The sequence below is a fragment of the Pseudophryne corroboree genome, chromosome 4 (genome assembly GCF_028390025.1).
Source record: "Pseudophryne corroboree isolate aPseCor3 chromosome 4, aPseCor3.hap2, whole genome shotgun sequence".
Classification (NCBI taxonomy): domain Eukaryota; kingdom Metazoa; phylum Chordata; class Amphibia; order Anura; family Myobatrachidae; genus Pseudophryne; species Pseudophryne corroboree.
In genome coordinates, this window is record NC_086447.1 from 155,106,872 (window position 1) to 155,251,050 (window position 144,179).

The 144,179-nt window shown below is 46.8% G+C and overlaps 1 protein-coding gene across 1 annotated transcript; it reads right to left on the minus strand.

The window, feature by feature from the left end:
• Positions 1 to 45,607: 45,607 nt before the first annotated feature.
• IL20RB (interleukin 20 receptor subunit beta) lies at positions 45,608 to 109,879 on the minus strand. Its single transcript, XM_063915504.1, has 7 exons — positions 109,341 to 109,879; positions 101,525 to 101,648; positions 98,204 to 98,394; positions 95,094 to 95,218; positions 63,923 to 64,076; positions 56,786 to 56,931; positions 45,608 to 47,180 (listed from the first exon to the last, which is right to left on the minus strand). The coding sequence occupies exons 1-7, from the start codon at positions 109,567 to 109,569 to the stop codon at positions 47,013 to 47,015; spliced, it is 1,137 nt and encodes a 378-aa protein (XP_063771574.1). The 5' UTR covers positions 109,570 to 109,879; the 3' UTR covers positions 45,608 to 47,012.
• Positions 109,880 to 144,179: the final 34,300 nt, after the last annotated feature.

Below are 144,179 nucleotides of genomic sequence, written 5' to 3' on the forward strand. Positions count from 1 at the left end.
ACTATAAGTATAAACGCAGTCTGCTGACAGTGTCCACCAGGTCCATTATACTGTATATAGCAGTACGGTAGGCCACTGCTGTACCTACCTCTGTGTCTTCAGTCACTCGTCGTCATACATAAAGTATACTATCCATCCATCTACATTGTATACCTGTGGTGTCTTTTTTTCTTTATACTATAAATGCAGTCTGCTGACAGTGTCCACCAGGTCCATTATACTGTATATAGCAGTACGGTAGGCCACTGCTGTACCTACCTCTGTGTCTTCAGTCACTCGTCGTCATACATAAAGTATACTATCCATCCATCTACATTGTATACCTGTGGTGTCTTTTTTTCTTTATACTATAAACGCAGTCTGCTGACAGTGTCCACCAGGTCCATTATACTGTATATAGCAGTACGGTAGGCCACTGCTGTACCTACCTCTGTGTCTTCAGTCACTCGTCGTCATACATAAAGTATACTATCCATCCATCTACATTGTATACCTGTGGTGTCTTTTTTTCTTTATACTATAAACGCAGTCTGCTGACAGTGTCCACCAGGTCCATTATACGGTATATAGCAGTACGGTAGGCCACTGCTGTACCTACCTCTGTGTCTTCAGTCCCTCGTCGTCATACATAAAGTATACTATCCATCCATCTACATTGTATACCTGTGGTGTCTTTTTTTCTTTATACTATAAACGCAGTCTGCTGACAGTGTCCACCAGGTCCATTATACTGTATATAGCAGTACGGTAGGCCACTGCTGTACCTACCTCTGTGTCTTCAGTCACTCGTCGTCATACATAAAGTATACTATCCATCCATCTACATTGTATACCTGTGGTGTCTTTTTTTCTTTATACTATAAACGCAGTCTGCTGACAGTGTCCACCAGGTCCATTATACTGTATATAGCAGTACGGTAGGCCACTGCTGTACCTACCTCTGTGTCTTCAGTCACTCGTCGTCATACATAAAGTATACTATCCATCCATCTACATTGTATACCTGTGGTGTCTTTTTTTCTTTATACTATAAACGCAGTCTGCTGACAGTGTCCACCAGGTCCATTATACTGTATATAGCAGTACGGTAGGCCACTGCTGTACCTACCTCTGTGTCTTCAGTCACTTGTCGTCATACATAAAGTATACTATCCATCCATCTACATTGTATACCTGTGGTGTCTTTTTTTCTTTATACTATAAACGCAGTCTGCTGACAGTGTCCACCAGGTCCATTATACTGTATATAGCAGTACGGTAGGCCACTGCTGTACCTACCTCTGTGTCTTCAGTCACTCGTCGTCATACATAAAGTATACTATCCATCCATCTACATTGTATACCTGTGGTGTCTTTTTTTCTTTATACTATAAACGCAGTCTGCTGACAGTGTCCACCAGGTCCACTATACTGTATATAGCAGTACGGTAGGCCACTGCTGTACCTACCTCTGTGTCTTCAGTCACTCGTCGTCATACATAAAGTATACTATCCATCCATCTACATTGTATACCTGTGGTGTCTTTTTTTCTTTATACTATAAACGCAGTCTGCTGACAGTGTCCACCAGGTCCATTATACTGTATATAGCAGTACGGTAGGCCACTGCTGTACCTACCTCTGTGTCTTCAGTCACTCATCGTTATACATAAAGTATACTATCCATCCATCTACATTGCATACCTGTGGTGCCTTTTAGTTGTGCGCATTAAAATATGGAGAACAAAAATGTGGAGGTTAAAAAAATAGGGAAAGATCAAGATCCACTTCCACCTCGTGCTGAAGCTGCTGCCACTAGTCATGGCCGAGACGATGAAATGCCATCAACGTCGTCTGCCAAGGCCGATGCCCAATGTCATAGTACAGAGCATGTAAAATCCAAAACACAAAAGATCAGTAAAAATGACCCAAAAATCAAAATTAAAAGCGTCTGAGGAGAAGCGTAAACTTGCCAATATGCCATTTACGACACGGAGTGGCAAGGAACGGCTGAGGCCCTGGCCTATGTTCATGGCTAGTGGTTCAGCTTCACATGAGGATGGAAGCACTCATCCTCTCGCTAGAAAAAAGAAAAGACTTAAGCTGGCAAAAGCACAGCAAAGAACTGTGCGTTCTTCGAAATCACAAATCCCCAAGGAGAGTCCAATTGTGTCGGTTGCGATGCCTGACCTTCTCAACACTGGACGGGAAGAGCTTGCACCTTCCACCATTTGCACGCCCCCTGCAAGTGCTGGAAGGAGCACCCGCAGTCCAGTTCCTGATAGTCAAATTGAAGATGTCACTGTTGAAGTACACCAGGATGAGGATATGGGTGTTGCTGGCGCTGGGGAGGAAATTGACAAGGAGGATTCTGATGGTGAGGTGGTTTGTTTAAGTCAGGCACCCGGGGAGACACCTGTTGTCCGTGGGACGAATATGGCCATTGACATGCCTGGTCAAAATACAAAAAAAATCAGCTCTTCGGTGTGGAATTATTTCAACACAAATGCGGACAACAGGTGTCAAGCTGTTTGTTGCCTTTGTCAAGCTGTAATAAGTAGGGGTAAGGACGTTAACCACCTCGGAACATCCTCCCTTATACGTCACCTGCAGCGCATTCATCATAAGTCAGTGACAAGTTCAAAAACTTTGGGTGACAGCGGAAGCAGTCCACTGACCACTAAATCCCTTCCTCTTGTAACCAAGCTCCTACAAACCACACCACCAACTCCCTCAGTGTCAATTTACTCCTTACCCAGGAAAGCCAATAGTCCTGCAGGCCATGTCACTGGCAAGTCTGACGAGTCCTCTCCTGCCTGGGATTCCTCCGATGCATCCTTGAGTGTAACGCCTACTGCTGCTGGCGCTGCTGTTGTTGCTGCTGGGAGTCGATCGTCATCCCAGAGGGGAAGTCGGAAGACCACTTGTACTACTTCCAGTAAGCAATTGACTGTCCAACAGTCCTTTGCGAGGAAGATGAAATATCACAGCAGTCATCCTGCTGCAAAGCGGATAACTGAGGCCTTGGCAGCCTGGGCGGTGAGAAACGTGGTTCCGGTATCCATCGTTAATTCAGAGCCAACTAGAGACTTGATTGAGGTACTGTGTCCCCGGTACCAAATACCATCTAGGTTCCATTTCTCTAGGCAGGCGATACCGAAAATGTACACAGACCTCAGAAAAAGAGTCACCAGTGTCCTAAAAAATGCAGTTGTACCCAATGTCCACTTAACCACGGACATGTGGACAAGTGGAGCAGGGCAGACTCAGGACTACATGACTGTGACAGCCCACTGGGTAGATGTATTGCCTCACGCTGCAAGAACAGCAGCGGCGGCACCAGTAGCAGCATCTCGTAAACGCCAACTCGTTCCTAGGCAGGCTACGCTTTGTATCACCGCTTTCCAGAATATGCACACAGCTGAAAACCTCTTACGGCAACTGAGGAAGATCATCGCAGAATGGCTTACCCCAATTGGACTCTCCTGGGGATTTGTGGCATCGGACAACGCCAGCAATATTGTGCGTGCATTACATCTGGGCAAATTCCAGCACGTCCCATGTTTTGCACATACCTTGAATTTGGTGGTGCAGAATTATTTAAAAAACGACAGGGGCGTGCAAGAGATGCTGTCGGTGGCCAGAAGAATTGCGGGCCACTTTCGGCATACAGGCACCGCGTACAGAAGACTGGAGCACCACCAAAAACACCTGAACCTGCCCTGCCATCATCTGAAGCAAGAGGTGGTAACGAGGTGGAATTCAACCCTCTATATGCTTCAGAGGATGGAGGAGCAGCAAAAGGCCATTCAAGCCTATACATCTGGCCACGATATAGGCAAAGGAAGTGGAATGCACCTGACTCAAGCGCAGTGGAGAATGATTTCAACGTTGTGCAAGGTTCTGCAACCTTTTGAACTTGCCACACGTGAAGTCAGTTCAGACACTGCCAGCCTGAGTCAGGTCATTCCCCTCATCAGGCTTTTGCAGAAGAAGCTGGAGACATTGAAGGAGGAGCTAAAACAGAGCGATTCCGCTAGGCATGTGGGACTTGTGGATGGAGCCCTTCATTCGCTTAACCAGGATTCACGGGTGGTCAATCTGTTGAAATCAGAGCACTACATTTTGGCCACCGTGCTCGATCCTAGATTTAAAACCTACGTTGTATCTCTCTTTCCGGCAGACACAAGTCTGCAGAGGTTCAAAGACCTGCTGGTGAGAAAATTGTCAAGTCAAGCGGAACGTGACCCGTCAACATCTCCTCCTTCACATTCTCCCGCAACTGGGGGTGCGAGGAAAAGGCTACGAATTCCGAGCCCACTCGCTGGCGGTGATGCAGGGCAGTCTGGAGGGAGTGCTGACATCTGGTCCGGACTGAAGGACCTGCCAACGATTACTGACATGTCGTCTACTGTCACTGCATTTGATTCTCTCACCATTGAAAGAATGGTGGAGGATTATATGAGTAACCGCATCCAAGTAGGCACGTCAGACAGTCCGTACGTATACTGGCAGGAAAAAGAGGCAATTTGGAGGCCCTTGCACAAACTGGCTTTATTCTACCTAAGTTGCCCTCCCTCCAGTGTGTACTCCGAAAGAGTGTTTAGTGCCGCCGCTCACCTTGTCAGCAATCGGCGTACGAGGTTACTTCCAGAAAATGTGGAGAAGATGATGTTCATTAAAATGAATTATAATCAATTCCTCCGTGGAGACATTCACCAGCAGCAATTGCCTCCAGAAAGTACACGGGGACCTGAGATGGTGGATTCCAGTGGGGACGAATTAATAATCTGTGAGGAGGGGGATGTACACAGTGAAAGGGGTGATGAATCGGACCATGATGATGAGGTGGACATCTTGCCTCTGTAGAGCCAGTTTGTGCAAGGAGAGATTGATTGCTTCTTTTTTGGTGGGGGCCCAAACCAACCAGTCATTTCAGTCACAGTCGTGTGGCAGACCCTGTCGCTGAAATGATGGGTTCGTTAAAGTGTGCATGTCCTGTTTATACAACATAAGGATGGGTGGGAGGGCCCAAGGACAATTCCATCTTCCACCTCTTTTTTCTTTCATTTTTCTTTGCGTCATGTGCTGTTTGGGGAGTATTTTTTTCAAGTGCCATCCTGTCTGACACTGCAGTGCCACTCCTAGATGGGCCAGGTGTTTGTGTCGGCCACTTGGGTCGCTTATCTTAGTTACACAGCTACCTCATTGCGCCTCTTTTTTTCTTTGCGTCATGTGCTGTTTGGGGAGTATTTTTTTCAAGTGCCATCCTGTCTGACACTGCAGTGCCACTCCTAGATGGGCCAGGTGTTTGTGTCGGCCACTTGGGTCGCTTAGCTTAGTCACACAGCTACCTCATTGCGCCTCTTTTTTTCTTTGCGTCATGTGCTGTTTGTGGAGTATTTTTTTCAAGTGCCATCCTGTCTGACACTGCAGTGCCACTCCTAGATGGGCCAGGTGTTTGTGTCGGCCACTTGGGTCGCTTATCTTAGTCACACAGCTACCTCATTGCGCCTCTTTTTTTCTTTGCGTCATGTGCTGTTTGGGGAGTATTTTTTTGAAGGGCCATCCTGTGTGACACTGCAGTGCCACTCCTAGATCGGCCAGGTGTTTGTGTCGGCCACTTGGGTCGCTTATCTTAGTCACACAGCTACCTCATTGCGCCTCTTTTTTTCTTTGCGTCATGTGCTGTTAGGGGAGTATTTTTTTGAAGGGCCATCCTGCGTGACACTGCAGTGCCACTCCTAGATGGGCCAGGTGTTTGTGTCGGCCACTTGGGTCGCTTAGCTTAGTCACACAGCTACCTCGGTGCAAATTTTAGGACTAAAAATAATATTGTGAGGTGTGAGGTGTTCAGAATAGACTGAAAATGAGTGGAAATTATGGTTATTGAGGTTAATAATACTATGGGATCAAAATGACCCCCAAATTCTATGATTTAAGCTGTTTTTTAGGGTTTTTTGAAAAAAGCACCCGAATCCAAAACACACCCGAATCCGACCAAAAAATTTCGGTGAGGTTTTGCCAAAACGCGTTCGAACCCAAAACACAGCCGCGGAACCGAACCCAAAACCAAAACACAAAACCCGAAAAATTTCCAGGGCACAAAATACGCCAGAACAGCGGGAGCAGCTAAAAAAAGTAAAACAAAAAAACAAAAAAAATGTTTAAAAGATAAATAGAAACACCATATTAGAACGGTAACACCTTTAAAAAAAAATCTGCCAATGAGACGTCTACCTGATGATCAGACAGTCTCATGTGTGTAATACTATTAGGTACAAGTTTCAGATTATGCAGAGTATTTCCATTGCACACCTTGCGTCAGTGGCTGTATTGAGAGATGTAGTGCTATTTGTTACTTGTCTGCTGTATTGTATTGTTCTCTATACTGTACTGTACTGTACTGTTTTAAGTAACATGAACAGTCATTGTTTTGCCCTCTTCATGTTGCTGTGGACCACTTGTGGTGCCTTATAAATATAACAAAAACAACAGCAACAATAATAATAATAATAATAATAATAACAATTGTAGTCTACACAGCAGTAACTGTGGACACCACAAAGGCCCAATTGCTGGCCTACCCAGCAGTGACATAACAAAGGCCATATTTCTGTCCAACCCAGCAGTGACATGACAAAGGCCCTGTTTGCTGGACAACACAGCAGTGACATCACAAAGACTCTGTTGCTGGACTATACAGCAGTGACATCACAAAGGCCCTATTGCCAGGCTACCAAGCAGTAACTGCTGGTATCACAAATGACCTATTGCTCGGTTAACCAGAAGTAACTGCTGACATTACCATGGTTCTGTTGCTAACATCATAAAAAGTCCTATTTCTGGACTATACAGCAGTAACATCACAAAGGCCCTATTGCTGGACTACACAGCAGTGACATAACAAAGACCCTATTGCTGTACTACACAGCAGTGACATCACAAAGACCCTATTGCTGTACTACACAGCAGTGACATCACAAAGGCCTTATTGCTGCACTACACAGCAGTGACATCACAAAGGCCCTATTGCTGGACTACACAGCAGTGACATCACAAAGACCATATTGCTGGACTACACAGCAGTGACATCACAAAGGCCTTATTGCTGGACTACACAGCAGTGACATCACAAAGGCCCTATTGCTGGACTACACAGCAGTGACATCACAAAGGCCCTACTGCTGGACTACACAGCAGTGACATCACAAAGGCCCTATTGCTGGACAACAAAGCAGTGACATCATAAAGGCCCTATTGCTGGACTACACAGCAGTGACATCACAAAGGCTCTATTGCTGGACTACACAGCAGTGACATCGCAAAGGCCCTATTGCTGGAATACACAGCAGTGACATCACTAAGGCCCTATTGCTGGACTACACAGCAGTGACATCACAAAGGCCCTATTGCTGGACCACACAGCAGTGACATCACAAAGGCCCTATTGTTGGACCACACAGCAGTGACATCACAAAGGCCCTATTGCTGGACTGCACAGCAGTGACATCACAAAGGCCCCATTGCTGGACTACACAGCAGTGACATCACAAAGACCATATTGCCGGGCTACCAAGCAGTAACAGCTGACATCACAAAGGCCCTATTGCCAGGCTACCAAGCAGTTAACCAGAAGTAACTGCTGACATTACCATGGTTCTATTGCTGGGCTACCAAACAGTAACTGCTAACATCATACAAGTCCTATTGCTGGACTACACAGCTGTGACATCACAAAGGCCCTATTGCTGGACTACACAGCAGTAAGAGCTGACATCACAAATGCGCTGTTGCTGGACTATACAGAAGTGTCATCACAAAGGCCCTATTGTTGGCTTACCCAGCAGGGACATCACAAAGGCCCTATTGCTGCACTACACATCAGTAACAGCTGACATCACAAAGGCCCTATCGCTGGACTACACAGCTGTGACATCACAAAGGCCCTATTGCTGGGCTACGCAGCAGTAACATCACAAAGGCCCTATTGCTGGAATACACAGCAGTGACATGACAAAGGCCCTATTGCTGGAATACACAGCAGTCACATCACTAAGGCCCTATTGCTGGACTACACAGCAGTGACATCACAAAGGCCCTATTGCTGGAATACACAGCAGTGACATCACAAAGGCCCCATTGCTGGACTACACAGCAGTGACATCACAAAGACCATATTGCCGGGCTACCAAGCAGTTAACCAGAAGTAACTGCTGACATTACCATGGTTCTATTGCTGGGCTACCAAGCAGTAACTGCTAACATCATACAAGTCCTATTGCTGGACTACACAGCAGTGACATCACAAAGGCTCTATTGCTTGGCCACACAGCAGTAACTACTGACATCACAAAGGCCCTGTTTGCTGGACTACACAGCTGTGACATCACAAAGGCCCTATTGCTGGACTACACAGCAGTGACATTACAAAGACCCTATTGCTGGACTACACAGCAGTAAGAGCTGACATCACAAATGCCCTGTTGCTGGACTATACAGCAGTGTCATCACAAAGGCCCTATTGTTGGCTTACCCAGCAGTGACATCATAAAGGCCCTATTGCTGCACTACACATCAGTAACAGCAGTGATATCACAAAGGCCCTATTGCTGGACAACAAAGCAGTGACATCACAAAGGCCCTATTACTGGACTACACAGCAGTGACATCACAAAGGCTCTATTGCTGGACTACACAGCAGTGACATCACAAAGGCCCTATTGCTGGAATACACAGCAGTCACATCACTAAGGCCCTATTGCTGGACTACACAGCAGTGACATCACAAAGGACCTATTGCTGGACCACACAGCAGTGACATCACAAAGGCCCTATTGCTGGACCACACAGCAGTGACATCACAAAGGCCCTGTTGCTGGACTACACAGCAGTGACATCAGAAAGGCCCCATTGCTGGACTACACAGCAGTGACATCACAAAAACCATATTGCCGGGCTACCAAGCAGTAACAGCTGACATCACAAAGGCCCTGTTGCCAGGCTACCAAGCAGTTAACCAGAAGTAACTGCTGACATTACCATGGTTCTATTGCTGGGCTACCAAGCAGTAACTGCTAACATCATACAAGTCCTATTGCTGGACTACACAGCAGTGACATCACAAAGGCTCTATTGCTTGGCCACACAGCAGTAACTACTGACATCACAAAGGCCCTGTTTGCTGGACTACACAGCTGTGACATCACAAAGGCCCTATTGCTGGACTACACAGCAGTGACATTACAAAGACCCTATTGCTGGACTACACAGCAGTAAGAGCTGACATCACAAATGCCCTGTTGCTGGACTATACAGCAGTGTCATCACAAAGGCCCTATTGTTGGCTTACCCAGCAGTGACATCATAAAGGCCCTATTGCTGCACCACACATCAGTAACAGCAGTGACATCACAAAGGCCCTATTGCTGGACAACAAAGCAGTGACATCACAAAGGCCCTATTGCTGGACTACACAGCAGTGACATCACAAAGGCTCTATTGCTGGACTACACAGCAGTGACATCACAAAGGCTCTATTGCTGGACTACACAGCAGTGACATCACAAAGGCCCTATTGCTGGAATACACAGCAGTCACATCACTAAGGCCCTATTGCTGGACTACACAGCAGTGACATCACAAAGGCCCTATTGCTGGACCACACAGCAGTGACATCACAAAGGCCCTATTGCTGGACCACACAGCAGTGACATCACAAAGGCCCTGTTGCTGGACTACACAGCAGTGACATCACAAATGCCCCATTGCTGGACTACACAGCAGTGACATCACAAAGACCATATTGCCGGGCTACCAAGCAGTAACAGCTGACATCACAAAGGCCCTATTGCTGGACTACACAGCAGTGACATCACAAAGACCATATTGCCAGGCTACCAAGCAGTTAACCAGAAGTAACTGCTGACATTACCATGGTTCTATTGCTGGGCTACCAAACAGTAACTGCTAACATCATACAAGTCCTATTGCTGGACTACACAGCAGTGACATCACAAAGGCTCTATTGATTGGCCACACAGCAGTAACTACTGACATCACAAAGGCCATGTTTGCTGGACTACACAGCTGTGACATCACAAAGGCCCTATTGCTGGACTACACAGCAGTAAGAGCTGACATCACAAATGCCCTGTTGCTGGACTATACAGAAGTGTCATCACAAAGGCCCTATTGCTGCACTACACATCAGTAACAGCTGACATCACAAAGGCCCTATCGCTGGACTACACAGCAGTGACATCACAAAGGCCCTATTGCTGGACTACACAGCAGTGACATCACAAAGGCCCTATTGCTGGACCACACAGCAGTAACATCACAAAGGCCCTATTGCTGGAATACACAGCAGTGACATCACAAAGGCCCCATTGCTGGACTACACAGCAGTGACATCACAAAGGCCCTATTGCTGGACTACACAGCAGTGACATCACAAAGGCCCTATTGCTGGACCACACAGCAGTAACATCACAAAGGCCCTATTGCTGGAATACACAGCAGTGACATCACAAAGGCCCCATTGCTGGACTACACAGCAGTGACATCACAAAGGCCCTATTGCTGGACTACACAGCAGTGACATCACAAAGGCCCTGTTGCCAGGCTACCAAGCAGTTAACCAGAAGTAACTGCTGACATTACCATGGTTCTATTGCTGGGCTACCAAGCAGTAACTGCTAACATCATACAAGTCCTATTGCTGGACTATACAGCAGTGACATCACAAAGGCTCTATTGCTTGGCCATACAGCAGTAAATACTGACATCACAAAGGCCATGTTTGCTGGACTACACAGCTGTGACATCACAAAGGCGCTATTGCTGGACTACACAGCTGTGACATTACAAAGACCCTATTGCTGGGCTACACAGCTGTGACATCACAAAGGCCCTATTGCTGGACTACACAGCAGTAAGAGCTGACATCACAAATGCCCTGTTGCTGGACTATACAGCAGTGTCATCACAAAGGCCCTATTGTTTGCTTACCCAGCAGTGACATCATAAAGGCCCTATTGCTGCACTACACATCAGTAACAGCTGACATCACAAAGGCCCTATTGCTGGACTACACAGCTGTGACATCACAAAGGCCCTATTGCTGGGCTACGCAGCAGTAACATCACAAAGGCCCTATTGCTGGACTACACAGCAGTAACAGCTGACATCACAAAGGCCCTATTGCTGGCCTACCCAGCAGTGACATCACAAAGGCTCTATTACTGCACTACACATCAGTAACAGCTGACATCACAAAGGCCCTATTGCTGGACTACACAGCAGTGACATCACAAAGGCCCTATTGCCATGGGCTACCCAGCACAGTACCTGCTGACATCACAATGACACTATTATTGGAATACACAGCAGTAACTGATGACAGCACAGTGGCCCGATGGCTGGGCTACCTAACAGTAACTGCTGAAATTAAAATGCACTATTGCCTTCAAGCGGGCACTGAAACCCACCTGTGCATAAAAGCTTATCCAGTAGATAAAAGCTTATCCTCTACTGTACGCAGGCTTGGACTGGCCCACAGGGGTACAGGGGAAACCACCGGTGGGCCCTACTGCCTGGGGGCCCACCTCCTACTCTAAGGATCAGGTTCCAGACTGTGCACTTGAATTATACATTATACATATGTTACCTTATACTGGGCTATGGTGTATTTTCTACAGTGCATTGCTGTTATTAATCTGGTTCATTATCATGCATGCAGCAGCTGAATTTACTGTATATATTTATGAAGGGTCCAAGATGTTGCACTCTCTAATGGTTAGTCAAACCAATGAGGTGGCAGGCCACACCCCCTCCGCGGACTTACCACACCCGTAAACATGGGCCCCTACCACCGCATTCCCCGGTGGGCCCTACATGCCCCAGTCCGACACTGACTGTACATCATACCTCCCAACTGTTCCGATTTTTGCGGGACAGTCCCATTTTTGGGGTCTGTCCCGCTGTCCCTCCCGGGGGCTGCAGTGTCCCGCGGTGGGGGGAACAGTTGGGAGGCTCCTGATCACTCACTGCTCTGCTCAGTTGAGAGCAGAGCAGCGGTGAATAGACAGTGAGCTAGAGGGAGAGGGGGCATGCCAGCAGGTCACAGAGCGCTGGCCATGCCCCCTCAGTGACGAAAATGGGAGCAAGGCTCACGATCACGGACCCTCCTTCAAAGCCATGCCCCCTACCACATAGGCTACATCCCCTTTTCGGGCGTAGCCAAGATGTCCCTCTTTCCTGTACTTCAATGTTGGGAGGTATGGTACATCACCTTCTTGCACCCTTCAATTCTCCCACTCCTGCTTACTGCCCTTAGCCCCCCACTCCTTACATCTTGCATTAGTTTCCCCTTTCCCTTTAGACTGTAAGCTCCATGAGCACTCCATGAGCAGGGCCCTCCTTCCTCGTTTTCTCATTACCTACTTCTCTTACACACTAGATACAACTACACCTTTACTTCAGATTCTCTGCCCCCGAATTCCACTGGTTTCTTCAGATGATCTAAACCCATTACCGCCCGGCTGTCATCACGCTAATAGGTACAGATTTTAGATTATGATGAGTATTTCATCACACCCCTTGAATCAGTGGCCGCATTGAGAGTTGTGGTGCCTTTTGTTACTTGTCTGTGTTATTGTACTGTTCTCTGTAATATACTGTTTTGCCCTCTGTATGGCACTGCAGACCACTTGTTGTGCCCTCTAACTACAGTTTATTTAAATAGTTAAAAAAATGTTTATTATTAATAATAATAATAATATATCATCATCATCATCATCATCATCATCATCATCATCATAATAATAATGTTTGCATCTTAGAACCAGAAACCAGAATATAGTCCTACACTGACCTCTTGTGGCAGAATTCATTATTACAGTTACCACTGAAACTGGAAACTGCAGCTACTGTGCTTTCTATTTAACAATGTTTTGCATACACTGATCTGTGACTTGTGTACATTTAAATGTACTAATAGGAGTTGTGTTAAGAGCTATAATTGGAGCATTCTCCACTTTGCGAGCAAAAGACTTCTTATAAAGCAAAAACAGAAGGTTTAGATATTAATGCTTAGTGGAGGAATAGAGGCACAGATGCAGAGATGTGCACTGGTCGATCACACCGTAGCTGAATCTTTGGACACAGCTACTGTGCAATGATATGCCTATGTTCCACTGCTGTATCCAAAGATGCAGCATCAGATCACCTGTGTGAACACTGGCAACCAGGTTACTCAGGATGACCGGTGTAATAATAAAGCAGAGGCCAGGAAATCTGCCTCGGTGTGTCAGTTACCAGTTTATGTGCATGTCTGAATCGGCGCATAGTGCCACTGAGGCATATACAGACTGGTTGCGAATGAGATGTGCACCGGACATTTTTCGGGTTTTGTGTTTTGGTTTTGGATTCGGTTCCGCAGCCGTGTTTTGGATTCGGACGCGTTTTGGCAAAACCTCCCTGAAATTTTTTTGGCGGATTCGGGTGTTTTTTTTACAAAAACCCTCAAAAACAGCTTAAATCATAGAATTTGTGGGTAATTTTGATCCTATATTATTATTAACCTCAATAACCACAATTTCCACTCATTTCCAATCTATTCTGAACACCTCACACCTCACAATATTATTTTTAGTCCTAAAATTTGCACCAAGGTCGCTGGATGACTAAGCTAAGCAATCCAAGTGGCCGACACAAACACCTGGCCCATCTAGGAGTGGCACTGCAGTGTCAGACAGGATGGCACTTAAAAAAATTGGCCCCAAACAGCACATGATGCAAAGAAAAGAGAAAAAGAGGTGCACTGTGGTCGCTGGATGGCTAAGCTAAGCGACACAAACACCTCAATATCACAGGAATTATTCGTTCTAATCAATGGTATTATTGGTCCAAATCACTGGAAGAAAATGACAAAATCACTGGAATTATTTGTTCTAATCAATGGTATTATTGGTCCAAATCACTGGAATTATTCGTTCTAATCAATGGTATTATTGGTCCAAATCACTGGAAGAAAATGGAATGGATGGATACTTGCAGTGACACAGAGCTGCAAGATACAGCAATGGCCTACTGTACTGTACTACTATAATTATTATATAGATGACAGATATAAAGATAACCAAGTGAAAATATACAGATTTTCAAACCAGCGCTCCAACACAGCAGTGCCGCAACTCTTGCTAAAGTGGTCACCCCTACTTTAAACAGTTTACAATACAATTACAAATTGCAAAAGTGCGCACCCTCTGAGGTATATATGAGTCCACAGTCTTAATATCCCGTTTATTTCTGATGAATGTTCGGTGATTATCCCACTTTCTCCTTAAGAGCCAAACGGACAACCTCTTCTTCCCTCAAAAATAAACCAGGATAAAGGGATATAGTGAAGTACAGTTTTTATTTTTGCATATGCAAACTAAAATTCCTTAAAATAAACTCCACCAACATTAGTGGGGTAGTTCTGCGTACCGGAATGAGTGGGGCGACCAGTGAAGGCTACCCTGAAGCGCTTAAGAGTACACAGGTACCTCCCGGGAAATCAGCACCGTATTCCCTCTGGCTCCAGGCTTCCTGGATGCTTCCACGGATTCCTTGGTTGCTACAGTCCGTCCCCCAAAGCACCAACGCGTTTCTGCTCACTTGGGAGCCTTTCTCAAGGTGTGTCCTCACAAGAGGAGAAAGGCTCCCAAGTGAGCAGAAACATTGTGGGGGAATCCAGTATACGTTCTGTCACCAGGTACCAGTGAATGGCCACATCATGTATATAGGTGACAGATATAAAGTTACATTGTGAGGGAATCCAGTATACGTTCTGTCACCAGGTACCAGTGAATGGCCACATCATGTATATATAGGTGACAGATATAAAGTTACATTGTGGGGGAATCCAGTATACGTTCTGTCACCAGGTACCAGTGAATGGCCACATCATGTATATAGGTGACAGATATAAAGTTACATTGTGGGGGAATCCAGTATACGTTCTGTCACCAGGTACCAGTGAATGGCCACATCATGTATATAGGTGACAGATATAACGTTACATTGTGGGGGAATCCAGTATACGTTCTGTCACCAGGTACCAGTGAATGACCACATCATGTATATAGGTGACAGATATAAAGTTACATTGTGGAGGAATCCAGTATACGTTCTGTCACCAGGTACCAGTGAATGACCACATCATGTGTATATATAGGTGACAGATATAAAGTTACATTGTGGGGGAATCCAGTATACGTTCTGTCACCAGGTACCAGTGAATGACCACATCATGTATATAGGTGACAGATATAAAGTTACATTGTGGGGGAATCCAGTATACGTTCTGTCACCAGGTACCAGTGAATGGCCACATCATGTATATAGGTGACAGATATAAAGTTACATTGTGGGGGAATCCAGTATACGTTCTGTCACCAGGTACCAGTGAATGGCCACATCATATATATAGGTGACAGATATAAAGTTACATTGTGGGGGAATCCAGTATACGTTCTGTCACCAGGTACCAGTGAATGACCACATCATGTATATAGGTGACAGATATAAAGTTACATTGTGGGGGAATCCAGTATATGTTCTGTCACCAGGTACCAGTGAATGGCCACATCATGTATATAGGTGACAGATATAAAGTTACATTGTGAGGGAATCCAGTATACGTTCTGTCACCAGGTACCAGTGAATGGCCACATCATGTATATATAGGTGACAGATATAAACTTAGATAGTGGGGGAATCCAGTATACGTTCTGTCACCAGGTACCAGTGAATGGCCACATCATGTATATAGGTGACAGATATAACGTTACATTGTGGGGGAATCCAGTATACGTTCTGTCACCAGGTACCAGTGAATGACCACATCATGTATATAGGTGACAGATATAAAGTTACATTGTGAGGGAATCCAGTATACGTTCTGTCACCAGGTACCAGTGAATGACCACATCATGTATATAGGTGACAGATATAACGTTACATTGTGGGGGAATCCAGTATACGTTCTGTCACCAGGTACCAGTGAATGACCACATCATGTATATAGGTGACAGATATAAAGTTACATTGTGGAGGAATCCAGTATACGTTCTGTCACCAGGTACCAGTGAATGACCACATCATGTATATAGGTGACAGATATAACGTTACATTGTGGGGGAATCCAGTATACGTTCTGTCACCAGGTACCAGTGAATGACCACATCATGTATATATATAGGTGACAGATATAAAGTTACATTGTGGGGGAATCCAGTATACGTTCTGTCACCAGGTACCAGTGAATGACCACATCATGTATATAGGTGACAGATATAACGTTACATTGTGGGGGAATCCAGTATACGTTCTGTCACCAGGTACCAGTGAATGACCACATCATGTATATAGGTGACAAATATAACGTTACATTGTGGGGGAATCCAGTATATGTTCTGTCACCAGGTATCAGTGAATGACCACATCATGTATATAGGTGACAGATATAAAGTTACATTGTGTGGGAATCCAGTATACGTTCTGTCACCAGGTACCAGTGAATGGCCACATCATATATATAGGTGACAGATATAAAGTTACATTGTGGGGGAATCCAGTATACGTTCTGTCACCAGGTACCAGTGAATGGCCACATCATGTATATAGGTGACAGATATAAAGTTACATTGTAAGGGGATTCCAGTATACGTTCTGTCACCAGGTACCAGTGAATGGCCACATCATGTATATATAGGTGACAGATATAAACTTAGATTGTGGGGGAATCCAGTATACGTTCTGTCACCAGGTACCAGTGAATGGCCACATCATGTATATAGGTGACAGATATAACGTTACATTGTGGGGGAATCCAGTATACGTTCTGTCACCAGGTACCAGTGAATGACCAGATCATGTATATAGGTGACAGATATAAAGTTACATTGTGGGGGAATCCAGTATACGTTCTGTCACCAGGTACCAGTGAATGACCACATCATGTATATAGGTGACAGATATAAAGTTACATTGTGAGGGAATCCAGTATACGTTCTGTCACCAGGTACCAGTGAATGACCACATCATGTATATAGGTGACAGATATAACGTTACATTGTGGGGGAATCCAGTATACGTTCTGTCACCAGGTACCAGTGAATGACCACATCATGTATATAGGTGACAGATATAAAGTTACATTGTGGAGGAATCCAGTATACGTTCTGTCACCAGGTACCAGTGAATGACCACATCATGTATATAGGTGACAGATATAACGTTACATTGTGGGGGAATCCAGTATACGTTCTGTCACCAGGTACCAGTGAATGACCACATCATGTATATATATAGGTGACAGATATAAAGTTACATTGTGGGGGAATCCAGTATACGTTCTGTCACCAGGTACCAGTGAATGACCACATCATGTATATAGGTGACAGATATAACGTTACATTGTGGGGGAATCCAGTATACGTTCTGTCACCAGGTACCAGTGAATGACCACATCATGTATATAGGTGACAGATATAACGTTACATTGTGAGGGAATCCAGTATACGTTCTGTCACCAGGTACCAGTGAATGGCCACATCATATATATAGGTGACAGATATAAAGTTACATTGTGGGGGAATCCAGTATACGTTCTGTCACCAGGTACCAGTGAATGGCCACATCATATATATAGGTGACAGATATAAAGTTACATTGTGGGGGAATCCAGTATACGTTCTGTCACCAGGTACCAGTGAATGACCACATCATGTATATAGGTGACAGATATAAAGTTACATTGTGGGGGAATCCAGTATACGTTCTGTCACCAGGTACCAGTGAATGGCCACATCATGTATATAGGTGACAGATATAAAGTTACATTGTGAGGGAATCCAGTATACGTTCTGTCACCAGGTACCAGTGAATGGCCACATCATGTATATATAGGTGACAGATATAAACTTAGATTGTGGGGGAATCCAGTATACGTTCTGTCACCAGGTACCAGTGAATGGCCACATCATGTATATAGGTGACAGATATAACGTTACATTGTGGGGGAATCCAGTATACGTTCTGTCACCAGGTACCAGTGAATGACCAGATCATGTATATAGGTGACAGATATAAAGTTACATTGTGGGGGAATCCAGTATACGTTCTGTCACCAGGTACCAGTGAATGACCACATCATGTATATAGGTGACAGATATAAAGTTACATTGTGAGGGAATCCAGTATACGTTCTGTCACCAGGTACCAGTGAATGACCACATCATGTATATAGGTGACAGATATAACGTTACATTGTGGGGGAATCCAGTATACGTTCTGTCACCAGGTACCAGTGAATGACCACATCATGTATATAGGTGACAGATATAAAGTTACATTGTGGAGGAATCCAGTATACGTTCTGTCACCAGGTACCAGTGAATGACCACATCATGTATATAGGTGACAGATATAACGTTACATTGTGGGGGAATCCAGTATACGTTCTGTCACCAGGTACCAGTGAATGACCACATCATGTATATATATAGGTGACAGATATAACGTTACATTGTGGGGGAATCCAGTATACGTTCTGTCACCAGGTACCAGTGAATGACCACATCATGTATATAGGTGACAGATATAACGTTACATTGTGGGGGAATCCAGTATACGTTCTGTCACCAGGTACCAGTGAATGACCACATCATGTATATAGGTGACAGATATAAAGTTACATTGTGGAGGAATCCAGTATACGTTCTGTCACCAGGTACCAGTGAATGACCACATCATGTATATAGGTGACAGATATAACGTTACATTGTGGGGGAATCCAGTATACGTTCTGTCACCAGGTACCAGTGAATGGCCACATCATGTATATAGGTGACAGATATAACGTTACATTGTGGGGGAATCCAGTATACGTTCTGTCACCAGGTACCAGTGAATGGCCACATCATGTATATAGATGACAGATATAAAGTTACATTGTGAGGGAATCCAGTATACGTTCTGTCACCAGGTACCAGTGAATGACCACATCATGTATATAGGTGACAGATATAACGTTACATTGTGGGGGAATCCAGTATACGTTCTGTCACCAGGTACCAGTGAATGGCCACATCATGTATATAGGTGACAGATATAAAGTTACATTGTGAGGGAATCCAGTATACGTTCTGTCACCAGGTACCAGTGAATGACCACATCATATCTGCTGAAAATATCTACGTTCTCTGTATATACATGATGTGGGCAACTTCTCCACTGGCTTACTTCTCCACTTTTATCACTGCTTAGTACATCTCCCTCTAACTTTCTATTTACTCCTTTATTAAGAAGCTCCTGACAACTCTCTAACCTAATAAACTTCTACTAACTAGGATACATTTCCCTTTTCCCCAATTAACAGATTCCCAGCATTAGTCAAACAGAACAGCGTACTTGCATGATTTTGAAAACTAGTTTCAGGGCAATTGTAGTTGGTAGTAGAGTGTGCTGTGCGAAGCGTGGCGTGTCACTGAGTGGGTGTGTCCAGCTCCACCCAAAGGGCGTGTCTAGCCACACATGGGCATATCTATGCTTACATGCTTGCTGCTAGATATTTATATACAGTGCTTAAAGTGGTCCTAGAGAGGTGGTGGAACTCACCCCCCTTCCCACGGTGGCAATTCAACAAAGGTATTGCGCAAAAAGGGGTGTGGTCTCAAAAAAGGGGCGTGTTACACAATAGTTATAACGCCCACAGTAGTAGCACCCCATAATACACATAATGCCTACAGCAGTAGCACCTCTTATACAATGCCCACAGTGGTAGCGCCCCTTATATAGAGCCCATAGTAGTGGTGCCCCTTATGCAATGCTCGCAATAGCAGTGCCCCTTATGACCCCAGGATTGATGCACCTTATGATGTGCCCCCTTTACAATGCCCTCATTAGTAGTGCCCCCAGTAGTAATGCCCTTAATGGTAATGCCCCCAGTCATTTAGCCCCTGTAGTTTTGCCCCCTTGTAGTTTAGCCCCCAGTAGTAATGCCTCCAAGTAGTAATGCCCCCAGTAGTTTAACCCCTGTAGTTACGCCCCCAGTAGTAATGCCACTGTAGTTATGCCCCAAGTAGTAATGCCCTCCTGTAGTTTGCCCCCTGTAGTTTGCACCCAGTAGTAATGTCTCCCAGTAGTAATGCCCCCAGTAGTAATGCCCCCAGTAGATGCCCCTCTGTAGTTTGCCCACCAGTAGTAATGCCCCTCCAGTAGTAATACCCTCCTGTAGTAATGTCCCCCAGTAGTAATGCCCCCCAGTAGTAATGTCCCCCAGTAAATGCCCCCCAGTAGATGCCCCTCAGTAGTAATGCCCTCCTGTAGTTTGCCCCCTTGTAGTAATGTCCCCCAGTAGTACTGCCCCACAGTAGTCTGTCCCCCAGTAGTAATGCCCTTCTGTAGTAATGTCCCCCAGTAGTAATGCCCCCCAGTAGATGCCCCTCAGTAGCTTGCCCCCCAGTAGTAATGCCCTCCTGTAGTTTGCCCCCTTGTAGTAATGTCCCCCAGTAGTACTGCCCCTCAGTAGTCTGTCCCCCAGTAGTAATGCCCTTCTGTAGTTTGCCCCCTGTAGTTTGCTCCCAGTAGTAATGTCCCCCAGTAAATGCCCCCCAGTAGTAATGACCCCAGTAGATGCCCCTCTGTAGTTTGCCCACCAGTAGTAATGCCCCCCCAGTAGTAATACCCTCCTGTAGTAATGTCCCCCAGTAGTAATGCCCCCCAGTAGTAATGTCCCCCAGTAAATGCCCCCCAGTAGATGCCCCTCAGTAGTAATGCCCTCCTGTAGTTTGCCCCCTTGTAGTAATGTCCCCCAGTAGTACTGCCCCTCAGTAGTCTGTCCCCCAGTAGTAATGCCCTTCTGTAGTAATGTCCCCCAGTAGTAATGCCCCCCAGTAAATGCCCCCCAGTAGATGCCCCTCAGTAGCTTGCCCCCCAGTAGTAATGCCCTCCTGTAGTTTGCCCCCTTGTAGTAATGTCCCCCAGTAGTACTGCCCCTCAGTAGTCTGTCCCCCAGTAGTAATGCCCTTCTGTAGTTTGCCCCCTGTAGTTTGCTCCCAGTAGTAATGTCCCTCAGTAAATGCCCCCCAGTAGTAATGACCCCAGTAGATGCCCCTCAGTAGTTTGCCCCCCCAGTAATAATGCCCCCGTAGTAATGACCTCTCAGTAGTTTGCCCCCCAGCTGCTACACAAATAAAAAAAATAAAAAAACACAGCACACACCATACTTACCAAGCCCCGCTCCGTGTCCGGCCGCTGCAGTCCTCTCGTCGCCCGCACCTCTGCACTATGAGAGAGACGTCATGACGTCTCTCCCATAGCGCACACTGACTGAGCCGGAAGGCGGAGCTCAGTACTGAGCTCCTGCCTCCGGCTGCCGCTGTGCGGGAAGACGGGCGCCGCGGGCGCCCGTCATCTCCCTGCAGCGACGGGGGACACATCGCCGGGTTAGGTGAGCCAGAGGAGGCGGAACTGCGTTCCGTCTCCAAGTGGAACTGACGGAACGCAGTTCCGCCCCGTTCCGGCTCACTTTAACCCCTGTTTATATATAACAATAGTAACACTTTATTTTGGGACATTTGTGCTGATACTGATACTAACATTGCTGCCTGCGATACTGGATTTCTTGTTTGTGACTATTTGCTGTGATATTTATTTTCTTCTCTCGTAGCACAATATACATGATAACTGTAACGCCCATGTAAAAATTCCAAATGCAATTTGACCTTGTGTGAATTCATCCCTAAGCATATATTTCTTGTCAGATTGACTGAGAATATGCTGCTAATTATGTTTTTTGGTGTATTAAATGTTATTTCTTCGTGAACACAGGACTGCCTGCAAGTTGAAGTCCCTACCTGTGTTTGTTGGCTGTGCTGCGTTCCATACCTTCATAGTATCCCCCAAATCATTACAGGCACCAGATACTCTGTTTAAACACCACTTACTCCAATCCGAGGAATTAATTAATGTAATGTAATTAGTGATGAGCGGGTTCGGTTCCTCGGAATCCGAACCCCCCCGAACTTCAGCCTTTTTACATGGATCCGAGGCAGACTCGGATCTTCCCGCCTTGCTCGGCTAACCCGAGCGCGCCCGAACGTCATCATCCCGCTGTCGGATTCTCGCGAGGCTCGTATTCTATCGCGAGACTCGGATTCTATATAAGGAGCCGCGCGTCGCCGCCATTTTCACACGTGCATTGAGATTGATAGGGAGAGGACGTGGCTGGCGTCCTCTCCATTTAGATTAGAAGAGAGAGAGTGAGAGTGAGACACTTGATTTACTGGAGCTTAGGAGTACTCAGAGAGTGCAGAGTTTACTAGTGACTGACCAGTGACCACCAGTGCAGTTTTATTATATTATTATTTAATATAATCCGTTCTCTGCCTGAAAAAAAACGATACACAGTGACACAGTAACAGTATACCATATCTGTGCTCAGCCTCAGTGTGCTGCATCATCTATGTATATCTGACTGTGCTGAGTGCTCACTGCTCACACAGCTTAATTGTGGGGGAGACTGGGGAGCAGTAGCAGGAGTACATATTATTTAACAGTGCACACTTTTGCTGCCAGAGTGCCACTGCCAGTGTGACTGACCAGTGACCACTGTCTGACCACCAGTATATTGTGATTGTCTGCCTGAAAAAGTTAAACACTCGTCGTGTGGTGTTTTTATTCTATAAACGCATTCTGCTGACAGTGTCCAGCAGGTCCGTCATTAATTATATAATATATACCTGTCCGGCTGCAGTAGTGATATATATATATATATTTTTTATATCATTATCATCCAGTCTATATTAGCAGCAGACGCAGTACGGTAGTCCACGGCTGTAGCTACCTCTGTGTCGGCAGTCGCTCGTCCATCCATAATTGTATACCACCTACCTGTGGTGTTTTTTTTTTCTATCTTCTTGATACTAGTAGCTTACTTTAGGAGTCTGCAGTGCTGACAGTGTCCAGCAGGTCCGTCATTATAATATATACCTGTCCGGCTGCAGTAGTGATATATATATATTTTTTATATCATTATCATCCAGTCTATATTAGCAGCAGACGCAGTACGGTAGTCCACGGCTGTAGCTACCTCTGTGTCGGCAGTCGCTTGTCCATCCATAATTGTATACCACCTACCTGTGGTGTTTTTTTTTTTCTATCTTCTTGATACTACTAGTAGCTTACTTTAGGAGTCTGCAGTGCTGCTGACAGTGTCCAGCAGGTCCGTCATTATATAATATATACCTGTCCGGCTGCAGTAGTGATATATATATTTTTTTTATATCATTATCATCCAGTCTATATTAGCAGCAGACGCAGTACGGTAGTCCACGGCTGTAGCTACCTCTGTGTCGGCAGTCGCTCGTCCATCCATAATTGTATACCACCTACCTGTGGTGTTTTTTTTTTCTTTCTATCTTCTTGATACTACTAGTAGCTTACTTTAGGAGTCTGCAGTGCTGCTGACAGTGTCCAGCAGGTCCGTCATTATATAATATATACCTGTCCGGCTGCAGTAGTGATATATATATATTTTTTATATCATTATCATCCAGTCTATATTAGCAGCAGACGCAGTACGGTAGTCCACGGCTGTAGCTACCTCTGTGTCGGCAGTCGCTCGTCCATCCATAATTGTATACCACCTACCTGTGGTGTTTTTTTTTTTTCTATCTTCTTGATACTACTAGTAGCTTACTTTAGGAGTCTGCAGTGCTGCTGACAGTGTCCAGCAGGTCCGTCATTATATAATATATACCTGTCCGGCTGCAGTAGTGATATATATATTTTTTTTATATCATTATCATCCAGTCTATATTAGCAGCAGACGCAGTACGGTAGTCCACGGCTGTAGCTACCTCTGTGTCGGCAGTCGCTCGTCCATCCATAATTGTATACCACCTACCTGTGGTGTTTTTTTTTTCTATCTTCTTGATACTACTAGTAGCTTACTTTAGGAGTCTGCAGTGCTGACAGTGTCCAGCAGGTCCGTCATTATATAATATATACCTGTCCGGCTGCAGTAGTGATATATATATATTTTTTATATCATTATCATCCAGTCTATATTAGCAGCAGACGCAGTACGGTAGTCCACGGCTGTAGCTACCTCTGTGTCGGCAGTTGCTCGTCCATCCATAAGTATAATAGTATCCATCCATCTCCATTGTTTACCTGAGGTGCCTTTTAGTTGTGCCTATTAAAATATGGAGAACAAAAATGTTGAGGTTCCAAAAATAGGGAAAGATCAAGATCGACTTCCACCTCGTGCTGAAGCTGCTGCCACTAGTCATGGCCGAGACGATGAAATGCCAGCAACGTCGTCTGCCAAGGCCGATGCCCAACGTCATAGTACAGAGCATGTCAAATCCAAAACACCAAATATCAGTAAAAAAAGGACTCCAAAATCTAAAATAAAATTGTCGGAGGAGAAGCGTAAACTTGCCAATATGCCATTTACCACACGGAGTGGCAAGGAACGGCTGAGGCCCTGGCCTATGTTCATGGCTAGTGGTTCAGCTTCACATGAGGATGGAAGCACTCAGCCTCTCGCTAGAAAAATGAAAAGACTCAAGCTGGCAAAAGCACAGCAAAGTACTGTGCGTTCTTCGAAATCACAAATCCACAAGGAGAGTCCAATTGTGTCGTTTGCGATGCCTGACCTTCCCAACACTGGACGTGAAGAGCATGCGCCTTCCACCATTTGCACGCCCCCTGCAAGTGCTGGAAGGAGCACCCGCAGTCCAGTTCCTGATAGTCAGATTGAAGATGTCAGTGTTGAAGTACACCAGGATGAGGAGGATATGGGTGTTGCTGGCGCTGGGGAGGAAATTGACCAGGAGGATTCTGATGGTGAGGTGGTTTGTTTAAGTCAGGCACCCAGGGAGACACCTGTTGTCCGTGGGAGGAATAGGGCCATTGACATGCCTGGTAAAAATACCCAAAAAATCAGCTCTTCGGTGTGGAAGTATTTCAACAGAAATGCGGACAACATTTGTCAAGCCGTGTGTTGCCTTTGTCAAGCTGTAATAAGTAGGGGTAAGGACGTTAACCACCTCGGAACATCCTCCCTTATACGTCACCTGCAGCGCATTCATCATAAGTCAGTGACAAGTTCAAAAACTTTGGGCGACAGCGGAAGCAGTCCACTGACCAGTAAATCCCTTCCTCTTGTAACCAAGCTCACGCAAACCACCCCACCAACTCCCTCAGTGTCAATTTCCTCCTTCCCCAGGAATGCCAATAGTCCTGAAGGCCATGTCACTGGCAATTCTGACGAGTCCTCTCCTGCCTGGGATTCCTCCGATGCATCCTTGCGTGTAACGCCTACTGCTGCTGGCGCTGCTGTTGTTGCTGCTGGGAGTCGATGGTCATCCCAGAGGGGAAGTCGTACTCGTAAGACCACTTTTACTACTTCCACCAAGCAATTGACTGTCCAACAGTCCTTTGCGAGGAAGATGAAATATCACAGCAGTCATCCTGCTGCAAAGCGGATAACAGGCCTTGGCATCCTGGGCGGTGAGAAACGTGGTTCCGGTATCCATCAATACTGCAGAGCCAACTAGAGACTTGTTGGAGGTACTGTGTCCCCGGTACCAAATACCATCTAGGTTCCATTTCTCTAGGCAGGCGATACCGAAAATGTACACAGACCTCAGAAAAAGACTCACCAGTGTCCTAAAAAATGCAGTTGTACCCAATGTCCACTTAACCACGGACATGTGGACAAGTGGAGCAGGGCAGGCTCAGGACTATATGACTGTGACAGCCCACTGGGTAGATGTATGGACTCCCGCCGCAAGAACAGCAGCGGCGGCACCAGTAGCAGCATCTCGCAAACGCCAACTCTTTCCTAGGCAGGCTACGCTTTGTATCACCGCTTTCCAGAATACGCACACAGCTAAAAACCTCTTACGGCAACTGAGGAAGATCATCGCAGAATGGCTTACCCCAATTGGACTCTCCTGTGGATTTGTGGCATCGGACAACGCCAGCAATATTGTGTGTGCATTAAATCTGGGCAAATTCCAGCACGTCCCATGTTTTGCACATACCTTGAATTTGGTGGTGCAGAATTATTTAAAAAACGAGAGGGGCGTGCAAGAGATGCTGTCGGTGGCCAGAAGAATTGCGGGACACTTTCGGCGTACAGGCACCACGTACAGAAGACTGGAGCACCACCAAAAACGCCTGAACCTGCCCTGCCATCATCTGAAGCAAGAAGTGGTAACGAGGTGGAATTCAACCCTCTATATGCTTCAGAGGTTGGAGGAGCAGCAAAAGGCCATTCAAGCCTATACAACTGAGCACGATATAGGAGGTGGAATGCACCTGTCTTAAGCGCAGTGGAGAATGATTTCAACGTTGTGCAAGGTTCTGCAACCTTTTGAACTTGCCACACGTGAAGTCAGTTCAGACACTGCCAGCCTGAGTCAGGTCATTCCCCTCATCAGGCTTTTGCAGAAGAAGCTGGAGACATTGATGGAGGAGCTAACACAGAGCGATTCCGCTAGGCATGTGGGACTTGTGGATGGAGCCCTTAATTCGCTTAACAAGGATTCACGGGTGGTCAATCTGTTGAAATCAGAGCACTACATTTTGGCCACCGTGCTCGATCCTAGATTTAAAACCTACCTTGGATCTCTCTTTCCGGCAGACACAAGTCTGCTGGGGTTCAAAGAACTGCTGGTGACAAAATTGTCAAGTCAAGCGGAACGCGACCTGTCAACATCTCCTCCTTCACATTCTCCCGCAACTGGGGGTGCAAGGAAAAGGCTCAGAATTCCGAGCCCACCCGCTGGCGGTGATGCAGGGCAGTCTGGAGCGACTGCTGATGCTGACATCTGGTCCGGACTGAAGGACCTGACAACGATTACGGACATGTCGTCTACTGTCACTGCATATGATTCTCTCCCCATTGAAAGAATGGTGGAGGATTATATGAGTGACCGCATCCAAGTAGGCACGTCAGACAGTCCGTACTTATACTGGCAGGAAAAAGAGGCAATTTGGAGGCCCTTGCACAAACTGGCTTTATTCTACCTAAGTTGCCCTCCCACAAGTGTGTACTCCGAAAGAGTGTTTAGTGCCGCCGCTCACCTTGTCAGCAATCGGCGTACGAGGTTACATCCAGAAAATGTGCAGAAGATGATGTTCATTAAAATTAATTATAATCAATTCCTCCGTGGAGACATTGACCAGCAGCAATTGCCTCCACAAAGTACACAGGGAGCTGAGATGGTGGATTCCAGTGGGGACGAATTGATAATCTGTGAGGAGGGGGATGTACACGGTGATATATCGGAGGATGATGATGAGGTGGACATCTTGCCTCTGTAGAGCCAGTTTGTGCAAGGAGAGATTAATTGCTTCTTTTTTGGTGGGGGTCCAAACCAACCCGTCATTTCAGTCACAGTCGTGTGGCAGACCCTGTCACTGAAATGATGGGTTGGTTAAAGTGTGCATGTCCTGTTTATACAACATAAGGGTGGGTGGGAGGGCCCAAGGACAATTCCATCTTGCACCTCTTTTTTCTTTCATTTTTCTTTGCGTCATGTGCTGTTTGGGGGGTGTTTTTTGGAAGGGACATCCTGCGTGACACTGCAGTGCCACTCCTAGATGGGCCAGGTGTTTGTGTCGGCCACTTGGGTCGCTTATCTTACTCACACAGCTACCTCATTGCGCCTCTTTTTTTCTTTGCGTCATGTGCTGTTTGGGGAGTGTTTTTTGGAAGGGCCATCCTGCGTGACACTGCAGTGCCACTCCTAGATGGGCCAGGTGTTTGTGTCGGCCACTTGGGTCGCTGAGCTTAGTCGTCCAGCAACCTCGGTGCAAATTTTAGGACTAAAAATAATATTGTGAGGTGTGAGGTGTTCAGAATAGACTGAAAATGAGTGGAAATAATGGTTATTGAGGTTAATAATACTTTGGGATCAAAATGACCCCCAAATTCTATGATTTAAGCTGTTTTTTAGGGTTTTTTGAAGAAAAAAAAACCGAATCCAAAACACACCCGAATCCGACAGAAAAAATTTGGTGAGGTTTTGCCAAAACGCGTTCGAACCCAAAACACGGCCGCGGAACCGAACCCAAAACCAAAACACAAAACCCGAAAAATTTCCGGTGCTCATCACTAAATGTAATACTGCGGCATACTTATCGGTCACATGAGCTACTTTGAGGAATAGTGTTTGGAACACTGATAGTGTTTATTAAACAGGCTGCTTTGATAAGCTGAAGGCTGCATAAGCCTGAGGCCATATAAGAGATCAACTTTTTGTGATTGGTTGTTTAAATGACTAAGCAGTTGCTAGGCAGATCAGTTTCCCCTGTTGGTTTTTTCCTATTGGATTAGAAGGTTGTGCTTCAAGCTTAATAGGAGGGTCTTAGGATAGTATATAGGTGGGGGCCATTTTCCTAGACTTCCTCTTGCCATTCATTTTATGGCCCAGGAAGGATAAGTACCTGTTACAGCACTTGCTTTGATTCCTGTTATATTCTCCTTGCTGTTTCTGTACCCTCTCCCCTCTCATTTGTTTCCACTGCTGCATAAGTTGTTCCCACTGCTGCAAGATTTTAATTTTATCCGCTGCTCACCCCCCCCCCCTATAATGCCGCGCCCACGCCGCTCTGCCCCTCCACCCCGCCGCCTCATGGAGGCTGTGGGCACCCCCCGCTCCCGCTCCCCTAGTGCTGCTCCCCGCAGGCTGCCTATGACGGCGGCGGCCATGCGGCGGGGTCAGGCCGCGACGGCCCGCTGCCCTGCCAGTCGGAGACAGGCGGCCAGTGGCCGCGCGGCGCGTGGTGCCGGGACACGCGTCCCGTCCGGGCCGCGGTCATCGGCGTCCACGGCAGCGCAGTCTCCAGCGTCGGCTCCCTCGATGGGTGCGCTGGTCAGCGCCAGGCCTCCCCCGCCTTCCCCGCAAGCGGCTCCCAGCGGCGGCTCGGGCGCCCACGTGGTGCCGGGCGGCCGTGACGGGGCGGCGGAGGGCGGGGTGGGGATGAGTCCATCAGGGGGGAACTGGGATAGGGGACTGCTTTGTGAGTTGCCCGTGGTCCCCAGCTCTGGCCTCACTGCGCATGTACCCCTCCCTGCAGAGGGGCCTGCGGCGCCCACATATAGAAGTGGGGATGGAGGGATAGTATCGGGGCTCAGTGTACATGGGGCTGGGGGCGTGGTGGGGACCGCCGCAACGCCCGCCCCGTCATTAGTCCCATGGCTGGGGTTCCCGGATGGGAATGCCGGATCAGGGGATTTTGGGTTAGGCCCACGGTCACCCATGGCTACGCTACCCGTAACGGGGTCCCCGTACGTCGGGCTGCAGACCGTGTCCCCCGGCCCGCCGGGGGCATTTCAGCTGGTGGCGACTCAGGCATCCATAGCGGCGGCTTACCAGCTGCCCGGCCCTGCTCACTCGTTTGCGGCGCCGCAAGGCTTCGCTGCAGGCCAATTTTTCCCCGGTGGCCTTGCGGGATCACTCGCGCCGGCTTTCCCTACAGCTACAGGAGCGCCCTCCGTGGGCATACCGCTGGCGCCCGCTTCACAATTTTACCCGTACTTTGCCAGCTCGGGCGCAGGCGTCCAGACCACATGGTCGGTCGTTGGCCCCCGGGTCACGGTGCCCCTCCCTGCCTTTGCGGGCTCGCAACCAGGGCAGTCCCTGGTCGGTGGGAATCATTTAGCCCGACGTTGGCCACCCCTCCCGGCACCCCCTCGGTTCCTCCCAGTGTCATCCGGATTCACGGGGGCGAGCGGCTAAACGCCGCATACTGCATGGCGGCCTGCTTACCCCGTGGGCTTCAGTGCTGGGGGCGGGGCTGCTTTCACACACCCCGTCGGGTACACCTCGGTTGGGAGTCCTCACCTGCAGCTTCCCGCCGGCCCTGCGCCGCGGAGCGGCGGGGCGGGGCCTCCTCCCCCTCAGGCTCACCCCATTGCTAATGAAGCGTTGGTCTCCTCCGCGCCTGTTGTCCCCTCTGTTTCTCCCGCACAGGTACTGGCTGGTGCCGGGGCTACGTCCGGTGGGAGGCGACGGTCGCGGACGGCCGCAACATCGACGGGGGAAGTGCGGCCACCAACGGAGGCGGGCGCGACGGACGACGCGGTTCCGGGTCCTTCTAACACAGGTGAGCTAACCCTTCCTTTACACATTTCGACCTGTAGTTCCTCATCATCTAGCAGTGTTTCGTCAGGTTCTCTGCGGCGCCCGCGTAAATTAGCTAGACTCATCGCGCGGCGTATGGCGAAGGAGGCGCAGAAGGTGGCCACGCATGCGCCGGTGGTCCCGCTTGACCCCCCCGTTATGGGGAGATGGTACATTGCGCCAACATGGCAGTTACGCGGGGGGTTCGTAAGCGCATGCGAGATAAAATCCGGAAGGGGAAGTACGTAGACATATTCACCCTTACGGAAGAAATGCGACAGGGTTTTGACGCTGCCAAGAAGCCGGGTGGCATTGGGGAAAATGCGTTTCGCAATTTTCACCAGTGGTTGCGAGGGTTTTTGGTTTTTACCGCTTGCTACACGGAATCGCGGCCCTCGGAGTATTCCAACTTAGTTAAGTATTTGTTTTTGGTACATGACATGTACTTAAAATCCAAGGGTTCCGCTTGGCGGGATTACGACGAGAAGTTCCGTCGCAATCAGGATGGCAACCCCATCCTGCCCGCGGGTTTTAAAGATGTTGAGGTGTGGTTGGAAGTTACACAGCAGGTTAAGCCCACCCCGGACGTCACGGTCAAGAAGCCCGGGGCGGCCGGGGCTACGGGTTCCCGCTTGATAGGGAAAGGTAAGTGCTTTGCCTACAACGACGGCAAATGCGTTAAAGGGGCGAGTTGTCGTTTTCGCCACTCGTGTAAATTGTGCGGGGCAAGTCACCCGGCCAAGGATTGCTCCTCAGCAGCAAGCGGTAAGCCCTCCGCTCCCGCCGAGGCCGGGGGAGTTGGCAAGTAAGGCTTTCTCCCCGATTCTAGTTCCCGAGTTGCGGCGCTGGCTTAGCCTTTACCCCGACGAGTCGGCTGCGTCGTTTCTCTTGGAGGGTTTTCGTAACGGTTTTCGTTTGCCCATTTCGGATTCGGTGCACATGGTGGCGCGCCAGAATTTGAGATCGGCTCGCGAATTCCCACAGGAGGTCCGGCGGAAAGTGGACGGGGAGATTGGCCTGGGGCGCATGGCAGGGCCCTACGCCTTTCCCCCGCTGCCCTCCTTGTGCATTTCCCCAGTAGGGGTGGTGCCCAAGAAGGCCGCGGGCAAGTTTCGCTTGATACAGCATTTGTCGCACCCTCCGGGTTTGTCGGTCAACGACGCTATTCCGGAGGCACAATGCAGGGTACGTTATCAGTCTTTTGATGACGCGCTGCGCTTGGTGCGAGATTGTGGTCCGGGTGGGCTGTTGGCAAAATTGGACGTGGAGTCGGCCTTTCGGCTACTCCCGCTGCACCCGGATTCCCTGCGGTTTCTGGGTTTCAAACTAGGGAGCGAATTTTACGTGGATCGGTGTCTCCCCATGGGTTGTTCTGTCTCCTGCGCCTACTTTGAGTGTTTTAGCACATTTTTGCACTGGTGCGTCCAGACCGCCTCCGGCCAACCGGGGGTGGCTCACTACCTGGACGACTTTCTCTTCGTAGGGCCGGGGGACAGTTCGATCTGTGGGGATATTCTGTCGGTGGCTAGATCATTATTCGACAAGTTAGGGGTGCCTGTCGCGCAGGACAAGTGTGAGGGCCCTTGCACTTGTCTTAGCTATCTAGGTATCGAAATTGACACGGTGGGGGGTTGCTGTCGCCTACCCGAGGATAAAGTGCGTAAGCTTTTTGGTTTAATTACTGACTGTTTAGGCAAACGCAGGGTTCGGCTTAAGCAGGTGCAGTCTTTGCTGGGTTCTTTCAATTTTGCGTGCCGGATCATCCCCATGGGTAGGATTTTCTGTCGCAAACTTGAACGGGCCACGGCGGGGACGGTCCGGCAGAATCACACCGTGTACCTTTCCCGCGAGATCAGAGATGATTTGCGGATTTGGGTATCTTTCCTGGTTTCCTTCAACAGGGAGGTTTTGTGGCCGGCGCCTTGTTGTTCCAGTAAGCAGCTGCAATTGTTCACGGATGCCTCAGGCAGTCAGGGTTTTGGCGCGTTTTTTGCTGGGGCATGGTGCGCGGCTGCTTGGCCGGCCTCTTGGGTAACGCGTGGGTTTACCAAGAACCTCCTTTTGCTGGAATTGTTCCCGATCATAGTGGCGCTTGAATTATGGGCCTGCCAGTTCGCAAATAGGCACATCTCGTTTCGTTGCGACAACTTGGGGGTGGTACATGCGATTAACAATCAGCGTTCATCTTCGCCGCAGGCTCTGAGGCTGCTACGGCATCTAGTGTTAGTTTGCTTGCGGCGCAATATTAATTTCGGTGCCCGCCACGTTCCCGGAATTGACAATGGAATTGCGGATGCATTGTCTCGGTTCCAATTTGACAAATTCAGGGCGTTGGTTCCGGGAGCGGCGGCAGAGGGGTTACAGTGCCCGCCTTCTGTCTGGCAGATTGTCGAGTCGGGTTAGCTGCTTTAGCAAGGTGTGCTCTGGCTCCCTCCACTCTCAGAGCATACGATGCGGCCTGGCGGGATTGGTCGGTTTTTCAGCGTAGGTACGGGGTAGCAGGTGAGTCCTCGGCCGACGCCCTGATGACCTTTGTTTGGGAACATTACCAAAACGGTAGGTCAAAAGCGGCCATGGCATCTGCCCTTGCGGGCATTTCTTTTCACTCGCGGCTCCACGGGATGACGGACCCCACGGGGTCTTTTATCCTTTCCAGAGCGCTGAAAGGCTGGGCTAGGTTGCGCCCGGCGCCTGCGGACTCACGTAGACCCATGACGTTGCGGCTGCTAGCAAAGTTGATGCGTGTGCTGCCCCAAATTGCGTCCTCGGATTTCGAGGTGGCGCTGTTTCGTTGTGCGTATGCCCTAGCCTTTTTTGGGGCTTTTAGAGTGAGCGAGTTGGTGGCATGCAGTAAGGCGTCTCGGGAGTCGGGTTTACTTTACGGAAATGTGCGCTTGCAGGAAGGCCTGTTGCTCGGTAGGATTGTGCGATCCAAGACAGATCAAACAGGTCGGGGCCGCTGGTTGTCTTTGGAGGCTCAGGAGGAATCGGGTGTTTGCCCGCTGCGGTTGACGCAGGAGTATGTACGGTTGAGGCCTCCGGGGGGCGACCAGCTGCTGGTGCACGCGCAGGTTGACCCTCTGACAAAATTTCAATTTGCTGCTGTGTTCAAAAAATGTTTGGCGGCATTGGGCTTGCAGGGGGCGGACTTCGGTACCCATTCCTTTCGGATTGGGGCGGCTACTCATGCAGCGGCTACAGGTTCATCACCTGCGGCTATTCGGGAGCTGGGCCGTTGGAAGTCGGCCTCCTATAGGTCCTATGTCCGTTTAGATAAGTTATAAGTGCGCCTGTTGCGCTAACCCAAAAACGTGTTTACTCGTCGGTTTCTGAACGCTTATCGTTCAGGAATCGAGGGTGTGAAGTGAATTTTTTAAATTTTTCCTCCGAGGGGGCCTAATTTCAATTGGCTGTTCTATCAAGGTCCACGGGAGGTTTTTTGATTTTTCTCCTTCACTTGGGTTTTTTGTGTTGCGTGTGTTTATGTATTATTATGTTCACTATCTGATGTTAGGATATTTTCTTTTGCAGCTATCATCAATTTTGGGGACCATGTATGGCTGGTTGGCCATTCCTATATTTTTTGGGCGGCAAATCATCCCATGGCACTTAGGGCAGGTGTGGTTTTTGGGTCTAGGCAATTACGATGGTTAGGTGTTCGAGGTATATTATGGGGCGATTTGTTGCGGCTCCTTTTTTCTCGAGAGCGCCGCTGGGGTCGCCCTAGTTGTATCATCATTCATTTAGGTGGTAATGATCTAGGTCGAGTTAAAGGCATAGACTTGATTTTGTCCGTTAAGGCGGATTTGGTGGCGATCCGTGGTCACTGGCCGGGAGTCTGCATTGTTTGGTCGGAGATGGTGCCACGTTTCCATTGGCGTGGTGCGGTGCGTTTCTCGGCATTGGAGAAGGCACGCAAGAAGGTGAACTCGGTGGTGTCTCTTTTTGTCAGGGCCATAGGTGGAGTGGCGATCAGGCATCCTCTGCTGGTGCTTAGGAACAGGCAGTTCTACAAGGAGGATGGGGTTCATCTTTCTCCGGAAGGAGTGCAGTTTTTCTTGGAGGATATTTTTGGTCTTTTTCGGTAGGGATATTTATGTTTCTTAGTTGGTTATTGTTGTGGTTGCGGATGGCGGTGGCGGTTTGGTAAACCTTGGTGGCGGGAAGTCGCTACCAACCAGCTGTCACACAGGCATAAGTGGTCATTGTGGGGCTCCCTCTTTAGAAGGCCGGCAGGTGTGTCCTTTTCTTGCGGTTGGACATTTAGACGTTCCCCTGCGGGAACCGAACGTTTGCCAGAGAAAGAGGGGTAAGGCCAGCACAATGCGGGTTATGCGGGAAGGAGGCGGGGTATGTGTACCCCCTTCCTTGGTTTGGTGGTTTTCATCTAGGTGACTGGTGCTGGTGTTTGGCAGCGACTTTCTGTTTGCCATCCTCCAAACTAAATTTAAGTCTATATTCAAAATCAATTCTAATTCGATCACAATTATAGTTTAAAGAGTTGGTCAGCGATTAATAAACATCGTCTGACCTTTAACTCCAGCTACTGTGTCCGTGTCTTTATTTCAGTGTGTGGTGTTGTTTAATTTAGTGATAAGCTAGCTTAAAGAAAAGGTTTATGTAATCACAATAAAGTTATGAGCGCCTTATAGTCCACCACAAATCGCTGTATTATCCGGCTACATAAGTTATACTTACTTTATTTCCCACTTATTGAGGTAGCCTTTATTTAGCTATATACTGTTCAACTACTTTTAAACCTGTATCTTATCTAAATGCTGTTGGTTTATAGGGGGTCATTCCGAGTTGATCACTCGCTGCCGATTTTCGCAGTGCAGCGACCATGTAAAAAAACGGCATTTATGCGCATGCGTATGGGCCGCAATGCGCACACGCGACGTGGGTGTGGTTCATCAAATCGACAGTATCTAGGTCGACAATGTTTAGGTCGACCACTATAGGTCGACAGTCACTAGGTCGACATGGATGGAAGGTCGACAGGGTTTCTAGGTCGACATGTGCTAGGTCGACAGGTCTAAAGGTCGACATGAGGTTTAATATTTTTTTTGTGTCGTTTTCTTCGTAGAGTGACCGGGATCCCCAATAAGTGCACTGCATCCCGCTTCGCTCGGCACAGATTACCGTTCCAATCGTAGTCCACGTGGATCATTAAGTATGAAAAAATTCAAAAAAAGAAAAACAGTGAAAAACTCATGTCGACCTTTAGACCTGTCGACTTAGCACATGTCGACCTAGAAACCCTGTCGACCTTCCATCCATGTCGACCTAGTGACTGTCGACCTATAGTGGTCGACCTAAACATTGTCGACCTAGACAGTGTCGACCTTCAGACCGGATCCCACGCGACGTACGGGTACAAAGCTCTTTGTGGTTGTGCTCAGGTTCTAGCAAAGTTTTTCTTCGCACTGACGGCTGCAAGAAGATTAACAGGAAGGGGGCGTTCCTGGGTGTCAACTGACCATTTCCAGGGAGTGTTTTCAAAAACGCAGGCATGGCTGGGCGTTCGCTGGGCGGGTGTATGACGTCAAATCCGGACACGAATAGGCTGAAGTGATCGCAAGCGATGAGTAGGTTCAGAGCTACTCAGAAAGTGCACAAACTGTTTTTGTAGACCTCGGCTGCACAAGCGTTCGCACTTCTGCTAAGCTAAAATACACTCCCCAGTGGGCGGCGGCATAGCGTTTGCACGGCTGCTAAAACTAGCCAGCGAGTGATCAATTCGGAATGACCCCCCATAGGGCTTAAATCAGAGCAGTTTGCAGCAGCAAAATTGTTCTTTAGTGGGCAAAACCTTGGGGCTAATTCAGACCTGATCGCTGCTGTGCGTGTTCCCACAGCAGTGATCAGGTCTGAAGTGCGCATGCGCCGGCGCCGCAGTGCTCCAGCGCCTCAGTGCACCGGCATATGGCAGACAGCCGACGGCTGTCTTAGCCCTGCGATCGCCTCTGCCTGATTGACATTGGAGGGCAGATATAACATGTCCACATCTAACTCTCTCTGCACAGGTTATATCTGCCCCACCTGCAGTGCACATGGTTTTGCCTATTAGAGAACAATTTTGCTGCTGCAATCAGGTCTGAATTAGGGCCATAATAAAAAATTACAGACTTAGGGGGACATTTACTAAGCAGTGATAAGAGCGGAGAAGTGAGCCAGTGGAGAAGTTGCCCATGGCAACCAACCAGCACTGAAGTAACATCTATAATTTGCATACTATAAAATGATACAGAGCTGCTGATTGGTTGATGGGGAGATTTCTCCACTGGTTCACTTCTCTGCTCTTATCACTGCTTAGTAAATGTCCCTCTTAAGTTAGTGCTCATCTCTTAGTAAAAAAGTATAAAAAAAATGTATTAATATTGAATTATCCTGAATTATCACAGCTCACACTAGCAGCAGCAGACACTATGGCTCACTGCACACACAGCAGACATAAGAAGACACTGTGATCGTGTGCCTCTGCTCCCTGCTATTGTCACACAGTGGTCAAGCAGGCTGTGTTCTCTCTCCTGCCGGGGGCCCAACAAGGGGCTGTGAACAATGACAGCATGGGCTCCTGAGCAACAACCACAGTCACAGTGACTGCTCAACAGCTCCTTGGCCGTTCCGCCAGTAAGTGTGTTGAGTTGCAGTGAGGAATCCGAATAATACAAGGTTTTGATTTACAATCTGGGGCAACAGGAGACTCCACAATGAATCAGCAACTATGCACAACAGTGGTGCAAAGGTTTAACTGCAAACAGCATCTATACACCTAATCAGGGCTGGACTGGCCCACAGGGCTCAGGGCTAGATTAAGCCTTGGGGGTGCCTGGGGCACTTAAGAAAGGGGGGCCCAGATGGAAGGTGGGGGATGTATAAATTGTGTATACCTCCCAACATGTCCCATTCCAGGAGGGACAAAATGCTCTCTAGCTGGACATCCTGTGTTGAACTATTTAATTGATAAGAAAGGTACTTCAAAACAGGGGATTGCAATCATAAATTAAGAGGGAAGTCCAGGTAGAGAACATTTTATTCTAGAATAGAACATTCATTCTAGAATGGATCATGGTGGGAGGTATAGATTGTGTATATTACATTGAAACCAATGTTGTATATTAGTTTTAACTAATAGTTTAAATATCCCTGGGTACTGTTTATAGCTCCATCTAATTGAAAGACAACTATTTTAGAAACTTTTGAATAGATCTTTCAAAGAAGATTGTTATCGTTCATATAGTCCAGTGTTGTCACACCAGTGTGTACAGGGCTTAAGTCTTTTAACAAAATATAGTTTCTGGCAAATAAGGTGACTATATTACATTTTGGCTCCTGCTGCTTCCTCAAAATTCTCCAGGGGTGAGTATTGTAACTGAGGTTTTTTAAACGATCACTGCAATGGGTGCTCCAAAATAGTCCCTTTCTCTTCAAAGTAAAGGTCCCTACACATTTAGCGATCCGCCGCCGAGCTGCCCGACGGATGATACGGCCAACGGGCGACCCGGCGGCGGGGGGAGGTGACGGGGGGAGTGAAGTTTATTCACTTCCCCCGTCACCCGGCTCCATAGCAGCGCAGGCAAATATGGACAAGATCGTCCATATTGGCCTGCATGCACAGGCAACGGGGCACCAGCGATGAACGAGCGCGGGGCCGCGCATCGTTCATCGCTGGAGCCTCCACACTCAAAGATATGAATGGTATCTCGTTCATTAATGAACATGATCGTTCATATCTTTGACTATTATCGCCCAGTGTGTAGGGCCTATAAGTCCACTGTTAAGCTTACTCTCTTCAAAGTAAGGACCTAATTCAGACCTGATCGCAGCAGCAAATTTGTTAGCTAATGGGCAAAACCATGTGCACTGCAGGTGGGGCAGATATAACATGTGCAGAGAGATTTAGATTTGGGTGGGTTATTTTGTTTCTGTGCAGGGTAAATACTGGCTGCTTTATTTTTCCACTGCAATTTAGATTTCAGTTTAAACACACCCCACCCAAATCTAACTCTCTCTGCACATGTTATATCTGCCTCACCTGCACTGCACATGGGAGGGTCATTCAGATCTGATTGCTGGGCTGCGTTTTTTGCTGTCCTGTGATCAGATAGGGGGTAATTCTGAGTTGATTGCAGCAGGAACTTTGTTAGCAGTTGGGCAACACCATGGGGGGTAATTCCAAGTTGATCACAGCAGGATTTTGTTAGCAATTGGGCAAAACCATGTGCACTGCAGGGGAGGCAGATATAACATGTGCAGAGAGAGTTAGATTTGGGTGTGGTGTGTTCAATCTGCAATCTAATTTGCAGTGTAAAAATAAAGCAGCCAGTATTTACCCTGCACTGAAACAATATAACCCACCCGAATCTAACTCTCTCTGCACATGTTATATCTGCCTCCCCTGTAGTGCACATGGTTTTGCCCAATTGCTATCAAAAATCCTGCTGCGATCAACTTGGAATTACCCCCCATGTGCACTGCAGGGGGGGCAGATATAACGTGTGCAGAGAGAGTTAGATTTGGGTGTGATGTGTTCAATCTGAAATCTAAATTGCAGTCTAAAAATAAAGCAGCCAGTATTTACCCTGCACAGAAACAAAATAACCCACCCAAATCTAACTCTCTCTGCACATGTTATATCTGCCTCCCCTGCAGTGCACATGGTTTTGCCCAACTGCTAACAAAGTTCCTGCTGCGATCAACTCAGAATTACCCCCATAGTCGCCTACAGTGGGAGTGTTTTTTTCGCTGTGCGAGTGTGCGTTTCCATCAGGGACGTGCAGTGAGCTAAATGGCTCAGGAGGCAGCGGCTAGCGACAGAGCCAGATTTACACACAATATATGAGCCAAAGGGTGCATCTGGACATTGGCCCTCATTCCGAGTTGTTCGTTCGCTAGCCGCTTTTCGCAGCAGTACACCCGCTAAGCCGCCGCCCTCTGGGAGTGAATCTTAGCTTAGCAGAATTGCGAACGAAGTATTCGCAATATTGCGAAAAGATTTCTCTGTGCAGTTTCTGAGTAGCTCGAGACTTACTCTTCCAGTGCGATCAGTTCAGTGCTTGTCGTTCCTGGTTTGACGTCACAAACACACCCAGCGTTCGCCCAGACACTCCCCCGTTTCTTCAGCCACTCCCGCGTTTTTCCCAGAAACGGTAGCGTTTTTTCACACACTCCCATAAAACGGCCAGTTTCCGCCCAGAAACACCCACTTCCTGTCAATCACACTACGATCACCAGAACGAAGAAAAATCCTCGTAATGCCGTGAGTAAAATACCAAACTTCTTAGCAAATGTACTTGGCGCAGTCGCAGTGCGAACATTGCACATGCGCAATTAGCGGAAAATCGCTGCGATGCGAAGAAAATTACTGAGCGCACAACTCGGAATGAGGGCCATTATACACAGGTGCAGCAGTATAAACTCCTGGAAATTTGGTGAGTTTTGATCAGAGATGTGATGAAAAGATAGGCCTGCCATAGACTTTTTACTCCAGAGTTTTGGCTATAAAAATTATTAGAATAATGCAAAGAAGATATTTCAAACAAATTCTTTGTATTTTTCATATACTTTATACAGTCAGAACTCTGGCGCAGACGTTAGTATGACAGAAAAGGCTCTGCCTCACCCCACCGCACGACACTGGTTCCCATGTGTAGCAGAGCTGCTCAAAATCAGTTTGTGCAGTCTCTGCGCAGCCCAGTACTTACTCTTCCAATGCGATTGAATCCTGCTAAACGGGGCTGGAGATGACGTCAGACACCCTCCCTGAAAATGCTTGAGCCCGCCTGCGTTTTTCTGGACACTCCCTGTAAATGGCAGTTGCCACAAACAAACGCCTCTTCCTGTCAATCACCTTGCGAACGCCCGTGCAAATTGATCCTTCGAACCATCCCATCGTTGACCGTCGATGCCCGTTGTAGCTGTCTGATGCACCTGCGCATTGCGGCTCAGACAGATGCGCAGTTCGGATCTGAGCACCCGCTGTGCGAAAATGCACAGCAGCGATTATATCTGAATGACCCCCATGGTTTTGCCCATTAGAGAACAATTTTGCTGCTGCAATCAGGTCTGAATTAGGCCCTAAGTCCACAAATACCATATGGTATTTGTAGTTCATCCCTAGTATTTATCTTTTTAAAGTAGTCTGAAAACAATACTCTACTGCAGCGGTGGCCAACCTGTGGCTCTTGAGCCACATGCGGCTCTTTCTTTCTTCAAATGTGGCTCCTAACACACAAAGTCACATGACCACAACAGATCCGGTAACCACTGCTCTCCAGAAAAACACGCAGCAGCATTACGGGGACTTAGAACTGAGGGAGTCAGATGCTAGAGATGAGACACCCACCAGCAAACAGAAGACACATAAGGGGCTGCTGCAGTGGCATGATTTGGGGGAAGCTGAAGTGACACAGGAGGGTGCTGGCTGAAGTGACAGGAGGGTGCTGGCTGAAGTGACACAGGAGGGTGCTGGCTGAAGTGACAGGAGGGTGCTGGCTGAAGTGACAGGAGGGTGCTGGCTGAAGGGACAGGAGGGTGCTGAGTGACAGGAGGATGCTGGCTGGAGTGACAGGAGGGTGCTGGCTGGAGTGACAGGAGGGTGCTGGCTGAAGTGACAGGAGGGTGCTGGCTGGAGTGACATGAGGGTGCTGGCTGGAGTGACAGGAGGGTGCTGGCTGGAGTGACAGGAGGATGCTGTCTGAAGTGACAGGAGGGTGCTGGCTGGAATGACAAGAGGGTGCTGGTTGGAGTGACACATGGGGGAGCTGAAGTGTATTATGTGAATCTGAATTTTTCAATATATTTTATGTGGATCTGGCGTTTTCAATGTATTTTATACCAGGGGCGTGGCCTAGAAGGCACAAAGCCACACCCCATTTTTGCATGTGCGCCTTCGGCTCGATGTCGGCTCTTTGACGTACCTAACACATTTTTTGGGGCTCTTTGTCTCTGACTGGTTGGCCACCCCTGCTCTACTGCTCTGTGATCTGTGCTGTACAATAATTTCCACTCTAGGCCTTTGCTGTAAGGTGTTGCACTTATAATTTTATGGAAATGTTTCATAAATGGCATTACTTTGTTTCATAATCTGCCAGCAAGTACAACAGGTGTCAATAATACATGTTTTACTTTTTTATTATTATTGTTTATCTAATCAAAGGATGACATATCACTGAGACAGGTAATCTAAACAAGGGAAAACAACAGAATATTACAAAACATAACATCAATTAACTTAAAATAAAAATAATTGTGAACATGTAAAATAATGAAAGAATGTTATGTTTTCAGATGTGAATAATATTGATTAGTTTTTGTATTCATACCATATCGGAGTCTGTAGGTACTTTATTGTAAAGCTGCCTCTATATTTTTCTTTTTCAAAAAAAGTAAAGAAGGTGGAAGAAAAAGATGAAGAGTAGGTAGGGAGGAAAGAGCGAGGAAGGAACAAGAGGAGAGGAGCTGTAGAAAGTGTTTAATTATTTCTTGGTATCTATTTCATACATAGGAGATACAGTGAATAAGATCTCGTGTAGCCCTAGGTAATATCTTGGTTTTGGCCACCAAATCCCTTCAGTCTGTCACTTCTATAATAGGTGAGCATTATCTGGGCCCCTCAGTGACCACTGGATCCTACCTGGGAGCTGAGCTTGCCTGATGGAATATCTGTCTCTTCATATGAAAATAAGAATTGTTAATCGTTGATAGTACCACAGCTTATACATGCACCCAGGCAGGAGCAAGGCGTCCCATGAGATCACATGTCACACCAACGTGACCCAGTTATTTAGTGATCAGAGGATCGTTCACTGATACAATGGGTGTGGTATGCGTGACGCGGGCGCAACGGGTTCTATTCCCACCCACGACCGTCGCGATTGTGATGGGGCGGGATGTAGGGGGGAGGTTATGTGACCGCCAGTCACATAACCTTTTGATATCTATTTCATATAACTACATCCCGATACAATCATGAGGTGAAGCAGGTTAAAAATAATTATACCATAATTCTCTTTGCTTGTGTTTTTTTGGATCACACATGAGGGCACTGTGAGGAGAGAGTTGATACTAGAAACCGAGAGTTACTGTGAGGGGCAGTTTAAGAAAGGGACAGGCTTAAAGTCTGTTTCATTTTTCATCCTGCTAAAAAATAATGTTGCTTACACTGTTTGCGCTGCAGACTATTCTATTCCACAAAGTTAGAGTAATATCACAGTTTCAATGCTGTCATAAGAGGGGTGCAGCCCGCACCCGGTTGTCACCCTCAGAGGGGTGACACCAAAATGCCGGCTCCTCCACAGTGACAGAAGCCGCAGTGTGACATTCTCCTGCAGCACCTGGCTCCTGTCATAGATGAGGAGCCAACAGTGCAGGAAAACTGTCTCCAGGGGCAGCCAGCATCTCAGGAGATGCTGGGCACGCCCCCCGAGTGATTATTTCGAGATCCCCACGAGGCCAAGCCCCCTCTTTAAGTGGCCATGTGCGGCCACACACCCTTTTTGCCACGAGCAGGAGTTCAAGAGTGCGCATTGGGTGTCACCACACCCAGTGGCACCTCTGCACAGTTTATGTAGAAAGCTGCAAAAGTTAGGGGTACTACGCCCATGGTATTTGTCAGTAAACTTATCGTCCACAAAAATTAACGTTTTTAACACTGCTAAAAAGTAAAAAGTGATCTAGTTGTACGTGTGTGTGTGTGTGCACGCGCAATGGCGGAACTAGCAAGTGGTGGGCCCAGGTGCAACAATAAGGTTTGGGCCCCCACTCTTATGCGGTATCCGGACAATAGATCTACACTAAAAAGGTCTACAGTCAATAGGCCGACCACTAATGGTAGACATGCATTAGGTCGTCAGGGTCAAAAGTTCAACACGTAAAAGACAATTCAAAATGTCAACAGGGTCAAAAGGTCAACATGATCAAGAGGTCAACATGACAATGGTCAACACACATAAGGTAGACACAAGTTTTTTCTTTTTCTCTTTTTTCTCAACTTTTTCATACTTTACCATCCACATGGACTATGATTGGGAATAGTAACCTTGCCCAAAGCATGGTGAGCAAAGCGAGCCTTGCGATGGGACGTGGTACACTAATCGGGCTTGTTTGTGACAGAAAAGTGACAAAACACCCCCCCAAAAAAAATTGTCTACCCTTTTTGTGTTGACCATTTACATGTCGACCTATTGACCCTGGCGACCTTTTGACCCTGTCAACCTTTCCTGTCTATCTATTCTATTTCGACCTTTTGACCCCGTCGACCCAATGCATGTCTACTATTAGTGGTAAACTCTTGACTGTAGACCTTTTTAGTGTATATCTAATAATCCACACCAGGAGAGATGCGGGGGGAATGATGTTGGTAAGATGTGAGGGGAATGGTGCTGGTGAGGAACGGGGTTATGGTACTGGAGAGATGCAGGGGATTGATGTTGGTGTAGAGCAGGGGAGAGGATGTTGGTGAGACTCGGGGGGAATGATGTTGGTAAGATGCAGGGGGGTGTGGCACTGGTAAGGAGCAGGGGGGATGGTTCTGGAGAGATGCAGAGGAGATGATGGTAAGATGTGGGAAAGCATCTCTCCAGCAGCATCCCACTGGTCCTCACTAGCGACATTCCCCCCGTGTCTCACCACATCATACCCCCCTGTCTTTCCAGCACCATTTCCCCTGCTCCTCACCAGCACCACTCCCTCCGCGTCTCACCCTCGTACTCCCTATGTCTCTCCAGCACCATCTCCCCTGCCCTCACTAGGACCTTTCCCCCCACATCTCACCATCATACCCCCTCTGTCTTTTCAGCACCATCTCCCCTGCCCTCACCAGCGCCATCCCCCGTGTCTCACCATCATACCCACCCTGTCTCTTCAGCACCATCTCCCCTGCCCTCACCAGTGCCATTCCCCTCGCGTCTCACCATCATACCCCCTGCGTCACTCCATCACCATCCACACTGCTTCTCACCAGAGCCATTCCTCCTGTCACTCCAGCTCCATTATATTTTTTTACTAACCCGGTGTTACTGACTACAGCGCTGACAAACCAGTTTGTATTAGTGCTGCAGCGCTGTGGTATGGTCAGTGTGAGGGGAGTCTACTTCCTAAGTGCCCTAATGGGGAGGTTACTCTGCGCAGTTTTCCAGATACGATGATGAGGCAGCCGCATTTCACTCCTTCACAGGAGGGGGGTCAGAATATAAATAGGAATAGGGAGGAACTGAGAGAGTGGCCCCTGCTCCCCCCTGACCAGGCCATCCTCATCAGCTGCACTAATAGGTCTAGGGGGGAGGAGCTGAGAGAGTGACCCCTCCTCCTCCTGATGACAGACAGAGCATCGCAGTCATCAGCATCTGGGACGAGGAGGCATTCAAGAGGAAAGGGTAGGAGAGGGAAGAACGGCCCCTACTCCCTCTCCGGCCGGGACCCATGTATGTGCTGCTGCAGCTACTTTGTTGTTTACAGAATACAGACCGGGAGCACTGGCAGCAGGCGCAGCGCTGGCGGCATAAAATGAGTCAGTGTGACTCACTGTAATGCTGGCGGCTGTGGGCCCCTTCACTGTGCCGAGCCTCAGAGAAATGCAACGCTTGCACTGGCGCAAGTTCTGCCACTGTATGTATGTATGTATATATATATATATATATATATATATATATACATACACATACATACATACATACACATGCAATATATATATATATATATATAAAATCTTCTTTAAAGGATTTACAGTGTCCTTATTCAGGTCACTGCGGCTGACCAGTAATATAAGGATAATAGGAATGCTGCTGCTGGCACCAGATTTGCCCCCCAACCACAGGTTTAAGGGGTACAGTATATTTACTAAGGTGCGGGTTTATAAAAGTGGAGATGTTGCCCATAGCAACAACTCATATTTAACTTATCATTTATCTAGCACCTTCTAGAAGATAATAGCTAGAATCTGATTGGCTACTATGGGCAACATCTCCACATCTATAAACATTAGTAAATATAACCCTAAGACTGCACACGAACATCCAACAACAAACACAGTAAAAAAAAATCAAACTAAAATAAAATTGTTGAACTGACATCCAGACAGAGGGTGACTATGGTGCGGAGATGGGGCGTCAGTCTCTTTTCCACCAGCAGCTCCTTCCATTTATAGTGGACCAATTACAGTTACAGACAGAGCCATTGAAGAAAGACAGCTGCCTCCTCGCTCTATAGTGTGTCCTCCATACAGATCTTTATCGTTAGGGCCACTAATACACAGACAAAGCTTCAACTGATACCAAAATGTCCACTGTTGCTTGGATAGAACTACGGGTGATTACACGGAACATCGCCCACATATTGTAAGGATGTTGCCATTGCCAGGGCCCCTCACACACTGCTGAGGCCTCTATCTATTTTTTTTTTTTTTTACTTTTCTTTATTGAAGCAATAAAAGTATATTACAACAAATGCAATCGTATGAGTGTGATTCCATTAAAAATAGTAAATTACATCAGAATTTACAGTATAATACGTGAGAAGAAAAAATTTACACAAATGTTACATATAATACATAATATAGACAAAGAAAGAGGAACAGAAATAACATAAATACCTACAGTATATGTGTGGCCCTCTATCTATTTTTAATGCAGTCCTTTTCACCATCATCATTACCTACTTTTTTAATGAACTGGCGTCTAAATCTGCCACCATTTAATGTCTGTGTTTTGCACAAAAGGACCTGGCTCCTATTTATTTCTGTTGTGTTGTATAGGTGACGTGTCTGCTGTGTGTTTGTTAGGCCGCTCTATCACTGGGTGTAGTATGGCTGACCGGCGGTCTCCTGACCGCCGGTCAGCTTACCGACGCCGGGATCCCGGCGGGGAGGGGCGAGTGCAGCAAGCCCCTTGCGGGCTCGGTGGCGATCTGCGGTCGCCACGGGTTCTATTCCCACTCTATGGGTGTCGTGGACACCCACGAGTGGAAATAGTCCCTGTTGGTCGGCATGCCGACCATCGGGAAAGTGAGCCGTCGGGCTCGTGGAGGAGTTCATGTGACTGTCGGTCAGCTGACCGGCGGTCACATGAATACCACCCCTATCACTACGTTTAGACAGCCAGCTCCCTGCAGGATTTGGACAATATTGATGAAATTTTAAAATATTGAAAGTTTTGAGGTGTTCATTTATAAAATTGACAGTAAATGGCTATAATTGGACACTAATGATTTTAATAGCTATGAAGGAACTAAAATAACTATAAATTACAGGAGTTTTGACCATTTAAAAAAAATCGCCTAGTGTTTCCTCTCCTAGGCCCGGCCTCCGGCAGTGAGCATACACACTGTGCGATATCACACAGAGACGTCATGCCGTGGCCGGCCCGAACATGCAGCATCTGTCAATATCGTTAGATTGAGCTGCATGTACAGATGACAAAGGGAGTCGTTAATCACCCCCCAGGAGCACGCATCTCCAGTCGTCAGCAGCATACACACTAAGCGATATTGTAAAGATATCGCTCAGGAGGGTAAAAAAAATGAGCGATATTACTTACAAAATCTCCTAGGGCGTACGGACCTTTAGAAGGAAAGACACTAACAAAAACGTGGGTTACGCACATATACAGTATTAATTATATACAGTATAAATACAGTTTATCTCCATATATTCCAGCTTCTTTGTTGTTTATAAAATACACTTTTCTCCAACAATCTTTTTATTGTAAAGTTGCATCTTCTGAGCCATCTTTCCTCCCTTAGCATTTGTGAATAGAGTGAGTGGTACAGCAGGCTTTGTAACTGGAAGACTTCAGAGCGTCTGGGTTCCAGAACACTGGTGTCCGCTAACCACAGATGTTATTTATCCCAAATTTGACAATATGTCATTTGGGGTTTTCTAACTGTAAAAGAATATCTGTTATCCTGGGAGAAAATGAGTTCATGAAGCTCAGCAATGTTGGTCTGTTCACATTTCTCCTGTCTGGAATAATTGATATTGGCCATTTTTCGAGCGTTGGGTTCTTTCTGGAGATACAGTAGTAGAAGCATAGATAATGTTAGACCAACTGATTAAACTGTATAATGCTTTCAAGAAGTAACACAATTAAACAAAAATTCAGGCACTGTAGTATATCTATATTATAATAAAAAGAAAGAAAGGTGTCATCATTAGTAGTGCCCTTTTTTCTTCTCTAAGCTGCTCCCAAATGACTTGGCAGTCATTCAGATAATTAACATAAAAAATCGAGTAGTACAGGTTATTCAGTTAGAGAGCGCTCATCAATTTATTAGTTAACACAATGGTTTAAAATAAAAACATAACAATAAAATCAATGGTATTCTGTAGGCATACTCTCACCATCCACATTTGTGTTTAATATGCGTCCATCTCATATAATTTGTTTAGTCTCACAGGTATAATTGGTGTAGATATCCTTATTGCACCAGAGAGTTCTTCAGAAGAAACCGTCACAGTTTGACGGTGGAGAAACTCGTCAAGGATCTACGGCAATTCTACCACCGCTAATTGCTTCCTGCCATCCATCTATACACAGGATGGAGACGAGTACTAGCCGCGGCCTCCTTCCCACTTTCAGGACTTTGATAACATTAAGGACGTCTGACAGCCCTACATGCTTCCAAGTTTTGGCTCCGCAATCAATGCACAAGACAGATACGGTGATCTGTTACAATCTCTTCTCTGGCACCTGAAGTAAAAATGCTGTGATCTATACCTTCAACCAACTAGCCATTTGGAGTCAAGAAAGCAATCATTCCAGCTGATGCGGCTGCCAAACGCTAAGAGCCACAGTATTATAAGTGGGAGGTGGTAGCATACCGCTGGCAACAGAACTCTGGTGCAATAAGGGGTGGTCTTCAGTATGCCGGCGGTCGGGCTCCCGGCGACCAGCATACCGGCGCCGGGATCCCGACAGCCGGCATACCGACACTTATTCTCCCTTGTGGGGGTCCACGACCCCCCTGGAGGGAGAATAAAATAGTGTGGCGCGTGTAGCGCGCCACCGTGCCCGTAGCGTGGCGAGCGCAGCGAGCCCACAAGGGGCTCATTTGCGCTCGCCACACTGTCGGTAAGCCGGCGGTCGGGCTCCTGGCGCCGGTATGCTGGTCGCCGGGAGCCCGGCCGCCGGCATATCGTAGTGAACCCGCAATAAGGATATCTACACCAATTATACCTGTGAGACTAAACAAATTATATGAGATGGAAGCATATTAAACACAAATGTGGATGGTGAAGTATGCCTACAGAATACCATTGATTTTATTGTTATGTTTTTATTTTAAACCATTGTGTTAACTAATAAATTGATGAGCGCTCTCTAATTGAGTAACCTGTACTACTCGATTTTTTTATGTATAAGGCTTTATTCATTCTGCACACATACAAAACTAAGACATTTAACTCCATTCGCTGCTGAAAGTGACCAGTCCACTTTTTGGACCCGCACAAATTATGCCTTCTTTTTTATTCAGAAGATTTTGAAAAACCTGAAAATATAATTAGTTTGACAATCTACCCCAAAAAAGATGGGAGGAGATAGATCACTTTTAATGCGTTCAACCATATTTCCTGGCTTTTAAAACGTTCTGCAATGTATATCCTGAAAGGGGCGGAGGTTAATAAATGTTGTCACAGGTGCGACATGATGATGCCATAAAGTTCAGTCCGAGTGAGAGCAATTAATAAGAGGGGACTTTTAGTTAAGTCCCCCACACCACCCATTTGTACCCCTTGCTTAGAATGGTGCCACCCAAGATATTTTCACCCAGGACACAGCTTGAATGAGCTCTTCAATAGTGTCGTTCCTTCTGGGGGAAAAATACTGGCTGCTGGAAAAATGTCACATCATATCCAAACAGTGGTTTAATTGCTTATGGCACAGGATAACATAGACTGCAATAAAACACGTATTTGCAGTAACTCTTTTACCAGTGGCCCTAAATGGATATTTTTTATGCAGTTGTCTGACCAGAGATTCTGTTTTGTACTTTGCAGAAATTCTGCTTTGCTCTATGCAAAATTCATTCACTCCAATATGAAAAAATAAGAATTTACTCACCGGTAATTCTATTTCTCGTAGTCCGTAGTGGATGCTGGGGACTCCGTAAGGACCATGGGGAATAGACGGCTCCGCAGGAGACTGGGCACATCTAAAGAAAGATTTAGGACTATCTGGTGTGCACTGGCTCCTCCCCCTATGACCCTCCTCCAAGCCTCAGTTAGGAACTGTGCCCGGAAGAGCTGACACAATAAGGAAGGATTTTTGAATCCCGGGTAAGACTCATACCAGCCACACCAATCACACCATATAACACGTGATAGGAACCCCGGTTAACAGTATGATAACAAATGGAGCCTCTGAAGAGATGGCTCACAACAAAACCCGATTTTTGTAACAATAACTATGTACAGGTATTGCAGACAATCCGCACTTGGGATGGGCGCCCAGCATCCACTACGGACTACGAGAAATAGAATTACCGGTGAGTAAATTCTTATTTTCTCTGACGTCCTAGTGGATGCTGGGGACTCCGTAAGGACCATGGGGATTATACCAAAGCTCCCAAACGGGCGGGAGAGTGCGGATGACTCTGCAGCACCGAATGAGAGAATTCCAGGTCCTCCTCAGCCAGGGTATCAAATTTGTAGAATTTTGCAAACGTGTTTGCCCCCGACCAAGTAGCTGCTCGGCAAAGTTGTAAAGCCGAGACCCCTCGGGCAGCCGCCCAAGATGAGCCCCCTTCCGTTTGGAATGGGCTTTTACAGATTTAGGCTGCGGTAAGCCTACCGCAGAATGCGCCAGCTGAATAGTGCTACAAATCCAGCGCGCAATAGACTGCTTAGAAGCAGGAGCACCCAGCTTAGTGGGTGCATACAGGATAAACAGCGAGTCAGTCTTTCTGACTCCAGCCGTCCTGGAAATATAAATTTTTAGGGCCCTGACTACGTCCAGCAACTTGGAATCCTCCAAGTCCCTAGTAGCCGCAGGCACCACAATAGGTTGGTTCAAGTGAAAAGCTGAGACCACCTTTGGGAGAAACTGAGGACGAGTCCTCAATTCTGCCCTATCCATCTGGAAAATCAGATAAGGGCTTTTACAAGACAAAGCCGCCAATTCTGAAACCCGCCTGGCCGACGCCAGGGCCAACAGCATGACCACTTTCCACGTGAGATATTTTAAATCCACAGTCTTAAGTGGTTCGAACCAATGTGATTTCAGGAATGCCAAAACCACATTGAGATCCCAAGGTGCCACTGGGGGCACAAAAGGAGGCTGAATATGCAGTACTCCTTTGACCAAAGTCTGAACTTCAGGCAGTGAAGCCAGTTCTTTTTGGAAGAAAATCGACAGAGCCGAAATCTGGACCTTTATGGACCCCAATTTGAGGCCCAACGTCACCCCTGCTTGCAGGAAGTGCAGGAATCGACCCAGGTGAAATTCCTCCGTCGGGGCCTTCATGGCCTCACACCAAGCAACATATCTTCGCCAAATGCGGTGATAATGTCTTGCGGTGACATCCTTCCTGGCTTTGATCAGGGTAGGGATGACTTCCTCCGGAATACCCTTTTCCTTCAGGATCCGGTGTTCAACCGCCATGCCGTCAAACGCAGCCGCGGTAAGTCTTTGAACAGACAGGGTCCCTGCTGCAGCAGGTCTTGTCTGAGCGGCAGAGGCCAAGGGTCCTCTGTAAGCATCTCTTTAAGTTCCGGGTACCAAGCTCTTCTTGGCCAATCCGGAACCACGAGTATGGTTTTCACTCCTCGCCTTCTTATTATTCTCAGTACCTTGGGTATGAGAGGTAGAGGAGGAAACACATAAACCGACTGATACACCCATGGTGTCACTAGAGCGTCCACCGCTATCGCCTGAGGGTCTCTTGACCGGCGCAATATCTTGTCAACTTCTTGTTGAGGCGGGACGCCATCATGTCTACCTGTGGTTTTTCCCACCGGTTGGCCAGCATTTGGAAGACTTCTGCCATCCTGCTTCTCGTGCCGCCCTGTCTGTTTACATGGGCGACCGCCGTGATGTTGTCTGACTGGATCAGTACCGGCTGGTTTTGAAGCAGGGGTCTTGCCTGGCTTAGGGCATTGTAAATGGCCCTTAGCTCCAGGATATTTATGTGAAGAGAAATCTCCTGATCTGACCGCAGTCCTAGGAAATTTCTTCCGTGGTCACCAGGACCCAGTCCTGTATTCGGAATCTGCGGCCCTCTAGTAGATGAGCCCTCTGCAGCCACCACAGCAGCGACACCCTGGTTCTGGCCGATAGGGTTATCCGCTGTTGCATCTGGAGATGGGACCCGGACCATTTGTCCAACAGGTCCCACTGGAACGTCCTTGCGTGGAACCTTCCGAATGGAATTGCTTCGTACGAAGCTACCATTTTTCCCAGGACTCGTGTGCATTGATGTACCGACACTTTTCCTGGTTTTAGGATGTCTCTGACCAGAGATGACAATTCCTCGGCTTTTTCCAGTGGAAGAAACACTTTTTTCTGGTCTGTGTCCAGAATCATTCCCAGGAACAGAAGACGTGTCGTCAGGACCAGCTGTGACTTTGGAATGTTTAGAATCCAGCCGTGCTGTTGTAGCACTTCCTGAGAAAGTGCCAACCCCACTATCAACTGTTCTTTGGACCTCGCCTTTATCAGGAGATCGTCCAAGTACGGGATAATTAAAACTCCCTTCTTGCGAAGGAGTATCATCATTTCGGCCATTACCTTGGTAAAGACCCTCTGTGCCGTGGATAACCCAAACGGCAGCATCTGGAACTGATAGTGACAGTCCTGTACCACAAATCTGAGGTACTCCTGGTGCGGAGGGTAAATGGGGACATGCAGGTACGCATCCTTGATGTCCAGGGATACCATGTAATTCCCCTCCTCCAGGCTCGCAATAACCGCCCTGAGCGATTCCATCTTGAACTTGAACCTTTTGATATAAGTGTTCAAGGCTTTTAAATTTAAGATGGGTCTCACCGAACCGTCCGGTTTCGGTACCACAAACATTGTGGAGTAGTAACCCTTTCCTTGCTGAAGGAGGGGTACCTTGACAATCAATTTCTGTGAATACAGTTTTTGAATAGCCACCAACACTGCCTCCCTGGCAGAGGGAGTTGCCGGCAAGGCAGATTTTAGGAAACGGCGGGGGGGGAGATGTCTCGAATTCCAGCCTGTACCCCAGAGATACCACTTGAAGGACCCAGGGATCCACCTGTGAGAGAGCCCACTGTGTGCTGAAAAACCTGAGACGTGCCCCCACCGTTCCCGATTCCGCCTGAACAGCCCCAGCGTCATGCTGTGGACTTACCGGACGCAGGGGAGGACTTCTGCTCCTGGGAACTAGCTGTGTGCTGCAGCTTTTTCCCCCTTCCTCTGCCCCTCGGCAGAAAGGATGAGCCTCTAGCCCGCTTATTTTTCTGGGGCCGAAAGGACTGTACCTGATAATACGGTGCTTTCTTTTGCTGTGGGGTAGCCTGTGGCAAAAAAGTCGATTTCCCAGCAGTAGCTGTGGAAACGAGGTCTGAAAGACCTTCCCCAAAAAGTTCCACCCCTTTATAGGGTAAAACTTCCATGTGCCGCTTGGAGTCGGCATCACCTGACCATTGCCTAGTCCATAACCCCCGTCTGGCGGCAATGGACATAGCGCTTATTTTTGATGCCAGCCGGCAAATATCCCTCTGTGCATCACGCATGTATAAGACCGCGTCTTTTATATGGTCAATCGTTAGTAAAATATTGTCCCTATCCATGGTATCAATGTTTTCCGACAGGGAGTCTGACCACGCAGCAGCAGCACTGCACATCCAAACTGATGCAATAGCGGGTCTCAATATAATGCCAGTGTGTGTATATAGCTTTTAGGGTACTTTCCTGCTTTCTATCAGCAGGTTCTTTTAGGGCGGCCGTATCCGGAGACGGTAGTGCCACCTTCTTTGATAAGCGTGTCAGCGCTTTATCTACCCTAGGGGGTGTTTCCCAGCGTGACCTATCCTCTGGCGGGAAAGGGTACGCAGCCATTAACCGTTTAGAAATGATCAATTTCTTATCTGGGTAAGTCCACGCTTCCTCACACACCTCATTTAATTCGTCAGATGCAGGAAAAACTACTGGTAGTTTTTTCTCACCAAACATAATACCCTTTTTTGTGGTACCTGGGGTATCATCAGAAATGTGTAATACATTTTTCATAGCCTCAATCATATAACGGGTGGATCTATTGGAGGGTACACTCGTCTCATCATCGTCGACACTGGAGTCGGTATCCGTGTCGACATCTGTATCTGTCATCTGAGGTAGCGGGCGTTTTATAGCCCCTGATGACATTTGAGACGCTTGGACAGGCACAAGCTGAGTAGCCGGCTGTCCTATGTCGTCAAACCTTTTATGTAAGGAGCTGACACTGTCACGTAAATCCTTCCATAAGTCCATCCACACTGGTGTCGACCCCGCAGAGGGTGACATCACATTCACAGGCATTTGCTCCGCCTCCACATCATTATCCTCATCATACATGTCGACACAGCAGTACCGACACACAGCAGACACACAGGGAATGCTTTTACAGAGGACAGGACCCCACAAAGCCCTTTGGGGAGACAGAGGGAGAGTATGCCAGCACACACCAGGGCGCTATATAACACAGGGATATCACTATACAGAGTGTTTTCCCCTATAGCTACCTATAATATATATATATACTGCGCCTAAATTGTGCCCCCCCTCTCTTTTTTACCCTTTCTGTAGTGCAGGACTGCAGGGGAGAGCCAGGGAGCTTCCTTCCAGCGAAGCTGTGAGGGAATAATGGCGCCAGTGTGCTGAGGGAGTTGGCTCCGCCCCTTTTTCGGCGGGCTTTCTCCCGCTATTTTATCGTTTCTGGCAGGGGTTAATATACACCTATATAGCCTCTGGGGCTATATATGGTGTTAGTTTTGACAGCCAAGGTGTTATTATTGCTGCTCAGGGCGCCCCCCCCCAGCGCCCTGCACCCATCAGTGACCGCAGTGTGTGGTGTGCATGAGGAGCAATGGCGCACAGCTGCAGTGCTGTGCGCTACCTTGGAGAAGACAGAAGTCTTCAGCCGCCGATTTTCCGGACCACCTTCTTGTTTCTGGCTCTGTAAGGGGGACGGCGGCGCGGCTCCGGGAACGGACGACGAGGTCGGGTCCTGTGTTCGATCCCTCTGGAGCTAATGGTGTCCAGTAGCCTAAGAAGCCCAAGCTACCACCACTTCGGTAGGTTCGCTTCTTCTCCCCTTAGTCCCTCGTTGCAGTGAGCCTGTTGCCAGCAGGTCTCACTGAAAATAAAAAACCTAAACTATACTTTCTTCTAGGAGCTCAGGAGAGCCCCTAGTGTGCATCCAGCTCAGCCGGGCACAGAAATCTAACTTAGGCTTGGAGGAGGGTCATAGGGGGAGGAGCCAGTGCACACCAGATAGTCCTAAATCTTTCTTTAGATGTGCCCAGTCTCCTGCGGAGCCGTCTATTCCCCATGGTCCTTACGGAGTCCCCAGCATCCACTAGGACGTCAGAGAAAAAAACAGCTTAACAAAACCCTGAAGGGAACAGATTGCACAGCTCTCTCCCTTCTATGTAAAGGCTGAGTTGGACTGGCCCACCGGGGCACATGGGATATCCCTGGTGGGCCCCACTACTTTCTTTAATATCAGGTTCCAGTGGGGGCACATATTATACATTGTTACTCTATTATTGGGTCAATTACATGTACTCTAATGGCTGGCTAAGCTTCTGTGGGGGCTGGCCACACCACTTGTGGTGACTGGCCACACCCCGGAAGAATGGGGCCCTGTCACTGCATTCCCCTGTGGCCCTTCATTCCCACTGTGTAGAGGTGATATACACCCACAGCAAACTAAATAAGCAATGTACAGATTTGAGAATAAGAGTATACAGCAAATGCATTCTGTTGCGTCCTCTTTATATAAGCTGCCAGTTCAGTAGCTGTTTGTTTCTCATGCTCTTTGCAGGCACTTTCATTATCTGTCCTTGCCAAACCCAGCAAGTGAGGTCAGCATAAAGAGAGGACGGGTGGCAGTCCAACCACCCAAGCAAGAGAACGCTAAGGCTACCAAATGCAATGTTGTGGACATGGTGGTATTGATGCCAAGGTCGTCAGAGGCTGAGGGGCACAGAGGAGAGTTAAGGCCCATATAGACGGGCCGATGCGGGAGAGATGTGTGCTGAGCGAACCGCTCAGCACACATCTCTCCCGCCGCTCAGCACAGCGCGATCTGTGCTGAGCGTGCGGGGGGAGACGGGGGGCCGCTCACTTCACCCCGACTTTAACCACCCTGACTTGCAGTGTCATGGAAGTGTCTCACAAGCTCATTGTGATTCTGAGTCATGTGTACAGGGAAGGGAAGCCTGTTTCTGTTAGCTCTCTTTCACCTATCATGGGGCTGGTGCAAGTGCACATACTAATGATGGCGGTTGTGATCAAGATCAATGGGCGGCACTGACTTCCCGCTTGCACCAGCACAATCCCCGCGTGAGTTGACCAGATACTGGCATTCGCACAAGGTAGTAAAAGCTGCTGGGCTGCTCAGAACTGCAGGCACTGTGCAGGCAACAACTCAGACCCAGAGTTTTAAATAACTTCATTTCTGCGTCCTTTGCACTGTGTCCAAAGAGCGGAGAGGCTGATTTCCCGTACACCTTGCTACCAACTCTAAATGAGCACTTATTGCAGGGGATGTTAAGACTCCATCCTTTATGATGATTACACATAGGCCCTCATTCCGAGTTGATCGCTAGCTGCCGTTGTTCGCTGCGTAGCGATCATTTAAAAAAACAGCAAAACTGCACATGCGTATGCACTGCAATGCGCACGTGCGGCGTCTGAGTACAAAGAGCTTCGTGGTTTTGCACAGGTTCTAGAGACGCTTTCAGTCTCACTGGCGGACGCAGGGAGAGTGACAGGAAGTAAGAGTTTCTGCGTGGCAACTGACCATTTTCTGGGAGTGTTTGGAAAAACGCAGGCGTGGCCGGGCGTTTGCTGGGCGGGTATCTGATGTCATTGCCGTGTCATTCGTCGCAGCAATCATCGCACAGAATATGTAACTACAGGGCTGCCTCGCAGCTGCACAGGTGTTCGCACTCCTGCAAAACGAAAATACACTCCCTCGTAGGCGGCGACTATACATTTGCACGGCTGCTAAAAACTGCTAGCGAGCGATCAACTCGGAATGAGGGCCATAGTTGGCAGTACGGATGGTATAATGGTTAGCATTACTACCTCACAGCACTAAGGTCATGGGTTCAATTCCTACCATGACCCTAACTGTGTGGAGTTTGTATATTCTCCCCGTACTTGTGTGGGTGTGCTCCGGTCTCCTCCCACAATCCAAAAATATATTGGTAGGTTAATTGGCTTCTGACTGATGTGAATGGCCAAATATTCTCTGTAAAGCGCTGTGGAATATGTGTGCGCTATATAAATAACTGGTAATAAATAAATAATATTCTGTTTCTGCATAAATACAGTATATGACAATACCATCCAAATCACACATTATTCATTTTCATGTGATGTTTCATTTTTAGGAAAAAATAAGAGGTAGACCCAGGCATAAAAGTGATCTGTCCTTACCAGCACATCAGGAATCTCCACATCTGGACAGCAGGAGTATCGCATGGCACTGAGGACTTTCCAGCCTCCCCAGACCAGAGGCACACATATAAGGAGCACTCCGAACATACAGGGAAGTGCTATGTATAGAGCTAAACGGGTAAGGTCTAAAGCAAGAATGGAGAACTGTTACTGTACATATACGTAGTATAGGCAAACAGTGTACGCTATTGTTGGGGCACTTTTTTAAATATAACATTTGAAACCTCACTTTCTGCAGCATGGTACACTGGAATTCCACAGGGAATAACACTGGGGTGTAGAGCTGGATCTTGATCCGAGGCACCAACAGGCTAAAGCTTTGACTGTTCCCAGGATGCACTGCACTGCCTCCTCTATATCACCGCCTTCAGGCACTGGAGCTCAGTTTGTAAGTTGGTACCTGCAGTGCAGGCAGCTAACAGGGAGGGCTGCGCTAGGCAGCTAACAGGGAGGGCTGCGCTAGGCAGCTAACAGGGAGGGCTGCGCTAGGCAGCTAACAGGGAGGGCTGCTCTAGGCAGCCCTGAAAAGGGCTTTTCTGACTAGAAAGAATGTCTGCGTCATAGGGCGGGAGATCTGTGGCTTATCCTGTGTCATGCACTGCTGACGCCGCGGATTTATCTGAGGAAAATATTCCAGCTGAGGGTCCAGCTATTGTGGGTTCTGTACCCCTCGGTCAGCCTGCAGCACCGGTGGCACACCAAGACCCACCGTGGGCTGCTTTTTCTAATTTACTGACTACACTGTAACGAGACTTGTCCTTGTTGTAAATCCACCATGGGTGGATTCTCTGTCGACTCAGTTACAGCAGTTAAATCAGTCTTTGGTTAAACAAAAGCCTGACCCTCACCTCCCTAGAACCATAGGGTCATCTAAGCGGGCCATTTCTTCCTCTCAATCCACGCATGTTTTGCGATACTTCATCCGATGAAGATGGCGTATATATTGACCCATCAGATACTGATGCAGATGCTTCTGATGGGGAATCTACAACACAAGTGGATGTTCCTGACCTCTTGCAGGTTATCAAACTGATTCTTCAGATCGATGATGAAACTGAATCTCCAGATACATCTAAGAAACCTGATAAGTTCAAATGTCAGAAGGTTACTGAATTAGTTTTACCACATTCTGACCATTTAGTTGACATACGTCAGGAATCCTGGGACTCTCCAGGAAAGAAATTCTCCCTGTCTAAAAAGATGCTAGCTTGTTATCCCCTCGCTGCAGAGTTAAGTAAAAATTGGGAAACACAGCCGCCGGTGGACTCACATGTTGCACATCTGGTGGTGTCTTCTACTCTGCCTGTCACTATCGTCACCTCTCTGAAGGAACCGACGGATAAGCATGTGGTGGGTTGCTTGAAGTCTATTTACACTCTTGCGGGTGCTGTGCATAGACCTACTATAGCGGTTTCTTGGGCTGCAAAAGCTATTGAAGCCTGGGTTCAAAAAGTTGAAGCGGAGCTACCTTCTAATTTTTCTGACAATGCCAGACAGTTACCAGACATATATTACCACAGCCTCTCATTACATTCAGGATGTGGCCTCTGATGCCAGTGTGCTGGCAGCCAAAGCGTCTACTACGTCCATTCTGGCTCGCCGGATTTTGTGGTTGTGGTTCTGGTCTGTGGATCTGGACTCTAAAAAGACCTTGGAGGTGATCCCTTTTAAGGGAAACATACTTTTTGGGGAAGATCTGAACAAGATTGTTGCTGATTTAGCGTCTGCTAAAACTGCATGTCTGCCGAGTACTAATCCTTCGGCTCCGAAGGCTAAGAGTACCACCTTACGTTCCTTTCGACCTCCAAGTAATGCAAAAGGTCATGCATACCCGAAACAGGCTTGCACTTCCAAAACCTCTAAGCCCAAACCTAAACGTTCCTGGGCTGGTCGTCAGCCTGCTTCCAAACCAGACAAGCCTGCTGCATAACGGGGCAGGCCTCCCCCTGGGCAGTTCGCCCAGGTATGGTTACAGACCACTGGGTGAGGGAAGTCGTCACTCACGGATACGCCATCTCTTTCAAGAAACGTCCCCCTCGCCAGTTTTGCTCGACAAATATCCCTTCGGATCCGTTGAAAGCAAAAACTCTACATTTGGTGGTACAATCCCTCCTGGACACAGGAGTGATAGTGCCGGTGCCTCTGACTCAGAGAGGCAGAGGGTACTATTCAACGCTGTTCCTAGTTCTGAAACCAAATGGATCCTCACGGCCCATTCTCAACCTCAAGTCTTTGAACAAATTTGTGAAGGTATCCAAATTCCGTATGGAAACTCTTCATTCTATTGTTCTGGCCTTGGAACCCAAGGACTATATGGTATCCCTGGACAGACAGGATGCTTACCTACATATACCTATTGCCATGTCGCATCAATCAATATATGCGGTTTGCTATTGGCAACCTACATTATCAATTCCAGGCCTTGCCTTTTGGACTGACCATGGCTCCGCGAATCTTCACCAAGGTCATGGCGGTCATGACGGCCCTTCTCCGCCATCAGAGTATCAGGATCCTGCCGTATCTGGACAACTTGTTGATCCTGGTGAACTCCCCAGAGGTTCTCATCCGTTATCTGGAACTGACGGTCCAATTCCTGCAAGCCCACGGGGGGCTCATCAACTGGAAGAAATCCTCGCTGGTTCCTGCTCAGAGCATGGTACACCTGGGGGCGTTACTGGACACACACAACCAACGGTTGTTCTTGTCTCCAGAGAAAGTCCTGAAACTTCAGGACAGGATACGATGCTTCCTCTCTCACCCTTGTGTGTCAATACACTTGGCGATTTCAAGTACAAGGCCTCATGGTGTCGGCTTTCAACATGGTAGAGTACGCTCAATTTCATTCCCGCCCTATTCAGAGGTTAATCCTTTCCAAGTGGGACGGCCTGCCTCACCGGATCAGGTCTCACATGATTTCCTTGACTCCAGAAGTTTGTCTGTCTCTGAGCTGGTGGCTCCAGGACCAACAATTGAGCAGGGGTTGTCCCTTCTGGATCTCCAACTAGGCCCTCCTAACAACAGATGCCAGTCTGCTGGGTTGGGGCGCGGTGTTGGAGCAACACTCTCTTCAGGGTCGGTGGACCAGGGAGGAATCTCTCGGGAGGAATCTCTCCCGATAAACATTCTGGAGTTGTGGGCAGTGTTCAATGCTCTGAAACTGGCCCTACCTCTGGTACAGAACAGGCCTGTTCAAGTACAGTCAGACAATGCCACCACAGTGGTGTACATAAATCATCAAGGCGGCACTCGAAGCCGCATGGCAGTGCAGGAAGTGTCAAAGATTCTTTTATGGGCGGAATGCCATCTGCCAGCCATATCGTAAATAAACAAGAGAAATGGTTGACCCAGCGCTAATCAATTGCGATTTCTGTGCAGCTGACAAAAAGACAGGGGTCACTCAACCCTGTGTATAGAACATCTAGAAACAGCAACAGAATTGCAGCGCACAGAAAAAGCATCAATCAATAAATAAAAAGTTTTTTTATTTAGTTAAAACAATTTATTATAACCTTAAAATAAATGTATAGACTTTAAAACACATCACCATCTAATACAATTGTCTGCATTAAATAATCCAACAATTTTATCCTGTAATCTACAGCCAAACATATATTAAAATGCAGGAAAAGCTCTGTTTAGATGCTACCTCGGAGCTAATCTTCAACAATGTATCAACAATGTTGCTTTCATAGAGCTACTGCCAATATATCATACAAATCAATTAAACTACATTCAGATGTATATAGATAGGCTAGTGGACTTCCCTCTGATGAAATTCTTGACGACCAAAGAGTTAAATTGTTAAGGACACTCAATTCCTATATATGAAAGTCCAGTATCCACAATTGTACATAATCAGCTGGCCAGCTATTTAAAATATCACTGATGCAGTAATGAGCTGTAAATAATGCTCACGTCCTCCCCGGCTGCTGGTGCCGTACCTTTTTTTATGGCAGTCTTTTCAGGGGGACTGAGATACCCACTTTCCACACGTTACGTTTCAAACCCCCCTTCTCCCCGACTGCTGGGTGCTTGATCCTTACGTAGCAGTCTTTTCTGGGAGACTGAGGTGCAAAGATCCAAACGTGGAGTGGTTTCCCGATGCAAACATGCAGATGCAGTCTCGTTAGGTGGTGAGCGTCTCGGACAGTGTTCATTCTGGGGGTCCTCAACTAGAAAGCAAAATTCCTCAGTCATCAGGACATACACACCGGAGAGTGGAGCCTTCATCCAGAAGTATTTCAACTCCTAGTGGACAAGTGGGGCCTACCAGATGAAGACCTGTTGGCGTCTCGACACAATCACAAGGTTCCGGTCTTTGGAGTAAGGTCAAGGGATCCTCAAGCAGTGTTCGTGGAACTTTCGGCTGCCATACGTGTTCCCTCCATTGTCACTCCTGCCCAGGGTAATAAGAAAGTTCAAGCAAGAAGGACTACTACTTTTAATTGCTCCAGCATGGCACAGACAACATTGGTTCTCAGACCTGCAGGGTCTCTCGATAGAGCGTCCTCTTCTACTTCCGCAACACCCAGACCTCCTTATTCAGGGCCCTTGTCTCTACCAGGATCTGGCCCGACTGGCTTTGATGGCGTGGCTCTTGAAGCTTCAGTTCTGAGGGCCAAGGGATTTTCTGAGGTGGTCATTCAAACTATGTTGAAAGCCCGTAAACTGGCTTCGGCTCGGATTTATTATAGGGTCTGGAATTCTTACTGCACCTGGTGTGCGGCTAAGAATTATGTTGCGTACAAGTTCAGTACTGCCAAACTTTGGCTTTTCTGCAACAGGGCCTAGACTAAGGCCTTCGTCTGGCCTCCCTCAAGGTTCATATTTCAGCCTTGTCAGTTTAGTTTCAGAGAAAAATTGCAACTCTGCCTGACGTTCATACTTTCACTCAGGATGTTTTATGGATTCAACCTCCCTATGTTCCTCCTGTGGCTCCTTGGGATTTGTCGGTTGTTCTGGATGCCCTACAAGAGTCTCTGTTTGAACCTTTTGAGTCTGTGGACCTTAAATGGCTTACACTTAAGGTCTTATTTTTGCTGGCTATTGCATCTGCTAGAAGGGTTTCAGACTTGGGTGCCTTATCCTGTCGATCACCCTTTCTGATTTTTCACCGTGACCGTGCAGTTCTTAGTACTCGCCCTGGTTAGTTGCCTAAGGTGGTGTCGTCTTTCCACCTTAACCAAGAGATTGTGGTTCCAGCCTTTATCTCTCCTGGTTTGTCCTCCAAAGAACAGTCTTTGGATGTGGTACGGGCTCTCCGTATATATGTGAAGAGAACTGCCTCTCTTAGGAGATCTGATTCTCTCTTTGTCCTTTTTAGTTTTCACAAGCGTGGCTGGCCTGCGAATAAGCAGATCTTGGCCAGATGGATTAGAATGGTGATTGCACAAGCTTATGTACAGGCTGGACTTCCAGCTCCTGCTACTATCAAGGCCCATTCTACTCGGTCTGTTGGACCTTCTTGGGCGGCCCGTCGTGGTGCGTACCGAGAACAATTGTGCAAGGCGGCTACGTGGTCCTCAGTGAACATGTTCATCAGGTTCTATGCCTTTATACTTCCGCCTCCCAGGATGCTTCCTTTGGATGCCGGGTTCTTGTGCCCACTACAGTGCGTCCCCTCCCATGAGGAACTGCTTTAGGACATTCCCGATGTTATTCCCTGTGGAATACCAGTGTACCCCGCTGCAGAAAAGGAGATTTATGGTAAGACTTACCATTGTTAAATCTCATTCTGCGAGGTACACTGGATTCCACAGGGCGCCCACCCTGACGCACTTAGCTTCTTTGGGTTTGTATGGCATTAGCCGCTGGTACATTCTCCTGTCGTGAGAATGTGGTTATCTGTGGCTACTAACTACTGTCGTCTCTTTACCTGCTACTGCATTGGACTGGTTAACAAAACTGAGCTCCAGTGCCTGGAGGCTGAGATATAGAGGAGGCGGTGCTGTGCATCCTGGGAACAGTCAAAGATTTAGCCTGTTGGTGCCTCGGATCAAGATCCAACTCTACACCCGATGTTATTCCCTGTGGAATCCAGTGTACCTTGCAGAAAGGGATTTAACAATGGTATGTCTTACCATAAATCTCCTTTTTAATCAGTCACTAAAATATACTATAGAGCAATGACACAAACTCAACATAAAACACACACATACTAATAGATCAATAAACAGTATAAATCAGAAACTGCAAAATGAGTGCCCAAATCTTTAGTTAATCCTTACTGTACGGCTTAATGTAATTGTGATAGTGAAGTAACCTCAGGTCCTATTTATAAGTGACACATGAAGCTTCTTAATACATTCAAAGCCTAGAAATCCACCCATGTACAACTGGAAGGTGCAAAATGTATCCTACTACAATTAGAACTGATCTCCAGCAGCTAGGAGCAAACAGTAAGGGAATTACTGTAGGTGAAAGCTGGAACAGTCTGGACTCCGGAACGCTGGACTGGACCAGCTACCTGCAGCAATATTAACCACTGTGGAGCTCTCTTTGCATGTCTTCCTGCACCGTTTGTTGTGGGATGGGCAGAGCGCCACAGAAGAAAAAATTACTGAAGGGAGCTGGTCCGGTCCGGCGTTACAGAGTCCAGGCCGTGCTGCTACCATTCTTTCTGCCCGAGTGCAACAGCTGCGGGTCAGGAGGGGGGCTGTACATCTCCCTGCACCATTTGCTGTGTGTCATACACAGGGACATGCACAAAGCGATCCACTGTGGCACAGGTTTCTGCAGGGAGCCGGTCCTGGCTGGCGTTCCAGAGTCCAGACCGTTCCGGCTTTCACCCTTTCCCAACAGTACATCCTTTTATGGTTTGGCAATAACTGTGCACCCTCTGCACTGCTCTGTAAATCTCTGTACATCACAAACAATGCTGCTTTCCACCCAACACCTCTCCATCAGTCAGTGAAGAATTTTACTATCCAGCAAACAATACCATATTGCTCCCCAAACCCTTGCACTGGCTGGCATTTAGGTGCTCCTAAGCAAATTGAGGACGACAAAGACCACCAAATTCAATCTTGCACTCTACCTTTGTTACTGTATTTTACACATTGTAAATGATCTCCCCTCTAAATACACAAACTACACATGTCATACATGTTGTCCTACCTGGCACATGGATACACACCCGGTCGCTGCTGCTGCTGCTGTTCTTGGTGATGGGAATTGCGTAAGCAATGACCCGGGCACAATAATCGTACCCTCCCTCTACCTTGGTGACAAAAGTGGATGTGGTGTGTCTGCTTGTTTTTATACTTTTCACCTACAATATAAGAATGAGGGTAACATTTTATTTTAGATTCATGTCCTGAGGCATCTTAGCAGTCACGTGTTGACGTGTTCACTAATCTTCATTAGAAATAATATTTTTCCCCATTGAAAAAATGTAAGTTCTAAATGTTACTTCAATGCTGATTGGTTGCCATGAGCTCACTTCTCCACACTTTTCACTGTTTCATGAATAGACCCCAGAGAGAGAGATAAGTGGAGTAGTTGCCCAAAGCAGCTAATAGCACCTGTCATTTCAAAGACTGTATGGATAAATGTCAGCTAGAAGCTGATTGGTGGGGCAACTTCTCCAATTTATCTCTCTCCGAGGCTTGATACATCTCCCCCTAAATCTTAAAAACCTCTGCAATTATTAAACATGTAACAATGTCAGTGGTGGAAGTGTGAACTGCAGAGCCAGCGCAGCAATGCTGGTTTATCTGCATACAGACCCAAATCTCATCTTCTGATAGGGCTTCACCATGCATACATCAGCCCCTGCCCTCAAACTGTATCATGTGATTCTGAACTTCATCCCCGACAAATATGTAACATGTAAAGAGCACGTGTTCTGTATACAGGAGAAACAGCAGCCGCTGCACCAATGGTATGAAGCTGAGTAGGTAAAGGATAACATGTTAGGCTGAATGTAATTGCCTGTGAGTTGCCGGAGGTGCAGGACTATGGGTCTGATTCAGACCTAATCGCTGCTGTGCGTTTTCGCACAGCAGGTAATTATCTATAGTCTGCGCATGCGTATGCACCGCAATGTACACGCGCGTCGCCAGACAACAATAGGCATCGCCGAACAGCGACAAGTTGGTGCAAAATTTCAATCACACTGCCATTCATATGCTGATTGACAGGAAGAGGCCATTTGTTGGTGGTAACTGACCATTTTCTGGGAGTGTCAGGGAAAACGCAGGCGTTCCCAAGCGTTTTTAGGGAGGGTGTGAGACGTCAACTCCATACCTGATCAGCCTGTTCTCACCGCACTGCAGGAGTAAGTCCTGGGATGCGTACACACTGCACACACTGGAAAATTCATTCAATGGTGAGTGTAGTGAGAACGGATTTGCAGCTGTCCGCTGACTGAGGAATCGCACACTTGCACGGGCGACTATCTGATCGCAGGACAACAAATTTAGCAGCCCAGCGATACGGTCTGAATTAGGCCCTTTGTCGGAGGCTGCCTGATTTTTTGTAAGTCACAATCATTGACAAGGCAAAACTAGGATGGTCTTGCCTTGTAAATTATCGCTGCTTTAAAAAAACCGGCAACGCTCAGACCTCTTGTCTTGGTAGGTGCTCTCTCACAGGGAAATAGTTTTGTATTGAAAAATACAGATTAAAAAAAACATACATAATTATAAGCTTATGTACTGTCGAAGTCGAAAATATTATAGCCACACGCATCATGTGCAAACACCATACAGAGTGGCCTCCGTGCGGGTGCTTGTTCTGTCGTGCGTGCGCATACTCGCATGTGGCTCACAAAGTCCTGCGGTAGCATATGTATTTGCATGGAAAAGCCACAAAGACATATCTCATATTTAATCCACATAGTACACAATTTACACATAGGGGTATATTTACTAATGTCCCGATTTTGACCGAGATGCCGTTTTTTCTTCAAAGTGTCATCTCGGTAATTTACTAAGCAAAAATCACGGCAGTGATGAGGGCATTCGTAATATTTTGGAAGTCCTAGGAAAAAATCACGAATCAATACACCATCGGTCAAATACGCCTGCAATTTGGTAGAAATCGGGAATTTACTAAAAAGTGCAAAACCACAAACACTGCCGACAATAGCCAAACACTGCCGTGATGAAATACAAATCGTGAAAAAGTGCTAAAAAAAAACAGACCTGCTTTTTTATCCCGTGTTTGTATAGGCATGCACGGATCCATGAGATCCGTGCATGTTTTCAGTGGGAAGGGGTGGGAAATGTTATAATTTTTCACACACAAAAAATGCGTGGGGTCCCCCCTCCTAAACCAAACCAGCCTCGGGTTCTTTGAGCCGGCCCTGGTTGCAAAAATATGGGGAAAAAATTTACAGGGGTTCCCCCATATTTAAGCAACCAGCACCGGGCTCTGCGCCTGGTCCTGGTTCCAAAAATACGGGGGACAAAAAGCGTAGGGGTCCCCCGTATTTTTGAAACCAGCACCGGGCTCCACTAGCTGGACAGATAATGCCACAGCCGGGGGTCACTTTTATACAGTGCCTTGCGGCCGTGGCATCAAATATCCAACTAGTCACCCCTGGCCGGGGTACCCTGGGGGAGTGGGGACCCCTTCAATCAAGGGGTCCCCCCCAGCCACCCAAGGGCCAGGGGTGAAGCCCGAGGCTGTCCCCCCCATCCAATGGGCTGCGGATGGGGGGCTAATAGCCTTTGTTGAAAGTAATGAATATTGTTTTTAGTAGCAGTACTACAAGTCCCAGCAAGCCTCCCCCGCAAGCTGGTAATTGGAGAACCACAAGTACCAGCATGCGGCGGAAAACCGGGCCCGCTGGTACCTGTAGTACTACTACTAAAAAAATACCCCAATAAAGACATTACACACACACACCTTGAAAGTATAACTTTAATGCATACATACACACCACTATATACACATACTTACCTTATGTTCACACGAGGGTCGGTCCTCTTCTCCATGTAGAATCCATGGTGTACCTGTTGAAAAAATTCTACTCACCAAATCCAGTGTAGAGGGCTCCTCGGATAATCCATTTGTAATCCACGTACTTGTAAAAATAAAAAAACGGGACACCCGACCACGAACTGAAAGGGGCCCCATGTTTTCACATGGGACCCCTTTCCCCGAATGCCAGAAACCCCCTCTGACTGATGTCTAAGTGGGTTTCTTCAGCCAATCAGGGAGCGCCATGTTGTGGCACCCTCCTGATCGGCTGTGTGCTCCTGTACTGTCTGACAGGCGGCACACGGCAGTGTTACAATGTAGCGCCTATGCGCTCCATTGTAACCAATGGTGGGAACTTTGTGGTCAGCGGTGAGGTTACTTTCGGTCAACCGCTGACCACAAAGTTCAGGTAAGTATGTGTATATGGTGGTGTGTATGTATGCATTAAAGTTATACTTTCAAGGTGTGTGTGTAATGTCTTTATTGGGGTATTTTTTTAGTAGTAATTCTACAGGTACCAGCGGGCCCGGTTTTCCGCCGCATGCTGGTACTTGTGGTTCTCCAAGTACCAGCTTGCGGGGGCGGCTTGCTGGGACTTGTAGTACTGCTACTAAAAACAATATTCATTACTTTCAACAAAGGTTATCAGCCCCCCATCCGCAGCCCATTGGATGGGGGGGACAGCATCGGGCTTCACCCCTGGCCCTTGGGTGGCTGGGGGGGGGACCCCTTGATTGAAGGGGTCCCCACTCCCCCAGGGTACCCCGGCCAGGGGTGACTAGTTGGATATTTGATGCCACGGCCGCAAGGCACTGTATAAAAGTGACCCCCGGCTGTGGCATTATCTGTCCAGCTAGTGGAGCCCGGTGCTGGTTTCAAAAATACGGGGGACCCCTACGCTTTTTGTCCCCCGTATTTTTGGAACCAGGACCAGGCGCAGAGCCCGTTGCTGGTTGTTTAAATATGGGGGAACCCCTGTCAATTTTTTTCCCATATTTTTGCAACCAGGGCCGGCTCAAAGAGCCCGCGGCTGGTTTGGCTTAGGAGGGGGGACCCCACGCAATTTTTTTTTTAAGTTTAAACATTTTTTATTTTTTTTACAAGGTGCACAATGAAGCCCAGCACGGATCTCTCAGATCCAGCCGAGATTCATTGTATTAAAGTCGGCAGTGTTTTACAAGTCACTCACGTAAAACACTGCCTAAAAAAACGAATGACATCGATATCGGAAAAACCGAAAATGCAGAATACGGCAGCTTAGTAAATTAGTCGTAATCAATTCAAAAAGTTGCATATTTACACTTTCGATGTCATTCGTGATTGAACTTTGACCTCAAACGGGAAAATACGATTCTTAGTAAATTTACCCCATAGTCTACACACACCACACCAGCAAGTTACATTTACTTCAGAGGTATAACAACAAAGAGATTCAACTTTACAGGATATGAGAGGACAGAATTAGGTTAGGAGGTGGTGTTTGGTATCCAGCTGTACAGTATTTCAAGGGCACTATTCCGATAGCAGTTTGCAGAATGTAGCACGCTCCTGCGCACAGAATATTAATATCACACTGTATTTACTGTACTCTCGATATTCGGCGGGAACCCAGTGGAGGGCATCTGCAAGTGCACCTGGACCAGGCATCGCCCACCTATTCAAACCGACCTATGACTCCTCCTGTACAGTAAATGACCAGCCCTTTGACCTATGGGTGAAGAGATTACAGTTTCCTTTGTTTCATGATTTGGACAATTGTATAAAAGCCAAGCCTTCTGGCCGGTCAGACACATTCTCTGAAGGTCATCTATCCAGATTGACTGAGGACCGGAACCGGGCGGCGTAGGCGAACAAACGTATTTATCCATTGATTGTAGCCTTTTCTCTTATGTGATTGTATTTCTGTTGTACCCCCTTTTTGAGTAAATATTTGTTGCTGGGTTGGACCTCAACATTACATATACAATTGGTGCCACATTTCCTTTCCTGTTAGGGGTTATAAAGTGCATTCCGCCACACATGTTGCTACTTTGTGCTCACAGCGTGACGGCGTGCTTACGCAACGTGCACGCATTTGATAGGGGTTTCACACACACACTTAACGGTCGCAGTGGCCTGAACATTTGTGTATTTAAGGTATTGCTCTTTTCCTGTAAGTTAATCGAACTTAACAGTACTGTATATCCAAACCAACACTGGTAGATTAATTTATAAGTTCAAAAGGCGCAAGTACATAACACAGCAGTAATTAAAAAGCCAAAAGCAAAAAGTTTATTTACACACTTAAACAAGAGCCAAGAAACCTTGCGAGACCTCCACCTGGCTGCTAATGGGAATCTGACACCTGTAAATATTATCAGTAACCAGGGTAGGACTGGCCAAAAGGGGTACAGGAGAAAGTTCTGGTTGGCCCCACTGCATGGAACCCCCTACTCCTCCTCTAGGGATCAGGTTACAGTCTGTGCATTATCATTTTATATATGTTACCTTATACTGCATAGGACTATGGTGTAGTGGAAGTGCCATTATTTATATGGTCAATTACCATGCATGCACTAGCAGAATTTACTATCCTACAGTATATAATAAAAGACCAACTGCTCCTCACCTCTGTTATGTGCACTGGTGGCCACTGGAGGCCGCCACACAGACCAAATGAAAATGAAAGTGATCATTTAGGGAGATGTTACATTCTGCAGCTAATTATGTAAAAACACTAGTGATGTGCACCGGACATTTTTCAGGTTTTGTGTTTTGGTTTTGGATTCGGTTCCGCGGCCGTGTTTTGGATTCAGACGCGTTTTGGCAAAACCTCCCTGAAATTCGGGTGTTTTATTTTACAAAACCCCCTCAAAAACAGCTTAAATCATAGAATTTTGGGATAATTTTGATCCCATAGTATTATTAACCTCAATAACCATAATTTCCACTCATTTCCAGTCTATTCTGAACACCTCACAATATTATTTTTAGTTCTAAAATTTGCACTGAGGTTGCTGGATTAATAAGCTAAGCGACCCAGGTGGCCGACACAAACACCTGGCCCATCTAGGAGTGGCACTGCAGTGTCAGACAGGATGGCAGATTAAAAAAATTGTCCCCAAACAGCACATGATGCAAAGAAAAAAAGAGGCGCAATGAGGTAGCTGTGTGACTAAGCTAAGCGACCCAAGTGGCCGACACAAACACCTGGCCCATCTAGGAGTGGCACTGCAGTGTCAGACAGGATGGCACTTCAAAAAATAGTCCCCAAACAGCCCATGATGCAAAAAAAAATGAAAGAAAAAAAGAGGTGCAAGATGGAATTGTCCTTGGGCCCTCCCACCCACCCTTATGTTGTATAAACAGGACATGCACACTTTAACGAACCCATCATTTCAGCGACAGGGTCTGCCACACGACTGTGACTGAAATGACTGGTTGGTTTGGGCCCCCACCAAAAAAGAAGCAATTAATCTCTCCTTGCACAAACTGGCTCTACAGAGGCAAGATGTCCACCTCCTCCCCATCATCCGATTCCTCACCCCTTTCACTGTGTACATCCCCCTCCTCACAGATTATTAATTCGTCCCCACTGGAATCCACCATCTCAGGTCCCTGTGTATTTTCTGGAGGCAATTGCTGGTGAATGTCTCCACGGAGGAATTGATTATAATTCATTTTGATGAACATCATCTTCTCCACATTTTCTGGAAGTAACCTCGTACGCCGATTGCTGACAAGGTGAGTGGCTGCACTAAACACTCTTTCGGAGTACACACTGGAGGGGGGGCAATTTAGGTAAAATAAAGCCAGTTTCTGCAAGTGCCTCCAAATTGCCTCTTTTTCCTGCCAGTAAACGTACGGACTGTCTGACGTGCCAACTTGGATGCGGTCACTCATATAATCCTCCACCATTCTTTCAATGGTGACAGAATCATATGCAGTGACAGTAGACGACATGTCAGTAATCGTTGGCAGGTCCTTCAGTCCGGACCAGATGTAAGCACTCGCTCCAGACTGCCCTGCATCACCGCCAGCGGGTGGGCTCGGAATTCTTAGCCTTTTCCTCGCACCCCCAGCTGCGGGAGAATGTGAAGGAGGAGCTGTTGACGGGTCACGTTCTGCTTGACTTGACAATTTTCTCACCAGCAGGTCTTTGAACCTCTGCAGACTTGTGTCTGCCGGAAAGAGAGATAAAACGTAGGTTTTAAATCTAGGATCGAGCACGGTGGCCAAAATGTAGTGCTCTGATTTCAACAGATTGACCACCCGTGAATCCTGGTTAAGCGAATGAAGGGCTCCATCCACAAGTCCCACATGCCTAGCGGAATCGCTCTGTTTTAGCTCCTCCTTCAATGTCTCCAGCTTCTTCTGCAAAAGCCTGATGAGGGGAACGACCTGATTCAGGCTGGCAGTGTCTGAACTGACTTCACGTGTGGCAAGTTCAAAGGGTTGCAGACCCTTGCATAACGTTGAAATCATTCTCCACTGCACTTGAGTCAGGTGCATTCCCCCTCCTTTGCCTATATCGTAGGCAGATGTATAGGCTTGAATGGCCTTTTGCTGCTCCTCCATCCACTGAAGCATATAGAGGGTTGAATTCCACCTCGTTATCACCTCTTGCTTCAGATGATGGCAAGGCAGGTTCAGGAGTGTTTGCTGGTGCTCCAGTCTTCGGAACGCGGTTGCTGAATGCCGAAAGTGGCCCGCAATTTTTTCGGGCCACCGACAGCATCTCTTGCACGCCCCTGTCGTTTTTTAAATAATTCTGCACCACCAAATTCAATGTATGTGCAAAACATGGGACGTGCTGGAATTTGCCCAGATGTAATGCACGCACAATATTGGTGGCGTTGTCCGATGTCACAAATGCCCAGGAGAATCCAATAGGGGTAAGCCATTCTGCGATGATGTTCCTCAGTTTCCGTAAGAGGTTGTCAGCTGTGTGCCTCTTATGGCAAGCGGTGATACAAAGCGTAGCCTGCCTAGGAACGAGTTGGCGTTTGCGAGATGCTGCTACTGGTGCCGCTGCTGCTGTTCTTTCTGAGGGAGGCAATACATCTACCCAGTGGGCTGTCACATAGTCCTGAGTCTGCCCTGCTCCACTTGTCCACATGTCTGTGGTTAAGTGGACATTGGGTACAACTGCATTTTTTTAGGACACTGGTGACTCTTTTTCTGACGTCTGTGTACATTTTCGGTATCGCCTGCCTAGAGAAATGGAACCTAGATGGTATTTGGTACTGGGGACACAGTACCTCAATCAAGTCTCTAGTTGCCTGTGAATTAACGGTGGATACCGGACACACGTTTCTCACCGCCCAGGCTGCCAAGGCCTGAGTTATCCGCTTTGCAGCAGGATGACTACTGTGATATTTCATCTTCCTCGCAAAGGACTGTTGGACAGTCAATTGCTTACTGGAAGTAGTACAAGTGGTCTTCCGACTTCCCTTCTGGGATGACGATCGACTCCCAGCAGCTACAACAGCAGCGCCAGCAGCAGTAGGCGTTACACTCAAGGATGCATTGGAGGAATCCCAGGCAGGAGAGGACTCGTCAGACTTGCCAGTGACATGGCCTGCAGGACTATTGGCTTTCCTGGGTAAGGAGGAAATTGACACTGAGGGAGTTGGTGGTGTGGTTTGCAGGAGCTTGGTTACAAGAGGAAGGGATTTAGTGGTCAGTGGACTGCTTCCGCTGTCATCCAAAGTTTTTGAACTTGTCACTGACTTCTGATGAATGCGGTCCAGGTGACGTATAAGGGAGGATGTTCCTAGGTGGTTAATGTCCTTACCCCTACTTATTACAGCTTGACAAAGGCAACACACGGCTTGACACCAGTTGTCCGCATTTTTGTTAAAATAATTCCACACCGAAGAGGTGATTTTTTTTTGTATTTTGACCAGGCATGTCAATGGCCATATTCGTCCCACGGACAACAGGTGTCTCCCCAGGTGCCTGACTTAAACAAACCACCTCACCATCAGAATCCTCCTTGTCAATTTCCTCCCCAGCGCCAGCAACACCCATATCCTCATCCTGGTGTACTTCAACAGTGACATCTTCAATTTGGCTATCAGGAACTGGACTGCGGGTGCTCCTTCCAGCAATTGCAGGGGGCGTGCAAATGGTGGAAGGCGCAACCTCTTCCCGTCCAGTGTTGGGAAGGTTAGGCATCGCAACCGACACAATTGGACTCTCCTTAGAAGAACGCACAGTTCTTTGCTGTGCTTTTGCCATCTTAACTCTTTTAAGTTTTCTAGCAGGAGGATGAGTGCTTCCATCCTCAGGTGAAGCTGAACCACTAGCCTTGAACATAGGCCAGGGCCTCAGCCATTCCTTGCCACTCCGTGTCGTAAATAGCACATTGGCAAGTTTACGCTTCTCCTCAGACGATTTTGATTTAGATTTTTGGGTCATTTTACTGAGCTTTATTTTTTTGATTTTACATGCTCTCTACTATGACATTGTGCATCGGCCTTGGCAGACGACGTTGATGGCATTTCATCGTCTCGGCCATGACTAGTGGCAGCACCTTCAGCACGAGGTGGAAGTGGATCTTGATCTTTCCCTATTTATCCTCCACATTTTTGTTCTCCATTTTCTAATGTGTGGAATTATATGCCAGTATCAATAGCAATGGCCTACTACTATATATACTGCGCACAACTGAAATGCACCACAGGTATGGATGGATAGTATACTTGACGACACAGAGGTAGGTAGAGCAGTGGCCTTCTATACCGTACTGCTATATATTATATACTGGTGGTCAGCAAAATTATGCACTGTACTCCTACTATATACTACAATGCAGAACAGATATGGAGCATTTTTCAGGCAGAGAACGAATAATACTGGTGGTCACTGGTCAGCAAAACTCTGCACTGTACTCCTCCTATATAATACTGGTGGTCCCCAGTCCCCACAATAAAGCAGTGTGAGCACAGATATATGCAGCACACTGAGCACACATATGGAGCGTTTTTCAGGCAGAGAACGTATAATACTGGTGGTCACTGGTCAGCAAAACTCTGCACTGTACTCCTCCTATATACAGGTTGAGTCTCCCTTATCCAAAATGCTTGGGACCAGAGGTATTTTGGATATCGGATTTTTCCGTATTTTGGAATAATTGCATACCATAATGAGATATCATGGTAATAGGACCTAAGTCTAAGCACAGAATGCATTTATGTTACATTTACACCTTATACACACAGCCTGAAGGTCATTTTAGCCAATATTTTTTATAACTTTGTGCATTAAACAAAGTGTGTGTACATTCACACAATTCATTTATGTTTCATATACACCTTATATACACAGCCTAAAGGTCATTTAATACAATATTTTTAATAACTTTGTGTATTAAACAAAGTTTGTGTACATTGAGCCATCAAAAAACAAAGGTTTCACTATCTCACTCTCACTCAAAAAAGTCCGTATTTCTGAATATTTGGATATGGGATACTCAACCTGTAATACTGGTGGTCCCCAGTCCCCACAATAAAGCAGTGTGAGCACAGATATATGCAGCACACTGAGCACAGATATGGAGCGTTTTTCAGGCAGAGAACGTATAATACTGGTGGTCACTAGTCAGCAAAACTCTGCACTGTACTCCTCCTATATAATACTGGTGGTCCCCAGTCCCCACAATAAAGCAGTGTGAGCACAGATATATGCAGCACACTGAGCACACATATGGAGCGTTTTTCAGGCAGAGAACGTATAATACTACTGGTCACTGGTCAGCAAAACTCTGCACTGTACTCCTCCTATATAATTCTGGTGGTCCCCAGTCCCCACAATAAAGCAGTGTGAGCACAGATATATGCAGCACACTGAGCACAGATATGGAGCGTTTTTCAGGCAGAGAACGTATAATACTTGTGGTCACTGGTCACTGGTCAGCAAAACTCTGCACTGTACTCCTCCTATATAATACTGGTGGTCCCCAGTCCCCACAATAAAGCAGTGTGAGCACAGATATATGCAGCACACTGAGCACAGACATGGAGCGTTTTTCAGGCAGAGAACGTATAATACTGGTGGTCACTGGTCAGCAAAACTCTGCACTGTACTCCTCCTATATAATACTGCTGGTCCCCACAATAAAGCAGTGAGCACAGATATTTGCAGCCACCTGAATAAAACTGAGAGGACGCCAACCACGTCCTCTCACTATCATTTCCAATGCACGAGTGAAAAATGGCGGCGACGCGCGGCTCCTTATATAGAATCCGAATCTCGTGAGAATCCGACAGCGGGATGACGACGTTCAGGCGCGCTCGGGTTAACCGAGCAAGGCGGGAAGATTTGAATCTGTCTCGGAATCGTGTAAAATGGGTGAAGTTCGGGGGGGTTCGGATTCCGAGGAACCGAACCCGCTTATCACTAGAAAACCCTGATCTGACACTTGCTGAATATGACAGAGAGTGGGGGTAGGGGTAGATTTTAATGTGGCAGTTGCCATTTATAACTACCTTTCATATTCAAAATTGACTGAATTTTTTATCCTTTTGTTGATTTTCACTTACGGTTACATTAATCTAACACTGCTCCTCACCTCTGTGGTGCCAATGGTAGCCACTAGAGGGACAAAGACACACACACACACCCACCCTATGTACAGAGCCGGCAACAGAAGTCTTGGGGCCAGGTACACTGATATATCTGGGGGGCCCCCAGAACCCCCCTTGACTTGGCAGAGAGGGGTTTTTAAAAAAAATAGTATATAAGTAAATGTATATATGTAACCAGTTTATGGAATATGTGGCCAAGAAATGCAAAAAGCTGAACACTATTATAGCTGATGATAGTACCAGACTAGCATTTGCATATGATAATTTGCTTTTGACCAACTCAGATGAGGCCCGAAACTCTTATATGGCAGCTAAGCATGCCTATGATACATTGTGCACGGAAAAGGCTCACTTCACGCATAATATCCAGCGTAACAATTATTTTCGTGGATGTAATAAATCAGGGAGGTTGTTGGCTAAGTTGGTACGTTCAAAGAAAAAGGTTGCAGGTGCACAATTCAAACATTACCAATTTATTAATAATAATCATTGCAATAAAATTAGTGAGAGGTAATGAAGTGAAAGATAAAGTAGTGAGAGGTAAAGTAGTGAAAAGTGAAGGAAGGAAATTAATTACATTGAAACAAAACACACGATAGGGATGAAAGCAGTGGTTAAAGTGGGCCGGAACGGGGCGGAACTGCGTTCCGTCACCTCTAATTGCAGGCGGAACCAGTTCCGCCTCCGCCCGCCCACAGCATCAGGTCCCTTCTGCATTGTAAAGGTGACAGCGGCCGCCAGCCAATCCCGGCTGGCGGACCGGCTGCAGCACCAATTAAAAGAAGGGGCGGCTTTTTTAAAATCTGTCGTGAGCCAATCACGGCTCACGGACCGCCAGCCAATGAGAAGCTGCCAAGTGAGGGGCGCGGTGCACTAATTTGGGATCCCGGTCACTTTACGAAGAAAACGACACAAAAAAAAACAAAAAAAAAACTCATGTCGACCTTTAGACCTGTCGACCTAGCACATGTCGACCTAGAAACCCTGTTGATCTTCCATCCATGTCGACCTAGTGACTGTCGACCTATAGTGGTCGACCTAAACATTGTCGACCTAGACACTGTCGATAAAACGAACCACACCCTTTGTATAGATGTGTATGTGGCTATGTGTGTGTATATATGTGGCTATGTGTGTATAAGTTGTATAATGTGTGTGTGTATGCTGTGTGTATATCTGGTTGGGTGTGTATTTGTATATATGTGAGTGCGTGTATATGTGGCTGTGAGTGTATACCTGGACTGGGCCGAGGAGGGGGGGCAATATAAACTTTTTCGGATCCGGGCGTCTGGTAATAACTTATGCACCTGCTGGAGACGAACACGTTGCACAGTTATAAAATTGTGTGTGGCCACGCCCCTTCCTTGTGAGGCCACACCCCTTTTGCAGCGCGCGCGCTATCCGGGAGCAATTGTGGGGGAGGTGAGTTCCCCCACCCTCCAGGACCACTTTAAGCCCTGGATGAAAGTAAGTATGAAAATAAGTATTAATATGTGTTGCTCCTGAGGCAAAACAGCCACAACAGTCCAGGGGGAACCACACCCCAGAAATACACCCCCCATCTGATAATCCAATATACATTTGTGCAGGACTCACCTTGCTCTGCATGCAGTCTAAGAAATGTCAGGAACCTAATTAAAACCAATATATAGGACAGGTGGGCGTGGGTGCTACCACCAGGCAGAAGGGGTCTCTGGCCTTCTATTGTATATGTAAATACACAGAATTAGGTATACAGGGGAGGGGTCCTGGGGCGCACACCGGTAATGAGAGGTGCGACCCTGCGGAGACCTTTCAGTAGAACTGCATACAAAGACAAAGGTTGCAGGTGCACAATTCAAACATTACCAATTTATTAATAATAATCATTGCAATAAAATTTTGCATTTTAAGCGAGGTTCTTCGCATAGTTATGGCCATAAGAAACGGCTTGCCCACCGCGTCCAGGTGACCTCATTAGTCGGGCAAGTACCTAACATTTTGGGGGGTACAAATCTAGTGTGCGGGACACCCCAAAAATGAAGCAGCTGAGTGACCCCAGGGCAACGCAAAAGTGAAAAAATATATAGTGAAAAAGTGAAAATAGGTTAGTGAGAGAGGCTGCTGAAAAGAGCAGGGGTAAATTAGTGAGCGGTAATGAAGTGAAAGATAAAGTAGTGAGAGGTGGCCAAGCTGTTACTTATGGCCATAACTATGCGAAGAACCTCGCTTAAAATGCAAAATTTTATTGCAATGATTATTATTAATAAATTGGTAATGTTTGAATTGTGCACCTGCAACATTTTTCTTTATATGCAGTTCTACTGAAAGGTCTCCGCAGGGTCGCACCTCTCATTACCGCTGTGCACCCCAGGACCAGGGCCGGATTAACAATGGGGCGGATGGAGCTGCAGCTCCAGGCCCCCCATTGAAAATAGGCCCACAGGCTCCAATTCAATGCAGCCAGTGATGACAGGAAGAAATATTCCTGTCATCACCAGCAGCACAGCTCCCTCACCTCCCGGCTGCTCGGTAACCTCCATCACAAAGCAGCTGGGCGAAGCTCCGAGTTCCGACCACGAAACTGGCTGGCTGCACCTGCCTCTGAATCGTCCGAGGCTCCGCCCCCTGACCCGTCCGAGGCTCCGCCCCATACTGCCGAAGCTCCGCCCCCGCCCCTGATGTACCGTAGAACTGGCTTACTCTTCACCATGTACCCTGTCAGAAGAGCAAGGTGGGTGGTGTCAGAACGTCAGTACATATATAATGTACAGTAACAGGACAGGGAGAATAGGGTAAATAATTATATTATAGAGGAGAAGGCAGGAAGCTCAAGTTATATAAATATATAAAGGGGGGATAGTGTGCGTAGGTTAAATAAACATATAAGGGGGAGCAGGCCCACAAGTTAAATATAAAGGGGGTCAGGAGGTGCAATTAAAATATAAAAGGGGCAATGTGGTTATAGCATAAATAAATATATATGGCAGGGACAACATAAATGTGTAAGGGCTCATGTGGCATAAATTAATAAAAGCACATCTTAATATATTATTTAAGATGAGAGTAGCATAAATAAATATACTAGGGGGGCGGGCACAAGGTAAATAAATATATAGGGGGGAGGTACAAGTTAAATTAATATATAAAGGGGATGGCACAAGTTTATAAGGGGGTACAGGAGGCACAATTTAAATAAATATAAATGGGGGTGCAGGTAGCAGAACAATATTATTGGGGGGGGCGCAGGGGCAGTCTATTGGGGGCTTGCTGCATGTGTTAAGGCACGTACACACTGGCAGACGGACCCGCGATATATCGGCCGTTCAAGAGAACGGCCGATATATCGCGGGTCCGTTGGCCAGTGTGTACGGCCAATATGTCTGTGAACTCCGTCGTTCACAGACGTATCGCTTCGGCCCCGCAGCACAGCCGACGGCCAATATATCTACCGATATATTGGCGCATCGCTGTGTGTGTCCGCCCGTACACATGCTGCTGCGGCGGCCGGCGGTGATTGACAGCTGAACTGGGCGGGTGTGTGTACACGCCCGCCCAGTTCATGACGTCAGCCCCCGACGGATCGGGCAGTGTGTATGCTCAACGCGCTGCCCGATCCGTCCATAGATATATCTGCCGATCAATTGATCGGCAGATATATCTACCAGTGTGTACCCACCTTAAGACTCATAAGGGGAGATTCAAATGTTTAAAAAGTCAGTTGGATGTCTATCTAATAGACAGGAAAAAACAGACACCCAACCGACTTTTCAGACATTTGAATCTCCCCCATAGACTGTGTTTCTTCCACAAGTTTTATGGTGATTTTCTTTAAACCAGGCTGCTGTTGCTGTTGGTTAATGTAGGGTGAGCCTGGTATTGCTTATGTCATAAATGGATTGATAATCTGAAAGTGTATTATAGAGGGGAGGAGCTCTCTCCTATTAAAGGTCATTCATGTGTCATAAAATTATAGATGACTCCATTTATTCACAGCACTGAGGTTGTGGGTTTGATTCCCACTATGTGTCTGTGTGGAGTTTGTATATTCTTCCCTTGTGTGGGTTTCCTCCGGGTACTCCGATTTCCTCCCACAGGTTGTTTCCTGACATAAATTAACCTTCGTGTGTAAGTGTGTGCGTGTACAGTACATGAGGTAGGGAATATAGAGTGTAAGCTCCACTGGGGCCAGGACTGATATGAATGGCCCGATATTCTCTGTAAAGTGCTGCGGAATATGTGTGCGCTATATAAATAACTGATAATAATAATTTTTCTTTGCCAGCAAATGCAGTTCAGTGGTGGTTTTATACAGTGAGACACTAAAATAATTTTATTCTGTGATCTAAGGTCGTCATTCCGAGTTGATCGCTTGGCTGCTTTCGTTCACAGCGCAGCGATCAGGCAAAAAATCGGCACTTCTGCGCATGCATATGCGGCGCAATGCGCACGCGCGTCGTACTATTACAACGAACGATGTCGTTTCACACAAGGTCTAGCGAAGCTTTTCAGTCGCACTGCTGGCCGCAGAGTGATTGACAGGAAGAGGGCGTTTCTGGGTGTCAACTGACCGTTTTCAGGGAGTGAGCGGAAAAACGCAGGCGTGCCAGATAAAAACGCAGGCGTGGCTGGAGAAACATAGGTGTGGCTGACCGAACGCAGGGCGTGTTTGTGACGTCAAAACAGGAACTAAATAGTCTGAAGTGATCGCAAGCTAGGAGTAAGTCTTGAGCTACTCAGAAACTGCACAAAATTATTTTGTAGCCACTCTGCGACCCTTTTGTTCGCACTTCTGCTAAGCTAAGATACACTCCCAGTGGGAGGCGGCATAGCGTTTGCGCGGCTGCTAAAAGCAGAAGCGAGCGAACAACTCGGAATGACCACCTAAGTAATAGCAGTAAGGTGGATGTGACATATATTAATAATACAATGTAGAGCCATAGTTATTGTTAAAGTGCGGTGATAGGTAGCAATAGCCCACTTTAATCTACACTGCTGCTTGTCACATTTTCGTCTCACCCTATGGTATTGGCCTGCCCCCTCCCAAGCCTAGAGCACCATAGTATGGAGGGCACAGCCCTGTGCTCTTAGCCATCGGCGGAATAAATGTTCCAGCCTGTGCTGGACTTATCTACTAGCTCAGAGGCAGCCTGGGATTCCCTCAGACACTCCACCCACTCTCCCGTTTCCTCCTTTATTGCATTGAGCAGGAAAACACACCACAGTGCGAGGTGTGCTGTGTATGATGGCGGGGAGCACAGGTTATGGATTGATAGCTACCCCCCCCCCCCCACCCCAACACTAGTAGTTCAAATAGTCATAAACTGTTCACCTGTACGGTGTCTGGGCATAGAAAGAGTGAATTACCAGAGAAAGACCAATGGTAAATGCATTTACCTAATTTGTGTTTCCAGAGTGGGCTTATTTAATAACCAGTATTAGCATTCTTGCAGACTTTGAAAGAATAGTTTTCAAGAAGCTCCATTTTCTTATTTCCCTTACTTTTCACAGTGGCTGCGCAGCCTGCAGGGATAGAGGGGGCAGGCATGGGAACATGTGAGGAGCAGCTGCAATACTGTAGATCTGTCTGGCATTTACTGAACGCTGCAGCTGTAAAGTAAGGAGGGTAATAGAGGAGAGGACGGGCCAGAATGTGAGGGATAGCTCAGAGTAATGGAGGAGAGGATGGGGCCGGAGTGTGAGGGAAGGAGCAGAGTGATGGAGGAGAGGATGGGGCCGGAGTGTGAGGGAAGGAGCAGGGTGATGGAGGAGAGGATGGGGCCGGAGTGTGAGGGATGCAGCAGGGTGACGGAGGAGAGGATGGGGCTGGAGTGTGAGGGAAGGAGCAGGGTGACGGAGGAGAGGATGGGGCCGGAGTGTGAGGGAAGGAGCAGAGTGATGGAGGAGAGGATGGGGCCGGAGTGTGAGGGAAGGAGCAGAGTGATGGAGGAGAGGATGGGGCCGGAGTGTGAGGGAAGGAGTAAGGTGATGGAGGAGAGGATGGGGCCGGAGTGTGAGGGAAGGAGCAGGGTGATGGAGGAGAGGATGGGGCCGGAGTTTGAGGGAAGGAGCAGGGTGATGGAGGAGAGGATGGGGCCAGAGTGTGAGGGATGCAGCAGGGTGACGGAGGAGAGGATGGGGCTGGAGTGTGAGGGAAGGAGCAGGGTGACGGAGGAGAGGATGGGGCCGGAGTGTGAGGGAAGGAGCAGGGTGATGGAGAGGATGGGGCCGGAGTGTGAGGGAAGGAGCAGAGTGATGGAGGAGAGGATGGGGCCGGAGTGTGAGGGAAGGAGCAAGGTGATGGAGGAGAGGATGGGGCCGGAGTGTGAGGGAAGGAGCAGGGTGATGGAGGAGAGGATGGGGCCGGAGTGTGAGGGAAGGAGCAGGGTGATGGAAGAGAGGATGGGGCCGGAGTGTGAGGGAAGGAGCAGGGTGATGGAGGAGAGGATGGTGCCGGAGTGTGAGGGATGCAGCAGGGTGACGGAGGAGAGGATGGGGCCGGAGTGTGAGGGAAGGAGCAGGGTGATGGAGGAGAAGATGGGGCCGGAGTGTGAGGGAAGGAGCAGGGTGATGGAGGAGAGGATGGGGCCGGAGTGTGAGGGAAGGAGCAAGGTGATGGAGGAGAGGATGGGGCTGGAGTGTGAGGGATGCAGCAGGGTGACGGAGGAGAGGATGGGGCCGGAGTGTGAGGGAAGGAGCAGGGTGATGGAGGAGAGGATGGGGCCGGAGTGTGAGGGAAGGAGCAGGGTGATGGAGGAGAGGATGGGGCCGGAGTGTGAGGGAAGGAGCAAGGTGATGGAGGAGAGGATGGGGCCGGAGTGTGAGGGATGCAGCAGGGTGACGGAGGAGAGGATGGGGCCGGAGTGTGAGGGAAGGAGCACGGTGATGGAGGAGAGGATGGGGCCGGAGTGTGAGGGAAGGAGCAGGGTGATGGAGGAGAGGATGGGGCCGGAGTGTGAGGGAAGGAGCAGGGTGATGGAGGAGAGGATGGGGCCGGAGTGTGAGGGAAGGAGCAGGGTGATGGAGGAGAGGATGGGGCCGGAGTGTGAGGGAAGGAGCAAGGTGATGGAGGAGAGGATGGGGCTGGAGTGTGAGGGATGCAGCAGGGTGACGGAGGAGAGGATGGGGCCGGAGTGTGAGGGAAGGAGCAGGGTGATGGAGGAGAGGATGGGGCCGGAGTGTGAGGGAAGGAGCAAGGTGATGGAGGAGAGGATGGGGCTGGAGTGTGAGGGATAGAGCAGGTGACGGAGGAGAGGATGGGGCCGGAGTGTGAGGGAAGGAGCAGGGTGATGGAGGAGAGGATGGGGCCGGAGTGTGAGGGAAGGAGCAGAGTGATGGAGGAGAGGATGGGGCCGGAGTGTGAGGGAAGGAGCAGAGTAATGGAGGAGAGGATGGGGCCGGAGTGTGAGGGAAGGAGCAGAGTGATGGAGGAGAGGATGGGGCCGGAGGACGTAGGGAGGTATGCGGGTCATGAGGCAAAGTCTCAGCTTTAGTACATTTTTATATGCCATCAGACCATCCAAATGCCCCTTACACGCCTTCAGATACATTCATATGCCCATATATGTCACCACACACTTCCATGTGCCTCTTACTGTATATACCATTAACCCAACCCCATGCCATCAGACCTCATCCCCTCATAGACTCTACCCCCTATTTAGGGCTACTTCAGAAATGTCCCTGGCTAGTTTTCCATCCCAATCTGCCCCTGCCTCCATGAATGTCTGCGCAAAGCAGGTGTGCAAAACCCAGCGAGTTGCAGCATACATCAGGTCCTGGGGTCTCCTCTCCCATATTTAAGTGGTGTCTGTGTCAGTAAGTTTATCTGTGGTGTGTGTGTGTGTGTGTGTGTGTGTGTGTGTGTGTGTGTGTGTGTGTGTGTGTGTGTGTGTGTGTGTGTGTGTGTGTGTGTCAGTAAGTGGTGTCTGTCAGTAAGGAGTATCTGTATCAAAAAGTGTGTCAGTAAGTGTGACTGGCAGTATGTTTGTCAGCAAGTGGAATCTGTATCAGGAAGGGGTGTCTGTGTTAGTAAGTGCTATCTGTAGTGGATGTCCGTGTCAATAAGGGGTGTCTGTTTATGTAAGTGTGTTTGTGTCAGTAAGGGGTGTCTGTGTCAGTAAGGGTCTCTGTGTCAGTAAGGGTCTCTGTGTCAGTAAGGGTCTCTGTGTCAGTAAGGGCTGTTTGTGTCAGTAAGTGTGTTTGTATCATTTAGCGTGCCTGTGTCAGTAAGTGTGCCTGTGTCAGTGCATTTGTGTCAGTAAGTGGAATCTGTGTTAGTAAGGGGAATCTCTATCAGTAAGTGGTATCTGACAGTAAGGAGTATTTATGCCTGTATGTTTGTGTCAGTAAATTGTATCTTAACCAGTAATGGGTGTCTGTCATTAAGTATGTATGTGCCAATAAGTGATGTGTGTGTCCATAAGGGGTATCTGTCAGTAAGTGGTGTCTGTGTCTATTAATGTGTGTATCAGTAAGTGTCAGTAAGATGTGTCAGTGTGTATGTGTCAGTAAGTCTGTGAAAGTGGTGTGTGTGTGTGTGTGTGTGTGTGTGTGTGTGTGTGTGTGTGTGTGTGTGTGTGTGTCTGTATCAGTGTGTCTGTCAGAAAGTGGTGTCTGTGTCGATAAGTGTGTCCCAGGAGCCCTCAGTTGCCGGTCTACTCTGTATTGCCCCTATCTTTTCTAATCTTTCCAAACATATGCTCTGTATTGCCCCATCTTTGCTCCCCTTTCCACCTACTTTGCATGATGCTCTCTGTATTATATGACAGTCACTGCGATGCTCCCTGTATGATATGGTGGTCACTGATGCAATGTATTATATGGTGGTCACAAACTTTTTCTTGTTATAGTTAACTATTAAGTGGTTGAAGGTAGGCACTAGCTACTATATGACCTCCACGGCGATAGCCAGACTCATGGCACAGGCCACACACCCTATTTATACCACACTCACACCAAACTGGTCACATCACTAGTCACACCACCACAGCGATTGTCACACCTCCTTCCGAGGCACAAAATAGGCCCTTCATAAATTTCAGCTCCAGGCCCATGTGGACCTTAATCTGGCACTGCCCAGGACCCCTCCCCTGTATACCTAATTTGGTACATTCCCAGACTGCACCCTCGCATATTCTGCAAATTGTTTTCCCTTCGGGATCCCTGGCTTCGGATACACCGGAAATCTCTGCTGTATTTCAGTCTTATTATAAACACCTATATAACGATCGGCCTCTTGAGAGTCTGCATTTTCTTCAGGAGGCTGGTTTGCTGACACTTAATGATGAGGAGAGGGACTCTAACTACTCCTGTGACGGAACAGGAACTACTCTTCCTTATCAAATCTTTAGTAAAAGGTAAATCCCCCGGTCCGGATGGCTTCGGGGCCGAATGCTATCAAATGTTAAAAGACCATTTACTCCCACACCTTATGTCCCTGTATAATTCTTTACTCTCTGGAACTTTACCTCCCCATGCTTAGACTGCGGCCCGCATTGTGGTGTTTCCGAAGCCGGAAAAGACCCTACTCAGGTACAATCCTATAGGCCTATTTCTTTGTTAAACCAACGCTTGCAATCCATTTTACCTAGAATTTTACATCCAGCACAAAACTGGTTTGTTAAAGGACGCACCTCTGTGCATAATGTACGCATGCTAGTGGTCGCTATGCACCGTATTCATCAGCTTGGTAATAAAGATGCTATTATCGTTAGTTGCGATGCGGATAAAGCTTTTGATCATGTTTCCTGGTCGCATCTTCTGAGAATATTCCAATTCCAACAGTTTGGCCCTGGTTTTATAGAAATATTTAAAATGTTATATTCCTTCCCTGAGGCCTGTATTAATGGTTTAAATTCCATTTTTTCCCCTCTATTTCGGGGAACCCGTCAGGGCTGCCCCTTATACCCACTGTTATTTAATTTGGCCCTTGATCCCCTAATCCGCACTTTTATTCATGAGGTTCCGTGGCAGGGAATAGGGTTGGGAGATACGGAAGTGAAGGTGTCGGCCTTTGTCGATGACCTATTATTGTACTTTAGCAATCCGAAACTTGCCTTGCCCAGTTTACAAACTATCCTGAATACTTTTCATGACATCTCAGGCTTTTTGGTTAATTTTCACAAAACTGAGATGTTAGCACTACATCCTGATGCACAGTTAGGTTTGGGATCCTCGTTCCCTTTCCGCTGGGCCTCGGAGTGTTTGGAATATTTAGGCCTGCGATTTTCTAGAGATGTCTCAGCTCTTTACTCAGTCAACTTTTCCCACTTCATTTCTCAAATGTTGTCTGACTTTGATAAATGGAAACATTTGCCACTCTCCTATATTGGTCGCTGTCACCTGTTTAAGATGGTCTCCTTTCCCAGGCTCCTCTATCCGGTCCAGATGCTGCCTTTTCTCTTGACTAATCATGATATTACTATTATTAACAGGGCACTTACCAAATTGATATGGGTCGGCAAACGTCCCAGAATCTCACTGCTGAAACTCCAGCAACCGCTATTGCTGGGAGGTATATTAACCTACCCAGTATACAAGATTATGCCCTGGCCTCGAATTTGCGGTATGCATTGGATTGGATAGGGGGTGTGGATAATTATGTTTATAGATCCTTGGATCAGGCATTTCTCTCTGGGGTCACTTTGGATGTGTTGCTACATAAGCCACTGGCTTCTTTTCCGGGGACGTTAAAGACTAATCCTTTGATATATACCCCTTATTTGGCTTGGCGTAGTTCTTGTAAGCGACTACATTTATCATGCACTAGATCTATTTTTATGCCTTTGATTTTTAATACAGATTTCCAAGGGGGATGGCGGATGTGGTTATTACTAATTGGCACCTCCAGGGGCTACGTCTTGTATATCAGTTTTTTGCTGAAGATCGTGCCTCGGTCCTTGCCTTGTCCGACCTTAAGGATTTGCACCCCCAGACTTCCATCCCTCTGTTTGCATATTTCCAATCCCGTAGTTATATTCGGAAACTATTATTTGAGCTTTCAGTCCGTCAGCAAAACAACCCATTTGACACTTTAATTCTAGGTCGTAGGGAAGGGGGGGTCCTACGCCCACTTCTCTACTCTATGACCAAATACGGATAAAGCTTGACCTTTCCCGGGTCACCACTGGTCTGACCAAGTGGAAAACTGTATTCCCTAGTCTCTCAATACATTCCCTCATCAAATCCTCGGTCTTATTGAGTAAACAATTGATCTCTGCCTCCTTTACTGAAATGCAGTATAAAATATTACACAGTGCTTATTACACGCCTAAACTTCGTCATATAATTGGTGTGTCGGAGAACTCGGATTGTTTCAAGTGCTTGCTCCCAGAAGCTGATATCTTTCATTATTTATGGTCCTGTGATATCGTTCGATCCTTTTGGAATGACGTACAGTCATATGTTAATAATGTCCTACACATATCGTTCACAGTGAACGCTTCTTGGGCTCTGTGGAATGATTATCCCCCTTTCCACCCCTTAGATCCAACTATGGCCACTCGTTGTTTGTTACCTAAAATAGCCGCAGTGGCTAAGATAACTATTCTTTCAAAATGGATCCATACAGATAATACATCAATACAATGTATGATTCCCAGGCCTCAGTATATCTACCAAATGGATTGGGTTGAATGTTCCCTTGATATTGAATTGCGCGCTAACAATTTTTTTGATGTCTGGCTGCCTTATATTATTTCATTTACCGATGTGGAAAAGGATTGTATCCGACATTTTGTTCGTCTTTCCACTTGGTACAATATGGCTGTTCTAGAAGGTGATAGACCACCCTTTTAAGGTGACTTATTGGGGTTCTCCTGTCTATACTATGTTTAGATAACGGGACTCCTTAATGTATACTGCTGTTTCTCACAGTATTCCATGCCTATTGCTTTGTATTGTTGATGTTATTTCAACACTGTCAGCAAATGTTCTGCCCTGGATGATTCTTCCTACTGTATTTCCATGCCTTGCCTATACCTGTGTATTTGACTTATTTTTTACGCATGTACCGAATGTTCCTTCTCAATAAAAACATTATAAAAAAAATAATGGAGCCTTTGACTCAGACTGTCAGTGAGCCCAGCAGGTGGTTTTCATACTGGGCTACCCGGCTCTTCGGTGGCTGTGGCAGGGACATACAGAAAAGTGCCAGCACAGTGACATGCATAATGATGGCAATACAGCTTGGATCACAGGGACTGGACAAAGAGGGGGGAGGGTTTAGGGGGCCTGATAATTGTTTTCCTGCTTAAATTGAGCAGTTGGAGCATACACTTTAAAAAGAAATATTGGCACTGTGGCCCCATTATTTCTGTCCTTGATACTTGGGGCCCCCCTGAACCTCGAGGCCCTGCATAAGTGTCCCCTTTGTTCCCCCTTGTCGCCAGGCCTACCTATGTACACTGCACCCCCCACCATATACTGCCCCTATACCAGCAGGGGGAGAAAGTGAATCAGTATAGCAGGAAGGGCGAGACCCTGGGTGGGGTGAGCAGTGTGGTGACTGGGAGGAGGAGGGGTCGTCGCTGGGGCTACAGATGATGTGGGTGAGGAGGCAGATAATCTACCTTATATATACTGTGCACCAGTGGAGGGATGGGGTCCTGTGCTTGCCTCTCCCACACCCCAAACAGGCCATGCCCATATCCCTCCGGCCAGCTGCTGGTGGGTACTGGTGTCCTCTACCCCCAGAATGGGCAAGAGCTGTGCGGAGACTGTTGAGCTTCCACGTGACAATACTGGTGTATATAGAGCAACATCATTATAGCCTGCCCATTACAGATATACAGCATCTATATATATATAAACGGCTAATGCTACACCCTCAGCATGACAGAGCCCCAGCTCCCAGCAGTAGGACTTACAGGAACCCGGCAGCTCCTGTGTAAGTAGCAACCTTTTCCCCCTATAATCTGTCCCTGGTGTCCGTCATTTTGACAGGCTTTTAACTAGTATATATATATATATATATTTATATATGTTTATCAAGACCCAGCCCATGCACTCTCTAATGTTTAGGCAAACCTCTGTGGCAGCTGGCCCCATTCCCTCTGGAGACCAGAAACATGGGCCCCTATCACTGCATTCCCCAGTGGGCCCTTCATGCCCCAGTCCAACACTGTAACAGTAGACCAGGGGTGGGGAATCTTTTTTCTACCGAGGGCCATTTGGATATTTATAAAATCCTTTGGGGGCCATACAAAAATTCTCAACTTAAAAAATTACCCTGCCCCCCAGTAGGTCTGCCCCTTAGAGGCACTGTGTGTGCGCGACAATGGCACGAACGCCAAAAAATGGGTGTGGCCAGTTAAAATGGGACGTGATACACATATGCCCCCAATAGTGCAGTGCCAGATCCACAATTGCCCCCACAGTGCCAGGTATACAAATGCCCCCACAGTGCCAGGTATACAAATGCCCCTCACAGTGCCAGGTATACAGATGCCCCCACAGTGCCAGGTATACAAATGCCCCCACAGTGCCAGGTATACAAATGCCCCTCGCAGTGCCAGGTATACAGATGCCCCCACAGTGCCAGGTATACAGATGCCCCCACAGTGCCAGGTATACAAATGCCCCTCACAGTGCCAGGTATACAGATGTCCCCACAGTGTCAGGTATACAGATGCCCCTCACAGTGCCAGATATACAGATGTCCCCACAGTGCCAGGTATACAGATGCCCCCACAGTGCCAGGTATACAGATGCCCCCCACAGTGCCAGGTATACAAATGCCCCTCACAGTGCCAGGTATAGAGATGTCCCCACAGTGCCAGGTATACAGATGCCCCCCCCCCGTCCCCCCCCCCCCCCCATCCCCCGTGCTGCTTACCGCTGCTTCTTTCGGCGGGACACGGAGGAGAGCGCGGCTATGTTGGGCGGCGGCGTGTAGGACTTGAAACCAGCCGCCGGTTCGAGAGCCAATCAGAGCTCGCAGACCAGCAGCCGCGGCTCCTGATTGGCTGCCGGTCCGCGAGCTCTGATTGGCTCACAAATCGGCGGCTGGTTTCAAGTTCTACACGCCGCCGCTCCCACCCGACAGCCGCGCTTTCCTCCTGAGTCCCTGTCCTGACAGCTGAGACACTCTGCCGCCGGACTGAGCGGCGGCGTGTCTCACAGAGAAGCGGGTGGGCCGGAGCAAACGGCTTTGCGGGCCTTATACGGCGCGCGGGCCGGAGATTCTCCACCCCTGCAGTAAACCATGAAGGGAATCCAGAGCTAAACTAGGAAAGGATACCAAACATTGATGAATTGGAAACATTGTCTCCTGCGCGCATGGATATTGCGGAATATTGATGCATCCCCACCAATGATCGTCTGTCATCAGTGTGCTGTTCACAATCTTGCATTGACACTAATGTGCACGACCTTCAATTATACAATTCCTTAGCTACACTAGCTGTGATGGGACATGAAAAGGGATTGAATCTTGAGTCATATCAATAGGCCCCTTAGACATCTCATAGGCCCTGGTGCTAGAAAGGGGCATTGGCAAGCATTGGGGTGGTCCACGCCATGCTCAGATTATTAGGCAATGTTGTGTGCACCTCTTCAGCGGTGTGCCTGACGGGTGACATTGCTCTGCCTTCCATAGTGGCTTAGTTTCCCCTGCATATCAATACAATTTTCTGGCATGATGTGCAGAATAGTACTTCATGGCCCTCATTCCGAGTTGTTCGCTCTGTATTTTTCATCGCATCGCAATGAAAATCCGCTTAGTACGCATGCGCAATGTTCGCACTGCGACTGCGCCAAGTAACTTTGCTATGTAGAAAGTAATTTTACTCACGGCTTTTTCATCGCTCCGGCGAACGTAATGTGATTGACAGGAAATGGGTGTTACTGGGCGGAAACACGGCGTTTCAGGGGCGTGTGGCTGAAAACGCTACCGTTTCCGGAAAAAACGCAGGAGTGGCCGGAGAAACGGTGGGAGTGCCTGGGCGAACGCTGGGTGTGTTTGTGACGTCAACCAGGAACGACAAGCACTGAACTGATCGCACAGGCAGAGTAAGTCTGAAGCTACTCTGAAACTGCTAAGTAGTTAGTAATCGCAATATTGCGAATACATCGGTCGCAATTTTAAGAAGCTACGATTCACTCCCAGTAGGCGGCGGCTTAGCGTGTGTAACTCTGCTAAATTCGCCTTGCGACCGATCAACTCGGAATGAGGGCCCATATCCCTAGAAGAAGTACACTGTAATTTCCAGCACATTCAATCTTGCTGAGGCTGATTTATTCATATAAAGAGGAAAGTATGTATTTTAAAGATTACCTCCTTGGGGTTACATTGTGAAACACAGATGAAGAGGAGCGTGGGTGATTAGACAACATGTCGAGCCAATAGTTGAACCAAAGTGCTGTTAGACTCTTACATCTTCTAAAGACTAGTCTGCACTAAGGGGGTCATTCCGAGTTGATCACTCGCTAGCTGTTTTTAGCAGCCGTGCGAACGCATAGTCGTTGCCCACAGGGGAGTGTATTTTAGCTGTGCAAGTGTGCGAATGCTTGTGCAGCCGAGTGGTACAAAAACAGTTTGTGCAGTTTCTGAGTAGCTCTGAACTTACTTAGCCTCTGCGATCACTTCAGCCTGTCTGGTCCCAGAATTGAGGTCAGACACCCGACCTGCAAACACTTGGACACGCCTGCGTTTTTCCAAACACTCCCTGAAAACGGTCAGTTGAAATCCATAAACGCCTTCTTCCTGTCAATCTCCTTGCGATCGGCTGTGCGAATGGATCCTTTGTACAATCCATCGCCCAGCAACAATCCGCTTTGTACCCGTATGATGCGCTTACGCATTGCAGTGCATACACATGCGCAGTAGTAACCTGTTCGCTCGCTGCAAAAACAGCAGCGAGCGATCAACTCGGAATAAACCCCATGGTTTTGCCCATCTGCTAACAAATTTGCTGCTACGATCAGGGGGTAACTTTACTAAGATGGGAGTTCTATTCAAGATGGGATGTTGCCCATAGCAACCAATCAGATTCTACTTCTCATTTATCTAGCACTTTCTAGAAGATAATACCTGGAATCTGATTGGTTGCTATGGGCAACATCCCATCTTAAATAGAACTCCCATCTTAGTAAATTTACCCCCAGGTCTGAATTAGGCCTTAAGTTAGATGGTCTGTGTCCAATTCAGATCTGATTGCAGCAGCAAATTTGTTAGCAAATGGGCAAATCCATGTGCACTACAGGGGGGCAGATATAGCATGGTCAGAGAGAGATAGATTTGGGTGGGGTGTGTTCAAACTTAAATCTTAATTGCAGTGTAAAAATAAAGCAGCCAGTATTTACCCTGCACAGAAACAATATAACCCACCCAAATCTAACTCTCTTTGCTTACTAAACTGACTGAGCAGCTTCCATTGTACATTCAGTGCATACTTACCTACTGTCCCGGAAGTTGCAGGAGACTCACGATTTCTTGGGTAGTCCCCGCATCCCCCTAGGGAAGCAGACAGGATAAGCCAGATAATGCAGGGACATTTGTGGGTCAAAGTGGAGGGGGTGGACCTAAAATGATGTGAAGCACCATCATTTTTGCCCAGCTCTTTACTCGAGCACCCGCGATTCACATTCATTTTCGGAGGGGCCTAATGACCCAGAAGCCCGGCCCTGTCCCTCAATATCCCAAGCTGCTTTCCACAATATACTGTAAATAAATGACGCTACGCAGCTGTCACCATACTAACGGCACATAGATGTAATTTAAAGGGAATTATAATGTTATCAAGGATTTGTCATTTCTGTCACCAAAATCTTTTCCAGTATTATTTAGCAAAAACCAAGTGCAATGCTCAGTTTCCCGGTGATACTGGCTGGGAGCCGAAACCAGCAACTTTGGGCTCTTTGGTGAATAAGAAGCCTGGTCTTGAGCTTCCAGGTGCTTCAGAGACATCATTCAGTTCAAAAGTAGGTGGCCACCACGACCCCTCAGCCCCCACCTCCCTTTGGGGGTGGTTGGAGGTCATGAATGTCAGAGATCACAGCATCATCTCGGCTCTGGGGCCACACACACTCTCACAATGACCTGGAATCACACACACACTGTCACACTGACCAGGGGACACTCACACTCCCACACTGACCAAGAGTCACATACACTGTCACACTGACCAGGCCACGTTGTAACTCTACCCACACCTTACCCATTCTGGTGGAGACTTGGGTTGGGGGGGTTCCTTAGAGATTTAGCTTTGTGGATAACAAAGTTCTAGTTACGTCCCTGATTTTCCCTGTATGTTTGTTTGTTTTTTGGGGGAACTGTACTTTATGAAATAAAAATTAACTTTTGTTGAGAATATCCAGCAACCCCCTCTTGCAAGGAAGGAAAAATAATTTAAATAATTTAATAATTTAAAGTTCACTATAATGCATTGTACCACAAACAATTCCTAGTATATGCGAGTATACCTGGCCAATAAAGCGGATTCTGATTCTGATATACTGTGAAATAGGTCAAACATTTCAATTCATGAAACATGGACATGGAAGTATAATATGTCTTCTGCTATGAAAGGGTTAAAATATGTTTTGTTTGTTGGAGTTCTTTTCATTTTCAGGGGTTAATTTGACACTGGTGATTATAAATGTGTATTTCTATGTCTGTAATCATACAATGTACAGTATTATGGTGTGATGTAATACGTGTTTTACTTTACAGTCAGTAGAGGGCGTTATATACTGTAGGGTTTGTTTTTCTTTACAAATCTACGGGGAAAAAAAACATTTGTATTACTGTGTGACTGATTGCTGATACACTGTGATATTTGGATTGGTGCCATTGCCAATTACTGGAAGCCACATATGTGTATGCTGCATTTCAGTTTCAGAGACTGCAGAAAACATTTCCAACACCAACAGAATGTAAATCCTTCCTAGCTCTAATCTCTATTGATAACAGATGTAAGTACAGTGACCTAGTACCAGGACCCTAGCGCTGTCCCAGAGCCTAGATCGCATGCGCAAATCACAGCGAAAATGGCATGGCGGCCATTTTCCCGCTAATTTTTCCTACTGCGCATGTGTGAATCACTGGGAAAAGGCACCGCACCATTTTCCCAGTGATTTCTGCAGAGCTGCTGCTGCGCCGCGGGACGCCGAAGGGAAATTATTTAAATTAATGGTTGCAGGGTGTGCGGTGTTGGCCCCCCTGGACCGCCAGGGGCCTATGTGCACCGCACACTCTGCACCCCTTATAAATACACCAGTGGGCTTATCTACAGAGGAACTATCTCTCATTCCAAACAGAAAGTAATGGATTAATAACAGCTAGAGAAAAACTTAGGGCTCAAACAAGAAAAAGTGTCCCAAACAGAAGGCAATGGGAGATACCTGCTGGGAAATAGCATGAAGATGGACCTGTATACTGGCCACATTGAGCATTGATGCATCATATGTGGCGCTGTGGAGAGTGCAGGGAAATTAGGCCCAGATTTATCAAGCCTTGGAGAGTGATAAAATGTCCGCTGATAAAGTACCAAACAACCAGCTCCTAATTGTCATGTGAAAAATGACAGGTAAGGTGGGTACACAGTAGGTGATGTGCTCGGTGAGCGATATCTCCTAGTGTTTCCCCTCCCGGGTCTGGCCGCTCGTCAGCGGGCATACACAATGTGCGATATCTCTGGCAATATTGCACAGTGACGTCATGCCGCGATGAGTCCAAATTGAGCTGCATGCACGGCCAAGACCGAGGGTCATTAACGACCTGTGAGGCCGCACATCGCTCGTTGTCAGCTGCATACACACTGGGCGATATACGGGGGAAAATAAGTGATATACGTAGTTTACTATATCGCTAAGTGTGTATCCACCTTTAGTACTTTATCACCGGTTAGTAATTCATCACTGTGCAATTTATCACTCTCCAAGGCTTGATAAATCTGGGCCATTATTTCTCACAGTAACTTTCAGACCACTTACATCATTGCTAGCAGTGTCTACAGCAAAAGCAGCACAGCACAGAGACCTACTGTATACAGTAAACCTGTCTGCTGCGCCATTTCCCAGCTTGGAACCGCATGTAGTATCTTCAGGGGGAAACGTATCAAACCTTGCAGAAAGATAAAGTGGAGAAGTTGACCAAATCAAGCAGATTCTACCTGTCATTTATACAGTACCATACAGTACCAGATTGCCCACCCCTGGTCATGTCCCCTGCTAATACCAATGTATGCTAACTGCTAAATGCAGAATTGCTATGAATATAACTTATAGACAACTTCCTTCCACTAAAAGGTTATTCAGACCTGATCGCTGAGCTGCAAATTTGCAGAGGTGTGCGATCAGATAGTCGCCGCCCAGGCAGAGTGAAAACCCGCCTCGTGCAAGTCTGCGCACAGCTTGCAAAAATTGCGGCGATCACCGGTCAACTGCAAATCCATTTGCAACTCACCATCAAATTATTTTTCCAGTCTGTGCAGTCTGAGCGCAGCCCAGGACTTACTCCTACAGTGCGACAGAATCAGGCTGATTGGGCCGAAGCTGACATCACACACCCGCCCTGAAAACGCTTGGCCATACCTGCATTTTTTCTGACACTCGCAGAAAACGTCCAGTTACACCCCCCCCCCCCCCCCCCCCGAACGCTTGCATTCTGTCAATCAACTTGCATATGGCTAGCGATCAAATAAGTTGCTGGATTTTTTCGCTGTTTGGCCTCACGCAGGCGCACTACAATCCGTCCACATGCGCAACCAATCAATCATCCGGCTTGCGAATTCGCACAACTGCGATCAGGTCTGAATGACCCCCATAGTCCATTAGCTTGAGCATGTCATCAGACCACAAGCACTCACCTCGTCCTCCTTTCCTTTCTGCCAGTAAAAAACAAAAAACTCAAATGATGATCCATAATCTTCAATATTTGCAATCAGGTTGAGGCCAATGGAATCGAGTTTTAGCTTTGGTGGAATCAGGAGAGCTGAGGACAAAGAGAAACATGTCTGACACATATCACAAAGGAAGGGAGGTAAACTCTCTGGAAACAAGTTAGCATTTCCAAATCTATTCACTAGACATATGGGGCCGGATGTAATGAAGTCCGAGTTAGCTGGAGGTGCGGGTTCCCGGTCAAACGTGGACGTTTTTTTTTTTAAAGCGGCGATCATGTACAAGGTAAAACCATGTCTTGTAAATGATTGCCGCTTTAAAAAAAAATTCCGCGTTTGGCCAGGAACCCGCACCTCCGGCCAACTTGGACTTCATTACATCCCGCCCATGATTTTCCATTGTCTGGTAGTGAGCAACTGGGGATAGAGTAATAGGGGGTGGTCTTCAGTTTGCCGTCTGTCGGGGTCCCGGCGCACAGTATACCGGCACCGGAATCCCGACAGCCGGCATGCAACACCATTTCTCCCTCTTAGGGGTCCACGACCCCCCTGGAGGGAGAATAGACAGCGTGGCACGCGTGGGGGTTCATTTGCGCTCGCCACGCTGTCGGTATGCCGGCGGTCGGGATTCCGGTGCCGGTATGCTGTGCACCGGGACCCCGACAGCCGGCATACCATACTACACCCAGTAATAGGTCATAAACGTGTCTGTACCAGAAAGGATAAACTTCAGACAAAACAGTTATTATTTATATATTTTTACAAAGAACAAATGGCAGCCACATGTACAAGCACAGGGCAGGATTTCAAAAGGGTAAAGAAAAAGTAGAATGGTTGCACTGTGAGAAAAGAGGTCAGCAATTATATTTCGCCGAGAATTGGTGTCCGTGTGCAATTGTGCATACCGAAAGTGTAAATGATGGCATAAGCTCTGCTTCCCAAACGTCAGCTGTAGAGAGGTGAATGAATGAATGTGCTAAAAGCCTAGGGACCTGGCCATGAGTTAATACGGCCCTGGCTACAGGAGCTTCAGCATACCACCCGTCTGATGTTGGTCTAACATAAAGTGCCGTGACTGCTCATACTGGGTTATCTTGTTATAAATAGATCTATCTTGATCCACTGACCAGATGCAGTAAGTGATTGAAATCACGCATCTTTGGCTTCAGTTTATAATTAACAAAAATCAAAGTGACAATTAGCCTAACACTGCGTACATATTAGACGTGTGTATCCAGCGACAATGGCAGCAATGGGACCCAGCGGGGGAGCAGATATTGGCAAGTGCATACACACTTGCGCAACGGCCATGGCCATCCTGCATTCAGCAGCATGGCCATAGCTAATGACAACCCCCCTGTCAGCCCTGCATGTAGGACCAAGGGAGGATGTCGCTAGCGACCCGTGGGAGTGTGCATCGTTAGCGAAATAGTACAGACACACACTGGACAATCTGAATTATTTGTCGCTCCAATCCGTCAGAATCGGACAAATCATTCAAAATATCGTGTAATGTGTACCCGGCTTAACAGTAAATAAGAACTACGGTCATATGTAGCAATATAGTAACAATGACTGGAATAATGATCTATCTAGTTTATCCTTTCTCATTCCTAATACCTAAAAAACTAAATAGAAACAAAATTCTGCTGAAGTCATCTATATTTGTCATTGGATTAACCATATCAATGCATAACACTGTTGTCTCCATCTGGAAAGTTGTCATAAATGTATCCAACCAGCTACAAGATAATAAATTCTTTACAGAATAACAGATCAGAGAACGTGGGTAGGACACATGATTCCAGAAAGGTTTACTGTAGTAAGTAACTGTTGACAATGGGCCTGATGATTTTGAAGCAAGGCAGAAAAAGCACGTAACTTTGTGTCTGGAACAAACCATTTTGCAATGCAAGGCGAGCAAATACATTTATATTATTTCTGTGCAGGGTAAATACTGGCTGCTTTTGCATGTAGTACACAAATGTTAGACAGATTTAGTTTTACACTGCAATTTAGAATTCAGTTTGGACACAACCCACCCAAATCTAACTCTCTCTGCACATATTACATCTGCCCCACCTGCAGTGCAGCATGGCTTTGCCTAGTTGCATGCTTTTTGTTTTGTTTTCACATCTGAATAACTCCCAATTTGGAAAAATAAAGGAATTTGCCTTTCCATAGAAGCTAAGGTAATTATCTCAGGAAAATATGGGCGCTTCCAGTACAAAAAACATATGTTCCATACTTATTCAATAAAAAGGAAGCAACAGAATATTTGCCACAATAAAAGCTCATATATGTCCTTTATCTATATGCAAGACGTGTAAAAAGACATCTATAACTGTAGATTGGGGTTAGAGTCAGGGGTGCCAGGAGCTTGGGGTGGTACAAAGTACCCGGCCAGTGATGTGTTATAATGACCAGAAGATGGTGTGAGGGATAAATGAAGCTGCCACCCCCTGAAGCTAAGTTTGTTACCTTGGCATGTAAATAAAACTGCTTCTATTAGCATGGCAGAACACGTTTGGGCAGGAACAGAGAAGTTTAGTGTGTTCAGTTTTTAATTACCTTAAGTTTTAATAGTTCAACACAATTATGGACCAATGAGTAAGGTTAAAGGACAACTCCACCCAAACTGAACATTCAGTCAGGAATCTCATAAGACACATTATCGCAGAACATTACTACATCGGGCACTTCTGTGAATCACAGTCATCTGCATTCCAGCAAAACTGTCCTAGTTTCTATAAGCAGTGTGTTGTGAATCGACAACACACTGTCTGAATGGAAACGGCCTTCCTCAGCAGGAAATATTCAGGTTTTTAAGGATGACATAACCTTTATGGGACTGCTACTGGATATAAGTGTTTGCCACCTGGTTGGTAAAATCGTCTAGGCTAACCTTATTTCTTACTCATCAAGAGATGTGTTTCTATGTAGGTAATCTTTCACTTCACATCACTCGACATGTAGACTGACAAATGCAGTAATCCCGGCACAGAGTGTTTCAGAGCAATTTCATAGTCTCATTCATCCAAGCTATAAATCTTCTGGACAGGAGAATTGGTACTCACATGTATTCCTGTGGAATGGTGGTTGAAGTTGTACCCAAGCAGATGTTTGGTTCCCCAGCTCTGATCGGATCCTAAATCTGTAGACGACACTAGCAGCCACATCTTCTGTTACATTGCACTGGAGGGCAGAGGTAGACTGGCACTGCTCCACATGATGCCAACGCTCAGGGACGTAAATACTTTCAAATTCCCTAACAAAACAAAAATAAAGGGGGGAGATGTATGAAGCAGTGAAAAGAGTGGAGAAGTGACCCAGTGGAGAAGATGCCCATGGCAACCAATCAGCTTTTAAGTAACATGTGTCAAGTGCATTCTATAAAATTATAGGTAGTAGATGATTGGTTGCCATGCAACTTCTCCACTGGCTCACTTCTCCACCCTTTTCACTGCTTAATATATCTTCCCCAAGGTTCTGTATACTTTTCTGCTGTTATTAGTTATTGTAAGATGGAGCTCTACATCCACAAAATGCTATGATCCAAGTAAAGGTGCTTATTTTCATTTGTCCTTGCATACTGTATAACAAAAGATAAGCTCAGATTTGCGCATTGGATACAATCCCACCCGTACAGACTTGCAGCCACACATAATGACAGTCATATACCGCATTAAAATCGCAAATGCCGGATCCCACCCGGTAAAAGAAACGTGTCCTTACCGGGTGGGATCCGGCATTTGCTCCCCTCTGCTGGCTTTCCGACCCGGCAATATACCGGGTCGGTTGCCATAGCAGCGGGGGAACGCAGCAGGGGCGGGGGTGGAGGCGGCGCTGGGAGATGAGCTCATCTCCTGCGCCGCCTCTCCCTATGCTGTGAATGGGAACCGTGTCGCATCGACACGGCTCCCATTCACACTGCACCTGACCCGGTATTCAACCCGAGTATAAGCCTTCTTTTATACCGGGTTGAATTACCGGGTCAGGCGACCCGCTAATTCCGTCAGAGTGCTTTCACATCGCACACTGACCCGTGTCGACACGGCAATATGCCGTGTCGATACCGGGTTATTTGTGCGATGTGAAAGGGGTAATACATGGACAGATTTGTCATTCAACATCAAAGAATAAGGTCACAGGAGCAGCAGGGGGCCCCAATGATTGTCAGCCTGCACTGGAGCACCAATCACCAGACCATGAGTAGGTGAGTATGATTTATTATTATTATTTTTTTTACACAGTGATCAGCTTTGGTGTCCATCGGACACACAGAACTGATCACACTGCCGGCTCCCTGCATAGCTCTCTCTGCCTAGGGACAGAGAAAGCTGTGTAGAGTACAGAATCCGCAGTGAGCCCTGTGATTACAACAGCTGAAGCTGGCGTAATTATCACAGGGCTCACTGACGTATTGTCTTACACTTTTTGTTTTAGTAAATTTGTCCAGATCGCATTTCTCATTATAAGTATGGGAAATGTGATCTTGGATACCCCCAAAAAAGTGAATTAAAGGTTTTGGAGCAGATATTCACGAAAACTGCTCCAAAAGCCCTGTAACACATTAAGGTGATAATAAAATAACGTGAAGAGAGAGCGAAAACACCCCTTTTCACATTACTTTAGTAAATAAAAAGTTTAGTAAATCTGCCCGTAAGAGTGAATCTACGTCCAATTTGGACAAACACGTACTGAAGGAAGCTAAATTGTACGAGATCTACCAGGGGCCATATGGGCTCAGCAGCTGATCTGTCTGTTTCCTTTAGCTTTATTAGTACAGTGACAAAGCTCCTGCACACACAGGATATCTTCTGATTGCATTAATCAACATGTCCCAAAGTTACTAATGACTTACTAATGGGCATGGACAATGAGAAACTGACAACTATATTATAGCGTGTGGGACCAGTATAAGGCCTATGAAAATAAATGTGTAACACTGCATTCCTTCTTAAGTATGCTCCCATATGATTTTTGTGGGGATGACATCACCAGGGGTATTCAGCAAAGACTATAGCTGGTGAAACCATAGGAAAGCTATTGCTGTCCAGGGGCACGGTAAATAGGTAGAAGTCCTATCTCCAGAGAATGCTCATGTTTTGCCCAGATTTCCGTCTTGTGTCCCATTAATATACATACGCCTAAGATGTAAACAATGGCATCCCAATGCCAAGTGCATTGCAATTCCCAACTTGGACTGAGCGAAGGAACCTTAAAACTGGTGCTCACTGCACACATGTATGCACTGCTACAAAACTGACTCAGAATATCTGAGCATTTGTCCCTAACCCTTTTCTAAAAACTATTCTATCGATCTATGTATCTATCTATCTATCTATCTATCTATCTATCTATCTATCTATCTATCTATGTATCTATCTATCTATCTATCTATCTATCTATCTATCTATCTATCTATGTATCTATCTATGTATCTATGTATCTATGTATCTATCTATCTATCTATCTATCTATCTATCTATCTATCTATCTATCTATCTATCTATCTATCACTTCCTTTAATAGTTCCACTCCAAGGCCCGTAGTTCCTGAACCTATTTTTCTAGAAAAAGAGTACAGAGTGCAACATTCACTTTCTTCCATGGGATACAGGAATCAACGGCCAACTTGGGTTCTATTGAAGAACCCATGACACCAGACTTTTATATCTCCTGGGCTGGTGAGCACTGCCACATACCACTGGACACAAGATGATTGGAAATGTGTAGCCTGGTCCGATGAGTCAAGGTTCCAACTGCTTCAGGCAGATGAACGGAAATGTATGTGGAGAAAACCCAAACCACGCATCCTAACAAGGGACAATACAGTGGATCGCGGATAAATCTGTAGATATCACTGAACGGTGGACACTAGGTAACCATCCCTAATTCTTATTTGCACCCGTTAATATCATGCATTCATGGGAGCAGGCTTTTACAGCATGACAATGCACCAACACTCAGGACCATAGCCACCAGATTATGGCTGAAGAAGCATTCCTCGGAATTTGGCAATATGAGTTGCCTCATTTGCTGGATTTGAATCCAAAAGAACACATATGGGATGCAGTTTAGCGTGCCACCAATAGCAGTGTCCATCCCTGATGAATATTATGGAATTGTGGAACATTATTCAGGGGGCAGGGTATATGCTATCTACACAGTACTTCAAAGAGCTCCTGGGGACCATGCCCTGACATGGTGCTGCTGTAATCCAATCGAAAGGAGGACCTACGCATTACTAGACAAGTGGCTCAGTGTTTCTGGTACATGCGTGTACTTGGGCATATGAATTGATATCTTTCTTATATAAAACATATTATATTGCATTACAGTTCAAAGAAATAACCTGCACTTCTCCCAAATGACAAAATATAAATCAGCCAATACCCTTGTGTCTGAACAGCGTAGGTTACTTTCCCGCCAACGACAAATACCGGGTCCCAATGCAGAATATGTTTAAGGTTGACAGAAACCATAGAGATGTTTTCTGGTGCTGGAAGCAAATCTTGCCCTAGAATATAAATAATATAAATAAGACTTAATTTGCATATTGTGTGAGAACAAAACACCTGTTAACATTTTGCAGGTAGTTTGAATAAATTCACAGAAGGCTGCAGCCAATGAAACACATACTGTATTTTATTACATTTGTTTGGTTCCTATGATTCTATAAGCAACCATAAGCCAGCTGGCAGTCACTGAGCGGCTGGTGCAAGGCTGACTGTACACCTGCCTGCAGAGCATGTCTTGCACATTTTATGCATCTGAACATATGTAAGTGTGAGGTGTTGGGTACAATATTCCAGGGATAGGAGCCCGATGGTCATAATCCCAGCATCAGAATCCCAATGCTTACAATGCTGCCAGATTCCGGTGAGTATTCTAACCCTAACCCACCAATCCCGCAGCCTAACCCTAACCCAAACATCCCGCAGCCTAACCCTAAACGTCCCCTCCCACATCCTAACCCTAACCATCCCCTGCCACAGCCTAACCCAAACCCAAATGTCCCGCAGCTTATCCCTAAACGTCCCCTCCCACATCCTAACCCTAACCGTCTCCTCCAGCAGCCTAACCATAATCGTACCCTCCCCTAGCCTAATCCTAACCATCCCCTCCCACAGCCTAATTCTAACCTTTCGTAGCCTAACCCTAACTGTCCCCTCCCGCAACCTAACCCTAACTGTCCCCTCTCGCAGCATAACCCCAACCGTCCCCTCCCACAGCCTAACCCCAACCGTCCCCTCCCACAGCCTAACCTCAACTGTCCCCTCCCACAGCCTAACCCCAACCGTCCCTTCCCGCAGCCTAACCCAAACCGTCCCCTCCCACAGCTTAACCCTAACTTTCCCCTCCCACAGCATAACTCTAACCTCCCACAGCCTAATCGTCCCTCCCACAGCCTATCCCTAACCGTCCCCTACCGCAGCCCAACCCTAGACCACGCCTCTCTCAGCCTAACCTCCCCTCCCGCAGGATAACCGTAACCTCTCCTCCCGCAGTCTAATGTTCACATCACCTTACCCCAGCTTAACCCTAACCTCCCCTCCCGCAGCCTAACCCTAACCCTCCGTTCACACAGCCTAACTCTTACCCTAATACTCACATTTGGAATAGTGAGCCTTGGGATTCTGACCGGCAGCATCCGTCTGTCGGAATCTCATACTTGGAAGCTTGGGATTGGATACTAGGATTATTGAATGTATAAGATCTTGGTTGCAGGATAGAAAACAGAGACTTGGAAAAAATAGAGTGCATTCACAGGACGGAAATGTTACCAGTGGACCAATGCTTTTTAATATCTTTATTGATGACATTGCAAATGTTATTAAAAGGAAAGTATGCCTTTTTGCATATCACACACCAGGTGGGGTAAAACAAATGATTGAGGATCTAGGTAGACTAGAAGAATGGTCAAGAGTGTGGAAATTACAGTTTAATGCCAAAAAAACGCAAAATCATGCACTTGGGTCTCAAAAATCCAAAGGCTAAATATAGTATTAATGGCACTATACTGGAAACTACTGAGGAGGAACGGGATCTAGGAATCACTATTTCAGGTGACTTAAAGGCAGGTAAGCAATGTAACAAAGCAATGAGGAAGGCTAGTCAGATGCTTGGCTGCACTGGGAGAGGAATCAGCAGCAGAAAGAAAGAAGTAATAATTCCACTGTATAGGTCATTGGTACGGCCTCATCTAGAACATGGTGTTCAATTCTGAAGACAGAAGGCTATAATAAATACATGAGAGAGTGTACAAAGGAGGGCAACTAAAATGGTGCATGGCCTACATCTCAAAACATACCCAGAAAGACTAAAAAAATCTCAATGTATGTATAGTTTGGAGCAGAGACGGGAAAGGTGGGACATGATAGAAACTTTCAAATATATCAAGGGTTTTAACAAAGTCCAGGAGGGGAACATTCTCCAAATGAAGAGAAGCAATAGGACACAAGGACATGCACTGAGACTGGAGGGGGGGAGCTTCAGGGGAAATTTGAGGAAAAATTACTTCACAGAAAGGGTAGTGGATAAGTGGAATAGCCTCCCATCAGAGGTGGTAGAGGCTAAGACAGTAGAACAATTTAAACATGCATGCTGTAGACATAAGGATATCCTTACAAAGAAATAAGGATCAAATAAGATTTGAGATAAAAAATATAGTAAAAAAAAAGGGGCTGACTAGATGGGCCAAGTGGTTCTTATCTGCCGTCACATTCTATGTTTCTAAACCCGTTTTGTTTGATTTTTAACAGCTCAGTGCAAATAATTTGCAATTCCTCTGGCAAGTGTAATTATTATACAAATCCATACCTCCCAACTGTCCCGATTTTCGCGGAAAAGTCCTGTTTTTTGGGGACTGTCCCGCTGTCCCACCCGTGGGCCTCAGTGTCCCGTGTGGGGGGCAGTTGGGAGGCTCCTGCACTCGCTGCTCTGCGTCTATTCAGTGGAGACAGAAGGAGAGAGAGCATGTCAGCAGCTCACGGAGCGCTGGGCATGCCCCCTCAGTGATGAAAACGGGGTCGTGGCTCCAGTGGCATAAGTTCGTCCCAGTTGCCCGGAGGCAAGATAAATATTGGTGCCCCCCCTACATTTAGATTTATATATATATTGTATACGGGTTGTTCTGAAAAAAAAAAATGTAAATACTGTACATATACATTTCATTGTCTTTTATTTTAAATCACACATTTCTTGCCAGTCATACCCAGGATTAGAACCCATGACCTGTTACACTGACAGCAGACAATTTACTGATGGAGCTATTTGCTCCTGTACAGGAAACAGGAGCATTCTAACTATGTGAAGTTACGTGTAATTGTCAGAGAAGTAACTTCATATAGTTAGAATTCTCATGTTTCCTATACAGGAAGGTACCTGCTTCCAATGAAATAGGGCGTGGGTTCTAATCCTGGGTATGACATAGTAAAAATGACATAGTAAAAATAATGTTAATAAATAGACCACTTAGTCATTGCCGTAACTATACATTTTGGCTCTGTGTGCAAGAAACGGCATCGGCGCCCCCTCTTTATGTAAAATAGGGGCAGTGTGCGCCGCAGGCGCACGTGAAAAATATAGAGGCGTGGCTTCATGGAGAAGGGGTGTGGCCACAAAATAATACCAATTCATATAATGGTGCATAGTAGCCTCCATTATTCAAATTATGCCGCACAGTAGCGTCACTACACCAGGTAGAGACCATTTTACACATTATGGCAGACAGCATCCTCTTTTTTTACACATTACGGCAGACAGCGTCCCTCGTTTTACACATTACGGCAGACAGCATCCCCTTTTTTACACATTACGGCAGACAGCATCCCTTTTTTACATATTACGGCAGACAGCGTCCCCTTTTTACACATAACAGCAGCCAGTTCCACTTTTTACACATTACGGCAGACAGCGTCCCCTTTTTACACATTACGGCAGACAGCGTCCCCCGTTTTACTCATTACGGCAGACAGCGTCCCCTCTTTACACATTACGGCAGCCAGTCCCCCTTTTTACACATTACGGCAGACAGCGTCCCCTTTTTACACATTACGGCAGACAGCATTCCCCTTTTTACATATTACGGCAGACAGTGTCCCCTTTTTACACATTACGGCAGTCAGTCCCCCTTTTTACACATTACGGCAGACAGCATCCCCTTTTTACACATTACGGCAGACAGCGTCCCCTTTTTACACATTACGGCAGACAGCGTCCCCCTTTTTACACATTATGGCAGACAGCGTCCCCTTTTTACACATTACGGCAGACAGCGTCCCTTCTTTACACATTACGGCAGCCAGTCCCCCTTTTTACACATTACGGCAGACAGCGTCCCCTTTTTACACATTACGGCAGACAGCATTCCCCTTTTTACATATTACGGCAGACAGTGTCCCCTTTTTACACATTACGGCAGTCAGTCCCCCTTTTTACACATTACGGCAGACAGCATCCCCTTTTTACACATTACGGCACAGACAGCGTCCCCTTTTTACACATTACGGCAGACAGCGTCCCCCTTTTTACACATTACGGCAGACAGCGTTCCCTTTTTACACATTATGGCAGACAGTCCCCCTTTTTAACACATTATGGCAGGTGGAGCCCCTTTTTACTCATTACGGCAGGCAGAGCACCTTACAACCCCCCTATCCTTAGGCTGTAATGTAGTGTACTGTAGTGTAGTGTACTTTAGTGTAGTGTAATGTAGTGTAGTGTACTTTAATGTTGTGTAGTGTACTTTAATGTAATGTAGTGTAGTGTGTGGGCAGCTACTTACATGATTTCTCCTTCTTCCTGTGGCTGTGCTGCTGCTGGCTCCTGACCCAGCGTACCCTCTGTACACTGCACTGCAGGCCAAGAGAGGGGGCGGGCCGCGGGAGCACAGCACAGGGGGACCAAGAGAGGGGGCAGGCCGCGAGAGCACAGCTGAGCACACGGGGGCGAAGAGAGGTGGCGGGCCGCTGGAGCGCTGTACATGGGGGGCGATGGAGGAGGGGCCGTATGAGCACAGTACACAGGGACCAAGAGAGGGAGTGGGCTGCGGGAGCGCAGTAGACAGGGACGGGCAGTGGGAGCGCAGGCGGAATATGCGCTCTAACTAGGTGTGCGCTGTGGGCAATGCCCCTTCTGCACACACCTAGTTACGGCGCTGCCCTTAGTCTTAGCTATGACCACACATTTTATGTACTTGACCAATACTTGTGGACAGGGGTGGAACTAGTCTCAGTACCCTGCGGGCAGGCAAGAGTTTTTGCCCCCACTGCATGCTAGCAGCTCCCGAAGTGCTGGGATGGCCCACAGTGTGATGAGAATGGGGGCTTGATGCACAGTCACACCTCCAAAATATGTACACAAGGGGGCGTAGCCTTAAAGTCCTGACGCCATACTCATCAATGTTGGGAGGCGTGTGTGTGTGTGTGTGTACTATATATATATATATATATATATTTATAGATATATATATTTATAGATATATATATTTATAGATATAATAATAATTATTCATTATTTTCTGTGTATGTGATAGGGGCGAGGAAGCGGGGGGGGGGGGGGGGCAATGCATATGGTTGCATCTGGGCCCACCACTCGTACTATGGAGTTTTGCTTATTTAGATTTTTTTCTGTTACTGACATTTACTACTAGTACCATGTGCTACAAATGTCCCATGGCATAGCTAATACTCAGGCCTTGTGTCCTGCCTTTATATTATTTCTTTCTTTCTTTACTACCAGTTATTTATATAGCGCACACCTATTCCGCAGCGCTTTACAGAGAATATTTGCCCATTCATATCAGTCCCTGCCCCAGAGCTTACAATCTATGGGGCTAATTCAGACCTGATCGCTAGCAGGTGATTTTTGCACTGCTGCGGTCAGATAGTCGCCGCCTACAGGGGGAGTGTATTTTAGCTGTGCAAGTGTGCGATCACATGTGTAGCAGAGCTATACAAACTGATTTTGTGCAGTCTCTGAGTAGCCCAGGACTTACTCAGCCGCTGCGATCACATCAGCCTGTCCAGGACCGGATCTGACGTCAGGAACCCGCCATGTAAACGCTTGAACATGCCTGCGTTTTTTTCCAAACACTCCCAAAAAACGGTCAGTTGTCACCCACAAACGCTTTTTTCCTGTCAATCTCCTTGCGAACGCCCGATCGCTGAGCGGCGATCCGCTTTGTACCCGTGCGATGAGCCTGCGCACTGCGGTGCATATGCATGCACAGTTTAGACCTGATCGCCCGCTGTATGAAAACGAAAGCCTAGCAATCAGGTCTGAATGACCCCCTATATTCCCTACCACATGCACATGCACACACATTCATGCTAGGGATAATAATGCACACACATTCATGCTAGGGATAATAATGCACACACATTCATGCTAGGGGTAATAATGCACACACATTCATGCTATGGATAATAATGCACACACATTCATGCTAGGGGTAGTAATGCACACACATTCATGCTAGGGATAATAATGCACACACATTCATGCTAGGGGTAGTAATGCACACACATTCATGCTAGGGATAATAATGCACACACATTCATGCTAGGGATAATAATGCACACACATTCATGCTAGGGGTAATAATGCACACACATTCATGCTAGGGATAATAATGCACACACATTCATGCTAGGGGTAATAATGCACACACATTCATGCTAGGGATAATAATGCACACACATTCATGCTAGGGGTAATAATGCACACACATTCATGCTAGGGGTAATAATGCACACACATTCATGCTAGGGGTAATAATGCACACACATTCATGCTAGGGATAATAATGCACACACATTCATGCTAGGGATAATAATGCACACACATTCATGCTAGGGATAATAATGCACACACATTCATGCTAGGGATAATAATGCACACACATTCATGCTAGGGATAATAATGCACACACATTCATGCTAGGGGTAGTAATGCACACACATTCATGCTAGGGATAATAATGCACACACATTCATGCTAGGGATAATAATGCACACACATTCATGCTAGGGATAATAATGCACACACATTCATGCTAGGGGTAATAATGCACACACATTCATGCTAGGGATAATAATGCACACACATTCATGCTAGGGATAATAATGCACACACATTCATGCTAGGGATAATAATGCACACACATTCATGCTAGGGGTAATAATGCACACACATTCATGCTAGGGGTAATAATGCACACACATTCATGGGATAATAATGCACACACATTCATGGGATAATAATGCACACACATTCATGCTAGGGGTAATAATGCACACACATTCATGCTAGGGATAATAATGCACACACATTCATGGGATAATAATGCACACACATTCATGCTAGGGATAATAATGCACACACATTCATGCTAGGGATAATAATGCACACACATTCATGCTAGGGGTAATAATGCACACACATTCATGGGATAATAATGCACACACATTCATGCTAGGGATAATAATGCACACACATTCATGCTAGGGATAATAATGCACACACATTCATGCTAGGGATAATAATGCACACACATTCATGCTAGGGATAATAATGCACACACATTCATGCTAGGGATAATAATGCACACACATTCATGCTAGGGATAATAATGCACACACATTCATGCTAGGGATAATAATGCACACACATTCATGCTAGGGGTAATAATGCACACACATTCATGCTAGGGATAATAATGCACACACATTCATGCTAGGGGTAATAATGCACACACATTCATGCTAGGGATAATAATGCACACCGGCTTACAGAATCAGTGCAAGATATAAAGGTAGATGTCAGTTTCCCATCATACCATAAAGCAAATTACAGTATGTCAACCATGTCAAAAAGCAAATACTGTCAATCAAAGTGAGGAGATATGGGGAGGGGGAAGGTGCGTGACCTGTATGCTCCAGCTCTGCTGCTATGTTCCTAATCCAGTTTCACAAGTATCTGCATTCCAATAATGCAAAGAAACGTGAAAAACTAGTGCAAAGGGTGTCAGATCCAGATGTATTAGGCAGATTGTGATCTAGAAACAACAAAAGGGGGCGCAGACCCAGGACCTAGGGAGGCCAATCCTGGGCTGTTTTTTCAATCCTGGGACTTGGTATTGAAAAGCGGTCAATCCCGGGATACCCGGGATTGTCTACGATGAAATAAAAATGTTACAAATACTCACCTTCTGCAGGTCCAGATGTCGGCTGTGCTCTCGGCGGGTCCGTGCAGCAGGTGATGGTGCTCTCGGCGGGTCCGAGCGGCAGGCAGCTGTGCTCTTGGCGGGTCCGTGCGGCAGACGGCTGTGCTCTCGGTGGGTCTGTGTGGCAGGTGATGGTGCTCTCGGTGGGTCTGTGTGGCAGGTGATGGTGCTCTCGCCGAGTCCGTGCGGCAGGCGGCTGTGTTCTCGGCATGTCCGTGCGGCAGGCGGCTGTGTTCTCGGCATGTCCGTGCGGCAGACAGCTGTGCTTTCAGCGGGTCTGTGTGGCAGGTGATGGTGCTCTCAGCAGGTCCAGGCAGCAGGCGGCGGGTCCGGCAGGCGGTGAGTATGTGCGGCAGGAGCGGGCATTCCAGGCAGGCGGCGAGGCTTGTGCTGTGCAGCATGATTACAGTTGAAACACCCGCCCAGTTAAAATGCTCTAAGTAGCATTACACCCGCGTCAAAATCCCAGTGCCAGCAATGTCATGTTGACATGCTTACAGTGGATGGGGGAGGGGGATCTTGAACTATACACCCTAGTTACATATATAGCAATAGGTGCTACCATGCTGGGACTTGTAGTTCCACAAAGAAATAAAGTATAGTGCTGGTGCATACTCCATGAGGTTCTTGGTATACTTTTTGGCCAAACAATACTAGCCCACCAACCAGAGTCTAGGTGACCTCATCTCTGGTAGGTCCCTAACACTAAGTTCGAATCCAGGACGCGGGACCCCAACAAGACGGCGAGAGCCAGTCACCAGAGGGCAGCACACAAGTGAAAAAGTAAGGTGTCAGTGAGTGTTAATAAGAAGGAAGCCATGTCTTGTAAGTGATTGTCCCTTTAAAAAAAACATCCGAGATTGTCCGGCATCACGCACCTCCGGCGATCTCGGACTGTATTACGTCCCGCCAAGTGACTGGATGCTTCTGAAGAAGGACTTTCTAAGTCCGAAACGCGTCAAGCTAGTGGCTTTCGTTTGTGAAGGGTGTTGCTGTCTGACCTGGACGATCGTTCTCCTCTGATGTACAGTGGAATCCGGAGCTTCCAGTGCCTCTTGGGAGGGTAACTTGAGTCCAGATGCCAGCCACCCCCACATCCACTTTTACGTGGTTATATGCTTGTTTTACTCGTACCATTGTGAGTGCTTAGTGTGAATAAACCTGTGGTCTGTTTGTCAAATTGGTCTGTTCGGTGATCTGTCTCCTTTTATCGAGATAAGGAACTGTACACAGAGAAAAACTGCTTCAGACCCACTAAGCCCTTAATATAGGACAAAGAGCTAATCCTTCGGTCCGCATATCTTTTAATGTAAGGATTATATGGTGTTGCGCCCACCGCTTTCCATTTTTTTGGTTTATGCATTATTTGGAATCTAGGTGAAGGTTTCTGCGTCAGTGGTAGGCTGCTCTTACACCATTGGTAGCGCATTGTGATTGTATTTTCTGTTTGCACCCACCCCATGAGGCACAAACTTTAGAATGCTGCACAGTCCACACTGACTCTCTGTTACGGTTACTAGAATTATATACACACACAGGCGTGAAACACAGCCTAAGGATCTTAATACTTCTGTGTGTGTATATTAGTTCAGGCGCAAAGTGCTTTTCCAATATACTGTGCTAGTCAAAAAAACATAAAGAATATAAAACTACAAGCAGCTCCCACTTGGTAATCTGAAATATTACCAAAAATTAAACACAACTAATACATATAAAAGAAGAGAGCGCATAAAGTTTTATATAGTTTTATTACACTTTAAAAAATCCTAAAAAATCCTTTCAACATTGATAAATGCATATATTACTAAAGTGCTAATTAAACCACTCAATTAGTAATCAATATAATGCTAATACATGTAAATCATTAATCATCTGTCTATATCAAATCCACTTAGTCCATATAATTATATTTGGTGACAGCTGCCACTTAGTATCAACTCAAGTTCCAAAGTTACTTTTGTTTTTACGTAGATGATTACTTTGTAATTATGTCCCACACACGAGGAGACCACTCGTAGAATTGAACCGTGGTATTTAAAATGAATACATGCTGCAGCATTAATTGTATTTTGCTCTGAAGGACCACTTAGATAGATCATTCACATGTGCTGTCTCTGTTACGGGGCTGACCAGGGACGGAACTAGGATTTTTGTCCCCAGCACATGGCGGTAATTTGGTATCCCCACGTTTGTGAAAAATGTAATATCCATCCCCCTTCCTACCCCCAGCTGCACAGAACCAAACCTCTAGACGTGCGGCAGGATGTATTGTAATGGATGCCAAGCTCACCAGAGGTGCGGGATGCCGGACAATCTCTGATGCTTTATTAAAGAGGCGATCAGTTACAAGGCATCTTGGACCCAATTACATCCTGCTGCTGATATCAGATCCTCCCCTATGTGTAGCCACCAGCCAGTGTGCCTGCTAACTCACCAGCTGGTTCTCTTGTCGGATGTCTTTTCTGGCCTTGTCAACCAGGTCCTCCCCAGAGCTTGAAATCAGTGCAGCGGCAGACATGGAGCCACCATGACGCTTCCAGGTGGTCAGTCAGCACGGATGGGGGGGTGACACCAAGCCACACTGACCTGTGGGAAGGTACTTTAGGTAAGCCTGGTTTTTCGACACAGCTGGTAACAGCTGCATTTCCTCCTATGCTAGGCAGCACAGGCTCTGTGCTAGGGATGGCCATCGACCATCGATGATTCAAAATCATCGATGGTTTATGACCGATGTAGAATACTTTTGCCATCGATGGGGGAAAACCAGATGGTTTCCCTCAATCGATGGAAAGGTATAACCAAATACTCTTTTTTTATGTGGTGCCAGGACACAGAGCATAGCTCCGCCCCTAAACCGCTAAGCCCCGCCCCTGGTTTTTCATTGGTCCACGGACCAGCCAGCACCTTTTTTTAGTGGTGGCCATCGAGTGGCGCAAACCATCGATGGTTCACCATAGATGGGTTGTGTACCATCGTGATAATCATAGATCAGTCATTCCCAACCGCGGTCCTCAAGGCACACCAACAGTGCAGGTTTTAGAGATATCCAGGCTGCAGCACAGATGGTTAAATCAAAATAACTGAGGTACTAATTAAGTCACCTGTGTTCAAGCCTGGATATCACTAAAACCAGGACTGTTAGTGTGCCTTGAGGACCGTGGTTGGGAAACACTGTCATAGATGGTATCATCGATGGCAACCATCGATGGACACCCCACCTATTGTCTTCCCTACTCTGTGCTCCACCCACAGCATCTCAGTACTCAGGTGATCAGGGGGTGGAGCTTTGGACAGACAGGAGGCAGAGCTTCAAACTGCACCCTGGGATGGGAGGTCTGCTGATCGGGAGGGGGAGGGAAGGGGGAGGGGGATAATTAAGATGGTCTTTTGATGGTGACTGCATTTTTTTTTCTCCTGTCAACACTGGCTGCTCTCAGGGCCGGCTCCAGGCACGTTCCAATAGAGCGTCCGAACAGGGCGCCACACTTAATGGGTGCCTCTAGCTCTCGCCGCCATGTTGGAGCTTGCCCTGGAGCCAGGTTACCTGTAGCAGCAGCGTCCATCCCACAGCCCGCCTCCCACCGCATCCCACAGTCCCCATGTAAGCGGCGCCGGCCCGTGAGCCAATCAAAGCTCACAGACCGGCAGCTAAGGCTCCTGATTGGCTGCCGGCACACAAGCTTTGATTGGCTAGCAGGTTGACGCCTAATTGTAGCTAGACACCGCCGTGCCGCCGGAGACTGAGGACAGGAGAGGCGCACCCTGCGCTTTCCTCCCTGCTCTCAAGAACAGTCAGCAGCAGCGTGGTGAGCAGCACTTTGGTGGGGGGGGGGGCGGTTGGGAGGGGCGCCCACCATTAGGAAATGTGTATCTGGCACTGGGGGCATATCTGGCACTGTGGGGATATGTGTATCTGGAACTGGGGGCATATCTGGCACTTTGGGGACATGTGTATCTGGCACTGGGGGCATATCTGGCACTGTGGTGAAATGTGTATCTGGCACTGTTGGGGGCTGTCTAAGTCGAAAATATTATAGTACACACATCACGTACAAACACCACACAGATGGCCTCCGTGAGCGTAGTTGTTCTGCCATGCGTGCGCATATTCGCAAGTTGCGTATGACCGCTCACGCGGTAGTGCGTATTAGTGCGTGGTATGAGTAATTACGGTAGCATATGTATTTGCATGGAAAAGCCACAAAGACACATTTCATATTTAATTCACATAGTGCACGATTTACACATGGCCTACATGCACCACACCAGCGAGTTACACTTGCTTAAAGGGTATAATAACAAAGGGATTCACCTTTACAGGGTATGAGGGGACAGAATTAGGTTAGGAGGTGGTGTTTGGTATCCACTAAAATAAATTAATTTACTGCGCTTAATGGAATAAAAGCTGCTTTCTTGAAAATAGATATTGTGAAAATTGATAGAAAGCGCTAAATTCTGATATATTATATGTATAAGTAAAATATCGATGTTATTAACTTATTTCAAATGCGGTACCTGTGTAAAAAAAAACTTACTGATTAGTATAAAATGTTTACACTCTTTTGAGTGAATATGTTTAGGAGTAGCCAGCAACACTTTTTGTTTTTATTAGTCCTGGGTTGCCCGTGATTTTTCCTACTTTTCCCTGGGCTTAGATGATCCTGGCCAGCTGAGAGCACTGCGGCTCTGATGTTCCTTTTTAGTGCGGCGGCCGGCGGGCCTGGCGGCGCTTCGAGTCCCGCTTTCCCTGTGCTTGGATGATCCTGGCCAGCTGAGAGCACTGCGGCTCTGATGTTACTTTTCAATGCGGCGGCCGGCGGGGCTGGCGGCACTTCGAGTCCCGCTGCGTCCAGCGGGGCTGTGCGCTGATGTAATCTGTATCCCGGCTCCAGGTGCTGCTGTTATTAGCTGCACGGGCAACCCAGGACTAATAAAACCAAAAAGTGTTGCTGGCTACTCCTAAACATATTCACTCAAAAGAGTGTAAACATTTTATACTAATCAGTAAGTTTTTTTTCCACAGGTACCACATTTGCAATAAGTTAATAACATCGTTGTTTGGTATCCAGCTGTACAGTATATTAAGAGCAATATTCCGGTAGCAGTTTGCAGAAGATAGCATGCTCCTGCGCATAGATATGCGCAGGAACAGAATATTAATATTACACTGTATTTACTGTACTTTGATATTCGACAGGAACCCAGTGGAGACCATCTGCAAGTGCACCTGAACCAGGCATCGCCCACCTATTCAAACCGACCTATGACCCCTCCTGGGTGAAGAGATTAGTTTCTATTGTATCATGAAATGGACAAATGAACAAAAAGCCAAGCTGCCTGGCCGGTCACACATTCTCTGAAAGTCATCTATCTTGTTTGACCGGGGACCGGGTGGCGCTAGCGAACAAACGTATGTATCATTGATTGTAGCCTGTATCTCTTATTGTGAATTGTATTACTATTGTAACCCCCTGTTAGTAAATAACTGTTGGTGGGTCGGATCGCAACTTATTTAAATACAATTGGTGTCGTGTCCCTTTCCTGCTAAGGTTTAAGGTGTATTTCAGCCACAAGTGTAGCTGCATTGTGCTTACAGCGTGTCGGTGTGTGTGTTCGCAAAATGTGTACTTTGTACGTCCGTTGCGGCGTGTGTACGCAAAAGCGTACATGGTACGTGCCTGTGTACGTTAACTGGGTAAAAAGTACGTAGAAACATAGAATTTGTCGGCAGATAAGAACCACTTGGCCCATCTAGTCTGCCCCTTTTTTTTTTTTTTTTATTATTTTTATCTCTAACCTTATTTGATCCTTATTTCTTTGTAAGGATATCCTTATGTCTATCCCATGCATGTTTAAATTGCTCTACTGTCTTAGCCTCTACCACCTCTGATGGGAGGCTATTCCACTTGTCCACTACCCTTTCTGTGAAATAATTTTTCCGCAAATTTCCCCTGAACCCCCCCCCCCCTCCAGTCTCAGTGCATGTCCTCGTGTCCTATTGCTTCTCTTCATTTGGAGAATGTTTCCCTCCTGGACTTTGTTAAAACCCTTGATATATTTGAAAGTTTCTATCATGTCCCCCCTTTCCCTTCTCTGCTCCAAACTACACATATTGAGATTTCTTAGTCTTTCTGGGTATGTTTTGTGATGTAGGCCATGCACCATATTAGTTGCCCTCCTTTGTACAGTTTCTAATGTATTAATATCCTTTTGAAGATATGGCCTCCAGAACTGAATACAGTATTCTAGATGAGGCTGTACCAATGACCTATACAGTGGCATTATTACTTCTTTCTTTCTGCTGCTGATTCCTCTCCCAATGCAGCCAAGCATCTGACTAGCCTTCCTCATTGCCTTGTTACATTGCTTACCTGCCTTTAAGTCATCTGAAATAGTGACTCCTAGATCCCTTTCCTCCTCAGTAGTTTCCAGTATAGTGCCATTAATACTGTATTTAGCTTTAGGATTTTTGAGACCCAAGTGCATGATTTTGCATTTTTTGGCATTAAACTGTAATTGCCAGACTCTTGACCATTCCTCTAATCTACCTAGATCCTCAATTAACGTAGGTTAAGGATTACATCCAGCAGCCGCAACAGCTAAGGTTTTAGTGTAAAAGGTATAGCTTTTCTGTCCTGTATGTTAATCAGCTTTAACAATTGGGAGCTCAGTCCGGTTTTTCACACATTCATAGACTTGCAGACCATAGCAGACTTTGATCTATCAGCAAAGGGTGGAGACGCATCTCTAAGTAAAACCTTTTCCTGGTTGCTTGGGTGTTTTAAAACCCTCTTTTGTGCTGATTAGATCATGTCTGCTCTGTCTAGTCTACAGATGTGCTGATGGACCCAAAGGAAACAGGAAAAAAGCTATTTAAAATTTGTGTGTAAAATGTTTGGCACAAAAAGCGTACCAATACTTTGCATACTCTCTCACATACTGCTGCCATATTTTTGCCATAGCTTATTACAGTCATTATAGATCTGTGTGAAATCGGATACATTTGTTTGCTATATAGAATATATTTGAAATAGTGTGTTAAGGGTGTAATCGTTTAACACAAAACGCAGCTCCGGCCTGGTCATTTAGGTTTATACGGAAACAACTGTGTGTTGTGTTAGTGAGTGATAGTAGTTTGTATTGCTCACATTTATAGAGATTGTGTGGTTTATTGAGTTGCGGATGCACGTTTGTACACGTGGTACGGACAAAATACAGGAGCGCACACGTGGTGTAAAGGCACGCACGGTCGCGTGGTTACGCAAAGTTGCGTAGGATTGCGGACGCAAAGTACAAATCACACGATAGTTGTTCAAGTAAAGGCGGGATAGTATACTTTAATACAATAGCACATAACTATCCGATTTCAAAAGCAGATTAATATAATATATTGTTTGAACTGTACTACCTCTGGGGTAAAGTAGCCGGTCACAGGGAGTGATATTTTCTGTACAGAAAAGAAAAACAATTGTGTATTTGAGTGAGTGAAAGTAGGAGTGAACGGTTGTCGAACCCCGGAATTCGGGATCCCGTAGGTGACACTAAGTAAGCGGAGGCTTGGTGGCGTGAGGCGGCTGACACGTTAATACATACAGAAATACGCAAATCGTGAGGAGATTTGCAGAGGAGCGTGATATAGAATTGTGAATTGAAGTAAAGGTTTTGTGTTACACTCCGGCTGAGGAGCGCAGCTTGTGTATTCGACTCCAGTGGTCTTAGGGCGGTTAGGTAACAAGTACCTATGTGCTGTGCGATTGGACCGCGCGTTTGTACATGCGATACGTGGCACGTGATACTATTTTTGTGAGCTTTTGCACAAACCGTGGTATCATAAGCGCCGTGTAGAGCATACGCAAGCGTGATTTGTGTATAATGAAAAGGGAAGTTTTCGCTGGTCTCTCTCAGGAAAATCTTCAACGGTAGATATTCACTGGAAAAGGTAAGTTATTCCTAAAACTTCCAGTGAATAGAAGCCAGGTAGGGTCCTCACTGGGTATGCGGTGGTCACTACTGGAGTGAGTTGTGGTACGTCAGCGGAGAAGGAGAGAGTGAAAGCGCTAGGTGTCTTTCACCGGCTATTCGTGTTGTGCATTGGGGATTGCGTTAGCAAGCAAAAAGTCCACGATCTGATCCAATTGCACAAGCGGTGGACGTTTGATAGCCAGGGATCAGGCTGGAGAGCCGCGGCCCAGGGGGTCAGCGAGATTTATTATCTGTGAGAAATATGGTCCACACACGGAGGCTTTTTGCAATGAATGGGTGCGTATGACTGCTGAAGATAGGGCATCATTCCCTAGGGTGGGCAGCTTTGAATCAAAGGTACTGCAGAACATAAGGATTAGAATATGCCTGATCAAATCTAGAAAACAAAGGATCAGACATACAGGGGTAAATTTACTAAGATTCGTAATTTCCGAAAAAAGGTCAAAGTTCAATCACGAATGACATCGACAGTGTAAAACTGCAACTTTTTGAATTGATTACGATGGATTTACTAAGCTGTCGTATTCGGGTTTTTCTTTTCTTCCGATGTCGATGTCATTCGTTTTTTTTTACCTATTTTTACGGCAGTGATTAGCAAAACACTGCCGTTTTTTTTTACAATCAATCTCGGCCGGATCTGTGTGATCCGTGCTGGGGTTCTTATTTTTTTTTTTTTAAATTAAACAATGTAAAATCCCAAAAAAAAATGCGTGGGGTCCCCCCTCCTAAGCATAACCAGCCTCGGGCTCTTTGAGCCGATCCTGGTTGCAGAAATATGGGGGAAAAAATGACAGGGGTTCCCCCATATTTAAGCAACCAGCATCGGGCTCTGCGCCTGGTCCTGGTCCCAAAAATACGGGGGACAAAAAGAGTAGGGGTCCCCCGTATTTTTAAAACCAGCACCGGGCTCCACTAGCTGGACAGATAATGCCACAGCCGGGGGTCACTTTTATATAGTGCCCTGCGGCCGTGGCATCAAAAATCCAACTAGTCACCCCTGGCCGGGGTACCCTGGGGGAGTGGGGACCCCTTCAATCAAGGGGTCCCCCCCCCCAGCCACCCAAGGGCCAGGGGTGAAGCCCGAGGCTGTCCCCCCCCATCCAATGGGCTGCGGATGGGGAGGCTGATAGCCTTTGTTGTAAAAGAAAAGATATTGTTTTTAGTAGCAGTACTACAAGGCCCAGCAAGCCTCCCCCGCATGCTGGTACTTGGAGAACCACAAGTACCAGCATGCGACGGAAAAACGGGCCCGCTGGTACCTGTAGTACTACTACTAAAAAAATACCCAAAAAAAGACAAGACACACACACCGTGAAAGTATAATTTTATTACATACATACACACATACATACATACTTACCTTAAGTTCCCACGCAGGTCGGTCCTCTTCTCCAGTAGAATCCAAGGGGTACCTGTTGAAGAAATTATACTCACGAGATCCAGGGGTCCAGGCTCCTCGGGAAATCCAGGGGTAATCCACGTACTTGACAAAAAAAACAAAACGGTGTCCCGACCACGAACTGAAAGGGGACCCATGTTTGCACATGGGTCACCTTTCCACGAATGCCAGAAAGCCACTCTGACTTCTGTCTAAGTGGGTTTCTTCAGCCAATCAGGGAGCGCCACGTTGTAGCACTCTCCTGATCAGCTGTGTGGTCCTGTCCTCACTGACAGGCAGCACACGGCAGTGTTACAATGTAGCGCCTATGCGCTACATTGTAACCAATGATGGGAACTTTCAGCTCAGCGGTGACGTCACTTTAGGTCAACCGCAGGGCAGAAAGTTCCCATCATTGGTTACAATGTAGCGCATAGGCGCTACATTGTAACACTGCCGTGTGCCGCCTGTCAGTGAGGACAGGAGCACACAGCTGATCAGGAGAGTGCTACAACGTGGCACTCCCTGATTGGCTGAAGAAACCCACTTAGACAGAAGTCAAAGTGGCTTTCTGGCATTCGTGGAAAGGTGACCAATGTGCAAACATGGGTCCCCTTTCAGTTCGTGGTCGGGACACCGTTTTGTTTTTTTTTGTCAAGTACGTGGATTACCCCTGGATTTCCCGAGGAGCCTGGACCCCTGGATCTCGTGAGTATAATTTCTTCAACAGGTACCCCTTGGATTCTACTGGAGAAGAGGACCGACCTGCGTGGGAACTTAAGGTAAGTATGTATGTATGTGTGTATGTATGTAATAAAATTATACTTTCACGGTGTGTGTGTCTTGTCTTTTTTTGGGTATTTTTTTAGTAGTAGTACTACAGGTACCAGCGGGCCCGTTTTTCCGTCGCATGCTGGTACTTGTGGTTCTCCAAGTACCAGCATGCGGGGGAGGCTTGCTGGGCCTTGTAGTACTGCTACTAAAAACAATATCTTTTCTTTTACAACAAAGGCTATCAGCCTCCCCATCCGCAGCCCATTGGATGGGGGGGGACAGCCTCGGGCTTCACCCCTGGCCCTTGGGTGGCTGGGGGGGGGGACCCCTTGATTGAAGGGGTCCCCACTCCCCCAGGGTACCCCGGCCAGGGGTGACTAGTTGGATTTTTGATGCCACGGCCGCAGGGCACTATATAAAAGTGACCCCCGGCTGTGGCATTATCTGTCCAGCTAGTGGAGCCCGGTGCTGGTTTTAAAAATACGGGGGACCCCTACTCTTTTTGTCCCCCGTATTTTTGGGACCAGGACCAGGCGCAGAGCCCGATGCTGGTTGCTTAAATATGGGGGAACCCCTGTCATTTTTTCCCCCATATTTCTGCAACCAGGATCGGCTCAAAGAGCCCGAGGCTGGTTATGCTTAGGAGGGGGGACCCCACGCAATTTTTTTTGAAAAAATAATCACTTTCCCACCCCTTCCCACTGATATACATGCACGGATCTCATGGATCCGTGCATGCCTATCAAATCACGAATAAAAAAAGCAGGTCTGTTTTTTTTTAGCACTTTTTTACGAGTTGTAATTTTTCACGGCAGTGTTTGTTCTTTTTTTGCTTTGCACTTCTTAGTAAATGACCGAGATTCATACTTAAACAGCCGCGTTTTGACCGATGGTGTATTCATTCGTAATTTTTTACCTGAACTTGCAAAAAATTACGAATGCCCTCATCACTGCCGTGATTAGTGCTTAGTAAATTACCGAGATGACACTTTGATGAAAAAACGGCATCTCGGTCAAAATCGGGAGCTTAGTAAATTTACCCCACAGACTGTTTAAATTTGTGTCAGCAAGAGGGGGAGTTGCATAGGGAACTGGCTCGCACAGCAAGTTCCAAACCTAGCGGGAAAGCGATTGCAAGCGCACCACCACCGCCATATGGTGACGGGGAGAAATTGGCTACAAACAATGGTGCATTGGTAAAGGATAAGAAAGTGATTAATCAATGTGTTAACCCTTGCCAGTTGTATCCCATTCTAAATTTTCCCCAGGATTGTGAGGAGGAGGATGAGCCCAGCACGATATCGGCACTCTCTCTAGCAGCCACCATACAGAATACCCAGTGGGCACGGCCCAACCACCAAGAGTAGTAGCGATACCCCCCAGCGGAGGGCTGAGTGAGGTTGTGTCCACCGGTAACTACTGCACCATACACTATGCAGAAATGATAACTCCCCGTATTATAGAATCAAACCGAAATGATATAGTTAAATTAAATCCTGTCAGGGTGATTGCAGTTCCCAATGGGAGAACTGATAGTCAGGGAGTAACTCCCATCAGGAACATTGCAATGCATTGTCCTTGGTCCCAATCAGAGTTAAGGTCAATTATGTCAGAATTCCCCGATCCCAGAAAAGATCTAGTCGGATGCCAGAAATTCATTAAAGAATTAGGTAACGCCCATGAGCCCACAAATAAAGATTGGCGAACAGTGCTACGGGTGTGTTTGCCCTCAAATATTGACATCCCAAAATTCATAACGGATTGTAAATTAGATGCAGAGGAGCCTCTCACTGATGAGTACAATCAGGAGAATGTACGGCAAATCAACCTGCAATTAGGAGTGTATTTCCCTACTGTTGTTAAATGGAATAAAATCTTCTCCATAAGACAAAGGGTAGGTGAAATGGCATCCGAGTATTTCCATAGAGCACTGGGATCGAGGATATTAAGGAGAATGCCAACCACAGGGAGGTAGCTGTCTCTGTGTTAATGGACGGATTAAAGGAGGCACTGAGGACAAGAGTGCAAACCTCTCTACCTAATTGGAGAGGTATCTCGGTGGCTGCGTTGAGAGAGTCCGCTATCGAGCATGATCGTAACATCAGTAAACACAGGGATAAGCTGATGACGGTAAGTATACAGGCACTTACAGGAAAGTCCCATCAGTCAAAACCCCAGACCCCTGATGGTAAGTCATGGTCAATAGTATGTTTCTATTGCCAGAAGGGAGGACATTTTGCAAGGGATTGTAGGAGTAAAGAGACACATAACGTATACAGACCCCCTAGACCTGAATACGAACCACGCTACAATACACATAGTTGGGACCACGGACCACATAGAAGGGATTACGAGCCGCATAGAGGGGAAACAAGGAGATACCCACCCAGGAGGGACTGGCAGGCCTCCGAAAACTCACAGCTATCCCCCTCACATATTGTAGCTGCCAATGCGCTGCGGGAGAGTCCCACTACACAATAGAGGTTAGGCCACACCTGTAGTCTACAGCCAGTGAAATTGATTGCTAGCCTTGGTAGTGAACCTGAGGTCATGGTTGATGTAGCTGGTGTACTACTACCTTTTCTTGTAGATACAGGGGCGGCCAGGTCAGTGTTGAATTCCACAACAGGTGTAAAAACCACGGGTAAAACGATTTCGGCAATGGGAGTAACAGGAACGGTGCAACAATACCCTTTGAGTAGACATGCAGAGATTACGATAGGGCCCTTGCAGACAAAACATTCCTTTCTGCTGGCTGCATCGGCTCCGACTAATCTACTCGGCAGAGATTTGTTGTGTAAAATGCGGTGTGTCATATACTGTACTCCTGAGGGTGTATTCTTAGATATACCTGAGAACCACGCACAGGAAGTGCAAGATATATTAGACACCCCTCAAAGGCTAATGTTGCACTCTGTTATAGACACGTGTCCATCGCAGGTAGAGGAAATGATCTTGCAAATACCGGGTTCCCTTTGGACCAAAGATGGACAGGACACTGGATTGATGGTGAATGTAGCCCCAGTAGCAGTACAAATAAAAGATGGCAGGATAGCTCAAAAAAATCCCCAGTATCCGCTGAAGCCAGAGGTAGAATTAGGAGTGTACCCCGTCATAGAGCGGCTGCTACAGGATGTCCAGCACCGCCAATAGTCCCATCTTCCCTGTGAAAAAGAGTGGGGGGAGGGGTTACAGGCTAGTGCAGGATCTAAGGGGGATAAACAAGATAGTTGAGAGCCAATTCCCCGTAGTGCCCAATCCAGCTGTCATCCTCTTGCAAATTCCCTCTACCTCAAAATTCTTCACTGTCATTGATCTCTGTTCTGCTTTCTTTTCTGTCCCTCTTCACCCCGACAGCCAATACCTCTTTGCCTTCACTTACAGGGGAGTACAGTACACCTGGACTTGTCTCCCCCAAGGTTTCATTGACAGCCCGAGTATTTTCTCCCAGGCCTTACATGACTGTTTGCAATCCTTTCAACCTGAGAGGGGATCAGTGCTAATACAATATGTTTATGACCTGTTGTTGTGTTCTGACTCACTCGAGTCGTCCTTGGCAGATACCAAACAACTTCTGTTTCACCTCTCCCAGACAGGACACAAGGTTTCAAAGGATAAGTTGCAGTTGTGCCGGATCAGGGTTAAATACTTGGGACACTGCTTGACGCAAGGACTTAGGCACCTGACCGCTGATAGAATACAGGCGATTCGCAACATGACTCTGCCACAAACTCAGCAACAGATCCGCACTTTCCTCGGAATGTGTGGGTACTGTCGGAACTGGATTCCAAGGTTCTCCATACTGGCACTACCTTTGCAAGAAATGGTCTCTTCGAACAAACCGGAACGGATCTCTCACACAGATGAGTCCGAACTGGCGTTTGAGAGACTAAAACAGTGTTTATCACAAGCACCTGCTTGGGTATGCCAGATTATGAGAAGCCCTTTGAATTGTACGGTACTGAAAGTGCTGGGGGCGCGGCAGGAGTCTTAACACAGAGACATGGTGATGCCAGAAGACCGGTAGCCTACTACAGTGCACAGTTGGACACTGTAGCACGGTCTCTCCCCACTTGCTTGCGAAGTGTTGCAGCGACGTTGAGCAAGGATCTGGAATGGGTTCTGATGGCGAGTATGGATTTGTAGGATCTCAGGAGCAGCACATCACTCTTGTAAAGTCTGGTATCAGTAAGCGCTCTGGTAGTCATGGAGCTCGGAGGCACTGTGAAGGGTTATTGTCTGACGAATATTGTATATGTAGAAATTGCGAGAACATAGTCGAAGATGGGTGCATCCAAAGATGTCAGTCCAACATTAATGCCAACATGGGCCGACATCCGTTGAGTGATTACCACTCATTAGTGGGTAAGGTCTTTAACCAAAACGAATGTTGGGTGTGCTCACAGGTACCTCAAGGACAGAGTAAGTCAGGATTAGTACCATACCCTTTAACGATAGATGAGGTACTCGAATTATGGGGTGGGAGACTGGTGGACAAGAAATTCAATATATCTAGGCTCCCTAGCTTGAAGCTCCACCAGAACAACGTAGATAGGTCCCTGTTGTGTTTTAATGTTTCCAATTTCCGAAAACCAGGAAATTGGGAAGTGACTAGGAATAACCAGACAATGACCTTTTCACACAGAGCTGATAGGATTCCTATCGACTCTGAACTTGTACGCAAGATAGCCAACAGTGGAAAGTATTTTCGGTACCGGTATACACGTGCGATCAAAACCATGTGGGTTGGAAAAGTGTAGCAGGGGTATTGTGCCCATATCATCCAGCCTGATACTTGTACTGAGCAAATGAGAGAGCTATGGATTGGTTTCTTCACATGGAAAATTGCAATATGGTGTTGTTACATTTTGTCCCTTATGTTCTCCCAGATGATGCCTATTTCATATGTGGGAGGAAAGCGTACAAGTGGCTTACTCCGAGCTCTGAAGGGTTGTGCTATATTGGGAGAGTACTACCAGAGGTCATGACCATAACCCACAACAAAATTAAAGACGTTCACTGCAACGCTCAGACTCCTTATACTCATACCCATTATTAACACATCATCAAGAGACACCTTATAGATAGGGCAGAGCACGCAGCCTCTGATTTGATCCATGAATCCACCGAGATTCAGTTCCTTCTCACATTAGATATCACCCGTACTGCCAGAGGAACTATAAATTATAGGTACATCCATGTGCTGGCGAACTTGATAGATAATATCACGCACGGTCGGACTGGCCCACAGGGGTACCAGGGAAACCACCGGTAGGCCCCACTGCCTGAGTGCCCACTCCTTCCTCTAGGGATCAGGTTCCAGACTGTACACTTGTATTATACATGGTATATATGTTGCATTACACTGCACTAGACTATTGTGTATTTCAAGCTTCTGTGGAGGCTGGCCACACCACCTTTGTAGGCTGGCCACACCCCTAAGTATGGGCCCCTATCACTGCATTCCCCCGGTGGGCCCTTCATGCCCCAGTCCAACACTGATATCACTGAGATGTATGATAACACCTTCAGGTATACAGGAAGGGAGTTACAAGCCTACAAGAAGGAATTGATCCAGCACAGAATGGTCCTTAATTACATTACGGCTGTGACAGGTAGGTACTGTGTTACCCTGGCAACTCAATATGGCGTGAAGTGCTGTACGTATATTACGAATAGCACTGACGACCCCACGGAGATCATCGATCAAAAGATGGATGAGATCTTGCAGTTGAAGTGGAAGTTCAGGAGGAAACACAACTTACCTTGACGGTTGTGGGTAATGAACTGACCGGCTGGGTCTCATGGTTGGACCCATGCAAGTGGTTTTCAGGGTTAGGAGAGTGGGCACAGAATGTTATTGAGAGTGTGGGAAAGTTTCTCCTTTGTATCCTGGGTGTCGTCATAATTTTTGGTCTGATATTCAGGTATGTTCAAATCTTGACGCAGCACAAGCACAGCACAAATTTGATGAGTCTAAGGAGCGAGGGCGTTGTTACAGCAGCAAATTTGATTTATGATCCATCCGTAGAGACAGTGTCATGATAAGGATTGCAAATGAATTTCATGGCCTGTTTCTTTCACCATTTCTCTCTGTTTCCCCCCTCTACCCAGAAACATCCAACCGGAAAAGACGTCATCCATACCCAATGTTATGTGAATGTATTTTTATATATGTGTCTTACCTTCATCACTGCAACCCTCAGTTAATGACACACATAGTCAACAGGTGTTATCCACATATAGTAGCACTCATATATGATCCCCCTGCATGAATCATCAGATAAATGTGCTACCCATTTGTTGGTATTAGAAGCCGAAAAGGTGAGGGTCAAAAGCCCTTGCCCGAAAGGAGCGCGGTAGTGTTTGTTTGCCCAAGTACAGACCATTAATACGAGATAAGGATTTAATGTATACTTCGCAAAATACCTCGAAGCTTGTTTAGAACATATACGGCACGATGATACATGCCCCTCAGACATTAATTCATACATACATGCTTTTTACTATCCCACTAGGCTATACATTTCCTGCCTACAACTCTCCCCCGATCGTCCAAACAATGTATATATTGTATAGGTAATATTTTCAGTTTATTCGTTAAGAGTGGCAGTTATTGATGACTGCCAAAGGGTGGACTGTCGAAGTCGATAAGTATTATAGTACACACATCACGTACAAACACCACACAGATGGCCTCCGTGCGCGTAGTTGTTCTGCCATGAGTGCGCATATTCGCAAGTTGCGTATGACCGCTCACGCGGTAGTGCATATTAGCGCGTGGTATGAGTAATTACGGTAGCATATGTATTTGCATGGAAAAGCCACAAAGACACATTTCATATTTAATTCACATAGTGCACGATTTACACATAGCCTACATGCACCACACCAGCGAGTTACACTTGTTTAAAAGGTACAATAACAAAGGAATTCACCTTTACAGGATATGAGGGGACAGAATTAGGTTAGGAGGTGGTGTTTGGTATCCAGCTGTACAGTATATTAAGAGCAATATTCCGGTAGCAGTTTGCAGAAGATAGCACGCTCCTGCGCATAGATATGCGCAGGAACAGAATATTAATATTACACTGTATTTACTGTACTTTGGTATTCGGCGGGAACCCAGTGGAGACCATCTGCAAGTGCACCTGAACCAGGCATAGCCCACCTACTCAAACCGACTTATGACCCCTCCTGTACTGTAAATGACCAGCCCCGCGACCTATGGGTGAGGAGATTACAGTTTCTATTCTCATGAAATGGACAAATGTATAAAAAGCCAAGCTGCCTGGCCGGTCACACATTCTCGGAAAGTCATCTATCTTGATTGACCGGGGACCGGGTGGCACTTGCGAACAAACGTATGTATCATTGATTGTAGCCTGTATCTCTTATTGTGAATTGTATTACTATTGTAACCCCCTGTTAGTAAATAACTGTTGGTGGATCGGATCTCAACTTATTTAAATACAATTGATGTTGTGTCCCTTTCCTGCTAAGGTTTAAGGTGTATTTCAGCCACACGTGTAGCTGCATTGTGCTTACAGCGTCTTGGTGTGTGTGTACGCAAAGTGTGTACTTTGTACGTCCGTTGCGGCGTATGTACACAAAAGTGTACACGGTACGGGACTGTGTACGTTAACTGGGTAAAATTTATGTAGGTTAAGGATTACATCCAGCAGCCGCAACAGCTAAGGTTTTAGTGTAAAAGGTATAGCTTTTCTGTCCTGTATGTTAATCAGCTTTAACAGGGCTTATATGTATCTGGCACTGTGGGGACATGTGTATCTGGCATTGGGGGCATATCGGGCACTGGGGGCATATATGCTGGGGGGCATTTCATTTGTATCTGACACTGCTGTGGGGGGCATATCATGTGTACCTGGCACTACTGGGGGGCATATCATGTAAATCTGGCACTGCTGGGGGCATATCATGTGTATCTGGCACTGCTGGGGGCATATCATGTGTATCTGGCACTGCTGTGGGGCATATCATGTGTATCTGGCACTGCTGGGGGGCATTTAATGTGTACCTGGCACTACTGGGGGGCATATCATGTAAATCTGGCACTGCTGGGGGCATATCATGTGTATCTGGCACTGGTGGGGGCATATCATGTGTATCTGGCACTGCTGCGGGGGCATAGCATGTGTATCTGGCACTGCTGGGGGCATATCATGTAAATCTGCCACTGCTGGGGGCATATCATGTAAATCTGGCACTGACTGAAGGCATATCATATGTAACTGGCACTGCTGGGGGGCATATCATGTGTATCTGGCACTGCTGGAGGCAATCATGTGTATCTGGCACTGCTGGGGGGCATATCATGTGTATCTGGCACTGCTGGGGAGCATATCATGTGTATCTGGCACTGCTGGGGGGCATAGCATGTGTATCTGGTACTTCTGGGGGGAATATCATGTCTATCTGGCACTGAACTACTGCGGTCATTATGTGTATCTGGCACTATAATGGAGACATTATGTATATCTGGCACTATACTGGAGACATTATGTGTATCTTGCACTATACTGGAGACATTGGGGGTCATTCCGAGTTGATCGTTTGCTAGCAGTTTTTAGCAGCCGTGCAAACGCTATGCCGCCGCCCACTGGGGAGTGTATTTTAGCTTAGCAGAAGTGCGAACGCATGTGCAGCCGAGCTCTGCAAAAACAGTTTGTGCAGTTTCAGAGTAGCTCTGAACCTACTCAGCGTTTGCGATCACTTCAGCCTATTCGTGTCCGGATTTGACGTCATACACCCGCCCAGCAAACGCCCAGCCACGCCTGCGTTTTTTCAGGCATGCCTGCAGTTTTGCAAACACTCCCTGAAAATGGTCAGTTGACACCCAGAAACGCCCCCTTCCTGTCAATCTTCTTGCGGCCGTCAGTGCGACTGACAACTTTGCTAGATCCTGAGCACAACCACAAAGAGCTTTGTACCCATACGTCGCGCGTGCGCATTGCGGGCCATACGCATTCGCATAACTGCCTTTTTTTCACCTGATTGCTGCGCTGCAAAAATCATCAGCGAGCGATCAACTCAAAATGACCCCCATTATGTGTAAGGAACACTACTGTGGCTGTTATGTGTAAGGCTGCTAATTGTGTGTGTAGAGGGGGTGTGAAAATATATAGGTCACGCCCACTTTTCCAGGGGTGAGCTTAAACATTTTCTTGTTCAGGTTGCTAATAGGCCTGGAGTCGGCCCTTGCTGCCCTACAGCAGATCCTGTGGGCCTGTTTTCCAGGGATGGCCTGGAGCTGCAGCTCCACCCAGCTCATTGTTAACATGGCCCTGGTGTCATGCTGCGTATGAGTATGCAATTGGGGAGGACCTTGTGATGGCTCTGGTGGGCGTCTATCTTCTTACCTAGGTGGCAGCTTCACTTGCGATGGTTAGCAGCTCCATTACCTAGGAAAATGCAGCTACGTAGGCATTTGCATACAAATATGAGTGAGGCCCTTAGGGGTCTATGTACTAAGCACTGGAGAGAGAGAGATAAAGTGGACCGAGATAAAGTAACAGCCAAAAAGCTCCTGTCATTTTTCAAACACAGCCTGTAACATAGCAGTTAGGAGCTAATACTTTGGGGTCTATTCATGAAGCAGTGAAAAGCGTGGAGAAGTGAGCCTGTGGAGAAGTTGCCCATGGCAACCAATCAGCTGCTCCGTACAATTGTGTAGTATGCAAATTAAAATTGTTACTTCAATGCTGATTGGTTGCCATGGGCAAGTTCTCCACTGGCTCACTTCTCCGCTCTTTTCACTGCTTCATGAATAGACCCCTTTATCTCTCTCCACTTTATTTTTCTCCAAGACTTAGAACATAAACCCCTTAGGTGTCTATTCATGAAGCAGTGAAAAAAATGGAGAAGTGAGCCTGTGGAGAAGTTACCCATGGCAACCAATCAGCTGCTCCGTACAATTGTGTAGTATGCAAATTATAAATGTTACTTCAATGCTGATTGGGTGCCATGGGCAACTTCTCTACTGGCTCACTTCTCCACACTTTTCACTGCTTCATGAATAGACCCCCTTAGTGTGATACAGTACATATTGTCGTCGTCGTCATCATCATCATCGGGGTACATGTGCAGATTACATGCCTGGAAACAGGAGTATTTCAGCTTTTTGAACAACCCTGCATAGCCACAATTCCAGACGCACGCCCTCTCAGGACCACCTGGGACTTGTTACCACTTATGCCCCTTGCTTCGCAGAAGAATGCTGTAGAGTGTGTGATTTTGAAATAGGGTCCTTTCCGACAAGTAATGCTCGTATCCAGTCAGCATACAGAAGGTTGACATCCACTTAGGTTGACATGGTTAAAATGTAGACACGTTCACAGACACCAGAAGGTCAACATATGTTTATCTTTAGGATTAGGCTAAAATAAGCAAAAACAAAACCTTTGTCAACATGTTAGGTGTCAACATTCTGTACCTGTCTACGCAAGGGTTTGTTGACATATTGGTTGACAATCTTATTCGTCCGTCTTGAATTTCTGACTCTCAGCATTCTGAACCTGTCAGACACATGCATGTAGGGACCTCTTAACATCTTAAATTCTTTTTCTTTTTTTTCTGTTAAATCAACTTTAGACTATTTCTGTTGCTGGGTAAACAAATTACAGTGACACAGGAGAGCTTCCAAACACTGCAGTAAGTCATGCGTTTCTTCCTAAATTCCACGACTTTCCTGATCGTTATACTGTATGTACTGGCAATGCCACTCGGCTTGCTAACTCCCAGCAGGGAAGCGATGTATGTCAGACACAAGTAACAACATGTCATTTTATCTAGCAGTTATTACGCCACAGAGTAAAGTCTCACATGAGCCAATATTTCTTACATCATTACACCTTACAAATGTATAATTAAATAAGAAATGTGGGTTTATCTAATAACATGGTATAAGGAAACAATAGTATGCGGTTACAGCAACCAATAGGCTATTAACAGTCTTATGAAGTTAGACCAATGTCTTATTGGTTGCTACAGTGTGTTCTACTTTTGTCATTATATTAAATACGTTCCTCTGTATGCCTGTTAGCCAAACTTAGGAAGTCCATTTATTTTATGTGGTAACCACATTATTTCAAAATGCTGATTTCATTAGTGCAAATAATCTAAAGAAAATGGTGACATTTGGCCACACTCAGCTGCCATACCCGGGATTAACAATTTATTGGTCGACAGTCAATAGGTAGACACTATATATTCGACATGCATTAGGTCAACAGGTACAAAAGGTCAACAGATGAAAGGTCAAACAGTGGTTACGGCCTTTTTTTACATGTCTTCTCAACATTTTTTTCATTTATTATCCACGTGGTCATCTATTGGGAGTAGTAACCTGTGGTGAGCAATGTGGAGTGAGCCACCTTGCCTGAAACATGCTGAGTGAAGCGAGCCCATAAGGGTACATGTTTGTACTGATGGTGGTCACATTACATGAAATATACAAGATTTGGCCCAAAAAACATATATTGACCATTTGTGTGTCGACCATTGTCATGTCAACCTTTTTAACCTGTCGAGCTTTCATACCTGTCCACCTAATGCATATAGAGAATTTGATGTCGACCGTAACATAGCCATGACCAGTCAGTCCATAGAGAATGGCAGGCATCTTGCTAACTTCAGCTTCCAAATCGTTCCCTCTAACTTTTGCTCGTTATTGTATAATACTGAAGTTTATAAATACATATTGTGATGATACGGGGTTAGCAGATCATTAAGACACAGTAATAGATGAAAACAGACTGATGCTTCATTCTGTAGAACAGGGTAAAATAGACACAGCACACTTGGCAACAACAGAATCCAACAAATGAAGAAATGTGGTCGACGCAGACTGCTGATAAGCCGACGTAAGTATTAGCAGAGTTGTTGGTGCAGTACTTAAAGCAGAGACAAGGTCCAAGATAAGTGTCACGGTTCACAGTCCAAATTATTCCAATGCAATGAGTCTCTCAATTAATTCTCGTCAGAGCATCACCTCTTAGCCTAGGCCAGTGAGTAACGTCCCAATACAAGCAGGTAGCCCCTTCTTATCCGGCTATCTCAGAACATCCCAGATGTCCCATAATACAACACACAATGATAATGATTTCATTCTCAACTCTCATCCGATTTACAAAGTGACCTCATAATATGACAGTATTTACCTGTTGTCATTTAAAACTTGTGTTAAAATAGTAATCAGATAACAATAGCTAGCTTTCATCCATACCAATATCAATGTTAAATCATCCTACTAAATTATGAATCCCTGTGTGATTTCTAAAGGACAAATAAACAATCTCTTTTAGAGGAATAGTTAGCCATAATTAAATGATGGACCCTGAACTGTATTGAAAGGCATGGCTAATTAATTATGCAGATGCCTGATTTTAATACTGACATCTAATGCTGACAATATTACCTGCACAGTGCATTCATATGCACCATACCTGCAACTTATTGCAAAACACATTAGACTGGAGGATTGGAAGGGAACAAAAAAGGACTGAAAGAACATACATACAGTACAGTATAATGGAGGAAAGCCCCCTTTGGAACTAATTTAATTTCTATTTATTCCCATTAACCAACACAGCATACTCAATAATGTGCCCTAAATTATTCCATTTGTTGGTGCTGCCAAATCAATTAGCTGCAAGAACCCTGCACGCTAATTACTAGAGGCAGGAGTTTTCCTCGCAGCATCTGTAACTGCAAGGAAAAAGCCATGCTGAAATGCAGATTCTGCATTTTATCACACGGGAATACCCATTGATTCCACGGTTTATGCAGAATCAGTGGGTTAGCGCATGTTACCCCAGTGATTACCGCATGGGGAATAGGCAGTTTAATTGAATACTTTTTCCCCTGCGGTGCGATCAATATGCAGCGGGGAAAACCCTGCAGCTAACTGAATATGCCCTACAGAGTTAATACTTGATAGAGCCACCTTTAGAAGCAATTATAGCTCTGAGTCTATTTGAGTAAGTGTCTATCAGTACTTACGGGATGCTTTAGAACCGTAGGAAGCCAGCTCCCTTCCTTGTCAGCCCTAGCTGGCTTCTATGGACTGCAGCCGATGCAGTCCATAGATGTTGTGGTTTCGCACATGAGTAGTACCGTCACTGCAACTGTGCATGTACCGGGTACCAGCGTCTATGAACTGTACATAGTACAGGAGTCGGGACCCAGACGGCGGGGACAACAAGGCAGCGGAGACCCGGCAGCATCGCCAGCAGCAGCCCTCCTTCTCCGCTAAGGTAGGAGCTGCCGCTACTTAGCATTGTGGCTGAAGATTTAAGCAATAATGATAGGTGTTTAATATAATTTATTATATATAATAGTATAATATATTTATTAACAGTATAATATAATATAATAGTATAATATATTTATTATATATAATATATAATATTTTAACTATACAATTTTGCATATATTTTATTGGCTACATAAGACCATGTGCACATCAGACAAACCACAGCCACAAAGATTTTGTTACAGAACTTTTCCTTTGCAGCAATCTTATGGAAGAACCTGGTACACTTACTTGTGTTACTTAGTGTTTGTCACATAAAAATGTAAAATTTGATGGCAATAGTTCCAGCTTATTGCAAATCGGGAGACATATCCTGACTGTTTGACAGTCTCCTGAAATCTGGACTCTCCACAGAAAACTCATGGTGCTATAGCACACATTCTGTATTTAGAGGTTGGTGAATAAGTTTGGGCCACTTGCAGAGTTTCAGTCATTCATTTGCAAATTATTCACTAAATAAAGCAAACTAGAGAATAAGGACAATTGTGGTGCGTGAATGTAAAGAAACCAAGGTCCTGTAGCAGTGGTTCCCAAACTCCATCCTCAATGCAGGGGCGTCACTGGGATCTGTGACACCTGGTGTACTGAAACCCCCCATCCTGCATGATCCCATGAGGTGTGAGAACAAGGAATCTTATTTTTTAGGACATGGGAGAAGATCCTGTTATGAAAAAGAGCCTCCACACAGGGAGGGAGGGAGGGAGGGAGGGAAGGAAGGAAGGAAGGAAGGAAGGAAGGAAGGAAGGAAGGAAGGAAGGAAGGAAGGAAGGAAGGAAGGAAGGAAGGAAGGAAGGAAGGAAGGAAGGAAGAAAGAGCAAAAAAATGAATAGCAACAGAAAAATTGTCAGTGAAAAACCCCCATTAAGTACTACGACTACAATAGAGGAAAAGTAGGGTGAAAAGAGCTATGAGATTTTCTGAAGAAAGGTATAGATATTATATTTAAAAAAAAAAATCAATTTAAAGGATCAATGAGGTTGGTACAGTTATGGGCACCAGGTTTTCCCCAAGTTATCCCACTGGAAAACAGACAAAAATGGTCAATCAGACAAATTGGTTAAATCCATTTGATTTAACCAATTTGTCTGAACGACCGTTTTTGTCAGTTTTATAGCATTTAGGAGCAAATGATCAATTGTTATTCGCTCTCATCCATTACCAGGTTTTCATTCCAACCATCCAGAACTGACAATAAATCTTTAGGTGTATGGGCAGCATTACATAGTAAACAATCCAAATTGTATGATATTAAATGCGCACCGGAAGTAGGAATTTGCACACTTACGCTTTATATTTACCCTGTTTTTCTATTTTTTAGAGATATGGGGGTATATTCAATTGAAGTCAGATCCATTCCGACATTCATTTGGGATGGGCTATTCAATAACCTGGGCTATTCAATGCAATCTCAATTCGACTTTAAAAAAAGTTGAATTGAGATGCTAGAGAGGCAAAGACGAGGGAAGAGATGGGGGAGTGCCGCGGGAAGATGGGGGAGAGCAGCGCTATAGATATAGCGCTGCTCTCCCCCGTCTGCCCGTGGAACTCCCCCATCTCTTCCCCCGTCTCTGCCTCTCCCAGTCCCCGCATCACAGCCGCCGCTCACGGCAGCGTCCACCCGGCTCCAGCAAGTGAGGTCTCGCTTGCTGGAGCCGGGTGGACGCTGCTGTGAGTGGCAGCTGTGACACACCCTCCGGCGCGGCTCTCCCCGTCTCTGCTGCTGCATCTCACTTCGACTTTTTTAACCACTTAACTGACAATTTTTCCCTTCAAAACTGTTAATAACATTGTTTTTCTTTATTAATTTTATTTCATAAAGTTTAAGAAGTATTTTTCTAAATATTTAAACATTATATTATGCACATCTGCAGAACGGATCTCCCAATCAAAAACGGGGGGACAGGGTGGGACGGCGCAGTCGCATGAAAACTGACCATGCCAGTTAAGTGGATTTATAGTCGAATTGAGATGGTCGAAAACAAGCACGCAGATCGGCAGCTATTCCGCCGATCCACGTGCTTTTGGACAAATCTAATTCCTCGACTTGTCGAATAATTTGGGGTTAGATTGAATAGGTCGGAACCCCTTCCGACCTAAAAAAAGTCGAAAACTGCCGTCTTTTCGAAGGTGGCAGCTTTCGACTTCAATTGAATATACCCCATGGACATTTAACTGAAAGGATATTTTTTTTTACAGATAGAGGTAGGATTATATTTGTTTTATATACATTCAGATAAAAAGGAAAGTGTAATGGAGATGTCTCAACCCAGTAATTAGGATTGAATTACTGTGGGTATAAAGGGAGGACACTTAATGACTACCCCCCCACTGCCTTGACAAAGACCACCAGGTCAAAACACATTGGGGTGTTACAGGGCTTTCACAGAGCCAGAGGATAGTGGATCCTGTAAAGTAGCTGAGGTATACCAGGATACAGATCATCACTTCAGTTATTACTGTCCGTATTTCTCCACCATATTTGGTGTAACAATATTTTATTGTTTGGAACATTGCCCACCATTTTATTAAGGGCTACATTTTAATGAAGTTCTATTAAAGAAATTGTATCAGATCTTATCGATTTCCTTGCATGAAATTATTTGACTGATTTTTTTAAAGAATAAAAAGAAGATACAAAGTTTTTTTATAAGTGTATGGTGCGTAATTTTTAACATTATTTTTACTACAAATATGTGAAAAATTGTGTTTTCACTGTATTTTAGTTTTTCTCAAATGTATTAAAGGGCTTTTGGAGCACTTTTCGTTAGAGATGAGCGGGTTCGGTTCTCCGAGATCCGTACCCCCCCCCCCCCCCCCCCCCGAACTTCACCTATTTTACACAGTTCCGAGGCAGCCTCGGATCTTCCAGCCTTGCTCGGTTAACCCGAACGCGCCCGAATGTCATCATCCCGCTGTCGGATTCTCGCGAGATTCGTATTCTATATAAAGAGCCGCGCGTCGCCGCCATTTTCACTTGTGCATTGGAGATTGAACGTGGCTGCGTTATCTCCCTGAAAAACTCCGTAATCTGTGCTCAGTTTGCTGCAAATATCTGTGTTCAGTGTGCTGCAAATATCTGTGCTCAGTGTGCTGAAAATATCTACGTTCTCTGCCTGAAAACGCTCCATATCTGTGCTCAGTGTGCTGCAAATATCTGTGCTCAGTGTGCTGCATTGTGGGGACTGGGGACCACCAGTATATAATTATAGTAGTACAGTACAGTAGGCCATTGCTGTATCTTGCAACTCTGTGTCAAGTACACTATCTCTGTGCTGCATTATTGTGAGCAGTATATAGTAGGACTGCAGCATTTTGGTGACCAGCAGTAAACATATATAGTACAGTACAGTAGGCCATTGCTGTATCTTGCAGCTCTGTGTCAAGTATACTATCTCTGTGCTGCATTAATGTGAGCAGTATATAGTAGGACAGTGCAGCATTTTGGTGACCAGCAGTATACATATATAGTACAGTATAGTAGGCCATTGCTATTGATATATTACTGGCATATAATTCCACACATTAAAAAATGGAGAACAAAAATGTGGAGGGTAAAATAGGGAAAGATCAAGATCCACTTCCACCTCGTTCTGAAGCTGCTGCCACTAGTCATGGCCGAGACGATGAAATGCCATCAACGTCGTCTGCCAAGGCCGATGCCCAATGTCATAGTAGAGAGCATGTAAAATCAAAAAAACTAACGTTCAGTAAAATGACCCAAAAATCTAAACTAAAAGCGTCTGAGGAGAAGTGTAAACTTGCCAATGTGCCATTTACGACACGGAATGGCAAGGAACGGCTAAGGCCCTGGCCTATGTTCATGGCTAGTGGCTCAGCTTCACATGAGGATGGAAGCACTCATCCTCCCGCTAGAAAACTAAAAAGAGTTAAGATGGCAAAAGCACAGCAAAGAACTGTGCGTTCTTCTAAATCACAAATCCCCAAGGAGAGTCCAATTGTGTCGGTTGCGATGCCTGACCTTCCCAACACTGGACGGGAAGAGGTGGCGCCTTCCACCATTTGCACGCCCCCTGCAAGTGCTGGAAGGAGCACCCACAGTCCAGTTCCTAATAGTCAAATTGAAGATGTCACTGTTGAAGTACACCAGGATGAGGATATGGGTGTTGCTGGCGCTGGGGAGGAAATTGACAAGGAGGATTCTGATGTTGAGGTGGTTTGTTTAAGTCAGGCACCCGGGGAGACACCTGTTGTCCGTGGGACGAATATGGCCATTGACATGCCTGGTCAAAATACAAAAAATATCAGCTCTTCGGTGTGGAATTATTTTAACAGAAATGCGGACAACAGGTGTCAAGCCGTGTGTTGCCTTTCTCAAGCTGTAATAAGTAGGGGTAAGGACGTTAACCACCTAGGAACATCCTCCCTTATATGTCACCTGGAGCGCATTCATCAGAAGTCATTGACAAGTTCAAAAACTTTGGGTGACAGCGGAAGCAGTCCACTGACAACTAAATCCCTTCCCCTTGTACCCAAGCTCCTGCAAACCACACCACCAACTCCCTCAGTGTCAATTTCCTCCTTAGACAAAAATGCCAGTAGTCCTGCAGGCCATGTCACTTGCAAGTCTGACGAGTCCTCTACTAACTGGGATTCCTCTGATGGATCCGTGAGTGTAACGCCTACTGCTGCTGGCGCTGCTTTTGTTGCTGCTGGGAGTCGATTGTCATCCCAGAGAGGAAGTCGGAAGACCACTTGTACTACTTCCAGTAAGCAATTGACTGTCCAACAGTCCTTTGCGAGGAAGATGAAATATCACAGCAGTCATCCTGCTGCAAATCGGATAACTCAGGTCTTGGCAGCTGTGTTGGTGTTAAATGTGTGTCCGGTATCCACCGTTAATTCACAGGGAATTAGAGAATTGCTTGAGGTACTGTGTCCCCGGTACCAAATACCATCTAGGCTCCACTTATCTAGGCAGGCGATACCGAGAATGTACAGACGTCAGAAAAAGAGTCACCAGTGTCCTAAAAAATGCAGTTGTATCCAATGTCCACTTAACTACGGACATGTGGACAAGTGGAGCAGGGCAGACTCAGGACTATATGACTGTGACAGCCCACTGGGTAGATGTATTGCCTCCCGCAGCAAGAACAGCAGCGTCGGCACCAGTAGAAGCATCTTGCAAATGCCAACTCGTTCCTAGGCAGGCTACGCTTTGTATCACCGCTTTCCATAAGAGGCACACAGCTGACAACCTCTTACGGAAACTAAGGAACATCATCGCAAAATGGCTTACCCCAATTGGACTCTCCTGGGGATTTGTGACATCGGACAACGCCACCAATATTGTGCGTGCATTACATGTGGGCAAATTCCAGCACGACCCATGTTTTGCACATACATTGAATTTGGTGGTGCAGAATTTTTTTAAAAACGACAGGGGCATGCAAGAGATGCTGTCGGTGTCCCGAAGAATTGCGGGCCACTTTCGGCATTCAGCCACCGCGTGCCGAAGACTGGAGCACCAGCAAGCACTTTTGAACCTGCCCCGCCATCATCTGAAGCAAGAGGTGGTAACGAGGTGGAATTCAACCCTCTATATGCTTCAGAGGATGGAGGAGCAGCAAAAGCATACTTGCCTACCTGACCCTCTCCATGAGGGAGAAAATGCTCTGTTCCTGGACTTTCCTGGTAATGTATGATTGCCATCACCTGTGGTGAGCTAGTTAATTGATAAGAAAGGTGTTTCACCACATGTGATGGCAATCATACTTTACCAGAAAAGTCCAGGAACAGAGCATTTTCTCCCTCATGGAGAGGGTCAGGTAGGCAAGTATGAGCAAAAGGCCATTCAAGCCTATACATCTGCATACGATATAGGCAAAGGAGGGGGAATGCACCTGACTCAAGCACAGTGGAGAATGATTTCAACGTTGTGAAAGGTTCTGCAACCCTTTGAACTTGCCACACGTGAAGTCAGTTCAGACACTGCCAGCCTGAGTCAGGTCATTCCCCTCATCAGGCTTTTGCAGAAGCAGCTGGAGAGATTGAAGGAGGAGCTAAAATGGAGCGATTCCGCTAGGCATGTGGGACTTGTGGATGGAGCCCTTAATTTGCTTAACCAGGATTCATGGGTGGTCAATCTGTTGAAATCAGAGCACTACATTTTGGCCACTGTGCTCGATCCTAGGTTTAAAGCCTACGTTGTATCTCTCTTTCCGGCAGACACAAGTCTGCACATGTTCAAAGACCTGCTGGTGAGACACTTGTCAAGTCAAGCGGAACGTGACCCGTCAACAGCTCCTCCTTCACATTCTCCCGCAACTGGGGCTGCGAGGAAAAGGATAAGAATTCTGAGCCCACCCGCTGGCGGTGATGCAGGGCAGTCTGGAGCGAGTGCTGACATCTGGTCCGGACTGAAGGACCTGCCAACGATTACTGACATGTCGTCTACTGTCACTGCATATGATTGTCACCATTGAAAGAATGGTGGAGGATTATATGAGTAACCTCATCCAAGTAGGCACGTCAGACAGTCCGTACGTATACTGGCAAGAAAAAGAGGCAATTTGGAGGCCCTTACAGAAAATAAGATTTTACTTACCGATAAATCTATTTCTCGTAGTCCGTAGTGGATGCTGGGACTCCGTCAGGACCATGGGGAATAGCGGCTCCGCAGGAGACAGGGCACAAAATTTAAAAGTTTGACCACTAGGTGGTGTGTACTGGCTCCTCCCCCTATGACCCTCCTCCAAGCCTCAGTTAGGATACTGTGCCCGGATGAGCGTACACAATAAGGAAGGATTTTGAATCCCGGGTAAGACTCATACCAGCCACACCAATCACACCGTACAACTTGTGATCTGAACCCAGTTAACAGTATGACAAACGTAGGAGCCTCTGAACAGACGGCTCACAACAATAACAACCCGATTTTTTTGTAACAATAACTATGTACAAGTATTGCAGACAATCCGCACTTGGGATGGGCGCCCAGCATCCACTACGGACTACGAGAAATAGATTTATCGGTAAGTAAAATCTTATTTTCTCTGACGTCCTAGTGGATGCTGGGACTCCGTCAGGACCATGGGGATTATACCAAAGCTCCCAAACGGGCGGGAGAGTGCGGATGACTCTGCAGCACCGAATGAGAGAACTCCAGGTCCTCCTTAGCCAGGGTATCAAATTTGTAGAATTTTACAAACGTGTTCTCCCCTGACCACGTAGCTGCTCGGCAGAGTTGTAATGCCGAGACCCCTCGGGCAGCCGCCCAAGATGAGCCCACCTTCCTTGTGGAATGGGCCCTGACAGATTTAGGCTGTGGCAGGCCTGCCACAGAATGTGCAAGTTGAATTGTGCTACAAATCCAACGAGCAATCGTCTGCTTAGAAGCAGGAGCACCCAGCTTGTTGGGTGCATACAGTATAAACAGCGAGTCAGATTTTCTGACTCCAGCCGTCCTTGAAATATATATTTTCAATGCTCTGACAACGTCCAGCAACTTGGAATCCTCCAAATCGCTAGTAGCCGCAGGCACCACAATAGGCTGGTTCAGGTGAAACGCTGAAACCACCTTAGGCAGAAAGTGAGGACGCGTCCGGAGTTCTGCCCTGTCCGAATGGAAAATCAGATATGAGCTTTTATACGATAAAGCCGCCAATTCTGACACTCTCCTGGCTGAAGCCAGGGCCAGTAGCATGGTTACTTTCCATGTAAGATATTTCAAATCCACCGATTTGAGTGGCTCAAACCAATGGGATTTGAGAAAATCCAAAACTACATTAAGGTCCCACGGTGCCACTGGGGGCACAACCGGGGGCTGTATATGTAGTACTCCTTTTACAAAAGTCTGTACTTCAGGAACTGAAGCCAATTCTTTCTGGAAGAAAATCAACAGGGCCGAAATTTGAACCTTAATGGACCCTAATTTGAGGCCCATAGACAATCCTGTTTGCAGGAAATGTAGGAATCGACCCAGTTGAAATTCCTCCGTCGGGGCCTTCCTGGCCTCACACCACGCAACATATTTTCTACAAATGCGGTGATAATATTGTGCAGTCACCTCCTTCCTGGCTTTTACCAGGGTAGGGATGACCTCTTCCGGAATGCCTTTTTCCCTTAGGATTCGGCGTTCAACCGCCATGCCATCAAACGCAGCCGCGGTAAGTCTTGGAATAGACACGGTCCCTGCTGAAGCAGGTCCCGTCTTAGAGGTAGAGGCCACGGATCTTCCGTGAGCATCTCCTGAAGTTCCGGGTACCAAGTTCTTCTTGGCCAATCCGGAGCCACGAGTATCGTTCTTACTCCCCTTTGCCGTATAATTCTCAGTACTTTTGGTATGAGAGGCAGAGGAGGAAACACATACACTGACTGGTACACCCATGGTGTTACCAGAGCATCTACAGCTATTGCCTGAGGGTCTCTTGACCTGGCGCAATACCTGTCCAGTTTTTTGTTGAGGCGGGACGCCATCATGTCCACCATTGGTCTTTCCCAATAGACCACAATCATGTGGAAGACTTCTGGATGAAGTCCCCACTCTCCCGGGTGCAGATCGTGTCTGCTGAGGAAGTCTGCTTCCCAGTTGTCCACTCCCGGGATGAACACAGCTGACAGTGCTAACACATGATTTTCTGCCCAGCGGAGAATCCTTGCAGCTTCTGCCATTGCCCTCCTGCTTCTTGTGCCGCCCTGTCTGTTTACGTGGGCGACTGCCGTGATGTTGTCCGACTGAATCAACACCGGCTGACCCTGAAGCAGAAGTTTTGCCAGGCTTAGAGCATTGTAGATTGCTCTTAGCTCCAGTATATTTATGTGAAGAGACGTCTCCAGGCTTGACCACACGCCCTGGAAGTTTCTTCCCTGTGTGACCGCTCCCCAGTCTCTCAGGCTGGCATCCGTGGTCACTAGGACCCAGTTCTGTATGCCGAATCTGCGGCCCTCTAACAGATGAGCACTCTGCAACCACCATAGCAGAGACACTCTTGTCCTTGTGGACAATTTTATCCGCTGATGCATCTGCAGATGCGATCCGGACCATTTGTCCAGCAGATCCCACTGAAAAGTTCGTGCATGGAATCTGCCGAATGGAATCGCTTCGTAAGAAGCTACCATTTTTCCCAGGACTCTTGTGCATTGATGCACAGATACTTTTCCTGGTTTTAGGAGGTTCCTGACTAGATCGGATAACTCCCTGGCTTTCTCCTCCGGAAGAAATACCTTTTTCTGAACAGTGTCCATAATCATCCCTAGGAACAACAGACGTGTCGTCGGGATCAGTTGGGATTTTGGAAAATTCAGAATCCACCCGTGTTGTTGGAGCACTACTTGTGTAGGAGGGGTACCTTGACTATCACCTGCTGAGAATACAGCTTGTGAATGGCCTCCAATACCGTCGCCCTGTCGGAGGGAGACGTTGGCAAAGCAGACTTTAGGAAACGGCGAGGAGGGGACTTCTCGAATTCCAACCTGTAACCCTGAGATACTGCCTGCAGGATCCAGGGGTCCACCTGCGAGTGAGCCCACTGTGCGCTGAAATGTTTGAGGCGACCCCCCACCGCCCCTGAGTCTGCTTGTAAGGTCCCAGCGTCATGCTGACGCCTTTGTAGAAGCCGGGGAGGGCTTCTGCTCCTGGGAAGGAGCTGCTTGTTGCAGTCTCTTACCCTTTCCTTTGCCTCGGGGCAAATAGGAATGTCCTTTTGCTCGTTTGTTCTTATAGGAACGAAAGGACTGTGGCTGAAAAGCCTGCGGCTTTTTCTGCTGGGAGGTGACCTGGGGTAAAAAGGTGGATTTTCCGGCCGTTGCCGTGGCCACCAGATCCGATAGACCGACCCCAAATAATTCCTCCCCCTTATACGGCAATACTTCCATATGTCGTTTGGAATCCGCATCACCTGACCACTGGCGCGTCCATAAACTTCTTCTGGCAGATATGGACATCACACTTACTCTTGATGCCAGAGTGCAAATATCTCTCCGTGCATCTCGCATATAAAGAAATGCATCCTTTAACTGCTCTATAGTCAGTAAAATACTGTCCCTATCCAGGGTATCAATATTTTCAGACAGTGACTCCGACCAAGCCACGCCAGCACTGCACATCCAGGCTGAGGCGATTGCTGGTCTCAGTATAACACCCGTATGTGTGTATATACTTTTTAATGTATTCTCCAGCCTCCTATCAGCTGGATCCTTGAGGGCGGCCGTATCAGGAGACGGTAACGCCACTTGCTTTGATAAGCGTGTGAGCGCCTTATCCACCCTAGGAGGTGTTTCCCAGCGCGCCCTAACCTCTGGCGGGAAAGGGTATAATGCCAATAACTTCTTTGAAATTAGCAGTTTTCTATCTGGGGTAACCCACGCTTCATCACACACTTCATTCAGTTCCTCTGATTCAGGAAAAACTATCGGTAGTTTTTTCACACCCCACATAATACCCCTTTTTGTGGTACTTGCAGTATCAGAGATATGCAAAGCCTCCTTCATTGCCGTGATCATATAACGTGTGGCCCTACTGGAAAATACGTTTGTTTCTTCACCGTCGACACTGGATTCAGTGTCAGTGTCTGGGTCTGTGTCGACCGACTGAGGTAAAGGGCGTTTTACAGCCCCTGATGGTGTCTGAGACGCCTGGACAGGTACTAACTGGTTTGCCGGCTGTCTCATGTCGTCAACCGACTTTTGTAGCGTGCTGACACTATCCCGTAATTCCATAAACAAAGCCATCCATTCTGGTGTCGACTCCCTAGGGGGTGACATCACCATTACAGGCAATTGCTCCGCCTCCACGCCAACATCGTCCTCATACATGTCGACACACACGTACCGACACACAGCAGACACACAGGGAATGCTCTGATAGAAGACAGGACCCCACTAGCCCTTTGGGGAGACAGAGGGAGAGTTTGCCAGCACACACCCAAGCGCTATAAATATATATAGGGACAACCTTAATAAGTGTGTTCCCTTTATAGCAGCTCAAATATTATAAATATCGCCAATAAGTGCCCCCCCTCTCTGTTTTTACCCTGTTTCTGTAGTGCAGTGCAGGGGAGAGTCCTGGGAGCCTTCCTCGCAGCGGAGCTGGGCAGGAAAATGGCGCTGTGTGCTGAGGAGAATAGGCCCCGCCCCCTTTTCGGCGGGCTTCTTCTCCCGTTTTTTTTGGAACCTGGCAGGGGTTAAATACATCCATATAGCCCCAGGGGCTATATGTGATATATTTTAGCCAGAATAGGTATATTACATTGCTGCCCAGGGCGCCCCCCCCCAGCGCCCTGCACCCTCAGTGACCGCTGGTGTGAAGTGTGCGGAGAGCAATGGCGCACAGCTGCAGTGCTGTGCGCTACCTCATGAAGACTGAGACGTCTTCTGCCGCCGGTTTCTGGACCTC

Excerpts from the sequence above, each read along its gene's own strand:
- IL20RB (XM_063915504.1), bottom strand. The coding sequence starts at position 109,569 with ATGCCGAGAACACAGCCGCCTGCCGCACGGACTCGGCGAGAGCACCAT. Across the intron at positions 101,649-109,340 it reads GACATCTGGACCTGCAGAAG|GGCAAGATTTGCTTCCAGCA; the intron begins GTGAGTATTTGT and ends TTTATATTCTAG. Across the intron at positions 47,181-56,785 it reads TGGAGATTCCTGATGTGCTG|AAAGAACCCAACGCTCGAAA; the intron begins GTAAGGACAGAT and ends CTGTATCTCCAG.